Here is a 141,418-nt window from a genome sequence, read left to right on the forward strand (position 1 = left end):
TCTATTTAAGGTAAGGAGATATTTAACCCCTTACACTGGGTGAAGTCCCAGCCTGCCCTATGGGGGGGTTAGGATAAGGCAGAGGAGGCCTCAGCTGATTCCGCCCCTTCCTGGGCCTGATCCACCCCTGTTCTGCCCTCCCCTGCCTAGAAATACCCCCCCCCCAATGCTTCCCTGCCACTATCCCAATGCCCCTGCTCCACACAGTGCCTTACCTCCTTGCGTCAGTGGCTGGGCCTCCAGTTGTGGCACCAGGGGGCCAACCCAGGCCTTCCCCCCAATGCTACTTGCTCGCAAGTTGGCATAAAAGAACTTTGTGGCCCTTTTATGATGGCTCGTGCTGGCATAGTGACTGCACTGGCACAGCATAATTGTAGGTTTGCACTGTCAGTCTTTTTCAGCATCAATGCCTATGTTGGGGATGTGACCTGAGTCTGGAATGGGGATTCTGAGGACTACTTGAGAGCATCCACCATTGTCTGGGGCTTAGGCTTCATGTATGGTTGCCTGAGATTAGAAAACAAAAAGGGCTCCATGTGATTGGATTCTAAATATTGTTCCAGAGAAGTAACTTTCAGATCGGGAAATAGAGAAAATATTATTTATAGTCTTCTGTCTGGATTGTAGCTCATAAGGTAGTAAAGAGTGAGAGTATCCAGTGCCTGTGAGAACAAGGGGGAATGGAGCTGTACCCAGTCACAGGGGTTCAACTGTATACTCTTGAACAAGTATTAATCAAATACTGTATTACGGATCTTTAGAATCTTGGAGTTGACAAGTGGCACCCTTATCACACTGTGTAAATTATGGAACTATCTCCTGGGCCAAGAAATCACTATAGAACAAAAAGGCTTGCTGGCCAATGGATACAGTTACATGTATCCAGCGTCTGGCAATGACGTTTGTTTAGGCATTTTTGCGATGCTCACATTTGTTTTACAGCTGTTTGCAATGGCTTACTCTGGAGGTCTTTAGGACAAAACAAACTATATGTATGCATAAACAGTGACTTCACTAGGGTTTATGTCACCCAGTGCGGGAGGCCAGCAAGGCACCCCATGATGGACTTCTTCCCATGCAGTGGGCAGAACTATGCCCCAGACAGTGACCCCGGTGGTATTTTGGCTATAATTTTTGTTAGAATAGAGATATTTTAGTGCAGTTGGTTTTGCTGCATTTTGCATGAAGTTACACATAAACTGATATGTTTATGTGTAACTAAACATATGATGGTATGATGGGGCATGACGGGGCATGATGGTATGATGGGGTATGATGGTATGATGGGGCATGGGTATGATGGTATGATGGGGCATGATGGTATTGTTCGAAAATACCAAGATTTTAAAAATTTTGGCTAGTAGTGGTGTCACTCCCTTGTGTGCATCACCCTGTGTGCCCTGCACCCTAGCAACACCACAGAAACATCTTTTGTTATCGCATTGAAGCTATAGACATTATTATTACTATTATTAACAACAACAGTATTTATATACTGCTTTTCAAACTAAAGTTCACAAAGTGGTTTACAGACAAAATCAAATAACTAATGGCTCCCTGTCCCAAAAGCACTCACAATCTAAAAAGATGCAAAAGAACCACAGCAGACAGCCACTAGAAAAGATACTGCTGGGGTGAGGTGGGCCAGTTACTCTCCCCCTGCTAAATAAAAGAGGAGCAACCACTTGAAAAGGTGCCTCTTACCGTGTTAGCAGGAGTGAGTTTCATTTGGATGAGTTTCCAGAACAGCAGGTGCAACTTCTTAGTTTTACAATTTGGTTGTCTAGTTGTTATGAAATTGACTGAGAGTTTAATTCAGGTGGAAGAATTGTGCTTGTTTAACTCCATGAGTGCAGCTCCAGGAATCTGTTAAATGAGAAATTTGTTCTATAGTTCTTGACACCCCTTCTCAAGGAAATGCCCAGCATGTGAACAACAAATACTAAAGTTCTATTCAGACATTATGTGAATGCAGGGAGGATGGTGGGAGTGGGATCATGTGCACCTGACCTTCATATTTTCATTATAAGGTCTGAAAGAGCCCTGCACGTGCAACAATATATACAAAAGACTCTCTTTGCATGATGGGGAACCTGCAAAATTCCCTTGATGCCCAAAAATTCCGATAATGCCCAAATAGGACTAGTTTATACACATTTACCCTAATATCTCAAGAGGGCTCTTAACTACATGTATGTTGATTTTATTAGCGCCCGTGCATTGTATCAGATGATGAGCCTTCAGAATTTCTCTGTAGTTGTAACTTTCCTGTATCTTGCTCAAAGATGGGCCTCCAACAGGCAAACAATCTCTTCAATTGTCTTCATACAGTTATCAAGTGAAAAGCACTTGATCTCACACGTTGCAGAATAAAAACATGTATCTTCCACCTTTCAGTGGTAGGCAACACCTGGAAATCAGTGTGACATTGTAGGTCAGAAAGAAAAAAGTATCAAGCCGCCAAGCAAAGTGGAACCAGAATATGATCTTTCCTTTTATAGCACGAATGACATTTTGGATTACATTTTGCTCAGCGGGTTGAAATTTCTTCTTCAAGTAACATAAAGCCATTGAAATTAGTCTCCATAAGCACTACAATTTTAAGAGGTCAGTATAGCAATGCAAATAGTAATTCATTATGATGCAATATTTGGAGCCTTTGTACAAATGATTATGATATGATTTAGAGCCCAATCCTATGGGCTCTAGCACCAGCAGTACTCTTGTTCCACCAGTGCTGGGTGTTGCAAACATCCCTGCACTAGGTGATGAGGGAGTGCTGACACTGACACAGTGCCAGTCAGTGCTGGACCACAGCACCAAGAAGAGGACCATGACCATAAGTAAGTGGCAAGTAACACCTCTCGTATGGCTTTTCAGGGCAGAGGAGAGGTGTTCCTGGGTGGGCAGGGTGTGTGAGGGCAAGATGGGACTGACCTGGAAGGGGAAAGGACCAGTGGAGGCCTCCTTTGCCAGATCCTATCCTCCACATCAGGCTGTCAAGCCTGACATGGGGCTTATCTCATCTGTGCTGGCAAAACAGCTGGTGCATATGTGAGTATCCCCACTGCGGGGCCTGGGGTTTTCCATGGGGGAAGGGGATGAAAGCCCCTTCCCCAAGGAGATCTCTGGAGGCCTCCCTGGCCCCGCAGTAGCCATTTTGGCGTTGATGGACCAGGCAGCACCAGGGAGCTTAGGACTGGGCTACCCAGTGCCTCAATACAAATGGATCATGGCAATACAAATGTCTGCAGCACTTGCAAATATATCCTCAGGAAAACAAACAGATAAATTTATTTTCTTGGCTTTCTGGAAGTGTCCTGTGAAATGATTCCATTTCCAAATAGGCTGAAACAAGACTGAAAACAGGTACTGAAGCAAAAATAAGTGTTCTGCTTCCCTGAACATAATTAAATATTTGTTAGAAAGGTGAGCTTATCACTTATCAATATGTTTATGAATAAGCCATCTGCTTCAGAAGATGGAGTTCTTGTTGACTTTCAGGCTTTTAATCTGCAGTCAGATGGCTCAGAAAAGGTACAACTGTATGATATTCATGTTGAATACAAATATTTTGTAGAGTAAAAATGAATTCTGTTTGGATAGAATTACTGGAGGAAGGGGCTGATAGCAGAATGGGAAATGTGATTAATTTCAAAGGAATTTTCCATTGCTGCTAATCATTTGGTACGTGTTATCACTTTGACCAAGATTCAGCACAGTAGGGCATCTTGTTAAGGCAATCAGACCTCAATTGGATATTCTTATCTCCTGAGTCATATTTGTTGGCTCTGCTGTCAGCAATACTAATTCATTTCTTTGAGCTTCTAACCACTGAAGCATATTCTCTTTGTTCTGCATTGTGCATGATTGCTGATAAGTAGCTCATAGCCCACCTTATCTTTTATTTAACCAAATCTTGTGTCTCTGTGCCATTATGCTATGTTTGGTTTCATTTATGACCTCAGGATCAACTCTATTGTGCGGGATGTGATTATGGTCTTGGACTGGTTTCCATCATATGCGCAACATGCTGGACATGTCCTTTATATTTGTTGTGTTCCAAGGCTGTTGAATAATCTGAATGGAGTGGAACATATACATAATCTGTATATTATGTATAAAGGGCTGGAACATCAGCTGACTTCACAACCCAGCAAGGATGCTGCACAGTATCTGCTTCCTGTTCTGTTTGTGAACAGATCAACTGTTGGACAATACGCAGCATTTTTGTAAGTGTTTGTGGTATAGCATCCTCTTCATGCCCTCTTTATTTCTCCATATTTTCCAGTCTTCCAAGGGAACAATCCTGAGTGTGCCATGGGCCAGCGCAAGTCCCTTGTGCTGGTCCAGGAGGGTTGCAAACATGACATAAAGCACATTTGTGCCTCCTCAACAGTTGGCTGGGCCAGTGCAGGAACGTGCACCAGTCCATGGAAGCTGAACCTCTGTGCCAACTTGGGTAGGGAGGGTTGCATCGGTCGAGCTCAGCTGTTGCAAGAGTCTGGGGAGGGTGGGGAGGAGGCGGGAGGGAGGGCAAGCAGAGGGCAGATCTGGGGCAGGTGGGCAGAAAGCGATAGGCAGGGCTAGGACCCAGCTGTTTTGCCAGATTCCAACCCCATTCCCCAAGCAGTGTGGAGCGGCTGTAAGCTGCTCTGCTCTCCTTGGACTTATGCCACCTCCTGAGGTGGCGCAAGTCCGAGGAGACCCATTCGGGCTGTGGTGGATTACCTGGGGATATGGGGAAGAGTTTCCACTTGCCTCTGGCTGAGCCACTTTGGGTGCCTATCTTGCGCTGGATAAAGTGCAGGCCTCCTGGTCTGGCCTGTTCCAGCACAAGATAGGATTGTGCTACACGCCAGCTTAAATCTAAGCTGTAACTTACTTTGTTTCTGTGGTTTAGGAACAGGGGTGGCATCAAGCACTGACCAGGTCATGCACTGACCAAAAGTCTACATCCGTCAGAGGCCACACCTGGCTGGATAAATGGATAAACTCTCAGGACTTGTGGAAGTAGCATTCATTGCACCATTACAGTCTGGGTAATTGTGGTACCCATGTGGTACCATGGAGGCCTACTTCAGGGCTTAGCCCTAGTCACCCAGTAAACTGGTGCCAGAACTCCCTAAGAATGAGTCTGAATCTGCCAGTAATAATATATGCTAGAAAAACCAAGAGGGACATCCAGGCCCTACTCAAGTCATATGTATTTCTTAACAATTGTGAAATGCAGCAACCAACTGCATCTTTCATATATGTGTGATTCCATGCCACTGTGTTGATTCTAGCATTTTCTAGATGGCTAAAACCATTCATTGCAAGAAGTACCTGTAGCCCAGCAACATTTTTTACGAGTTCTAGGAGACCTTAGCAAGTGAGAGCTGCAAAATGTGCTTTTTGACATTTATAGCCTGTCATAAAGCCAAAATGGCGTGTTGATTATTTTTCTCTGGAATTTCCCCCTTTTATGACAGCGTTACTGAAAATTTAATGAGCACTTTTGGGGGAAACATGTTTGCACTAAATGTATGTGGCTAATCATAGACGCAACACTTCCTTCGTTGCTAATGCGTTGGACCTTTGCTGATTATCCTGGTGGTTGCCAGGCACATCTTTCACTACCAGCTTGGGTTGCCAGTTTGACAAAAATAAACTTGCATGTCTAGCTTTTTGTTTTTGTTCTTTTCAGGCAAATGGATAACAAAGGTTAATCTCAGGCTGTTTTGGGCTTCTGTTGGTGTCCATCTCCCTGCTGCAGGCAGAGCACCATCTCTTCACCTCTAGGCTCCACCTAGATGTTTGATTTTGTTCCCAATTTTTCAGCAGTTCTGCATTTTGTGACATCCCCAGCCCCCTACACTCATTTTTTTTATTATTAAAAAGTAGGTCCATATTATACAACCAGGGGTTTTCCTTTTGGGTGAAAATGTCCCAATCACTCATTTACAGCCCAATCCTAACTAAATCCCCATATGGTGATACTGCTGCATCTCATGGTGAAGTCTTGGTTGCTTGAAATGTCCTTGAGGTATAGTGACATTTGTCCCCTTGCCTCAGGCTAAGTTCAACAGCTGCAACGGGTCAGCTTGGACCTGCATTCCTTGTATAGCCCAAGAGTACGCAAGTATGCAGTAGAGTACACTCTATAGGACCGTGTACCTGTCCAATGTACACAGGAATCAAAAGATTATTTTCTCTCAAAATGCATTACTACAGGTGGATGTTTTAACTACAAAACATGAATGCAAACTACAGAAAGTCAGACTGTCTTTTGGCCTGATCCTAGCACAACCTTATGATGCTGGAATGAGTGTTCAAGAGACATAAGGCACTTTCTGGCTTTCAGAAACATGACATGTTGGTGCATGCGGCCTGTCCACTGTTGCAAGCAGCCAGCTCCACATTCCAGCAAACAGACACCAGCCGGCACAGGTATGTTCATGCAGGGGGTGAGAAGGAGGTGGAAGGTGGGCTGGGTGGAATGGAGTGGTGACCAGGTGGGGAGGCGGCGGCTAAGGACTAGGAAGGGGGGAGTTTTGGTAGTAGTGGCGCAAGCTGAAACCAACGCCCTTGCTGGTCTTGCTCCCCTGACCCAGGTCAACATTATAGTCCAACATGCGTGGGTTTGCATGCTATGAAATAATTCCACTGTCTTTGTTGAGGTGGTGTGACATCCATCTTGGGGGCGGAGTCAAGGGGTGTGGTGCCTACTGTGTGGTCCAGGACTGTCTAGTCCCTCCCTTGCCAGCAAGAAGAAAGGGGAGCCACAAAAGGGGGTTTTCTGACCTTTTTTACTTTAGTGGAAGATTTTACATTCATCTGGGGGCCCTGTTTCATCACAGGAACCCTCTGGGCACACCCCTGTTTACAGTGTAAATTAAAGTCCAAAACAGTCCACAAAAAGGGGCCAGCTACCTCACAGGCCCCCTCTCAATTATTTCTTACCGCAAGTTGCGCCAAGGAAGCCGTGCTCCCCTCTGGATAGTAGGTATGCCTGGACAGTCCCCTTGGAACTGGGGTTGTCTTTGAAGGGTTTGGGGTTGTGCTCTCATCCCCCTCTCGCTCCCACAGGGTGTGTCCGGCTGGCGGTCCCAGGGTTCCTCATCCTGGCAGATGGGGAGTAGTTCTTCCCCCAGGTAAGTGGGGTCAGACTGGATGTGCTCCAGGGGTTTCCTCCGGTTGGGGCTCTCCAATACCCCTGAGAAGGGACTCCAGCTTTGGTAAAATAGGCTGTACCTGGTGCAGGTTCTTCCTTTTCCTTCCCTCTTCAGGTCGTAGTCTCAGGCCTCTGCCTGCCTGTGGCTGCCTCCCAGTTGTGTGTGCCCCCAGGTTGCAGCCTTGCCCTCCTCAGGAGGCTAGGCCTTTCTCCACTCCTCTGCCTTTACATAAGAACATAAGAACAGCCCCACTGGATCAGGCCATAGGCCCATCTAGTCCAGCTTCCTGTATCTCACAGTGGCCCACCAAATGCCCCAGGGAGCACACCAGATAACAAGAGACCTGCATGCTGGTGCCCTCCCTTGCATTGGCATTCTGACATAGCCCATTTCTAAAATCAGGAGGTTGCGCATACACATCATGGCTTGTACCCCATAATGGATTTTTCCTCCAGAAACTTGTCCAATCCCCTTTTAAAGGCATCCAGGCCAGATGCCGTCACCACATCCTGTGGCAAGGAGTTCCACAGACCAACCACATGCTGGGTAAAGAAATATTTTCTTTTGTCTGTCCTAACTCTCCCAACACTCAATTTTAGTGGTTGTCCCCTGGTTCTGGTATTATGTGAGAGTGTAAAGAGCATCTCCCTATCCACTCTGTCCATCCCCTGCATAATTTTGTATGTCTCAATCATGTCCCCCCTCAGGCGCCTCTTTTCTAGACTGAAGAGTCCCTTCGGGGAGAAAGGCAGGGTAAAAATAAAGTTATTATTATTATTTATTATTGTTTTGCGTGTATCTGCTAATTGCAAACTGAGACCCAGAGACTGTTTGGCAGCAATCCTAACCTCACTTTCCTGGGAGTAAGTCCCATTGAACACACTAGGACTTACTTCTGAGTAGACCTAGCTAGGATTGTGCCTTCTGTCTTACAATAGCAGCCAACTTGGGAAGTACCTCCCCCCCCCCCCAAGGAGGCAGAAGGGGATGGCAGAAAAGGAATGGGTATTTTTATTTTTTAATCAATTTTTGGAGACAAAACCATCAAGAGTGGCTTTTTTTCCTTTTTTGAAGGAAGAGGAAAAAGAGAAAGGTGAGGATCCTTGGCTAAGCTGACACAGACCCCCAAATCTATGAAGGTCTACTCAGAAGTAAGCCCCATTTGAGTCAATCGGGCTTATTCCCAGGGAAGTGTGGAAAGGATTGCAGCCACACAGAGCAAGATTACAACTCACCCCAGAGTAGATGGGGGCTGCTCACACACATACACCCCAACATGCAGATGCCACCCCTGTTCCCCCCAGGCAAGACAGAGGAATTCAGGCTGGGGCATTTGGACACTAAGAGCAGGCTGGGCTCCCTCCTTCCCAAGCGGAGGAAAGCTATGTGTTGCCTGTACTTTTCCTTCCCAGTTTGAAGCCTGCCAGGAGCTCGCCCTGTGATGTGATGCAGCACCTGCTGCCCAGCCAGCCTTCTCTCCCACCTCCCCCTACCATGTTTCACAACCCTCCCCACCTCACACTGCCCCACCCACCTTGTTCACATCTGCAGAAAAGCAGCAATGTACAGCAATGTACAGCAATGTACAACGGCATTATAATATTAGCCGTTTTGTTCTCAATACCCTTCCTAATGATCCCAAGCATAGAATTGGCCTTCTTCACTGCTGCCGCACATTGGGTCGACACTTTCATCGACCTGTCCACCACCACCCCAAGATCTCTCTCCTGATCTGTCACAGAGAATGGCTGTCATGGACACAGAAATAAGAGACACACAATGTAGGTGGCATACTACTGTTTAATGACAAACCAGGCTGTATATTTTTTACAAAGGCTATTAAGACAAAAATGCAAGGCACAAAATTCATTTGAAGTCAAAGGTCATAACTCTAGGAAAAGAACTAACAGCACAAATATTTCAATAGCATACAGCCCAATCCTATGCATGTTGACTTGGAAATAAGTCCCATGGTATTAAATGGAACTTACATCCAAGTGTACACAGGATTGCAGCCTTCCAATCCAATCCTATCCACACTTTCCTGGGAGTAAGCCCCACTGACTCTAATGGAACTTACTTCTGAGTAGACATGCATAGGATTGGGCTGTTAGGAAGACACTGTCTCCATAACAAGCCAACTGATCATAGAAGATGTGCAGACTAAGCTTTAAACACATTTAACAGGAACTGTGAATGATCAACTGCAATGATAAGGCTACGTGTGCAATAATATTTATAACATCTGTCACTGTGGCAGATAATAGAGACACAGTATTGATACAGTATTGCAGTTGTGAAGCTCTCTTGAATGCTAAACTAAGCATGCCAAATTTGCATGACCCTTTTTGTGCTGGACTAAACTAGTCTCAGACCAGGTCTAAATGATATGTATACCACTGAACAATTAACAGCACAATTCCATACATTTTCATTCAGAAGTCCCTTGTATACAATATGGTTTGCTCTCAGGTAAGTATGTATAGGATTGCAGCCTAAATCACTCAGGGCGCAATCCTAAAGTGCTGGAAACAGGCAGGCCAGCAGTCCTGTGCTGCATCCAGTGCAAGTTTGGGGCTGCAAGTAGAGTAGCCCGAGGCAAGGGGAAACCTTTCACCTTACCCTGCAGTGGCCCCAATGGGTCTACTTGGATCTGCGCCACCTGGTACAGTGCTTTACAGCACTTTTGTGACACTCCCAGGCCAATGTAAGGGACTTGCATCAGCCCATGTGAGGGTCAGGATTGTGCCCTCAGACAAATTAGGGATCAGTTAAGGTGGAACAGCAGTAACACTGTGCATAGTTATCTTGACCAGGGAGTAAACCACATTGGACTCAGTTCTTGCTCTGGTTTGAGATTTATGCTTCAGTGCTGAATGTACTAGGAGCTATAAACTAGCCTTAGGCCAGTGATGCAATCTAAAAATTCTAACTCTTCTAAATAGCCTATAGATAAACAAGATCAAGTTTCAACTCCAAACTCATTCTGAGTTACACAGCTAAATATATTTATTTATTTACATAGCTAAAGGAATAATCAGAAACAAGGAGGGGCATGAGGAGACATTTACACACTGAAACATGCTAGTAAAAAAAAAAAATCCTTGCATCTATAATGAAAAAGGAGATTAGTTTCTATACCAGCAAACGTTGCTGTGATAACTTCTCCAAAAGCACATCCCAACTAGCAGGGAACGGATGTCATTCAAAAAAGTAGTTTACCTGCAGGTAGGCAAGGCACTGCAGGAGCTTCCTTTGAAGTTTTATCTGAAGCAGTTCCCACCCCTACCAAGCCAAGCTGCCAATCAGTTAAAAGATATCTTGACAGTTCAAGAGTGGGAGCTGCTCCAGAGAAAACTTCAGAAGGCCCTGCTGCTAATGAGCTGCTCTCTCTTCTTGGCAACAAGTCTGAAGCCAGGTTTACTCCCTGTTGAATAATTAGAGTACACTAAAGAAAATGCATCTGGGCCTGAGGAAAGTGAATTCTGTTTCTGCTGGTGTGTTTGTATGTGTACCTGCACCTGAACCAGTTTGAAATATATGCAACTAGGTTTAATCAGCAAGTTCTAGCTAAGGGGTATCCTCATGTGGAAATGCGCATTTCAGAATGTGCCAGTAGTGAATTCATGGGAAGACAGGGTCTGCCAAAGGGGATCTTAGGAATAGGGGCTACATTGTAGGGTCAAAAACTAACCTAACAGCCCAATCTTAAGCCTCCCCAGCGCCCAGGGATAAAGCAGTGCCGAAATGGTGACATTTGTTGAATAACTATATACTCTGCCACTGCAAAAACGTTCTGAGGACAGGCACCTCTGTGTAACTAATGTTCTACATTAGCTGGTGGTCTTTGGAGGTTTGAAATAACAAGACACAACGAATGCTGAAAAAGAAAGGAGCAAGATTAAGATATTTGTATATCTTTTATAACATAATATGCAGAAAATGATTCCTGGCTTTATCCTTAACACTGCCCCACACACAACATAAAGGGATAAAAATGATGGCCCCGATTCTCCTTCCAAATATATAACATGTTACAAGAATCTAAGTTGTAAGAACTGTAAAATGCTAGATCAGTGTGGTCAGAGCATCTTTCCAGTTGCTCCCACAGTATGTGAGAAGCCAACAAAAAGTTTCACCCTGAATGCTCCTCTTCCAGCCTGCTTCAGAAATGGTAGGGTTGTTAGACTTAGAACAGTGGTTTCCAACATGAGGGTTGATACCTCCAGGGAAACCAGAACCACTGCATTCCACCTTGAGTGGCTACAGTAGTGACAGCACATCAGTGATCTTGCTGCTACCTTGAAAAGGTTTTTTTTTTTCCTTCTCAAAAGTACCTAGGGGTAGCACTTGTCATCCATTGTGAAACTGGAAATGAGTCACAATCTGCAGCAAGGAGCCATTTTGAGCACTGGAGAGGCCCACAGAGGGGGCCATGGGACCCCTGCATCCTCCAGATAGCAGGAGGGGCCATTGCCCCCCCACCCACAAGTACTTATAGTGTTCCTAACCATTGTGTAAAGGTGACTTAGAAAATGACTACGAAGATGAAATGCAGGAACATTACCTTTTCCCTGCATGAAGCAGCTCAAACCCTTCCCTGATTTTCTCAAAGGCCAATGTGTGACTTATTAATGCATCTGTATTCCATTTCTTTTTCATATAGTCAGAAACCAATTTAGGAAGATCGTCTTTTAACTTCCAACCTGAAGGAAAATATAAAAACATTGGGGGGGGAGGGGGGTCAGCTTGTATGTGCCACTTTAAGAAAGAGACAAATGGTTGAATTAAAAGAAGAAAGAATATTTACACCTAGACTACCATCCTGTTGTCCATGTTTGGCCTGTATCACTATATCAGATTTGGAATGCATTCCAATTAGATGCTATGTCTAGTAACACCTTGAGTTTGTAGCACAAGTTCAATAGCAAGCCCTAGTCACCACATAAATTAAACCAGGAATCAAAAAAGGCTTTGCTCATATGCAGGTAGGAAAACCTGAAACTTTTGGTTCTGCTTTGTTTTTCTCTAGAACCCTGATGTCTCCCTGCTAGAGATACGTACAAAATAGTGGCTCATGATGTGGACATACACTTCAAATTGTATGAAACAGAAGCCCCAAGAAACAGGGGGGCCTCCAAGCACACATGCATGTGCACATGCATACAGATATAGAGTGACTGTCTTGTGACCCAATTTAACCAATCCGCACCTCCAAGCAAGCACCCTAGCAGTTTCTTCCCTGTAAGAAGGTTTGTGGGATCAAAAGAGAGCTGTGATCCTGCAGGAGGTGCCCCCACCAGCACACAGGTTCCATAGCTCAAGTGACATGATTCAAGGGCTGCTACCTGTTTGAAACAAAAAGAAAAATAAACTCATTATGAAAGAGGCTTCTGCCCAGATTTTCACTTACACTGTTGAAAGCCATTGTATATGAAATGAATGGACATGGAGGACTAGTACGTTCTTGACTGAACAGACTTATAATCTCAATGCATACTGCCTGGTAGCCTCTAATATGAGTTGGAGATAGATAAACTTAGTTGAGAGAGTTGAAGGTGACTAAGGTACAGGTGGGACCTAGTTAGCTGTGGGGGTTTAGTTCCCAGACCCCCAATGGATACCAAAAACTGGGGATAATGAAATCGATGGTTTTTGGGCTCAATGGAGTCTGAAGTGTCTGGAGTCCGGAGTCGTTCTGAGCCTTGGAGTTGTTCTGAGCCTACCTGAAGCCTTTTTTCAGTGACTTCCGGTTTTCACTGAAAACTGGAAGTCACTGGAAAAGGCTCTGGGCATTATTCTGAACCTTGGAGGGGCCATGCGCAGTGGTGTGCGGCCTCTCCGAGGCTGAGAATACCTCCCAGACGTGACCTGAATGAGGTTCCATTTGTGTGTGGGAAGTCTTCAGTGGGGCAATCCACAGGTTTGGAACCTGCAGAGAGTCAAATCTGCGGATGCCGAATCGGCAGATAAAGAGTCCCCACATGCATTGTTACCCACGGAGTGCATATTCATTCCACGACCTTCTGTATCAATAAGTTTTGCAGATTTTTTAATGCTTCCAAAACCTGCAAATCCTGTTGAACCAGAGAGGACAGAGGGTGATAACAACAATATGTACAACTCAGGAAAAGATGTTTCTATCATAACACCTTCAACTCTCAAAAACTATTGTTGTCTCTGGTCACAGACACACATGGTTGTCACCTATATATGAACGCACTACTATATGTGAACCTGGTCTCCATTATTCATAATTTAACTTCATCCAAGTTAATCTATTGTAACAACTACATATAACATTTAATTGCTATACAGTGTAGCTATCAGAGTTTTAACTGTGGCTGATAGGCTGGATCTCATCACTCTACCATTATATCATCTTCACTGGCTACCCTTTCCTTTTTGGAAACTCTGAAGTTGCCCTCAACTACAAAATGGAAAATTGAGCCTGAGAGATGATTGTCAAGACAGGTCACACACCTGAGTGTCAGTGCGTCCAATGACTTCAAAAGCATAGTCCACACCAAGGCCAGTCATTTCCACAAGCACCTCCTGAATGGGCTTCTTGAAGTCTTGAGGAGAGATGCACTCAGTGGCTCCCAACTCTTTGGCCTTGGGAAACTTATCTTTGTTGATGTCAACTCCAATAATCCGGGATGCTCCCGCTGCTTTGCAGCCTATCACGACAGACAGCCCAACGCCTCCCAAGCCAAAAACGGCACAGGTAGAACCAGGCTGCACCTGCAAAGCAATATAAACAATGGTCCTGGACTGGGGCTTTGTTGTAGCAGGATGAGAGGCAAGGGAAAGAAAGTTGGGCATAATCAGGCCTGAGAAAATGTGGGGCAGACCAAAAGGGAACAGACACAGAGACAGAACGGAGCAGAATTCAGGGAAGATAACAGGATCAAGGCAATGGACAAACAGAAGGCATGGAGTAGAGTCAGGAGAAGGAAAAACAAAGGAATAGAACAGGAAGGATGGGAATAAAACACTGAATAAGGCAGGGGTGTCAAACTTGTTTCATATAGGGCGCAATCCTAATCCACTTTCCAGCACTGACATAAGGGCAGTGCAGCCCCAAGGTAAGGGAACAAACATTCCCTTACTTTGAGGAGGCCTCCATGAGTGCCACCCCACTGCAGGATGCAGCACACATCCCATTGCAGCACACATTGCAGCACGGACAAACAGAAGGCATGGATTAGAGTCAGGAGAAGGAAAAACCAAGGAATGAAACAGGAAGGCTGGAAATCAAATACAAAGTAAGGCGTAATCTCAATTTAGCCATTGACTTACCACCAGCAGCCTCTTGCTACTTCTTTTTAAAGGAACTGTTCTGCAGGAGGATCCAGTGGGAGCAGAGAAACTGACATCATGTCAGTTATGTTTGTCTCTCAAAATATCAGGGCAGAGCTAGAGGGTGATAGGAACCCCTTCTCCAGCAGGGAGCAAGCCAGCCCTTGTTTCACCTCTTCATTTACTAATATGAATTGATCTTTACCTTGGCTGTACGGATAGCAGCGCCAAAGCCAGTAGAAAACCCACAGCCAAAGAGGCAGACTTTATCCAGAGGTGCATCACTGTCTATTTGGACAATGGAAGCTTCCGGCACAACCGTATATTCAGAGAAGGTGCTTGTCCACAGGAAATGGTGGATCAATTTCCCTCGGCAGGTGAATCTGCTGGTCTTGTCTGGCATCAAGTTTTGAATAGGTTCACAGATGCTGTTGAAGAAGATTCAGAGTGGTCTGGTTCATAACCAATCAGTATTTCTGAGAAATCCCAACAGATAACCGAGGACTTGAACCAAACTTACTGGGACTTGAGGCAACAATTTCCTTTAGGACTCAAACAGCAGCCACATTCACCACACTGGGGGACACAAAGGGGAATGACCTTGTCACCTTGCAGGAAAAAGAAAAACCAAAGAAGCAACTCAATCCTAAAAAACTTCTTATGTTACGACTTCTGCATGAACATAAACTTCTTCATGAACAGAGCTCAAAGGCTTCGAAATGTAAAATAGACACAAGCATTATTAATGTTGATTCAGTTAGAGAAAACAGAAACATTGCTTTGTGTTTATTTTTTTTTAGATTGCAGTCCTGTAACCTACTTTAAGAATTTAGGGTCCAATCCTATCCAATTTTCTAGCATCAATACAGCTGCAATTGCCCAATGTAAGGGAACAAACTATTATTTTACCTTCTGTAAGGTAAGAGAACGAACTATTATTAAGCAGCCCCAAGGCAAGGCAAGGTAACAAATTTTCCCTTTCCTTGAGGAGGCCTCCATGATTGCTCACCCATTAGAGAATGCGTTACACACCCGTCGACACAACTGCATCAGTGCTGGAAAGCTGGATAGGATTGGACCCTTACTACCAATAAACTAAAAATTGGGCCCAAGCATAAGAAATTTACATAAGTCCTTTTGAAGTAGTGAAAAAAAGAGTGCATAAAATTGCAAGGCTGAGCATTAGATTATAATCATAGGAAGCCTCTTGGGAGTTCAAACTCTGTCATGTTATTGTGACATGGCATGTCACAGCAGAGGAGCTTAAAAAAATGAACGGACCAGAAAAGATGCTTTGATGTTGCATTACTACCATGGGGAGCCTTGATCCAGCTGTGTTGTGCAGTGAGGGGGGCTCTAGCGCTTTCCAGCTGCATCCTTTCTCTGCCGAAAACTGCCCACCTGAGTGACTGATTGCCACTCTAGAGGCAATTTTCTTAAAGGCACTTCTGGTACCTTGATGTTACCTTGGGCAAAAATGTCTTTCTTAGGGCACGATCCTAATCAATTTTCCAGCACCAAGGTAAGAGCAATGCAACTCTGAGGTAAGGGAACAAACATTGCCTTACCTTGAGGAGGCCTCAGTCGCTGCCCCTCAACTGCAGGATGCAGCACATGTCCCTCTGGTATAGCTATGCCAGTGCTGGAAAGTTGGTTAGGATTGTGTCCTTAATATCAGATTATATCACTTCCTATTATGTTACTACAAATCAGAGAACCCTCCCCCCCCACTTCCATATGCACCAACTTACCAGGCTTTACACAAGTGACCCCAGGTCCAACACTTTCGACAATGCCAGCTCCTTCATGGCCTGCAATTACTGGGTAATCTATGTTAGGAAAAACACCATTCACGACATGATCATCTGTCCGGCAGATTCCAGTGGCCACTATCTGTGTAGAAAATGCAGTATGAGATTTCTGTATTGGAACTGCTTAAGCTCAGTACATACATTCACCAGGAGCTGCGGTGAAATAAGAGGATGAAGGAGCAGTGCAAGTCCCCCCCAAGCCTTACTAAGAACCTCCCATTACCTCCCTCATCTACAAGTGTTTTCAGTTAGAATTCTGCCCACTTGATCCAGGCTGGATTTGACTGAGTAATTATGACAAGGAAGAGTCTGTGGCAGAGGCACACCATAAGACAATGGTTCCCAAACTGTGAGCCATGGTTCCTGGGAGAGCCACAGAAACCAGCCAGGGGAGCCTCAGAATTCTTGCAAAAAAAAACAAAAACAAAAAAACCCCACAGCCCCTGTACAGTATATAGGATTGTAGCCCTAATAGGGAGCCATGGCCAATGGCTCAGTAGGTCAAGGGATCCACCAGTTGAAAAACTTTGAGAACCACTGCCACAAGAGGTCCTCTGTGAGAGTTCCTCTTTTATCAGCATAATTTGGAACATTGCTGGACAGCCAAAAAAGTAAGAATTTTGTTGCACTTGGACCAGTGAGCATGAATGGCAAGCAAAGTTGTAAACCGGATTGTTCCAATTCAAACTGCAAGTGGGGAAACTCAGGGCTTTTGAAGTTCTAGTGGATTGTCTCTATCTGTAGTTCAATTGAGGAAATACTATATTTCCCTGTTTGATCATGTTGGATTTTTTTAGATTTGTTGAGCATGACTTGTGTCTTTTGCTGTGCTAGTTTCACTAAAACTAATTTTGAAATAGTGCCTGTTTCAACAGATGTGGCTGTTGCTTGCCCAATTCTGAATCCAAAATTGTTTGATGCAGAATCTAGAGTAGTTTTGGTTTTGTGTGATATGAACTGTGAACACACACAGTTTTTCCATTTCCTCTTTGCCGGCAGGCACCAACAAGGAAGGAAGAAAGTTCTTTTTAATATTTTCTGAGTATCTTACATTTCCCAGGACTATTAATCAGGCACTCAATGCTCCTCCTGCCAAGTGTTCACAGGTTAGGTATAAGGTATTCATACATTGAAATAACCATTCACATTAAGGGCAATAAACCCAACATCATTTTGAGTCAGACCTTTTACCTTTACTCGAACTTCATGAGCTCTTGGTGGTGCCACCTCCACCTCCTCCACAGAAGGTAGTTTACCTGCTTCCCAGATGACTGCCGCTTTGCACTTAATCACCTGTGAAAATGAACACCATCTAAGCAGGTCAAAACTTTTGAGTTTCACAGTGCCCTCCATAATGTCTGGGACCTAAATTACTTTGGTCTGATGATGCCATCAAGTCTGATTGGAGGAGCGGAACCTACCCAGGCTCTCCATTCCACCCCTTTACCTAAATAGACAGGTTTGACTGTTCAATGGCAAGTCAGCTCTTCTTGGTAGGCAGAACAGCTAGACAGCAAGAATTTTTTTGAATTCACAAATCTACTTGCTTGCTAGTAATGGAGTTGCAAATACAAAGAACAGCTGACTGCAAAAGGATGCCTTGGCACCAGTAGTGTAGCTAGAGGGGGTGCAAAGCACTAAGTAGTGTAGTTAGAGGGAGTGCAAAGCACTAAAGTTTGCTAGCTACACTACTACTTGGCACCTTTTTAGGCTGCTGAACTTGTACACAAGCACCTGTGGTGTAACAAGTATCTAAAAACAACGAAAAATATGCAAAAAAGGGGGGCATTCATCACAGGACAGGACTGTAGCTTCATGGCAGAGCACAAACTTTGCATGCAGAAGGTTCCAGGTTCAATTCTTGGATCTCAGATTAAATAATTTCAGGAAGATTTGGGGGAAATTATATGACAATAGAAAAAAATGAATGCACTGAAAGGAATATCCTTTCCTTTGAACAGAAGACTTTCCCCACTGGTTTCATATTATTTAACTTTTAAAAAGTAAGCAAGTACTAAAAGAAGAAAGTATAACTTTAAAATTTTGGAATGACGATTTGTTACAATGAACATCTCTATCATTATTTGTTTTTGTGTCCTGAATGGACATTTTGGCAGTTAATGTGTTAACCCCGACTAGTAGTTGGAATAATATTTTTTTTAACCAACATTTTAAAATTACATTTACAAAATGCATAAATATCAGAGGGCAGGTACAGCTGTTTCCTTTGTCACCACCTCTGTTCTCTCTGCACTCCCACATTCATAACACTCCCCCATCTCTTCCTTTGTTTGGATAAACTAATCAAAACTAAACATCTGGATTCCGTTGCTGCTGGCAACCATGGGAGAAAAGAAACGAGGAATGTGGCTGGAGTGAGATGGCATCTCTCAGGAATGGGTGGTTCTGCGCATTCAGGCTTATGCTCTTCCACAGAGTAAGGGGAAAGGAACATTGAACAGTTTCCTCTGTGAAAAGGAGGAAATACTTTATTTATTCAGTGAGCAGTCTGCCCCATCCTAATGACTGGGGTTGGTTTATATTACAAACATAAACTGATTTATGTATTAAAATTCTGCCCTGATGTTATCTTCTCCCTGACCAAAATTTTAAAAAAACTCTGGAAGATGCTCAGAGATATAGCCTATATAGAAACTAGGCATCACTCCTCCATAGTGCATAAGGGGACCTTGAATGTAAACCAGGGACTACACCCATAAATGCCTATGTACGTGGGACCTATTCATGTGGTCAATCTACTGATAAATATATCCACTCAGTAGGACCTACTTCAAGGACAACTCAAGATCTTCTGACTCTTGAGGTGATGTGCCACGTGGTACCTGTCTAATCTGGTGATGTGCCAGTCTCAGATCCTCCCACTTCCTAGATTCTGCAGAGCAGAAGAGGGAGTGTGGAGGCAAATAGAGTGGTGGGCTAGAATGCCAGTTTGTCTACTACTCATCCATACTTCCTCTATCATTCTGCCCCCCTCTTCTTTTTCCTATCTAGGGAGTGAGTGGAAGAAGAGGAGAAGCAGACAGAAATGGACGTGAGTGGGCAGACAGAGTGGGCCCTCCCCAATCATCCTTCATACAACCAGGAACCTGGGTGGACTCTCTCCTGAGCTTCTATGCCGCTCTGCCAGTGTATCCTCCCAGGTAATCAGTTTTCACTGAGTTGGTCCATGTACTCCTCCCTGGTACAGTTTACACCAAGCTCCAGAATATATCAATACACCAAAGGGGAGGGGGGCTCCTCCACAGGCATAGAATCACTGCTTCCTGGGCACCTAGAGACTGGTCCAAAATATTCCTTTGTTCCTGAAGATGGGTGAGCTCCCTCTGAGGTTGCCAAATCTCTAGAAGGTGTTCCTGGGCTCCAAACCAATGTTTGCAAGATGGGGGGTGGGTGGGTGGAAACATATAGTTGAGCAAAGGCCAATGAAAACTGTGTCTCTTCCCTTCCAGCCCTTCCTCCTTGACCTGGCCATCACAGTCATCAACAAGTCTGTTTGCTCCAGATCAGGAAGCTCCCAGGAGTTGGCTTTTGTTCACAGGTTCAGATTTGGTAGGCAAGCAAGATGCAGCCAGTCATGGAATCCCCCCCCCCACCAATGAAATAAAGTCATGGCTTTTCCCTACATAAGAACAGCCCCACTGGATCAGGCCATAGGCACACCTAGTCCAGCCTCCTGTATCTCACAGTGGACCACTAAATGGCTCAGGGAGTACATCTGCATCCCTTGCATCTGGCATCTGTCCCTAGCCAACTAGAGTGGATGGGGGGGGGGGTCCTGAAGCCTCTTGCCATCAGCCCAATTCACATGCTATGAGGCTGGCCTGCATCATGCTGTCCTGGCAGGCACCCAGAGCCATGCACACATGCCGACAGACTTCATGCAGTAAAGCAATAAAAAGCTTATCATGAAACAAGCTTAAGGCTGGGTCAGCATTTGAACCAGGTGCCACTTGGCTGAGAGCTGTCCCTCCAGCCACTATGCAGCATCAGCATGGTCTGAAAATAATAAGGTACTGCTCTTGTTCCCCTTCTTTTGAACCCAGAAGGGGAAGAATACATTGTCTCTGTTCTGTCTTTGCAGGATAAAATGAATCCACACCGGTAAAACCCACAGACCATTTCAATGGAAAATGGGGAATGTTCAACAGATTGCTCTAAAATGAAACAAACAAACAAAAACACTATCTAATATTTGTGCACATAAATACTTTAGCACATGTTCAGATGGAATGAGACACAGCTGTAAAAACAGACTTCCTTACCTTCCCTGCAGTGGCCATGTCTTAGGAACCTTGCCTTAAATCTGCTCAAACTCCTCTACAGGAGACGTCTTCTCTTGCCGATCACTAAGAGCCTGTTACAAACAAAGGATACCAAAACAATCCAAACTCCTCCACCCTGTGCAACACGCTGAATATAAAATCTATGATAGGCTAGCAGTGGAAAGGGAGGGTCTATTACAATTGTGAAATAGTGTTCTTTGATGGTGAAGGTCAGCCTCCAAAGTATTTAGTTTACAGTTAATCTCTCAATGGAGCAGCCGTCCAAACGCAACCATAATCAAGAGTCAGGAAAAGACAGGACTTCTTTTTTTTAAAAGAACAGTGCAGTTATGGATTTTCTGATTAGGAAATTGTAGATACTTACCCAAATCACTGTGGGCCTTGTTCTTTTGCTGAAGAGGTTTGCGCAACACACACCAGCTGTTTGGATATACAGTAGCGAAGTCAGTTTAAGTAGCTAGCATGAGCAGTTTCAGGCTGCAATCCTATCCACATTTACCTGGGAGCAAACCCTGTTGACTTTAATGATACTCAGTACTGAGTAGACATGCATAGGATTGTGCACACAGTTGAATAGCAGCTTCGCTTGTGGGGCTCCTTGCACTTTTGTGGTGCAATTTTTGTTTGAATGGTGATGCAATAGGAAAGAGTTTCATTCCCCCTCTATGTACCAGGGTTACAGGTCTTGGTGGCCCCTCCCCCCAGCTGTTTAACTGTGTAGGTCAAACATGTATTGGCAACCTTCAGTCTCGAAAGACTATGGTATCGCGCTCTGAAAGGTGGTTCTGGCACAGCGTCTAGTGTGGCTGAAAAGGCCAATCCGGGAGTGAAAATCCCTTCCACACCGGGAGCAAGTGCAGTCTGTCCCTGGTCTGTCTCCCTGGCTATGGGCCTTCCTTCTTTGCCTCTTTGCCTCAGACTGCTGGCAAAGTGTCTCTTCAAACTGGGAAAGGCCATGCTGCACAGCCTGCCTCCAAGCGGGCCGCTCAGAGGCCAGGGTTTCCCACTTGTTGAGGTCCATCCCTAAGGCCTTCAGATCCCTCTTGCAGATGTCCTTGTATCGCAGCTGTGGTCTACCTGTAGGGCGCTTTCCTTGCACGAGTTCTCCATAGAGGAGATCCTTTGGGATCCGGCCATCATCCATTCTCACGACATGACCGAGCCAACGCAGGCTTCTCTGTTTCAGCAGTGCATACATGCTAGGGATTCCAGCACGTTCCAGGACTGTGTTGTTAGGAACTTTGTCCTGCCAGGTGATGCTGAGAATGCGCCGGAGGCAGCGCATGTGGAAAGCGCTCAGTTTCCTCTCCTGTTGTGAGCGGAGAGTCCATGGCTCGCTGCAGTACAGAAGTATACTCAGGACGCAAGCTCTGTAGACCTGGATCTTGGTATGTTCTGTCAGCTTCTTGTTGGACCAGACTCTCTTTGTGAGTCTGGAAAACGTGGTAGCTGCTTTACCGATGCGTTTGTTTAGCTCAGTATCGAGAGAAAGAGTGTCGGAGATCGTTGAGCCAAGGTACACAAAGTCATGGACAACCTCCAGTTCATGCGCAGAGATTGTAATGCTGGGAGGTGAGTCCACATCCTGAACCATGACCTGTGTTTTCTTTTGGCTGATCGTAAGTCCAAAATCTTGGCAGGCCTTGCTAAAACGATCCATGAGCTGCTGGAGATCTTTGGCAGAGTGGGTAGTGACAGCTGCATCGTCGGCAAAGAGGAAGTCACGCAGACATTTCAGCTGGACTTTGGACTTTGCTCTCAGTCTGGAGAGGTTGAAGAGCTTTCCATCTGATCTGGTCCGGAGATAGATGCCTTCTGTTGCAGTTCCAAAGGCCTGCTTCAACAGGACAGCGAAGAAAATCCCAAACAAGGTTGGTGCAAGAACACAGCCCTGCTTCACGCCGCTTCGGATGTCAAAGGGGTCTGATGTGGAACCATCGAAGACAACAGTGCCCTTCATGTCCTTGTGGAAGGATCTGATGATGCTGAGGAGCCTGGGTGGACATCCAATCTTGGGGAGAATCTTGAAGAGGCCGTCCCTGCTGACCAGGTCGAAAGCCTTCGTGAGATCTATGAAGGCTATAAAGAGTGGCTGTCGTTGTTCCCTGCATTTCTCCTGCAGTTGTCTAAGGGAGAATAGCATATCAGTGGTGGACCTGTTGGCTCGGAATCCACACTGTGATTCTGGATAGACGCTCTCTGCAAGTACCTGGAGCCTCTTATTAACATATTTAATAAGTTGTTTTGCCCTTGGGAGATTTTTGCTAGTTTTAGTGATTTTCCTTCTTTTTTCTTTAAATATCTTGTACATTCTTATTTTCTTTGAAATAAATTGTTTTTAATCCAAAAGTCACACAGGCTTTCACTTCCACACACACACAACCACTTTCGCCCACACTACTAGGTTTGATTGCTACATAATAAGAGACTGCAGAACTGGATGGTTGAAGTATATTGGGTTTTTCTGTATTCTGCCCCTTTGGATTCAGATGGCTTGGAAGTGAGGCAGGATGGGAAAAATCCTTACCCTGCAACCGGTCACAGCAGGAAAATGTACAATAGGGTCACAAACTCCACATGGGCCCTTGAAGTACATGAGCTACATACCCAAATATCAGCACCACAGACTCTTTGCTGCTGACTAAGCAACTTGGGCCCAGTCTCTCTCTTTCATTCTAATCTACCTCAAAGGGTTGTTGTGAGAATAAAATGGGGGTGGTAAAACCATATACCCCCTGCGCTGAGTTCCATCAAGGAAGTATAAGATAAAAATGAAATAACCCATAATAAGTGTTCCCATGGCATTAGGGACTTTTCGGCTGTTGCAAAAAGCAACATGCAGGAGTGTGTAGGTTGGCTGCCATCAGAAGCAACAAGTGGCATGCGCTACATGGCAGCAGATGCTGGACACTAGCTTCCCTAGCTAAGATCACACAATAGGGCAGGAGTAGGTGGAACAGGGTGGTGATAAGGGCAGGGAAGGCAGATTGGGATTGGGAAAGGGTGGTTTCAGCACCAGAGAACACAAACTTAAACCCTTCCCGCGTTTGCTTCACTTTCATGGGTCCATGTGGATTTTCACCAGTGATATCATTGGCACAGGTCTGGATAGACTTACTGGGCCAGTAGGGGCATACCCTAGGACTAGGGAACAATTGTTCCCTTGCCCCAAGGAGGCCACTGGAGGCTGAAATTCCCCCGTGGATGCAGCAGGAGTCACAGTGTCACTGTATTTCCATACAGGTGGTTACAGTGAATTGGGTTGCAATTTTTTTTTTACATGAACTTCTGCAGCTGCACATACAATAAATTTTGTTTCTTTTCCTTTTGTCGCATATGTGTAAAATCTTTTATGTATGCTTTACTGTGCCTGTGTTTTCTATATTTCAGAAGGCAAGTACAGCTGCCCCCTTCATCATGTAGTCTGTCCCTTATTACAAAGTCCTCTTTTGTGGCCCAGCATGGTAAATAATCAACAAAATTCAATGTTTGAATTGGCTGGGAACTGGAGAACAAAACTGCTGCATCTGCAATATGCTCAAAACATGTCCCCTCCCTGCTGTTTTTTCCTGATTCTGTCCCTGGCAAAGGACATGCTTAAGTCAGAGCTGTGGAATGATCTCAGGAAGGGGTTGCTTGGATGAAACTGTTCCAAGCCCAGCTAATACTGCAGTTTCTTTTGACAATGTTTAAATAGAATTTTGAAGATAACTGAGCATACTATTAATGTATGGTTTTTTTCACTAGAAAGATACAATGTGTTCATTCTATCTTTCATCATGTATCTCTTTACAGTTGGGAGGCGGGAAGATCCATGAGTAGTTGGAACTGAGCAAGTTTATAAAGACATAAATGTCAAGAGCTTTGCAAAGTAAACAATCAATCTCTCCTAGTTGAGAAACACTTAGCTGCTTTAACCGCCTTACAGCCCAATCCTATAGTAGACTTCTGCCTACTATCTAGAGTGTCATAGATGTGCTGTAAAGCACTTTTGCAACTATTCTAGCGCAGGCAGCACTGATGGAAAGGCCTGTGCCTGTCCTGCATCTGAAGAAGTGGCTGTGGGCAGAGGTAAGAAAAGAGGTGAGCGGTGCAGTGGTTTGGAGAGGGCAGTACGGAAGAATGGAGAGGCATTTTGGGATGGGGAGAGGGTGGAACATGCCCGGAAGGGGGTTGGAAGCGGCAGAAGAAGCCTCCACCATATCCAATCCCTTCTGGACCTTCTGGGTCTTCTCCCTTGTGGGCCTGAACACCCTACAAGGAAACGCTCAGACTCGTGCCAGCAATTTAGCTGACACCGATCCAAGTAGCCCCATTGGGCAGGCTAGGGTTTTAAACAGGGTAAGGGGAAAAATATCCCCTTACACCGAGCGTCCTCCTTACCTGCACTGGACCCGTGGGATACAGAAGCATGCAAATTTTCAAAATACACAGATATCTTGTTTTGACAGGGTATCCACCATGAAAACCACCAATAGTGACATACTGTCTGCTGGCTCTTGGTGGCAAAAGTTTTAAACTTCAACTTCTTTAAAAGAGATATGCCTTCTTCCTATTTTTCTGTCTAAAAATCAATTAACTGAAGAAGAAGAAGAAGAAGAAGAAGAAGAAGGGGAAGAATGAAGAGAAGAATGAGAGAAGAAGGAAGAAGAGAAGGCTGAAGGAGAGATTAAAAGGTGTGCTATCGGCAATAAAGGCACTAGATGGTTTTGCTAGGCCACTATGTTGCAACCTCACTCCATCACTGGCCTACTGTGCAGAGATGTTGTTAAAAATGACATGAGACCCTTTGGATACTTAGAAAAAACACTTTTTAATGCAAGGGATTATTCAACGCGTGGCTATTCTTGCTGCCCAAGGTAGAAACTAAACATGATGTGATACCACCCAAGACAAATCTCTATAATTTGGTTGTGGGGGAGCTGAATCCTTCCACCGCCAGCACCTCAGGCCCAATGCCTTTTAAAGCCTCTTTTTTCCCTTTTCCACTTACAGAGCTCCACTGGAAGAAGAGTAGTTTTCAAGCGCCAGGGCCAGGATGGTTCCCCCTTTCCCCACCCCACACAGTGCTTCCCCACTTTGAAGAGATTGCTGACATGCGGACCATCCAACAGGCCCCCATGCAATAAGAAACATGTACACTCACAACACCTGCAAGTTCTGGTTTCTCCCTTTGTGTCTGGAAGAATTTGGGGCATTTCTCTTCAATTGTGCATGTGTGTGTGCAGGGAGTTCATCTGAACCACCACTCCCTGCACTTAAAAATTGGGAGCATGCATGTCTTTTATTGCATGGAGCCAATCACGTGGGTACGAATAATCTGAATCAGCCATCTGTTTGGATGAGGAACTGCAATACTAGAATTCTTCCAGTTTGGCCAAATCATTTTACAGAAAAAAACAGCTCTCTGTTGGCTAGTTTTACTCTCTAAGCATGACTTAAAACTGACAGCATGACTTCAAGCTTCTAAGTACTGGAGCTAAGTTAAACCAGTTCTCAGTGATGTAAACTATGCTGATTCTTTCTAGTTTTCTTGAGGGGGAAAAAATTGTATAAACAAAGACATTTCGAGTCATTTTCCAGCAGTTTTTATACTGTATGGGGAAGAGAGTCTTCTTCATAGAAGTTTTAGGCTGAAGACATCTGGGTAGCTTCCTCTATTTTGCAGCTTAAAACAACAAGACAATTCGAATACTGAAACAGGAAGAGTGAAGTTCATGTTACCATTCTGCACAGAAAGCAAGGAAATAGCAACATTACTTTGAGACTTGTGGTTCCCAATCTTTAGAAGCCCATGGACTACTAAAGCAAAAATTGGAATCGTCATGGACCACATGCAATCCTCCTACACCCAGCACAAAAAAATACAATTAAATTTGTAATAATTAGAGATATATTAGATTTATTATTTATAGAAAGATGTATGGGTTGCTGCTTTTGTTGTCAACTGCAGGCAGTCCATTCTTTGCCCTGTCTGGTGGTTCAAGTGGTCCCCCATAGAATACCAGAGAGGGCGGAGTACTGACTGCCTATAGCAGTCAGTGCCAGTTACATCTGACACTTCAGTGTCAGCTGTGGGCGGTACATTCTCCACCCTCTCTGGTAGTGCATAGCAAGCACGAGATACTGGAAGTGATTGAAGGTTATTCATTTTCTGAGAACTCGTGGACCACTTCACAGGTCCACTTCACAGTGGTCCACGGATCACAGGTTGGGAACCAGTGTTTTAGACCAGGGGTGTCCAAAGTTTTTGGCAGGAGGGCCACATCATCTCTCTGACACTGTGTTGGGGGCCAGGGAAAAAAGAATTAATTTACATTTAAAATTTGAATAAATTTACATAAGTTTGCATAAATGAATATATTAAAGATGAACTTATATGAATGAATGAAGGTCTTACAATAACTCAAGGCCTATAAAAGGCCTTCCACAAAGCAAGGCTGGCCTTTCCTTTGCTGCCGCTACTGCATCACAGATGTGAAACAACAAGCAGTGGAGGGAGCCCTCATCCCACAACTCACTCAAGAGGTCGAACAGTCACCCTCATGCTGAGAGCAGTTGCATCGGGTTAGCATGGGCTCCAACAAATCTCCGGAGGGCCAGAGGCTCATTGGAGATTGGGGGCTCCCTGAGGGCCGCATTGAGAGGCCTCGAGGGCCGCAAGTGGCCCCAGGGCCAGGGTTTGGGCACCCCTGTTTTAGACATACCATTTGATTTCCAAGATACTGCTGACAGACATCACTGACAACTTAGGAATTGTGGGGAAGGGACCTCCATACATGACTATTCATTGAGGTGTTTTTTTTTGTAGTAATGTGGTCAGGGCAGTATTTGTTGCCACCCCCCTGCCAGTCACTATCCAACTTGATTCAGTGGTGCAGTGAAGCTCATCTCACTATGCGACTGGATGCTACAGATAGCTGGCTCCTTACATGGTTGCTGCCACCCTGAGCTGAGATTACAAGGAGCCACCCTATTGAGATTATCTAACTGTATTCAGCTTCCAATAGGACCATTGCTTAAGGGTGTGATCCTAACCCCTTATGTCAGTACTTTCCAGCACTGGCATAGCGGTGCCAATGGGACGTGTGCTGCATCCTGCAGTTGGGTGTCACTCACAGAGGCCTCCTCAAAGCAAGGGAATGTTTGTTCCCTTACCTCGGAGCTGCATTGCCCTTAAGTCAGTGCTGGAAAGCACTGACATAAGGGGTTAGGATTGCGCCCTAAATATCCACAGATGACGTGGATCTGTATGGTGGGATGGGGGATCTTTAACAGGAAAAGAGACCCATGGGACCTAGCGATAGATCTACCTACATGAATTTGTCTAGTCCCCTTAAAAAGCCATCTGTAAGAAGAGTTAAAATATATAGCTGTTTTCTATCCGTATACTAATAGCGAACTCAGGTGGTTGAGAGTCAATCTGTTTGGATGCTATACAAAGCTACTCACATATAAGATAGTGGTTTCTATAGAGTCAAGGACTCAATAAGGTACACAGAAGTAGATATTTTATAAATGCAAAGAAACCAGGATGGGGGGGAGCTCCGAACAGCTTGATGCCAACTAAGCACCAGAAGGCAAGGAATATTAAGGTGACTTGTGGAAAACCCAACAGAAAGCAAATAAACACATGGGGGTTGTGAACTCAGGTAGTCAGATTAGAAGAAACACAGGCCATCCCAAAATAATATAGAGACCTCTACATATGCAAAGGACTGTCTAGGTATGCAGAAACACGTAGTTTCTGCATGTAATTTAAAAGGAAAAGTAAAGGATCCCCACCCCCCCACCCCCAAGAAAAAACACAGTCTGCTGCAGGCCGAACATGCTCAGTGGCTCCCAGGATCCATGGAATGTTGACAACCACTGAAAAAACATAGCAGGACTTGGAAGGGTGGGTGAGACCTGGACTGCTTGAGCACTAAGCAGCTTATTCTATATCTGGGATATGAGCATTAGGGTTGGTGAGATGCAAAAGTGTTGCAGGTCCAACTCACAGAATATACAGTACAACAGTGAATTGTTCTGCAAGTATTGATTCTGCACCGAAGCTGTCTTTGTTAAGAACAGAGAAATCTCACCCCTTTCCAGCGTGAAGCAATCTGAAACCTTCGCCAATCTCACTGAACGGCAAAGTGTGGGTTATTAAAACATCTGGCTTAAATTTCGCCGCCATGTAACTGGACACCAGTTGAGGGATAGAATCCTTCATCTTCCAGCCTGGGGGGGGGGAATGATAAAGAATGAGGGGTAATATTACAAAGCACCTCCTGGAAACTGGAAGTGCTTCGGCACTCAGTTTTTTTGAATGTTCCAAGCCTCTGGGAGTCCTGCTGAAGGCTGCATGGGGCTCCCTGCACCTCCTGCAATGTCCTTCAGCCCTGTGTGAGTAAAAGCACCCCCTTGCCCCCTCTTAGTGACGAGATCCTGTGGATTGCGTCGCTGCTTCCCTCTTCAACTGCCCTTAAAGCGATGGGGAAACCTTTACAAGAACTGGTGGGTTGTGACCCACCAGTTTGAGAACCACTGCATTAGCATTTTTCTTCTCTTCTAGTTAACCCCCTGTAACTGCGCTCATTTGTTTGAGCAGTGATTGCTATTGTTATTAGTGGCTTCATATTTTTATGCTATTCTTTTTGCTCATTCTATTAGTTTCTTTTACTAAAATGTATTTGTTTGGCATGCTTGGATTTTAAATCACTATCTATTCCCGACCCTTTCAAAGGTAAATGATCCCTAGACATGCATGTTTGAGTAAACAGCTGTGGGTGCATACATGTGGTCACCAGAGCATTCTTTACATTTCTTAGGCTCAACACCATACCTCCAATGAAACTCCCTTTCAAAGTGCGTCCTGTAAAAAGCAGCATAGGATCAAAGGAGAGCTGAGATCCTAAAGGAGGCACACCAACCATCACGCAGACTCCACAGCCCATGTGACAGGAAGCCAAAGCAGCTGTCTAATGGAAGGAGGAAATAAATTAATGAGGTTACTATCATACAAAGTAGTGAATTACATCACAAGTGTTCTGTTAAGGACACTTTGCCAAACAGATTTGGAAGATGTATTCAAGCACCTCCTGTATTCTGCAGTCAGTACTGCATCCACAAACTTCTCCCACGCTGGTTCTGTGCAACCCGTGCTGTGGGTGACAACCACTTTGTGGTTAGTCTGGGGCTGTGTGGTTTATAACGCAAGAATTGAGCTACAAATTTTGACAAATTTCCAAGTTTTCAATGCATCCTTAGGGCCCAATTCAAACATCGCCAGTGGTATAAGTGTACCACCAGCTCTGGGTGTCACAAACGTGCTGTAAAACATGTTCACAGCACCTGGTGAGGAAGGAACACTAGTGCTGGGCCAGTGTCAGCTGGTTCTGGGCCTCAGCACTGGGAGGACACTCGTTATGAGTCAGCGGAGATAAGTAGCACTGCTGGGTGCCAGTGTGGCTTTTTGGGGCAGGGGTAGGTGGTATGAGGGAGGAACTGGCCTCGGAAGGGGTTGGACTGGCGGAGGCCTCCTCTACCGGATCCTATACCCCACGTCAGGCTGCAAAGCCTGACATGGGGTTTCTCAAGTCTGCACTGGCAAAATAGCTGGCACAGACTCAAGTGGTCCCTAGGAGACCTCTGGCAGCCTCCTTGGCTCAATGCAGCAGCAGTCATTTTGGTGCCATCCGGCAGAGCCAGGGAGCTTGGGATTGGGCTGTCCATCTGGGTCTGGCCCCTGAGCCATCTAAGGATGTTTCTATGCTGAGTTGCAGTGGCTCTCTGGCTTAGTGTATCCCAGGATGCACTTTCAGTTCATACAGAACAATAGTGAGAACAAACATAACCCACCGACACCTAGACTGAACCGTACGTGCACCATAGCACCATTTATTATTTTGTAATAAATGTGTACGATTGCTGGAAGACAATCTGATGTGGAAAGGACTCCTTAAACAGAAAATTTTAAACCACTGCTCTATCCAGGCAGTGATAGACAGTCTTTTATCCAAGACTGCTGGACTACTGTACATCTAGAAGACGGCACTGTATCTCATGGATGTCACTGACTAGAACATAGGACATACCAACGTATCCAAGCATCCAACAACTTCAAATGCATAGTCGACACCATGACCAGTCATTTCAACTAACACTTCCTGAATGGGCTTCTTATAATCTCGAGGGTTAAGGCATTCGGTAGCTCCAAGCTCTTTAGCCTTTTCAAATTTTTCTGGGTTAATGTCAATCCCAATGATCTGGGAAGCTCCAGCTACTTTACATCCCATGACCACGGAAAGACCAACTCCTCCCAAGCCAAAGATGGCACAAGTAGAACCAGGTGTGACCTACAATGCCAAAGAGAAAGGGGATCACATTAAAGTTTGCTAACAGAATGGAGACTGCAGAAGTTCTCTGTTAAACAGAATGAACAAATTATCTAGAAAGCATGAATATAGCACATGTACAATTCCTCACCTGGGCTGTATTGATGGCAGCTCCATAACCAGTGGAAAACCCACAGCCAAAGAGGCAGACTTTATCCAATGGGGCAGCATCGTCAATTTTAGCAATGGTGGAGTCAGGCATGACCGTGTATTCCGAGAAAGTGCTGATCCAAAGGAAATGGTGAACTGGCTTTCCTTTGCAGGTGAACCTGCTGGTTCTATCAGGCATGAGGTTTTGTGGCTCGCAAAGGCTGTTATAGAGAGACCTGGACATGTCAATAACAAAAGTATTCTGTGCATTGCCAGTAGAGAAAAAAAAACAGAAAATAGAAGTTCCAGACAAACTCACTGGGTTTTTAGGCAACAGTTGGTGTTCGATTTCATACATGAGTTGCATTCTCCACACTGGGGCAGACAAAGAGGGATGACTTTATCCCCTAGAATCAAAAAGGAAAAAGTCCCTAGAAACACCTGGAAATAAAACTAAAAAGTCATATTCCCACCGCCATTTTTACACAGCAAAGTGGATGTGGAAGATGGGGCAGTTCTGTTCTCAGTTGTTCTAGGGCAGGAATTTTAAACTCCAGTCCAGGAGCCAGGTCCACGGTTTGGGGAAAACACTTCGCTTCGTGTGCAGAGCTTACTGTTCTGCCTCCAATCTGTGTGACTGCTATGTAGATCTGGGCATTAGAATGATTTGGGCAGTCGTATCTGCCCGGATGTCCTGTTACACAGCCTTCTGGGATGTTGGGCAAGTGATACAACTACCCAGAGCATCCCTGTACCCAGATCTACATGGCAGTCATGCAGTACAGAGGAGGAATGGTAAGCCCTGGTCCAAATGGGGACCAGTTTTGCAGTGCACTGTGGTTGCAACAGCTGCTCTAGAGCAGTGGTTCCAAAACATTCACTGGAACTCACTTTTAAAAATGACACTCTGTTGGGCTATCTGAAGCTTTCTAATATATTTAATTTTATATTTAAAATTTGTTTATTTTTCTGGTCCTCGACACCACCCCAGATAATGTATGTGGCCTAAAAGTTTAGAGGCCCCTGCTCCAGGAGGTGTGGGGAGCCCCTCGCAGCCCTTCGCAGGGCTTCCCGAGGCTTGGAATGTTGAGAAATAAGCAAGCGTAAAGCACTTGCTCTTTGAATTTGCAACCAGGAAGTGCTTTGCAAATGCTTATTTCTCAACATTCCAAGCCTCAGGGAGCCCTGCGGAAGGCTGCACGGGGCTCCCCGCACCTCCTGGAGCCTCCAGCAGCCCTACCTATGTTAATGAAAGCACCCCCCTCACTCCTAAATGACACGATCCTAGGAATCATGTTGTTGCCCTCATCCCTCCCCCGTAAAGACTTACTAGGGAGTAAATCTCCCTAAACATTTGCGAACCACTGCTATAGAGAGTTTCCCTAAAAACGGAGCTGCAGAATCCAGAAGTTTTTCAGCTATTTCAACTGCTGTGTTCCAAACTCCCACAGGACACCTGTGGCCCTTTTGTGGCATGCCAATGTGCCATGGCACACCAGTGGAAAATCACTGTTCTAGACTAGTGAGTTATCAATGCCTTAAGCTGAAATTGTACATTGGCCCCTTATTAAAACACATTATTCAGCGTTGCTTAAGAAAACTTTAAGCAGTGCTTCTGCTTTAGTTCTCCTGTAGTGCTCCTACAAGGGGGTTGGGAGCACCGTAAGTTGTTTCAGGGAAGGAGGGAAAGGCAGAAACGTGTTCCTCAGGATTGCACTGATGCTGGGGACGGGCTACTTACCTGCAGCCAGCACTGCAGTCCTGGGGGGCTTGGGGGGGGTGCAGGAAGCCCTCCATTGGGCTCTCTATGCTTGCAAAAGTGTAAAAGAAAAAGTATGTACTTCTGATTTTTGTGAATGTGCCCCCTTTTTTCTTTTTTTAAACCTTTGCAGGCACAGGAAACCCTGCAGATGGTTCCCTGCACCCCTTAGGACTGCAGTGCTGGCTTCAGGTAAGTAGAAAACCCCCTCTTGTCCTTGGTAGCAGTGCGATCCTGGGGATCGCATTGCTGCCTGCACTCTCTCCCCACCCATTAAAGGGGCTTCTCAGTGCTTCTCAGACTGGTGGGTCGTGACCTACCAGTTTGGGAACCACTGACTTAAAGAGTATATAATCCAGAGAGATTCAAGGAGTACACATGTTAGAAGCACACTATGATCACGAGGGATAAGCTGAAATGCAATGAGAAGCACAGGGCAGAGACTCTCACATACAAAAGTAGACTTCCTATAACTGTTCATTATCTTTTTATGATGATTACACAGGCCTACAAAATTGAGGGTAGAAAAGTTTTTCCCAAACTTTATGGTTGTTTGATATGAATTTGGGGTGCCGATTCCAAAAATGGCACCTGTTTTGCCCTATCACCTCTAATTTTGGAGATATACATAGTATAGCCTCATTAGTGAATGGTTCCAGCAGCTTCCTCATGAGGAAGCTATGGTGTAGGCTTCCTCATGAGGAGCTGCTTGAACCATTCTCTAAAGAGGCTATGCCGTGTCTCCAAAACTAGACCGGATAGGGCAAAACGGATGCCATTTTTGGAATCAGCACCCCAAATATACCTAGGAATTGTTGTTAACGTTTAAGGAAGCAAAAGTGTGTTAATGGTTGGCAACCTTCAGTCTCGAAAGACTATGAAAATGTGTGTTATCTGAGATGCTAAAGAAAATCCTTAAAATCACTTTAAAACATTAGAGTTGAACTTCCATGTACCTGGTTTCACACAAGTCACTCCCTCACCAATGCTCTCCACAATCCCAGCTCCTTCATGGCCGGGAATTATAGGATATTCTACATTTGGGAATGAACCTGTCAGAACATGGTCATCTGTTCCACATATCCCTGTGGCTATTATCTGTATGGGAACAATAAATTAAGTCAGCACTACCAAGAATGCTGTAGGGCATATTCAACGAGTTTATTTACCTTGGCCCCAGTGAAATGTGGCTTGGGGCTTGCACTATGGCCTCCAATAGGGCAACACAGAGGGAAAAAAAGGCAACACTTACATCACCCTTGATGCACAAGGCAGAAGTGCAGGCTGGCAGATAACTTCTTTGTTCAGAGGGGTAGCAATTATCCCTTCAATTTTCTGAAGTTTAAAAAAGAGCTAGCAATATTTCATTTCTTTCCCCTCTAGGATCCAAGTCACATGGATAATGTTCTCAGCCATGATGTTTATAATTTTTCTAGGCTCAGCAGTAGAGGAGGGGGAGCAGCCAATGATGTGCAGCAAACAAATGACAGTATATCATTGTAACATGCGCAATGTGGCACACTGAGGTGCAAGTGAGGTGGTAAAATAGACTGTCCCACTTCAGGCTGCAGGTGAGGAATTATCTTTCTGATCACTTCCCTATACTAAAAAGCCTCCACAATTCCCTGTAGGTTAAATTAGCAGGGACAATGCTAGGCTACAATTCCCCCCCCCCCCGTTGTGTTAGTTTTCTGCCTGTAGGGAGTTGTTACACATACCAGTATTCAAAAAGAGTATCCCCCAGCTCCAATATCCCCCAGCTCCATTCCAGGTGATCCAGAAGGGGAGGAGGTGGGGCTATTGCACACTGCAGTGAGGCTCCCTGCAAAACTTAGTGCTTTGCACCCCCTCTAGCTATGCCACTGAGTAGAATGAAATGCTACTCAAGTTTTAGCCATTCCTTTGCCTCTCACCCCTGCAGGCTTAATAACATTGATGCGAAACATTTCATAAGTAGCCTGAGAAACAGATGGATAGATATGATATACATGAGAAATAATTACAGTGAAACACAAACAGTTGTTGCAAACCATTTGTTTACCTTAACACGGACTTCACGAGCCTTGGGTGGAGCAACTTCCACCTCTTCAATAGAAAGTGGCTTGCCAACTTCCCAGGCCACAGCAGCCTTGCACATTATGACCTGTAAAAGAAAAAGAATCATTATGTTCAATTCAATCCTACCTCCTGCTGGGCAAGACAAAAAGTGGATGGAGCCAAGTCCCAGCACCCTTGCACAGTGAAATAGCAAGCTGTAGCTGCACAGTTCTTAGGAGCTGCGGGGCCCAACTGGAAACATTTTTGGTGGGGCCCCAGGTTCACAGCCAAGGTCTGTAGAAATTTAGGGCACAATCCTAACTGTCAGTCCCTTGGGCCAGCCTGGGAGGGTTGCAAAAGTACCATAAAGCACATTTGTGCCTCCTCGGGGGAAGCCAAGTCGGTGCTCCGAGAAGCACCAACCTGTGGAGGCTGACAGACGCCTCCATGCCGGCATCCCCTCTGGTGCTTGTGTCGGCCCCACAGGGCCGAAGAAGCGAAAAAGATAGGTGTGGGGGGGCAGGGAGGAGGAGGGAGGGAGGCGTTTCTGGGTGGGGGGGAGGGAGGGTGATGGGCAGCCCCAGGGGCAGGCGGGCAGGGAGCAGGAGGCTGGGCTGGGATCCGGCAGTTATGTAGGATCCCAACCCCCATTCCCAGGGAGAACTGAGCCGCTCTGCTCTTCTTGGACTTGTACCACCTCAGGAGGTGGCGCAAGTCTGAGGAGACCTATTGGAGCAAGCAGCCCTTACCCAGGGGTAAGGGGAAGAGTTTCCCTTTGCCTCGGGTTAAGCCGCTTCTGGTCACAATCCTGCACTGGATACAGCGCAAGCCTGCTGGCTTGCCTGCTCCAGTGCAAGTTAGGATTGCGCCCTTAGAGATAGAAAATTTATTATAGACTTTCTATCTCCATGACATAATGGAAAGCAATCAAAATGCATGTGAGTTAATGGACCAAACAGATCTAAGCACATTTTAATATACGAACATAAGAAGAACCCTGCTGGATCAGGCCCAGCTTCCTGCATCTCTCAGCAGCCCACCAGATGCCTCAAGGAGCATGCAAGACCACAAGATACTTGCATCTCACTGCCACTCCCCTGCATCTGGCATGCTAATTACCCTTGCACCACCCCCACCCCTCCAACAAAAACACCAGACTGCACTTGGGTTTAACTTGGGCCACTTTATTAAGTGACCAATTTTTAATGCATGAAACCTACTGAACACACCTTCCCTCCCTTGCCAGTCTGCAGTAGGCAAAAAAACTGCCATCCACTGCCAGCCAATTTGGACAGGAAAAAAAAATTCTACCCAGCCCTCATGATGAGCGACCAGCTAATTTCAGCCTGTACATACCTCTATCAACGCTTGTAACCTGCGATGGAATTTTCCTCCAGAAAATTGCATGCATGTAAGTTTACAAGTAAATGAAGAAAATGTGTAGATTACCACTGAAAAGTAAACAGTGGTGACTTGATTGTGACTGTGAAATGATTTATTAAAAGTATTTATTGTATTTTTTATTTTTATCCTAGTGTGGGCCACCCTTAGGTGCAGGGCCCAACTGGGAGCAGATGATCCAATTTGCATAAATTTGGCCCTGAGGTATAGCATGCCTGTAATTCTGCTCACTATAGCAGGTGATAGAAACGTGGCTGCCTTGTGCCTGAAATAAAGGCACAGTGTTCATCTCTGGGTCACAAACAGAGGTTGTTGGAAAGTCAGCAGCATGGATTAAGCTACTTCAATCTGCATTGGTTCCCAAGCTGTTTCCAAGCCCAGTATAAAGTGCTAGTCATCATCTTTAAAGCTCAAAATTGTTTGAGACAGAGGTATCTGAAGGACCATCTCCTGCCACACAATTTCCTGTCCACTGAGATAATCTGCAGAGGCTCTACTCTGTGTCCCAGCAGCATCTGAAACAAGACTGGAGGAAACACAGAACAGAGTCTTTTAAGTGGTGGCACCAAGGCTTTAGAACTCCTTCTCCAGCGATATCCTTTTGATTCACAGTGAAAATGGTTTGTTTCCTCAGGTTTCTGGTTCTGAATAGTTGTGCACTGTGACCCCTCCCCATTTTGCTACTACTGTTTAATATTTTAGTTCTCAGGTGCATTGTGTTCATTGATTTTCTTATCCATTTTGTTTAATTTGCAATTTCATTGTTTTATATCTTGTTGTGTTAAACTCCATCCTGCACACACTGCTTTTTTGTGGGAAAAGCAGTTTATAAATATGTATACTTGCAACCACCTAAACACAGGGCCTCGGAGAGGAATTTTATCAGGGGGTACCAAGTTTCTTTTGGGGCCCCTTCCTTTCTCCATTGGATCAGAATTTCATACGATCACGGATCAGAATTTCAATGAATTACAATATACAAAATTTAAGTAGGCTTACCCAATATTTGAATTCTAGTCTTCACACAATATATGCAAACACACGTGAATTATAGTCTTCACACAATATACACAAACACAATATATGAAAATATATGCTGAGATCAGAGGAAATTTGTGACCCCCCTCCTTTGGCTCCCGGGGCCCCTTTATGACCCTGGGTCCAGGTACAGTTTACTCCTTGCACCCCCCTCTCATGGCTCCTGCCCAAACGATGATCCTTTGGAAACACACATAGTTTGCACATAGTTTCAACACAGTTGAAAACCAAGAAGTTAATGATCCAAGGATCTGTTTCTTCTATCCCTTCCAACAACAGCCAGGCTTGGCAAACAGTCAGCATTCCCAAAGTCTGCAAGAGCCTCGCAGAGCAATCCTAAGCATGTTCAAAGCCCACCACCAGTACTTATTCCCAAGGAAGAGAGCATGGAGCACTGCAGATTAAAAGAACATTTCTTTTTCAACTGCTGCATCATAGCAAAAGAGAATTTCCTTCTTACTTTCCCAGATGTATCCATGTTTGCATAATGTGTTGCACACTGGAATGGATGACAGCCCAATTGCAGCTTTCCCCAGATTCCTTTAGGGCAGAAGCATAAAGGGCTGTACCCTCCAATCGGGAGTCCTTATTTAGTTGCAGGCATGCCCAGGGGGACTGTGGGCAATGTAGTCAATTGCCTTGCCTTGCAGCCCAGGTCAAGCAACATATAGTACTGCAGTGGTTCTCACACATTTAGCACCGGGACCCACTTTTTAGAATAAGAATCTTTCAGGACCCACCAGAGGTGATGTCATGACTGGAAATGACATCATCAAGCAGGAAAATTTTTACAATCCTAGGCTGAATCCTACCCACACTTACCCAGGAGTAAGTCCCATTTACTGTCATTGTTAAAAGATTATACATAGTAGGTTGTTAAAAGTACAGATCTGTAACATTTCCCCAAATGCAGCAACATACCATGGTAGCAACAAGTCTAATATATTAAAAATAAAATACTGAAATGAATGGGGACCCACCTGAAATTGGCTCATGACCCACCTAGTGGGTCTTGACCCACAGTTTGAGAAACACTGTAGTACTGTATTGTATTGTACTGCTAACTTTCCCAAATAGGGAACTAAAGCATATCTAAAGTGCAGCAACAGCTATGCAGCTGATTCTCCTCAGACTGGGGGTTGGGACCTGATTTTTGATAGGTCTGTAGAGGGTGATGGAAAGATGAGATAACCAGTGTTTCTCAGGCTGTGGGTTGGGACGCACTAGGTGGATTGTGAGCCAATTTCAGGTGGGTCCCCATTCATTTCAATATTCTATTTTTAATATATTAGACTTGATGCTACCTTGGTATGTGACTGCATTTGGGGATCTTTTAACAAGCTTTTAACAAGCTACTATGTATATTATTTTAACAATGATTGTAAATGGGACTTACTTGTGGGTAGGCTTGCAGCCTAGGATTGTTAAAAAATTCCCTGCTTGATGATGTCATTTCTGGACATCACTTCCAGTGGGTCCTGACAGATTCTCATTCTAAAAAGTGGGTCCCGGTGCTAAATGTGTGAGAACCACTGAGAAAACCGATTGCCTCCAACCCTGACATTATTAAAAAATCAGATACTATAGCTGCTAATTATCCTGCAAAGAGCTCAGCTCCTGCAGTTTGCAAGCCTGTGTAAATATAGGGCGATAAGTGTTTGAGGGTCTTTTTTCTGGTTATTATTACTTATAAATGAATGAATGAATAAATGCAATATTATTTCTTTCTAGATTCCCTTTTTAAAAAGTCTGGTAAACTTAGGTGGGTCCCAAGAGTGTGTCATTTAAAAAAGTGGTTCTGGTACTAAAAAGTTTGGGAACCACTGCTTTAGTTTATTTTCTCTGTTCTGTTCTGAGTTCCAGAAACAGGAGCTGGGTAAGTTGAGGGTGGGGCCATGACTCTGTGGTACAGATAGTACTTTGCAGCATTGAAGGTCTCAAGCCCATGTGCTGAATAGATCTGGTTAAAAACCTTTTCTTCATGTTGCATGTAAAGAACAAAATGGATGGCTATGTAGTATTATTGTACTGTTTTAGTGAGGATTAATGCTCATGGAATTGTGATGTCATTAGCAGGAGCAGGGCCCATGAGAGGGGAGTAAAGGGGGTAATTTGTACCCAAGCCCAGGGTCAAAAAGGGGGCCCAGGAGCCAAAGGAGGGCCCCCAGAAATTTCCTGGGAACTTATATTTTCTATCTTACCTGGACTCACTGCCTGCACAGGATGCTGAGAGCACTACGGAGGATGTACAGTGGTGGCTGCTGCCACAAGCCATATGTGCCAGTTTGCTGAATGTGTACATGACACTCCTTAGGAGAGTGTGGGAGGAAACTGGCCTGCTACAGTAGCTCTTTGGCTTGTGGATCTGCTTACCATGAAGGAGTGTAGAGGAGCTCAGGGACACAGTTGTGGAACTACAGTTGCTGCAGAAGTACTGTATATTTTGGTCCAAACAGGACACTTTCCATTCTACTGTAAGCCTAAATACTGTGATTCTAATTTTCTGCAATACTTTTATATTTAAAATATTTTAGAGAGGAGTGTATCTGGTTTTCCATATTAGTGTATCTAGCTGCTGAGGCTGTGCACAGGTAGACCTGGGCTCCACATCAGAAAGCATGATGGACCTGGGCTCCAAAGACTATTCTGCTGTCACTTCCCTCCCCACCCTGTTTTGCCCCTCTCCAACTCTGTTCAGCCCATACCATCATCACCCCCCACTCATTTGCCTCCTCCCCCTTTGGGAAGAGGTCCAAAAGAAATTTTGTACTGCCTGATAAAAATTGCTTTCAGAGGTCCTGAGCAGGAGTGTTTGGGTGCTCTCTGGACCTGAGTGGAAAAGAAGCATCTGGCTAAATAGAGGGCACATTGAGAAAGTTGCCTAGGGGTGCATGCCCAAATAGACAGCCATCATTTTTCCCAGTGGCTACCTGAGAAATTGTATGCACCTCATGTAGGTATCTCATTAAGGCTACAATCCTTTGCAAATTTCTGGGAGTAAGTCTTATTGAACACATGCATGGCCTAGCACTCTAAAGTTGCAATCCTATTGACACTTACCAGAAAGTAAGGCTGATTGAACTCTGTGGGGCTTACTTCTGAGTAGACATGCTTACGGCATTACAAAGTAATACCTTTCATATTTATTTGGGAAATTTTTTAAGTCCACTTTTTCAACTTTTATGCATGTCTTTAACTATAGCAACCCATTCCAAGGGTCTGGGATGAAATGAGCAAGATCTTTAACTGAAGTATCAAAAGTTTCAAAATAGAGATAAGTGGCAGCAGAAGGGTTGCAGAAGTTAAATAACACTTAGGGTGCAATCCTAACTTCATGTTAGCCTAGGAGGGTCACAAATGTGCTGTAAAGTGCATTTGCACCTCCTCAGGAGATGCGCTGGAGCATAGAGGCTGCATCCAGCCTCTGTGGCAGCTTCGCCCAGGTAAATTGCATTGGCTGAGCTCAGCTGACACAGGGGTCTGGGGAGAGGGGAGACAGGGAGGAGGTGGGAGGGAAGCATTTGAGGGGGGTGGGTGAGCAGGCGGGGAGCAGAAGGTGGGGCTGTTATGCTGAATCCCACCCCCCCCTTCTTGAGCAGTGTTGAGTGGTTTCAAGCCACTCTTGCTCTCCTTGGACTTGTACCACCTCCAGAGGCATCTGCATACACATCCCTAGATAGATGAGGAACAGAGATGCAGCTGGATGCTGCAGCCCAATTGAGCAGCCACAGTTCTGCGCACATAGCTCAGAAAACTGGAACCGGCACATATCAGTTGTTTGGGAGGAAAGGAGCCTGGAACAGCTGATAGTGCTATTGCTGATTATCTGACATGTGCTCTACATATAGCCCCTCAGATGTAATTAGCTCTGCCAGGAGCAGGGACAGGTATTGCAGAATGTGCCAGGAAAGGGATCTTGGAAAGACAGTGTCTTGCCAAAGGAGCTATCAGGAGCACAAGCTCACATTGTAAGGCTACTCCATCAACAGGGTCAAAAGTCTACATTTAATGAACCCATGAAGAAAAGCCCTGCAGGATCACACCAAGGATTTGTCTAATCCAGCATGCTGTTTCCCACAGTTGCCAACAGATGCCTCTGGGAAGCCCACAACAAGATGTGAATTCTGCACATGTTGCTTCTCCCTCATCACCAATTGGGATTCAGGGACATACTTCTCCTAAACATGGCGTTTCCATTTAGCCATCATGGGTAAAAGTCACTAATAGATCTACCTCCATTAATTTATCTTATCTCCCTTTAATGCCAACTCATCATTGCCCATATCTTCTGGCAGTGCATTACTGTATACAACCCCATTGTGGCTTTATGGAAGCCTGGGATCAGGGTAAAGAACAAAGGTAAGCTGATAAGGTCATAGGGACTGAGGATGGGAAATGTTGCAGGAGAGGGAATTTTACAGAGTAACATTACTTATTTTTGATGGATTCAGCAATGTGAAATGGCTCTCTGCAGTACATTAGGAGTGCACCAGTTCTAGCCTGAGATGAGCTGGTCTTGACAATGGCTTGCAAGCCTTCCTCCCTCCACCCCACCATCATTTCAGTTTAAATAGGCGTTACTGTAGATGTTGTTTTACATTTCCCCCACAACTCTTACTTACTAGTTGTAAATCTCCACAAGTTCAATACTTATATAAATGTGATTACCTGAAATTCTATAATGAAACATTGTTGAATATGGTCTGTTACACAAAGAATTTGCAGGATATTTTATTCATTTTGTTTTGTTTATTGATTAAATTGTATGCCATGCCACTCCAAAAATGGTCCAAGGATAGTCAGCTCTCTTCAGTGAATGTTCTACTAGCTGGTGGTCTTTGGAGGTTTAAAATAACAAGACACAACGAATGCTGAAAAAGAAAGGAACACACTTAAGGCTGCAATCTTAACCACACTTTCCTGAGAGTAAGCTCCATTGAACAAAATAGGACTTACTTCTGAGTAGACCTGGTTAGGCTTGTGCCCTAAGATGACATCTTATATAACCTCTTATATAACCTCTGAGACCCTACCCTCAATCCTGTCATTGACTGAAAGTGGATGGGCTGGCACAAGGGACTCACAGCCCAATCCTGAGCAGCTCGATGCATGGAGTTCCCACAGCACCAAAATGGCTACCTTGGGATCCTGAGTGTACTGGGCAGCCGCCATTGGCTCCTCAGGGGAAGGGGACTTTCATCCCCTTCCCTCAGGTAAGGGAAGTAGCTCCGCAGTGGGGCTACTTGATTCTGCAGCAGCTCTTTAGTCAGCCACACAGCCCAACATGGGGCTCCCTCCCCTGCCACGCCTTCCCACACTCACCGCCTGCCCTGGAATGCCTCCTCCCCACCTCCCCCGCCCCATCTTACCTCTCCGCTGCCAGGCGTTCACACGGAGCTCTGGGCAGTGGGCTGCGAGTCCAGCACCGGAGCTTGTGCTGGGCTAGCTTCAGTGCCAGGCCTGTGGCAAGGCTTGTAAATGTGCCTTTTGGCATACTTGGGACAGTGCACGCCAGCAGTAAGCTGACATGGCGACTTCAGGATCAAGCCCTCAATCTTTTCAGTACTAACATCATGGAAAACCAGGGCTCCATCTCTTTGGAAAACTTGTTTATTTCAGGAACCTTTTAATATCTGACCTGCCTTTTTTTAAAGGAATGTTATGATCTGTTGCTTTTCAATTCTGTTAAATTATTTCCACTGATTTTAGTTCTGCTGCTACATAGTACTTCTATGCAGCTTAATTTTTTTATATTTGCTCTTATTGTTCTTTGTAACTTGTTTCAGTTGTATTTCTTATAGAGAAATGCGATAAAAATAATATGTAAAAAATAATTTCCGGCGTTATCCCTAACACTGCCCCACACACAACATAAAGGAATCAAAGTGATGGCCCCGATTCTCCTTCCAAATACATAACTAAACATGCTGCAAGAATCAAAGATGCAAGACTGTAAAATGCTAGATCGGTTTGATCAAAGCCATCTTTCTAGATGCTCCTACTGTGTGAGAGAAGACACCAAACAGTTTCACTTTGAACTCTCCTCTTCTATCCTGCCCCAGAAATGGCAGGGTTTTTCTGACATAGAAAATGTCTATGAAGATGAAACACAGGAGCATTACCTTTTCCCTGCATGAAGCAGCTCAAACCCTTCCTTGATTTTCTCAAAGGGCAATGTGTGACTTATTAATGCATCTGTATTCCACTTCTTTTTCATGTAATCAGAAACCAATTTAGGAAGATCGTCTTTTGTCTTCCAACCTGAAGGAACACACAAGAGCATTGCAGGTCAGCAAGTCTGTGCCACTTTAAGAAAGAGACAAATTGCTGAATGAAAGGAAGAATATTTGCACAGACTTCCATCCTGTTGTCCTCATTTAGCCTGTATAATTGCAAGCTGGATCACGTCCCAAGGACCCTGACAACTGGACTGCATTTGCTGAACTCTGTGGATTGCATTTGCATGGGCAAGAAAATAATCTGATAATTGGGATTGCTACCCTGGCAAGCTTGACCATTATTCAGACTCTTCCATACCTACAGAATACCCACTTCCTCCATTTTTATCTGAGTTTTTTTCCTGCTTACTCTCAAAGTTGACCAAACAAGTCTTTGATACCTAAGGAACAAAATCCAAAATGGTGGCCATATACAGCTTCTAAACTGTATATGTGATAATACAGCAAGTAATTGATCATGTGATTCTGTTTTATTAGTGGCCCCCAAAAATGTAATCTGAAGTGGCTCATTCATCCCCCCCCCCATTATGGAATCATGCTTTTGCACTTTAAAGAAGTATGATACAGATCCATGAACTTAAGACTAAAAATCAGAACATCCTATTTCAGTGAATGGAGTATAGACAGACACACACACATATATATAGACACACACACATGGACTCTCTCTCTCTCTCTCTCTCTCTCTCTCTCTCTCTCTCTCTCTCTCTGTAACTGTCTCATGATCTGCTCTAACCAGTCCACACCTCCAAATGCACATCCTATTAGTTTCTTCCCTATTAGAATGTGCGTGGGATCAAAAGAGAGCTGTGACCCTGCAGGAGGTTCCCCAACCAGCACGCAAGTACCATAACTCATGTGACATGATGCAAGGGCTGCTGCCTGTTGGAAACAGAGAAAAATAAACTCATTATGAACAAGGCTTATGCCCAGATTTTCATGTAACTTTTTCTGCTATTGAGGGGCATTGGGTGTGAAAAGAATGGACATGGAGGGCAGCTATGTTCTTGACTGAACAGACTTAAAGACCTCGGTACATATGTCCTGGCTGCCTGTAATATGGGCTGGAGATATGCCTCAGAGAGCTGAAGGTGACAGAGGTATTGTTACCCATGGAGAGCTTATTAATCCCACTACCATCTGTATTCATAAGTTTTGCAGGTTTTTGTAATGCTTCAGAACCTGCAAAACTTGTTTAACCAGAGGGGACAGTGCTCTCCATCATTCATAATTTTACTTCATCCATATGATTCTATTTTAACACCTACACGGAACTGCCTTTGAATACAGTGGGGACCTTGGTATTCACTGATTTGGCATCCATTGATTTGACTTACCACTGATACCAGAGTCCGCCTTTAAATGCTTTGTAACAAGGAAAAAAGCACCTAGATCCAATTTCCCACCTTCGTGCTGTTAAATAATTATAATTTCATTCTGTTAGATTCTATTATTCACCCCATCTAGTGCCTGAACGCGGTACAGCTTCTATACCAATGCATTCTGGGGTGACAATGGAGGAGCAAGAAACCTAGAAGTGGGCCTTCAAAGCTATTTTTCCACTGATTTGGTATCCACTGATTTTTTTTAATCCACTAGGGGTTCCAGAACAGAATCCTAGTGGATAATGAGGCACAACCTGTACAGTCTGGAAATTTACATTGCTGTACAATGTGGCTATCAGAGTTTTAACTGATAGAGATGATCACTTCATTCTACCATTATATCATCTTCACTGGCTACCCTTTCCTTTTTGGAGACTCTGAAGTTGCCCTCAATTACAAAATGGAAAATTGAGCCTGAGAGATGATTGTCAAGACAGGTCACACACCTGAGTGTCAGTGCGTCCAATGACTTCAAAAGCATAGTCCACACCAAGGCCAGTCATTTCCACAAGCACCTCCTGAATGGGCTTCTTGAAGTCTTGAGGAGAGATGCACTCAGTGGCTCCCAACTCTTTGGCCTTGGGAAACTTATCTTTGTTGATGTCAACTCCAATAATCCGGGATGCTCCCGCTGCTTTGCAGCCTATCACGACAGACAGCCCAACGCCTCCCAAGCCAAAAACGGCACAAGTAGAACCAGGCTCCACCTGCAAAGCAATATAAACAATGGTCCTGGACTGGGGCTTTGTTGTAGCAGGATGAGAGGCACGGGAAAGAAAGTTGGGCACAATCAGGCCTGAGAAAATGTGGGGCAGACCAAAAGGGAACAGACACAGAGACAGAACGGAGCAGAATTCAGGGAAGATAACAGGATCAAGGCAACGGACAAACAGAAGGCATGGAGTAGAGTCAGGAGAAGGAAAAACAAAGGAATAGAACAGGAAGGATGGGAATAAAACACTGAATAAGGCAGGGGTGTCAAACTTGTTTCATATAGGGTGCAATCCTAATCCAATTTCCAGCACTGACATAAGGGCAGTGCAGCCCCAAGGTAAGGGAACAAACATTCCCTTACTTTGAGGAGGCCTCCATGAGTGCCACCCCACTGCAGGATGCAGCACAGATCCCATTGCAGCACACATCCCACTATGCCAGTGCTGGAAAGTGGGTTAGGATTTGAGCCATTGTGGGACAATTAGCATTCATGGTGCATCCTGAGGGCCGGAAGTGATGTCATAAAGTAGGAAGTGATGTCTTTGAGAAGATCAGGCCCAGAAATAAGTACTTTTTCTAACTTAGGAACTCATTCGCTGTAAATGACAGAAAATACACAAATCTTGATCACATTTTCAGATACAGGAGAGTCCAATTCATGCGGACTGCCCTTTCAGCAGTGACAGCTCAGCACAGCTCAGTGACTGAAAGCAGCTGATGGTGGAGTCAGGAGAGCCCAAGGGCTAAGTAAAGAACTTCCGAGGGCCACATTCAGCCCACAGGTCTTATGTTTAAAACCTCTGGCTTAAAGGATGATTCCTGATAGGATCCCCTTCTACAGCACTGAGTAAGCCAGTCCTTCACATCTTCACCTGCTAATATTAATTGATTCTTACCTTGGCTGTATTGATGGCAGCACCATACCCTGTAGGAAATGCACAGCCAAAGACAGAGACTTTCTCCAGGGGTGCCTCACTGTCGATTCGGACAATGGAAGCTTCCGGCACAACCGTATATTCAGAGAAGGTGCTTGTCCACATGAAATGGTGAATTAACTTCCCTTGGCAAGTGAACCTGCTGGTCTTGTCTGGCATCAAATTTTGAATAGGTTCACAGAGACTGTTGAAGGAGAATCAGAGTGGTCTGGTTCATAACTGGACTAAATACTAAATAAACTGGTCAGTATTTCTGGAAAATCCAAATGGATAACAGAGGACTTGAACCAAACTTACTGGCACTTGAGGCAGCAATTTGCTTTAGGACTCAGACAGGAGGCACATTCACCACACTGGGGAAGACAAAGGGGAATGACCTTGTCACCTTGAAGGAAACAAAAAACGAAAAACCAAAGCAACAATAAAATACTTTATTTAGTATAATTGCCAAGAACAGAACTGAAAGGCTCCTAAAAGTAAAGTAGTGACTTAATTACAAGGAGGAGGAGGAGGAGGAAGCAGCAACACTGCTAATACATGCACAAAATGTTCACTTATTTTTAAAGGGGGTCCACGTGGTAGACCAATTCAGGCCACACCTGGTCGAAGGTTTTTTTTTTGCCTCAGCTCAAACCTAGGATTGTGACCCAGCAATACACTGTTCATCTGAGGGGGCTTGAGCATCCACTCCCCTGTGGCTGAGGGAGGTGGAAGACACAGAGGGAAGGAGAATGGTGAAGGAATGGTGGCACAAGATTATACTGTGGCCTGGAGGAGGCTGTGTAAGAACAGTGATTGTTGCTGTGAAACTCAGGAGGGTCCAGCCCTTGGGCCATGACTTCTAGAAATGGAAGCATTTAGCAACAGCCAAAACTGGTGGTGGTGGGTCACCACAAGGGGGGAACACCAAAGCTGTGAGCTGTTCATCTTTTGACTGTCTGCTGACGTTCATTGGGTATTATGGAGGAGGTGATATTAGGGCCTCATACCAATGATCTTCCACTTGATGAGGAGGTTCCCAGATGGAAAGTATAGTCTCCTGGCCTCCTGGAAATGGTATCTCCCTAAGAAGCCCACTCCTGAACCCCAGTTGTGTCCAGAGATTAGTCTGAGAGGTATGTTCCTGAGCTGACCTATAAAATATATCAAATTACTAATCCACCTTGTCCTTACCAGGCTTTACACAAGTGACTCCTGGTCCAACACTTTCAACTATGCCAGCTCCTTCATGGCCTGCAATAACTGGGTAGTCTATCTTAGGAAAAAAACCATTCACAACATGATCATCTGTCCGACAGATCCCAGTGGCCACTATCTGTGCAGATTAGAAAACGCAGTGTGAGATTTCCGTATGGGTATTGCTCAAGCTCAGTACATACAGGCTGTGTTCGTTTTTCAGCTTCCAGTGCTAGAAATGGTAGACAACATTTTTTTCCTCCTTCCAGCACACCTGAGTTACGTTTGTTTTTCTAGCACGCTCACCATGCTAGCAGTCTTTCCTGCGAGCGCCAGGCTAGAAAACATGGCTGCCAACACAAATAATGTTATTATATTTCTCTGTTCCAAGGAAACAACTGGGCACAGCCCAGCCAGCTTGTACAGCAAACAGGGAAGGTGGTGGAGGAGGATTTTTTGAACTTATTCAAAAGGAACCATCAATTCTTGAGATTTTAAAAGCATTATGCACAAGTTAATAACTTTAAGGTAACTTTAATAACCATAAGGCAATGATTAAACATCACAGAAACACTCTGAGTGGTACTTCAACACCATTTTAGTTTCATTTTTTAACTAATTGTGCTTCTAGCTATCTAGAAGCATGCTAGCTACTTCACTTCCAGATATTTTCTAGCCAAAAAACAAAGCAGCCACATTCACTAGCAGCTACGCTGACATAACAGGGTGAAGGTGTGAGCCCCTTCCTTATCCCTTCCTGATAAGCCTCCCATTTGGGCACGGACTTCAAAATGAATGGCCAATGATGCAGTTACCTTTTGCTCATTGAGGAGGAGTGCTCATGCAAGCAGACCCCCTGCTCTATCAGCATTTATGCACTCATCTACAGGCGTTTTCAGTTCTGCCCACATTAAGGACAAAATAACCCAACATCATTTTGAGACAGACTTTTACCTTTACTCGAACTTCATGAGCTCTTGGTGGTGCCACCTCCACCTCTTCCACAGAAGGTAGTTTGCCTGCTTCCCAGATGACTGCCGCTTTACACTTAATCACCTGTGAAACAGAAAGAAAGGATGGTAGTAAGAGTACAAGGAGGGTGATGGAAGACGCCTGAGCATGGCTAGAAAGCACACAGCAGAAGATTGTTCAAATGCAGTAACCAGTAACACCCACCAGATGCAGTTGGGATGCTACTCAGAAACACAGTTTACAAACCCACCCCTGATGCATTGCTTTGATGAATCTGGTGAATTATATGCTCCATGCTGAACTTGGAGCAAATGAAGGACAAATAAGTGCTCTCAATTTGATGTTTGCAGAATGAAATGAATCCACGCAAACAGACCATTTCACTAGACAACGGGGTGCCTTCCACAGCTTGCTCTAAGACAGGGGAGCCCAAACCCCAGCCCAGAGGACATTTGCGGCCCTTGGAGACTCCCAGTCAGGCCTGTGGGGAGCCTCCAGTCTCCAATTAGTCTCTGGCCCTCTGGAAAGTTGCTGGAGCCCATGCTGGCCTGACACAACTTCTCTCAGTAGTGTAAGGGCGACTGTTCAACCCCTTGCATTAGCTGTGGGATAAGGGCTCCCTCCACTGCTTGTTGTTTCATGTCTGTGATGCAGCAGCGGCAGCGAATGAAAGGCTGGCCTTGCTTTGTGCAAGGCCTTTTATAGGCCTTGAGCTATTGCAAGACTTTCATTCATTCATATAAGTTCCATCTCTCATTTTTTCATTTATGTAAATTTATGTAATTTTTTTTCAAATTTGAATGTAAATTAATTCTTTTTTCCCCAGCCTTGGACATAGGGTCGGAGAGATGATGTGGCCCTCCTGCCAAAAGGTTTGGACACCCCTGCTCTAAGATGAAAGAACTATCTAATATTGCACACTTAAATACTTTTAACATATGTTGTTCAAATGGAATGAGATACAGCAGTCATAAGAACAGACATCCTTACCTTCCCTGCAGTGGCCATGTCTCAGGCTCCTTGCCTTAAATCTGTCCAAACTCCTCTACAGAGGATGCCTTCTCTTGCCAATCACTTGGAGTCTGGCAAGAAAAAAGGATACCCAAACCACACTGGCCTCCAACATGTACAACACACTGAATGTAGAATCTATGATAGGCTAGCAGTGGAAGGGGAGGTCCATTACAACTGTGACACAAAGTTCTTTGGTGTTGAAAGTCAGCCTCCAAAGTATGTAGTTTACTCTTCCCCTGGGACAGCCATTTGTACTAAGCCACCATCAGGAGCCAGGAAAAGTTAGGATTTAAAGTCCAGATCAGTTATAGATTTTCTGATTAAGATCTTGTTTACTTGCAAAATCGCTCTGGACTTTGTTCTGTGGCTGAAATGGTTTGCATAACATGCAGCATGCTCCCATGTTTCATTTGTGTGTATGCTGGAGACGATACCAATTTTTCGGATACATAACCCAAATCCCACCAGCTTGTCTACCAGTATGTCATGAGGAACCTTATTAGAAACCTTACTGAAATTCAGATATATACTATATTTCCCTGACCTACCAAGTTAGGGCGCAATCCTAACCCCTTATGTCAGTCTTTCCAGCACTGACATAAGGGCAATGCAGCTCCGAGGAAAGGGAACAAACATTCCCTTACTTTGAGGAGGCCTCCGTGAGTGACACCCAACTGCAGGATGCAGCTCATGTCTCTTTGGCACTGCTATGCCAGTGCTGGAAAGCAATGACATAAGGGGTTAGGATTGCACCCTTATTCACTCTGCCACAGACAGAAATAAAGTTTGACTAGACTCACACTAGAATATCATGCTGCCTCTTGGCTGTCACCTCCCATCTTTCTAAATGCTGACAGATAGTTTCTTCCCATTGGGGAGGGATGAGGTCTGAGATAGCTGGTTCCCCTTTCTACTCTCTGGAACATAACATTGTCATTGAGGCATGTCAAGAATTCATTTGACTTCTCACTCTTGGTTGATTATGTTTCCCAACAGAAATCCTAGAAGTTGAAGTCTCCTGTTACCACATCTCTCTTTGAAAATTTGGCTATTTTCTCTAGGAAGGCACCATCCAGGTCTTCCTTCTGCCTCAGCAGTTTGTAATATGATATGAGAAATATGATTTCTCTTGTTTCTTTGGGGGCGCAAGAGTGGAGAGGAAAGTGTCCAGAATCAACATATTTTTGCAACATATTATTCCTGAGGAAGAAAAGGAAAAATGCAAAGTTGTGCCAAAAAATATTACGGAATAGTGAAACAGAGAACTTTTGCCTTTAAGGACAGATCTTTGTTTCATTTTTTGTTCTGGTTCATTTTCTCTGGCTCTGTGTGTCCCAAAGAAATACTTCACATTCTAATTGGAAACATCTGAATGATAAGATCTAAACTACAAAATAATGTCTTATTTTCCAATTGAGAAAATGGCACAGTGATAGAGCACACGCTTTTCATGGATAAAATTCCAGGCTCAATCTCATCGCCAAGTATAGCTGGAACTGGGAAAGAGTCCCGGAAAGCTTTATTTTTTAAGATGGTTATGAGGTGGAGCAAGCACCACAAAAGGGCAAACATTAAGGCAAACCATGATAATCCACATGAGTCACACAAGACTCACAAGAGCAAATATGAATTCAGAGTGAGGTTTATGCTCCGTTCACATACAGTGGGATGCATAGTCAGTAACTGCTTAAAAATACCACTGTAGAAAGACTGTTCCATTGGTAGAAATCCAAACTTTTCATGCAAGTGGTTGCCAAGTCTTGTGTTTGTTATGAACGTATCTATATCTGCACTAGGAGTTTGGATTCAAAAAGTTACATCTTTAGTGACAGCATAATTTCAAATGCCCAATATTTCAGATTAACATTTAAAAAGGAAACTTCCATAAATTGGCAAACGGGGAGTAAATCCCTGTTGGTTCTGCTCAACTTCTCCCTGGCATTTGTTATCATTGACCATGACATCCAAATGAATCTCCCATGACATCCATGGGAGGCATGGTGTTGTGCTGTTTCTAGTCCTCCTTGGCAGGGAGGGTGCAGAAAGTGTTTCCAGGGAATACTGTTCGGTCCTGTGGTGGCGGGTGAGGTTTGGAGTTGGTGGGGCCAAAGTCCCCTATGCTCACGCATAGCAGTTGTAGTGGTACATATGTTCAGTACACATGTACAGTTTTCTTATGTGTATGTACTCTTTTGGATAACCACACTATGCCAGACAAAAGCCTTTCACTGACATTTCTCCCCGCAATGACAACTGATGGTCACTTTTGCATTCTCACACTACATAAGAACATAAGAACATAAGAACAGCCCCACTGGATCAGGCCATAGGCCCATCTAGTCCAGCTTCCTGTATCTCACAGCGGCCCACCAAATGCCCCAGGGAGCACACCAGATAACAAGAGACCTCATCCTGGTGCTCTCCCCTACATCTGGCATTCTGACTTAACCCATTCCTAAAATCAGGAGGTTGCGCATACACATCATGGCTTGTACCCCATAATGGATTTTTCCTCCAGAAACTCGTCCAATCCCCTTTTAAAGGCGTCTAGGCTAGACGCCAGCACCACATCCTGTGGCAAGGAGTTCCACAGACCGACCACGCGCTGAGTAAAGAAATATTTTCTTTTGTCTGTCCTAACCCGCCCAACACTCAATTTTAGTGGATGTCCCCTGGTTCTGGTATTATGTGAGAGTGTAAAGAGCATCTCCCTATCCACTCTGTCCATCCCCTGCATAATTTTGTATGTCTCAATCATGTCCCCCCTCAAGCGTCTCTTTTCTAGGCTGAAGAGGCCCAAACGCCGTAGCCTTTCCTCATAAGGAAGGTGCCCCAGCCCCGTAATCATCTTAGTCGCTCTCTTTTGCACCTTTTCCATTTCTACTATGTCTTTTTTGAGATGCGGCGACCAGAACTGGACACAATACTCCAGGTGTGGCCTTACCATCGATTTGTACAACGGCATTATAATACTAACCGTTTTGTTCTCAATACCCTTCCTAATGATCCCAAGCATAGAATTGGCCTTCTTCACTGCCACCGCACATTGGGTCGACACTTTCATCGACCTGTCCACCACCACCCCAAGATCTCTCTCCTGATCTGTCACAGACAGCTCAGAACCCATCAGCCTATATCTAAAGTTTTGATTTTTTGCCCCAATGTGCATGACTTTACACTTACTGACATTGAAGCGCATCTGCCATTTTGCTGCCCATTCTGCCAGTCTGGAGAGATCCTTCTGGAGCTCCTCACAATCACTTCTGGTCTTTACCACTCGGAAAAGTTTGGTGTCGTCTGCAAACTTAGCCACTTCACTGCTCAACCCTGTCTCCAGGTCATTTATGAAGAGGTTGAAAAGCACCGGTCCCAGGACAGATCCTTGGGGCACACCGCTTTTCACCTCTCTCCATTGTGAAAATTGCCCATTGACACCCACTCTCTGCTTCCTGGCCTCCAACCAGTTCTCAATCCACGAGAGGACCTGTCCTCTAGTTCCCTGACTGTGGAGTTTTTTTAGTAGCCTTTGGTGAGGGACCGTGTCAAACGCCTTCTGAAAGTCCAGATATATAATGTCCACGGGTTCTCCCGCATCCACATGCCTGTTGACCTTTTCAAAGAATTCTATAAGGTTTGTGAGGCAAGACTTACCCTTACAGAAGCCATGCTGACTCTCCCTCAGCAAGGCCTGTTCGTCTATGTGTTTTGAGATCCTATCTTTGATGAGGCATTCCACCATCTTACCCGGTATGGATGTTAGGCTGACCGGCCTATAGTTTCCCGGGTCCCCCCTCTTTCCCTTTTTAAAAATAGGCGTGACATTTGCTATCCTCCAATCTTCTGGCACCATGGCCGTTTTGAGGGACAAGTTGCATACCTTAGTCAAGAGATCTGCAACTTCATTCTTCAATTCCTTAATAACCCTTGGGTGTATGCCATCAGGGCCCGGTGACTTATTGATCTTTAATTTATCAATGAGGTCTAAAACATCTTCTCTTTTAACCTCTATCTGACTTAACTCCTCGGTTAGGAGGGGCCGTTTGGGCAGCGGTATCTGCCCGAGGTCTTCTGCCGTGAAGACAGATGCAAAGAACTCATTTAATTTCTCTGCCATCTCTAAGTCTCCTTTTATCTCCCCTTTCCCTCCCTCACCATCCAGAGGGCCAACCGCTTCTCTGGCGGGTTTCCTGCTTCTAACATATTTGAAGAAGCTTTTATTATTCCCCTTAATGTTGCTGGCCATGCGTTCCTCATAGTCTCGCTTGGCCTCCCCTATCACCTTCTTACATTTCGTTTGCCACAGTTTATGTTCCTTTTTATTCTCTTCATTAGGGCAAGACTTCCATTTACGGAAGGAAGCTTCCTTGCCCTTCACAGCCTCTCTAACTTGGCTGGTTAGCCATGCGGGCACTCTCCTGGATTTAGTGGAACCCTTCTTTCTTTGCGGTATACACCTCTGCTGGGCCTCTATTACTGTTGTTTTAAGCAGCCTCCATGCACTCTGGAGAGACTGGACTCTTTTACCCTCCCTTTCAACCTCCTTCTAACCAGCCTCCTCATTTGAGGGAAGTCTGCCCGTCGGAAGTCAAGGGTTTTTGTTAGAGATTTGCCTGGTATTCTTCCCCCAACGTGCATGTCAAAACGGATCGCAGCATGATCACTGTTCCCCAATGGCTCAGTAACGTTTACATCTCTAACCAGGTCCTGCGTACCGCACAAAATTAAATCCAGAGTCACCTGTCCTCTGGTGGGCTCCGTGACTAGCTGATCTAAGCCACAGTCATTTAGCACGTCAAGAAATCCGGTTTCCTTATCGTGACCAGAACACAAATTGACCCAGTCAATATGAGGATAATTGAAGTCCCCCATGATTACAACCCTGTCCTTCCTTGTCACCTCCCTGATCTGTTTCCTCATTTCAAGGTCCCCATCAGATTTCTGGTCTGGAGGACGATAGCACGCCCCCAGTATTACATTGCTGCACAAGCCTGGTAATTTAACCCACAGAGATTCTACGGTGGAGTCGGACCCACCTTCAATCTCTACTTTGCTGGATTCTATCCCTTCCTTAACATAAAGGGCCACCCTACCTCCAACACGCCCCTGCCTGTCCCTCCTGTAGAGTTTATAGCCCGGGATTGCGGTATCCCACTGATTCTCCGCATTCCACCAGGTTTCCGTTATGCCCACTATGTCAATATTTTCCCTTGTCACCAGACATTCCAGTTCTCCCACCTTTGCTCGTAGACTTCGGGCATTCGCATAAAAGCATTTATACACGGAATGCCCCAGGATGGGCTGCTTATTCGCTCCTTTGTCCCCGCATCCTCTCATTGTGCCAAACCGTCTATCACATCCCATCACCCTACCTTTCCCAATTTCTTCTCCTACCCTGCCTTTGTCTTGTTAGATTTGAGACTATCCCTCATGTTTCGTCACATTTGTAAATTGTTGGGTACTTTGTACGGGTGTGTAGATCTCAGCTGCAGCCACCGTGTCGGGTCTTATGCTCCCTTATACTCAGAGGTTCTTCTGATTTATGCTAGCAAAAGAGCTGGCATAGGTCTGGGGACACTTATTGGGGATTTACCTCTGGAGAGATGAGGACAAATTTCTTTACTCACCTCTCTAGGGCTGCCTAGTTCCCAGCCTGCAGTGCATACTGTGTCAGTGTCATGGAACACTCTGGATCAGCCCTGGATAGGATTGGGCTGTGAGAATATTTTATTAATTTTGTCCAGGATGTTCATAAGTGAGGTAGAATTATGCAGTATTCAGTGACATGGGAGATCTGTGATGAGCCTCCTGACATCTTTTCTTTCCAATAACATCTACATGGGATTCTGATTGGGGCTGTGGTGCAGGGGGAGGACTTGTTTTGTGCCATTTCCTAGACTTAAATCTCCTCCCTCTACCTCCCTGACCTGTACCTCCCTTCCTAGTTCCAACCAGGTACATGCCTGTTCCCCCCTTCAGCCATTAACATTTCATACCCAAATATGCAAAGCAAGAACTCATAAACTGCAGTCAATTGTTTTGGTTTTCAGCAGGTAGATGTAATTATTCACCACTGAAAAACTGGAATATCTTTATTATTCATCATGTAAAAAGTTCCCAATATATTTCTTTAGAGTGATTTCAGCATCATGTTGATTAGCCTTCCCCCCCCCCCAATCTTTCCACTTTGAATACAATAATTCTTTTCTTTCGCTTCATTGTACATTGTACAGAATGGAACGGAATCTATTCAATTCTGATAGTATTGATCATAGGTATTTGTAGTATTCTTCTGAGAAAGATGTAATTATCACAGGATGGAATTTTGAGTTGATGAAGTAGCATTGCCGTCGGTCTGGTAACACAACAGATTTCAACCATGTCCAGTTCTGCTATATGTAGCATATTATTCAGGAGAAGATCAGATAACAAAGGTCACTCTCTTGTGAAGTTCTTGTGTTTTTCCTCATTGTCAGGGAATTTAAAATACCAGCACACTGCGAATACTGAAACATTAGAAGATGTTTTAAAATTGAGGGTGACAAACTTTGCTCTGCTTATCATAATAGAACAGTCAATATTTCAGAAGAGTTCACAACTCAGTGCAAATGACAAAGAACAAGCACAATCTGCAGAAGATGAGCGCTCAAGTTCCGTTGGATTTCAAAGGATGAGTGAAAGATACACTTATCCTAATGAGAAGAATGGGATGGGCAACCCAATCCTAACCTGCCCTGCAGCAGGCAAGCCAGCATCCAAGGCATGGTTGAGGCCCTTTGCAGCTCAGCATGGGGCAAGGAGAATTCTTTCCCCTCACCCCGGGTAAAACTGCAGCAGCCCCAATGGGGGTACTCCGATCTGCACCACCTTAGGATCTGCCCCTGGCTGCCTGGGAACAGGGATAGGATCTGGCATAAGTGCCGGATCCTGGCCCGGCCCCCAGCTTACCTGCTGCCCGCCCTCTCCCCACCCTGAAACGCCTCCCTCCCTCCCCAGACCTCTGCACTGACCTAGCTCAGCCGGCGTGGACTTACCTGTTGTTCTAGCTGAGCAGGGCTTACATCAGCCTTCTTGCTCTCCCGGTGGCACAAAATTTCTTTACAGTACTTTTGTGACACCGGTGGGCCAGCGCAAGGGACTTGCACCAGCCCAACCGGAGGTTGGGATTGCACCCTTAATTGCTCAACCTTTTCTTTGCTCAACTGGATCATATTCAATGTTTTCATTGTTACCTAACATAAAAATTACAGTCATAGATAAAGGAGAATCAGTGATTGTTTAACCAGTCTAAGCCAGCAGATCTGTAATGTAGATTCACTCCTAGTTCAGTTCATTACATTTTCAACCTCACTAGTTCACTTCACTTTCAGCTGAGAAAAAATTCCCAAAAAGCGAACAGGCGAAGTCATACCTTTTTCCTTCCCGGAGCAACTCAAAGCCTTCGTTGATTTTATCCAAAGGTAACGTGTGAGTGATTAAGGGATCCAGAGTGAACTTTTTCTGCATAAAATCTGAAACCAGCTTAGGAACAGCAACTTTGCTTTTCCAACCTGGAAATAAGGAAGTCCACAATGAGGAGACTGAAACATGAATGAAACATCCCAGCTTCTTGTCTAGTGCTGCAGTGAATCTGTGCTCTTTGTTAACTTTAGACCAAAAATGTATCTTCAGGGAGAGACAGTCTGCTTCCATTTTTGAGTTTTGGAACCAAAGCTGAAACTAAGAGCCCAGACAGATATAGGCTGCAATCCTAACCACACTTTCCTGAGAGAAAGCCCCACTGAACAAAATAAGACTTACTTCTGAGTAGACCTGGTTAGGATTGTGCCCATAATTGTAGAAGATCCAAGACTTGATCGTCCAACTTTTTTTAAAACTTAAGAACACCTGAGTGGAGGTAGCATGCGATTGGGGGCTTTACCCTTTTCTCCTGCACTCTTTTCCCAACCTTACAGTGCAATCCTGTACAATCTACTCAGAATTAAGTCTCATTCCCAGGTAAGTGTATATAGGAGTGCAATCTGTTACATGCCTCCTTGCACTGTTAGCCCCTCTGGGGGAAATAGACAGATGGTTGTTAATTTCACCCATTGAGGAGCGAACAGCAGCTGGGGGGGGGGTTGCAATTTGATTGAGAAAATACCAAAGGGGAAAGGCTTAAACACTTCTTCCCCAAGAAGTGTGTCTAATTCAGCCCTCCATTGCAGCTGCTTTTCAGTTCTCTCTCTCTCTCTCTCTCTCAATTACACAAGGGAGTTACAACTATATAGAGCAGCATCTAATCAAAGTCAAGTACTGAAAAGACCTACTGATTTCAGTACCCTTTGGTCTGATCCAGCAAGGCTCTTCTTAATTGCTTCCTGGTAGACTTACAGTGCAATCTTAGCTTGGCTGGAACAGGCAGGCCAGGAGGCCAGAGTGAGATAGGGTGCCGAAGTGGCTCAGCCAGAGGTAAGGGGAAACTCTTCCCCTTACCCCCAGGTAAGCCACTGCAGCCCCTGAGTCTCCTTGGACTTGTGCCACCTCCAGAGGTGGCACAATTCCAAGGAAAGCGAAGCGGCTTGCAGCCGCTCCACACTGCTCGGGAATGGTGGTTGGGATCTGGCATAACAGCCAGGTCCCAGTCCTGCCACCCACTCCCCACTTGCCTGCCCCCCGCCCTGGAACATCTCCCTCCCGCCTCCTCCCTGCCTCCTCCCTGCTCACCCCAGAGCCTTGCCTTGGCCGAACTCAGCCGACACAAGGCTCACTAAGCAAACTGCCACAGAAGCTGGATGCAGCATCCATGCTCCAGAGCACCTCCGTGCGCTGATGCAGGTTGCTCCTGAGGAGGTGCAAACGTGCTTTACGCCAGTCTAACCCAAGGTTATGATTGCGCCCTCATAGGCCCAATAGCTTGCTGTTGGTTGGCTTTGCTATCCTTGGAACAATATCAGAGGGATCATGGTGATCTTCCTCTGGCCCGGGGATCCCCTGAAGGGGTTATGGGACTTAAGGGTAAAATAGCAGGGGTAGGATTTGACCCTGTTCCAGGGTTGGAATATCTAATACAGTAATGATAACAGAGCATTAAAAAAGATGTCCATGTAGGAATTCAGCAATCAGCATGGGCCTATTGTGGAACACAGAATGTGGACCATAGAATTCAGACCTCTGAAACACAGAATGCTCTTGCCCCTCTACTTCCCATTCTGCAATGGGCCCTCAATGGTATACTTGGAATACTGAGTTGCCCATAAATCAAAAATAAGCAGTATAAAGTTTGCAGACCATACCGCCAAACAAACTTCCTTTCCAAGTACGGCCTGTGAAAAGTAGCGTTGGCATAATGGTCATCTGAGACAACGAAGGAGGCACTCCCACCATCACACTGATTCCATAATTCTTGTGGCAAGCAGCCAGAGCAGAATTCTGGAAATGTAAAATTCAAAAGTCATACACATTCATCAAGCCAAGAAGAATATTTGAGGTGCCCACCATAAAGTTATTTGCTTCAAAAACCTAGGCTGTTACTCTTCTAACTTTCCTGCACAAGACAGAGTGATGTGAAAAATCACTCTAAATCTTCTCTTATGACAATGTTGCATCTAATGCACAGATGAAGAAATGTTCCTGATGCAACTAAATGATGGGGCTGATTGAAAATTGAATGTGATCCTCAGATCTGTACTGGGCCACTGCATATCCATGACTCTGCAGCCAGCTCATTCAGTTTTATCCTAACCTAGAAGATCCAAAAGACAAATGCTTCCTTCTGTGAAGGTTGGCAGCTAAGAGGCAGGTAGGTAGGGCAAACTGACAGTTCAGCAGAGATTCAGGCAATCTGTGAGCACCTTAGCTTGCTCTGAGAGCTGGGTAATACAGAGAAGCCAGGCCAGAGTCAGTCGTTACATAAAGCCAAATGGGATCCTATTGGTTCTTAAATCTGAACCCTGAAAATTCAGGGTTCATTCAGGGAAAATTCAGCCATTTTCAGGGCTGAAAATGCAAGCTCACCCACTTAACATCTGCAATAGTGCAGCAGAGATTAGACCAGCAGGTTCCTCTTATTGCAAACTGCCCTGGTGACACAGTTCAAAAAATCTCAAGGCCCTTGCTTAGGCTGTAATAGCTTATTGCAGCAGAACCTGGAGAGCCACAGGAACCAGAGAAGGACTCAATTTGAGCAACATAGGAATAAAAGATGACTCTCTTCTTTTTCCCATTTCTAGCTCTATCACTACAATTCTGTCCTCATGTACATACCAGGGTTTCATGGCGCCCAATCACTTCCAAGGAATAGTCAACACCACCATTGGTCATCTCAACGAGTACATCCTCAATGGGTTTCTTGTAATCATTTGGGTTAATGCATTCTGTGGCACCCAGCTCTTTGGCTTTGGCAAATTTATCCTTGTTGATGTCAATTGCAATAATTCGGGAAGCTCCAGCTGCTTTACAGCCCATGACAGCAGACAGACCAACTCCTCCCAGCCCAAAAACGGCACAGGTAGAACCAGGCTCCACCTACATTACCATGAAGATAATAAAACTTGAGAGAGAGAGAGAGAGAGAGAGAGAGAGAGAGAGAGCGAGTGTGCGAGCGCAAGTGAGTGCGCGAGCGAGCTCCACCTCCACCTCCACCTCACTGCATGTGTTCTGGCTACAGAGGTTCTTGCCCCCCCTTCCCCTTTTCAGCCTCGGCTGGCTCAGGGGCTCCAGGAATGTTACTGTTCCTTTGCAAGGGGAACCTCTTCCAGGGCTCCAGGGCTATTTCCCTGCCTGGGCGAGGCAGAGCCTTTTTGCAGTGTTTTGGGCTGCCTGGAAACTGAGCGAGACGCCAGCGCAGGATAAAGGAGGCAAAGGTGTGTGTGACATTCAGTACCCCACCCCATTCTTGTTGAGACAAATCCGCAGATAAAAAAACTGTGGATAAATAGGCTGCACCTGTATAAGGAACTTCCTGTGGTCATACTGAATCCTTACCTTTGCAGTATTGATAGCAGCACCATAGCCAGTAGAAAATCCACAGCCAATAAGACACACTTTTTCAGGAGGTGCTGCAGCATCAATTTTGACCACAGCGTCCTCACGTAGCACAGTGTATTCTGTGAATGTGCTGGTGTTACCAAAAGCATGGATTGGCTCCCCTTTGTAAGTGAACCTGCTGGTGCCATCAGCCATTAATGCAGCCTCTACACCAAGGCTTAAAGATACAGAAAGGAGAATTCAGGCTTTGGGTTGCTTGTTGTTGCTTTCATCAAAGACAATACAATTAACCCATTTTTGCCCAGCCCACAGGTGTATACATTTGATCCCTGTTGCGTTTATGCAATGTTGGGCAGAAATGCTAACAAGAAAGATTGCAGGACTCGTCCTTCAATTACTTCTACAGTTGGTAACAGAAACTCACCCATGTTTGTCGCACATATTGCCTCTGGGATGTTTGCAATTCTTGCATTCTCCACACATTGGGAGAAAGAGTGGGATGACTTTATCTCCTGGGAATTACAAAAAGACCAGCATCAACCTCTGAAGGTTCTGTACAGGCTGGTAGGATTAAAGTAGACCCAAGTACAATACAAAATTAACTGAGCATGTACCAGGAAGCATGTCAAGTTAAAGTAAAACCTAAAGGTTAAGGAATGTGATCCTTTTGCTGTTCCTTTTTGATCTGATGGAGCTGGATTTCACCAGAAGGTGAACTGTTAATGGGATTGCTTTGACATGTTTCCAAGTCATGAATCCACACACCAATTTCAGATAGTAAGGGTTAAACTCAACAAGATGTTTGGTGACCTACAATTGGATCACAAATCTCTTCCAGCACTGACATTTGAGGGGTTGGATCTTACGGAAGCCTTTTGAAGAAGAACCTTAACAGGCAGCTAGAACACGAATCTCAGATGCAAATATTCTATGCAGTTTCAATTTAGGATTGCCAACTTTCTATTTCAAAAGCTCTAGTGCCTGGATGGACCCAGTGGGTGGAGCCAGAATGGGACAAAAAAAGTGAAGGCAAGCAAATTCCAGGAGGAACAGAATTGTGCTATTGCCTCCTTACAGAGAAATATCAACTGCCCTGTGAAAATTGCCAGAGGGGCATATCCCCCCTCTTAATTTTATATTCTACTAAGGGTGCAATCCTATGCTGTGCTGGAACAGGCAAACCAAGAGGCTTGCACTGTATCCAATGCAGGATAGGGGCCAGAATTGGCTCAGCCAGTGGTAAGAGGAAACTTTTCTCCTTATCCCTGGGTAAGGTGCCCTGGCCCGTATAGGTCTCCTCAGACTTGCGCCACCTCCTGAGGTGGCACAAGTCCGAGGAGAGTAGAGCGGCTTCAAGCCACTCCAAACTCCCCAGGAATGGGGATTGGGATCCAGCATAACTGTTGGATCCCAGCCCCGCCTCCCACCTGCCAGCCCCCGCCCTCAACCCACCCCGGACCGCCTCCCTCCTGCCTCCTCCCTGCTCACCCCAGAGCCTTGTGTCAGCCCAGCTGGGCCAACGCAAGGCTCACTGCCTCCATCGCCAGGGAGGGTTATGTCAGCCTCTGCAGGAGCCTTGCTGACTCCTGAGGAGGTTCAAGGGACTTGAACTGGCTCATGTGTAGCTCTGGATTGCACTGCACTATTGTATGTAGAAGTACTTTAAGCCACCTTGGGCACCTCCTGATGGGGAAGGAAATGGTGGGATTTAAATATTTCAAATAAATAAATACAGTGGGCCCTCAGTATCAGTGGGGAATCTGTTCCAGGACCCCTCTGCGAATACAGAAATAAAATCCACAGATAATAAAATCTGCAGAGGGGTGCAGCATGGCACCACAATAACATCTGGGGGTGTACCTGGCCTCCATATACCTTAAAACACCTCTGGCCACAACCAGAAGTTGCCATTGCAAACCAGAAGTGACTTCCAGTAGCATCTGGGAGGCCTTCTGAGGCCCTCTAGCCATGGCCTTGGCATCCGTGGATGCTCAAATCTGCAGATGTCAAGTCCACGGATAAGGAGGGCCCACTGTACATTAACAGGAAAAATGTTCTCCATCCAGTGGCTCCTGCTAGCAAGTGAAGTGGGCTGATTGTGCTTGCCTCCTAGTGTGTGTTGAAGGAGATGTGGAGAAAAATGCTTCTGGAAATAATCTCTCAAGTGCCTAGTGCTACTTTGGGCTTGCACTACTTACTGGCTTACCTGTCTGCTGAGCCACAGATGCTACTTGGAGGAGGGAGACTAAGGAAGAAGCATGCTCCAACTCTGCAGCCTCATGTGCAGCAACTTACGCAATAGCGAGCGGGGTTGAAATGAGTGTTATGAGTTACTGAACCAAAGGCAGCTGTGTAACTTACACAGTTCAAGCATGTGCGTTCAGGTGAAATGATGGTGCTGGCCAACAATTTTTGGCAGCCAGCCCATAATTCTGACTTTTAAATAAATCTTTCTGATAAAATGATCCACAATTAATTTAAAAAAAAACAAACCCAAACTGGCTGGGTCACATTTTCAGATCAGTAGATTCTATCATTGTTGACCTGAGTTGTGGGTTCTTTCTTGTTGTATTCTGTCCCTTTGGCCATACCTGGTTTCACGCAGGTAACTCCTTCTCCAATACTTTCCACAACACCAACACCTTCATGACCAAGAATAGCGGGAAATTTTGTGTACTGTGAGCCACTCACTGCATGGTCATCTGAGCGACAGATTCCTGAAGCCAAAATCTGCAAGAAAGGAGAAGGATGGCTCACTGTGCAGATTAGCCCTAAACATCTTGTTCAACCAGAAGTGACTGAGGACTGGAGAGTGGATCCCGATATATATCCCTTTGTCATATCAAAGCTATATTCATATATTCATATATTAATGTCAAAGCCTGTAATCTTTGACTTGGCTAACCTGAGCCTGATATAAAAACCTGTCAGAAAAAGCTTCCAGGATGCTATAGACCAGGGGTGCTCAATAGGTGGATCGCGATCTACCGGTAGATCGCGAGGCAAAATGAGTAGATCGCGGAGTGCCGACCCCCCCCTTCAGGTGCCTCTGGGAGGAAACGCCGGGAGTAAGGCCCATTGTACTCAATGGGGCTTACTCCCAGGTAAGTGTGGCTGGGATTGCAGCCTCACAGCCTAATCCTAGGCATGTCTACTTAGGAGTAAGTCCTGTTATACTCAGTGGGGCTCAAGGTACACCAACATACATTGTACACATAAATGTTATATGTTATGATGGCGCGAACATTGTAAAAAAAACTCTGGTAGATCTCCGGGCCTTGCTGGGTTTCAAAGTAGTTCTCGAGCCAAAAAAGTGTGAGCACCCCTGCTATAGACAGTTTATCATTCCAAAAATTTAGACAGATTATCATCTAGTACCGAGTTCCGGTGCTAAAATGTTTGAGAACCACTGATCTATACAATTAAAGCTTATTTTAGCTGAAGGTGTTGCTTGCTAAAGAGAATTTCTTCTAGTTATTGTTGTGAAGCAACCAAAATGCTGTCCTTAGGGGTCATGCACTCATCAGAAGTATATCTGTGAAAAAACCATGTGAATTTGCATGATTGGGCTTTGTTAAAGGTAACGTTGCAATGCAAACATCCTTGAGTTTTTATGTCCACATCCTAGGTGACTGGTGCCTCCAGAGAATGAGCAGCGCTATAAGTCCCACCCAACCTGCCAAGCTACTTTCTCCATATCTTCCCTCATCTCCACCCACCCAAACCTTTTTCCAAAGATCATCTCCACCAATGAAAACTTCTCCTATCAACCATTAAAGTTAAAAGGAATCTCTCTGTCTTGAAGCAGTATACCTCTCGATACCAGATGGTTTCATATATGGTCTGATTCTCTTGCATGTTTATAGTGAATCTGTCTATTAGAAGGTATGTATTTCTGTATTTCTGTTCATTTTAATGGGAGGATGTAATCTATACATGGAGGAAAATTCATGTCTGGATCAGGCTCTGTCTCCAGGAAAATGAATGGGGAAAGTTATTCCAGGTTGAGGAGCTAGATGTATGGATTTGAGAGCTTCAGTTCCAACCAATGGCTAGTTTGGGGTATGTGTAGAGTTTTGGTGGATACTAACAACCATCTGTACTGATGCAGTCTTGGATTGTCTTTCTTTACCTTAATGCGAACTTCATGAGCCTTTGGTGGAGCCACTTCTATTTCCACAATGCTAAATGGTTTCTTCAGCTCCCAGATAACAGCTGCTTTGCATTTAATAACCTATAAAAATAAGTGAAGACTAAACAACATGTACATATGTAACCAGTCAAACTGCTGTCAGAGAGTCAGACCTTACTGTATTCTCTATGTGCCTGTAAGTAAGTGTAGATCTGAACTGAGGAAGCTTGGGTTCAAAACTCTCAGAGGCCAATCTTATGCATGTCTAATCGGAAGTAAGTCCTATTATAGTCAACAGGGCTTACTCTCAGGTATGTGAGAATAGGCTTGCAACCTCAACTTGGGGCCATCACTCTCTCAGTTTAACCAGGATGTTGAGACTGTAAAATCCCATGCAAGCTGTCCTGAGTGGTATGCGGAAAGCATGGATGGTTCAGGTCAAACCAGACACAAACTGAGATAGCCATTATTAGGATCTCCTGTGGGTTTTACAAAAAATGAATTAAGTGGTCCCCGGTAGCTGCTTTGAAGACTGGACAAGTAGTAGTGCTCTGAGAGAGGGTATTGAATAAATTCCCTCCCATATCCTTTGCCTTATGTGAAGTAATAGAATCCTGAGGTGTCACAGTGGAGTACACCATGTCAGATTGCAGCTGGGGGGTTATCATTTTCAAATTTTAGTTTGTGTAACAAAAAATCTCTACTGCAAAAAAAAAACACACAACTAAAATTAAAAAACTAGTGCATCAAGAGATTGATTGTAGCCTAGTTGACTCCCTGTTGTGCTAATTTTCTACTTGTAGGGACATTTGTTTTAGGAGTGTTCATAAATATTAACTTCCAGCTGCTGCTGCCTCTTTAAACTAGGGAATCCTCTAGATTGGAGGGGCTAGAGCTGCGGTTTTCAAACTCTCTGGGAGTTTGAAACCCGCAGTAAGTCTTTGCGAGGGTGGGGGAAGCAGGGGGGAAGCAGGAGCTTTGCGAGCAGGAGCAGGGGGAAGGCAGCGACGCGATCCCCAGGATTGCATCACTCAGGGGGCTGCAGGGACTGGGGTGCACCCTCCAGTCCCTGCAGCAGCCGTCCCTGTGTGTGGGGAGCCCTGCGCGAGCGCCTGCAGGGTGCCCCAGGTCAGGGAAGTGGAGGGTGCACCCCAGTCCCTGCAACCCCGTCAGAAGGGAAAGTGGAGCAATTGTGCTCCACTTCCGGTTTTGGGGAGCGGGTGCGATCACTCCGCTTTCCCTTTTCCTGACCTAGGGAGCCTTGCTTAAGGTTGCGCAGTGCTCCCCGCATCCCCAGGAGGCTGCAGGAGGCTTGGGCAAGTGCACCCAAGCCCCTGCACCCCCCTGAGCGGCGCAATCCTGCGGATCATGCTGCTGCCTTCCCCCTGTCTCCTGGCTGCCCCACCCCTTAAGGGGCAGAGGCTAGGACCCATAGGCTGGGGTGTCGTGACGCCCCAGTTTGAATACCACTGGGCTAGAGAAATACCAACTGCACCAGGGCAACAAGAACAAGGAGGGGGAAAGTCAGCAAAGCATATTCCCCCAGCCCTTTTGTATTGCAACATTTTTATGGTTTTTACAGTTTATTACATTTTTACTTTTTTTTATCATTGCATTCATGTAATTGATGTGAGACACCTCAGGGGTCTTTTTGGAGGCCAAAAAAAATCAAAAGGTCTTCCGAATAAATAAAAATGGTTCCACCCCTGCAGCTTGAAATGGTTCAGTCAATTCAACCCCCACCCCAGAACTCATTAGTTCCATCTCATTCCAATCACATTTCTGCTGCATGTGTAGCTCAAGCCTTAGAAGACACATGTAATGAAACCCAGGCTCCCTCAATGCTTGAACTTCCCCATTTAAGGCTAGCCGGCTTTTAAAATCTAGAAACAAAGCTCAAAGGCCAACAAACCATACTGTGGGGGAGAGTGGCATATACAGGTACTTATATTTCTGAAACATCAGCTTCACACTCTCCTATGGAACAAGGGGAATTTATGGGGAATTTAAAATGTGATCTGGAATCAAGGTGTGCAGCTAAAGCAGAAGAAACAAAGAAATGCAGAATTCTTGACAAGCAATCCTTTGTCCTTGACCAGGTGCATTTGGTCTTGTTTTGTTCACTCAAGTGTCATGCAATTCTGAGATGAACAAGCAACATTACAAAAAGTTGTCTACTTACTTTCCCTGCAGTGCTCATGGTGCTGGAATGTGCAATAACTGCTACTGCTGTGCAGTGTCAGAACTGATAGTCTGGGTGTTGAAAAGTCCTCCTTGAAAGCTGACAGCTATGACCTGGCTCTCAGGAAGATATACTACTTCCAGAGTCCCACCCCAAAGAACCTAGCCACACCTCTGCTCGAACTTGGTTGCCTCCAGTTATTTCATAACATGGAGAGACTAAAGTTGGACTACTAGGTAGTTTGCAGGTATGTCCTGCGTGATTTAGATAACACTGGGAAAATAAGTCAGTTTTGTGAGCTGCACACACTAACCACACTTAGGGCTACACACACTAACCACACTTAGGGGTACAAAGTTTCTTTGCAGCCCCTTCCTTTCTCCATTGGATCAGAATTTCATACGATCACGGATCAGAATTTCAATGAATTACAATATATAAAATTTAAGTAGGCTTACCCAATATTTGAATTCTTGTCTTCACACAATATATGCAAACACATGTGAATTATAGTCTTCACACAATATACACAAACACAATATATGAAAATATGCTGAGATCAGAGGAAATTTTTGACCCCCCTCCTTTGGCTCCCGGTACAGTTTACTCCTTGCACCCCCCTCTCATGGCTCCTGCCTAAACGATGTTCCTTTGGAAACACACATAGTTTGCTCATAGTTTCAACACACAGGGCCTCGGATTTTTGGACTGACGATCAGCCTGCAGGGAACACAGGTCATGATTCAGGATGTGGACTCACCTCCCTGCATTACAATCTCTGCACATGAACTGGAGGTTGTCCATGATTTTGTGTACCTTGGCTCAACGATCTCCGACACTCTTTCTCTCGATACCGAGCTAAACAAACGCATCGGTAAAGCAGCTACCACGTTTTCCAGACTCACAAAGAGAGTCCAACAAGAAGCTGACGGAACATACCAAGATCCAGGTCTACAGAGCTTGCGTCCTGAGTACACTTCTGTACTGCAGCGAGTCATGGACTCTTCGCTCACAACAGGAGAGGAAACTGAGCGCTTTCCACATGCGCTGCCTCCGACGTATTCTCGGCATCACCTGGCAGGACAAAGTTCCAAACAACACAGTCCTTGAACGTGCTGGAATCCCTAGCATGTATGCACTACTGAAACAGAGACGCCTGCGTTGGCTCGGTCATGTCGTGAGAATGGATGATGGCCGGATCCCAAAGGATCTCCTCTATGGAGAACTCGTGCAAGGAAAGCGCCCTACAGGTAGACCACAGCTGCGATACAAGGACATCTGCAAGAGGGATCTGAAGGCCTTAGGAGTGGACCTCAACAAGTGGGAAACCCTGGCCTCTGAGTGGCCCGCTTGGAGGCAGGCTGTGCAACATGGCCTTTCCCAGTTTGAAGAGACACTTGGCCAACAGTCTGAGGCTAAGAGGCAAAGAAGGAAGGCCCATAGCCAGGGAGACAGACCAGGGACAGACTGCACTTGCTCCCAGTGTGGAAGGGATTGTCACTCCCTTTTCAGCCACACTAGACGCTGTTCCAGAACCACCTTTCAGAGCGCGATACCATAGTCTTCCGAGACTGAAGGTTGCCAACTACTAGTTTCAACACAGTTGAAAACCAAGAAGTTAATGATCCAAGGATCTGTTTCTTCTATCCCTTCCAACAACAGCCAGGCTTGGCAAGCAGTCAGCATTCCCAAAGTCTGCAAGAGCCTCGCAGAGCAATCCTAAGCATGTTCAAAGCCCACCACCAGTACTTATTCCCAAGGAAGAGAGCATGGAGCATTGCAGCTTAAAAGAACATTTCTTTTTCAACTTCTGCATCAAAGCAAAAGAGAATTTCCTTCTTACTTTCCCAGATGTATCCATGTTTGCATAATGTGTTGCACACTGGAATGGATGACAGCCCAATTGCAGCTTTCCCCAGATTCCTTTACGGCAGAAGCATAAAGGGCTATACCCTCCAATCGGGAGTCCTTATTTAGTTGCAGGCAAGCCAAGGGGGACTGTGGGCAATGTAGTCAATTGCCTTGCCTTGCAGCCCAGGTCAAGCAACATATAGTACTGCAGTGGTTCTCACACATTTAGCACCGGGACCCACTTTTTAGAATAAGAATCTTTCAGGACCCACCAGAGGTGATGTCATGACTGGAAATGACATCATCAAGAAGGAGAATTTTTACAATCCTAGGCTGAATCCTACCCACACTTACCCAGGAGTAAGTCCCATTTACTGTCATTGTTAAAAGATTATACATAGTAGGTTGTTAAAAGTACAGATCTGTAACATTTCCCCAAATGCAGCAACATACCATGGTAGCAACAAGTCTAATATATTAAAAATAAAATACTGAAATGAATGGGGACCCACCTGAAATTGGCTTGTGACCCACCTAGTGGGACTTGACCCACAGTTTGAGAAACACTGTAGTACTGTATTGTATTGTACTGCTAACTTTCCCAAATAGGGAACTAAAGCATATCTAAAGTGCAGCAACAGCTATGCAGCTGATTCTCCTCAGACTGGGGGTTGGGACCTGATTTTTGATAGGTCTGCAGAGGGTGATGGAAAGATGAGATAACCAGTGTTTCTCAGGCTGTGGGTTGGGACCCACTAGGTGGATCGCGAGCCAATTTCAGGTGGGTCCCCATTCATTTCAATATTCTATTTTTAATATATTAGACTTGATGCTACCTTGGTATGTGACTGCATTTGGGGATCTTTTAACAAGCTGTTAACAAGCTACGGTACTATGTATATTCTTTTAACAATGATTGTAAATGGGACTTACTTGTAAGTGTGGGTAGGCTTGCAGCCTAGGATTGTTAAAAAATTCCCTGCTTGATGATGTCGTTTCTGGACAACACTTCCGGTGGGTCCTGACAGATTCTCATTCTAAAAAGTGGGTCCCGGTGCTAAATGTGTGAGAACCACTGAGAAAACCGATTGCCTCCAACCCTGACATTATTAAAAAATCAGATACTATAGCTGCTAATTACCCTGCAAAGAGCTCAACTCCTGCAGTTTGCAAGCCTGTGTAAATATAGGGCGATAAGTGTTTGAGGGTCTTTTTTCTGGTTATTATTACTTATAAATGAATGAATGAATAAATACAATGTTATTTCTTTCTAGATTCCCTTTTTAAAAAGTCTGGTAAACTTAGGTGGGTCCCAAGAGTGTGTCATTTAAAAAAGTGGTCACGGTACTAAAAAGTTTGGGAACCACTGCTTTAGTTAATTTTCTCTCTTCTGAGTTCCAGAAACAGGAGCTGGGTAAGTTGAGGGTGGGGCCATGACTCTGTGGTACAGATCGTACTTTGCAGCATTGAAGGTCTCAAGCCCATGTGCTGAATAGGTCTGGTTAAAAACCTTTTCTTCATGTTGCATGTAAAGAACAAAATGGTTGGCTATGTAGTATTATTGTACTGTTTTAGTGAGGATTAATGCTCATGAAATTGTGATGTCATTAGCAGGAGCAAGGCCCATGAGAGGGGGGTAAAGGGGGTAATTTGTACCCAAGTCAAAAAGGGGGCCCAGGAGCCAAAGGAGGGCCCCCAGAAATTTCCTGGGAACTTATATTTTCTATCTTACCTGGACTCACTGCCTGCACAGGATGCTGAGAGCACTACGGAGGATGTACAGTGGTGGCTGCTGCCACAAGCCATATGTGCCAGTTTGCTGAATGTGTACATGACACTCCTTAGGAGAGTGTGAAATCTGGGAGGAAACTGGCCTGCTACAGTAGCTCTTTGGCTTGTGGATCTGCTTACCATGAAGGAGTGTAGAGGAGCTCAGGGACACAGTTGTGGAACTACAGTTGCTGCAGAAGTACTGTATATTTTGGTCCAAACAGGACACTTTCCATTCTACTGTAAGCCTAAATACTGTGATTCTAATTTTCTGCAATACTTTTATATTTAAAATATTTTAGAGAGGAGTGTATCTGGTTTTCCATATTAGTGTATCTAGCTGCTGAGGCTGTGCACAGGTAGACCTGGGCTCCACATCAGAAAGTATGGTGGACCCGGGCTCCAAAGATTATTCTGCTGTCACTTCCCTCCCCACCCTGTTTTGCCCCTCTCCAACTCTGTTCAGCCCATACCATCATCACCCCCCACTCATTTGCCTCCTCCCCCTTTGGGAAGAGGTCCAAAAGAAATTTTGTACTGCCTGATAAAAATTGCTTTCAGAGGTCCTGAGCAGGAGTGTTTGGGTGCTCTCTGGACCTGAGTGGAAAAGAAGCATCTGGCTAAATAGAGGGCACACTGAGAAAGTTGCCTAGGGGTGCATGCCCAAATAGACAGCCGTCATTTTTCCCAGTGGCTACCTGAGAAATTGTATGCACCTCATGTAGGTATCTCATTAAGGCTACAATCCTTTGCAAATTTCTGGGAGTAAGTCTTATTGAACACATGCATGGCCTAGCACTCTAAAGTTGCAATCCTTTGCAACTTACCAGAAAGTAAGGCTGATTGAACTCTGTGGGGCTTACTTCTGAGTAGACATGCTAACGGTATTACACAGTAATATACCTTTCATATTTATTTGGGAAATTTTTTAAGTCCACTTTTTCAACTTTTATGCATGTCTTTAACTATAGCAACCCATTCCAAGGGTCTGGGATGAAATGAGCAAGATCTTTAACTGAAGTATCAAAAGTTTCAAAATAGAGGTAAGTGGCAGCAGAAGGGTTGCAGAAGTTAAATAACACTTAGGGTGCAATCCTAACTTCATGTTAGCCTAGGAGGGTCGCAAATGTGCTGTAAAGTGCATTTGCACCTCCTCAGGAGGAAGGTGTGCTGGAGCATAGAGGCTGCATCCAGCCTCTGTGGCAGCTTCGCCCAGGTAAATTGCATTGGCTGAGCTCGGCTGACACAGGGGTCTGGGGAGAGGGGAGGCAGGGAGGAGGTGGGAGGGAAGCATTTGAGGGGGGGTGGGCAGGCAGGGGTGGGGCTGTTATGCTGAATCCCAACCCCCGTTCTCGAGCAGTGTTGAGTGGTTTCAAGCCACTCCGCTCTCCTTGGACTTGTGCCACCTCCAGAGGCATCTGCAAACACATCCCTAGATGAGGAACAGAGATGCAGCTGGATGCTGTAGCCCAATTGAGCAGCCACAGTTCTGCACACGTAGCTCAGAAAACTGGAACCGGCACATATCAGTTGTTTGGGAGGAAGGAGCCTGGAACAGCTGATAGTGCTATCGCTGATTATCTGACATGTGCTCTACATATAGCCCCTCAGATGTAATTAGCTCTGCCAGGAGCAGGGACAGGTATTGCAGAATGTGCCAGGAAAGGGATCTTGGAAAGATAGTGTCTTGCCAAAGGAGCTATCAGGAGCACAAGCTCACATTGTAAGGCTACTCCATCAACAGGGTCAAAAGTCTACATTTAATGAACCCATGAAGAAAAGCCCTGCAGGATCACACCAAGGATTTGTCTAATCCAGCATGCTGTTTCCCACAGTTGCCAACAGATGCCTCTGGGAAGCCCACAACAAGATGTGAATTCTGCACATGTTGCTTCTCCCTCATCACCAATTGGGATTCAGGGACATACTTCTCCTAAACATGGCGTTTCCATTTAGCCATCATGGGTAAAAGTCACTAATAGATCTACCTCCATTAATTTATCTTATCTCCCTTTAATGCCAACTCATCATTGCCCATATCTTCTGGCAGTGCATTATTGTATACAACCCCACTATGGCTTTATGGAAGCCTGGAATCAGGGTAAAGAACAAAGGTAAGCTGATAAGGTCATAGGGACCGAGGATGGGAAATGTTGTAGGAGAGGGAATTTTACAGAGTAACATTACTTATTTTTGATGGATTCAGCAATGTGAAATGGCTCTCTGCAGTACTTTAGGAGTGCACCAGTTCTAACCTGAGATGAGCTGGTCTTGACAATGGCTTGCAAGCCTTCCTCCCTCCACCCCACCATCATTTCAGTTTAAATAGGCGTTACTGTAGATGTTTTACATTTCTCCCACAACTCTTACTTACTAGTTGTAAATCTCCACAAGTTCAATACTTATATAAATGTGATTACCTGAAATTCTATAATGAAACATTGTTGAATATGGTCTGTTACACAAAGAATTTGCAGGATATTTTATTCATTTTGTTTTGTTTATTGATTAAATTGTATGCCATGCCACTCCAAAAATGGTCCAAGGATAGTCAGCTCTCTTCAGTGAATGCTCTACTAGCTGGTGGTCTTTGGAGGTTTAAAATCACAAGACACAACGAATGCTGAAAAAGAAAGGAACACACTTAAGGCTGCAATCTTAACCACACTTTCCTGAGAGTAAGCTCCATTGAACAAAATAGGACTTACTTCTGAGTAGACCTGGTTAGGCTTTTGCCCTAAGATGACATCTTATATAATCTCTTATATAACCTCTGAGACCCTGCCCTCAATCCTGTCATTGACTGAAAGTGGATGGGCTGGCACAAGGGACTCACAGCCCAATCCTGAGCAGCTCGATGCATGGAGTTCCCACAGCACCAAACTTGTCAAACTTGTTTCTTATAGGGCGCAATCCTAATGCACTTTCCAGCACTGACATAAGGGCAGTGCAGCCCCAAGGTAAGGGAACAAACATTCCCTTACTTTGAGGAGGCCTCCCTGAGTGCCACCCCACTGCAGCACACATCCCATTGCAGCACACATCCCGCTATGCCAGTGCTGGAAAGTGGATTAGGATTGCGCCCTATAAGAAACAAGTTTGACACCCCTGCCTTATTCAGTGTTTTATTCCCATCGTTCCTGTTCTATTCCTTTGTTTTTCCTTCTCCTGACTCTACTCCATGCCTTCTGTTTGTCCATTGCCTTGATCTTGTTATCTTCCCTGAATTCTGCTCCGTTCTGTCTCTGTGTCTGTTCCCTTTTGGTCTGCCCCACATTTTCTCAGGCCTGATTGTGCCCAACTTTCTTTCCCTTGCCTCTCATCCTGCTACAACAAAGCCCCAGTCCAGGACCATTGTTTATATTGCTGGAAAGTGGATTAGGATTGCGCCCTATAAGAAACAAGTTTGACACCCCTGCCTTATTCAGTGTTTTATTCCCATCGTTCCTGTTCTATTCCTTTGTTTTTCCTTCTCCTGACTCTACTCCATGCCTTCTGTTTGTCCATTGCCTTGATCTTGTTATCTTCCCTGAATTCTGCTCCGTTCTGTCTCTGTGTCTGTTCCCTTTTGGTCTGCCCCACATTTTCTCAGGCCTGATTGTGCCCAACTTTCTTTCCCTTGCCTCTCATCCTGCTACAACAAAGCCCCAGTCCAGGACCATTGTTTATATTGCTTTGCAGGTGGAGCCTGGTTCTACCTGTGCCGTTTTGGGCTTGGGAGGCGTTGGGCTGTCTGTCGTGATAGGCTGCAAAGCAGCGGGAGCATCCCAGATTATTGGAGTTGACATCAACAAAGATAAGTTTCCCAAGGCCAAAGAGTTGGGAGCCACTGAGTGCATCTCTCCTCAAGACTTCAAGAAGCCCATTCAGGAGGTGCTTGTGGAAATGACTGGCCTTGGTGTGGACTATGCTTTTGAAGTCATTGGACGCACTGACACTCAGGTGTGTGACCCGTGAAGATGATATAATGGTAGAATGAAGTGATCATCTCTATCAGTTAAAACTCTGATAGCCACATTGTACAGCAATGTAAATTTCCAGACTGTACAGGTTGTGCCTCATTATCCACTAGGATTCTGTTCTGGAACCCCTAGTGGATTAAAAAAAATCAGTGGATACCAAATCAGTGGAAAAATAGCTTTGAAGGCCCACTTCTAGGTTTCTTGCTCCTCCATTGTCACCCCAGAATGCATTGGTATAGAAGCTGTTCAGGCACTAGATGGGGTGAATAATAGAATCTAACAGAATGAAATTATAATTATTTAACAGCACGAAGGTGGGAAATTGGATCTTGGTGCTTTTTTCCTTGTTACAAAGCATTTAAAGGCGGACTCTGGTATCAGTGGTAAGTCAAATCAATGGATGCCAAATCAGTGAATACCAAGGTCCCCACTGTATTCAAAGGCAGTTCTATGTAGGTGTTAAAATAGAATCATATGGATGAAGTAAAATTATGAATGATGGAGAGGACTGTCCCCTCTGGTTAAACAAGTTTTGCAGGTTCTGAAGCATTACAAAAACCTGCAAAACTTATGAATACAGATGGTAGTGGGATTAATAAGCTCTCCATGGGTAACAATACCTCTGTCACCTTCAGCTCTCTGAGGTATATCTCCAGCCCATATTACAGGCTGCCAGGACATATGTACTGAGGTCTTTAAGTCTGTTCAGTCAAGAACATAGCTGCCCTCCATGTCCATTCTTTTCATACCCAATGCCCCTCAATAGCAGAAAAAGTTACATGAAAATCTGGGCATAAGCCTTGTTCATAATGAGTTTATTTTTCTCTGTTTCCAACAGGCAGCAGCCCTTGCATCATGTCACATGAGTTATGGTACTTGCGTGCTGGTTGGGGAACCTCCTGCAGGGTCACAGCTCTCTTTTGATCCCACGCACATTCTAATAGGGAAGAAACTAATAGGATGTGCACTTGGAGGTGTGGACTGGTTAGAGCAGATCACGAGACAGTTACAGAGAGAGAGAGAGAGAGAGAGAGAGAGAGAGAGAGAGAGAGTGTCCATGTGTGTGTGTCTATATATATGTGTGTGTGTCTGTCTATACTCCATTCACTGAAATAGGATGTTCTGATTTTTAGTCTTAAGTTCATGGATCTGTATCATACTTCTTTAAAGTGCAAAAGCATGATTCCATAATGGGGGGGGGGATGAATGAGCCACTTCAGATTACATTTTTGGGGGCCACTAATAAAACAGAATCACATGATCAATTACTTGCTGTATTATCACATATACAGTTTAGAAGCTGTATATGGCCACCATTTTGGATTTTGTTCCTTAGGTATCAAAGACTTGTTTGGTCAACTTTGAGAGTAAGCAGAAAAAAAACTCAGATAAAAATGGAGGAAGTGGGTATTCTGTAGGTATGGAAGAGTCTGAATAATGGTCAAGCTTGCCAGGGTAGCAATCCCAATTATCAGATTATTTTCTTGCCCATGCAAATGCAATCCACAGAGTTCAGCAAATGCAGTCCAGTTGTCAGGGTCCTTGGGACGTGATCCAGCTTGCAATTATACAGGCTAAATGAGGACAACAGGATGGAAGTCTGTGCAAATATTCTTCCTTTCATTCAGCAATTTGTCTCTTTCTTAAAGTGGCACAGACTTGCTGACCTGCAATGCTCTTGTGTGTTCCTTCAGGTTGGAAGACAAAAGACGATCTTCCTAAATTGGTTTCTGATTACATGAAAAAGAAGTGGAATACAGATGCATTAATAAGTCACACATTGCCCTTTGAGAAAATCAAGGAAGGGTTTGAGCTGCTTCATGCAGGGAAAAGGTAATGCTCCTGTGTTTCATCTTCATAGACATTTTCTATGTCAGAAAAACCCTGCCATTTCTGGGGCAGGATGGAAGAGGAGAGTTCAAAGTGAAACTGTTTGGTGTCTTCTCTCACACAGTAGGAGCATCTAGAAAGATGGCTTTGATCAAACTGATCTAGCATTTTACAGTCTTGCATCTTTGATTCTTGCAGCATGTTTAGTTATGTATTTGGAAGGAGAATCGGGGCCATCACTTTGATTCCTTTATGTTGTGTGTGGGGCAGTGTTAGGGATAACGCTGGAAATTATTTTTTACATATTATTTTTATTGCATTTCTCTATAAGAAATACAACTGAAACAAGTTACAAAGAACAATAAGAGCAAATATAAAAAAATTAAGCTGCATAGAAGTACTATGTAGCAGCAGAACTAAAATCAGTGGAAATAATTTAAAAGAACTGAAAAGCAACAGATCATAACATTCCTTTAAAAAAAGGCAGGTCAGTTAGATATTAAAAGGTTCCTGAAATAAACAAGTTTTCCAAAGAGATGGAGCCCTGCGGGTCTCCACAGAGAGGGTTTTCCATGATGTTAGTACTGAAAAGATTGAGGGCTTGATCCTGAAGTCGCCATGCCAGCTTACTGCTGGCGCGCACTGTCCCAAGTATGCCAAAAGGCACATTTACAAGCCTTGCCACAGGCCTGGCACTGAAGCTAGCCCAGCACAAGCTCCGGTGCTGGACTCGCAGCCCACTGCCCAGAGCTCCGTGTGAACGCCTGGCAGCGGAGAGGTAAGATGGGGCGGGGGAGGTGGGGAGGAGGCATTCCAGGGCAGGCGGTGAGTGTGGGAAGGCGTGGCAGGGGAGGGAGCCCCATGTTGGGCTGTGTGGCTGACTAAAGAGCTGCTGCAGAATCAAGTAGCCCCATTGCGGAGCTACTTCCCTTACCTGAGGGAAGGGGATGAAAGTCCCCTTCCCCTGAGGAGCCAATGGCAGCTGCCCAGTACACTCAGGATCCCAAGGTAGCCATTTTGGTGCTGTGGGAACTCCATGCATCGAGCTGCTCAGGATTGGGCTGTGAGTCCCTTGTGCCAGCCCATCCACTTTCAGTCAATGACAGGATTGAGGGCAGGGTCTCAGAGGTTATATAAGAGATTATATAAGATGTCATCTTAGGGCAAAAGCCTAACCAGGTCTACTCAGAAGTAAGTCCTATTTTGTTCAATGGAGCTTACTCTCAGGAAAGTGTGGTTAAGATTGCAGCCTTAAGTGTGTTCCTTTCTTTTTCAGCATTCGTTGTGTCTTGTTATTTTAAACCTCCAAAGACCACCAGCTAGTAGAACATTCACTGAAGAGAGCTGACTATCCTTGGACCATTTTTGGAGTGGCATGGCATACAATTTAATCAATAAACAAAACAAAATGAATAAAATATCCTGCAAATTCTTTGTGTAACAGACCATATTCAACAATGTTTCATTATAGAATTTCAGGTAATCACATTTATATAAGTATTGAACTTGTGGAGATTTACAACTAGTAAGTAAGAGTTGTGGGAGAAATGTAAAACATCTACAGTAACGCCTATTTAAACTGAAATGATGGTGGGGTGGAGGGAGGAAGGCTTGCAAGCCATTGTCAAGACCAGCTCATCTCAGGTTAGAACTGGTGCACTCCTAAAGTACTGCAGAGAGCCATTTCACATTGCTGAATCCATCAAAAATAAGTAATGTTACTCTGTAAAATTCCCTCTCCTACAACATTTCCCATCCTCGGTCCCTATGACCTTATCAGCTTACCTTTGTTCTTTACCCTGATTCCAGGCTTCCATAAAGCCATAGTGGGGTTGTATACAATAATGCACTGCCAGAAGATATGGGCAATGATGAGTTGGCATTAAAGGGAGATAAGATAAATTAATGGAGGTAGATCTATTAGTGACTTTTACCCATGATGGCTAAATGGAAACGCCATGTTTAGGAGAAGTATGTCCCTGAATCCCAATTGGTGATGAGGGAGAAGCAACATGTGCAGAATTCACATCTTGTTGTGGGCTTCCCAGAGGCATCTGTTGGCAACTGTGGGAAACAGCATGCTGGATTAGACAAATCCTTGGTGTGATCCTGCAGGGCTTTTCTTCATGGGTTCATTAAATGTAGACTTTTGACCCTGTTGATGGAGTAGCCTTACAATGTGAGCTTGTGCTCCTGATAGCTCCTTTGGCAAGACACTATCTTTCCAAGATCCCTTTCCTGGCACATTCTGCAATACCTGTCCCTGCTCCTGGCAGAGCTAATTACATCTGAGGGGCTATATGTAGAGCACATGTCAGATAATCAGCGATAGCACTATCAGCTGTTCCAGGCTCCTTCCTCCCAAACAACTGATATGTGCCGGTTCCAGTTTTCTGAGCTACGTGTGCAGAACTGTGGCTGCTCAATTGGGCTACAGCATCCAGCTGCATCTCTGTTCCTCATCTAGGGATGTGTTTGCAGATGCCTCTGGAGGTGGCACAAGTCCAAGGAGAGCGGAGTGGCTTGAAACCACACAACACTGCTCGAGAACGGGGGTTGGGATTCAGCATAACAGCCCCACCCCTGCCTGCCCCCCCCTCAAATGCTTCCCTCCCACCTCCTCCCTGCCTCCCCTCTCCCCAGACCCCTGTGTCAGCCGAGCTCAGCCAATGCAATTTACCTGGGCGAAGCTGCCACAGAGGCTGGATGCAGCCTCTATGCTCCAGCACACCTTCCTCCTGAGGAGGTGCAAATGCACTTTACAGCACATTTGCGACCCTCCTAGGCTAACATGAAGTTAGGATTGCACCCTAAGTGTTATTTAACTTCTGCAACCCTTCTGCTGCCACTTACCTCTATTTTGAAACTTTTGATACTTCAGTTAAAGATCTTGCTCATTTCATCCCAGACCCTTGGAATGGGTTGCTATAGTTAAAGACATGCATAAAAGTTGAAAAAGTGGACTTAAAAAATTTCCCAAATAAATATGAAAGGTATATTACTGTGTAATACCGTTAGCATGTCTACTCAGAAGTAAGCCCCACAGAGTTCAATCAGCCATACTTTCTGGTAAGTGTCAATAGGATTGCAACTTTAGAGTGCTAGGCCATGCATGTGTTCAATAAGACTTACTCCCAGAAATTTGCAAAGGATTGTAGCCTTAATGAGATACCTACATGAGGTGCATACAATTTCTCAGGTAGCCACTGGGAAAAATGACGGCTGTCTATTTGGGCATGCACCCCTAGGCAACTTTCTCAGTGTGCCCTCTATTTAGCCAGATGCTTCTTTTCCACTCAGGTCCAGAGAGCACCCAAACACTCCTGCTCAGGACCTCTGAAAGCAATTTTTATCAGGCAGTACAAAATTTCTTTTGGACCTCTTCCCAAAGGGGGAGGAGGCAAATGAGTGGGGGGTGATGATGGTATGGGCTGAACAGAGTTGGAGAGGGGCAAAACAGGGTGGGGAGGGAAGTGACAGCAGAATAATCTTTGGAGCCCGGGTCCACCATGCTTTCTGATGTGGAGCCCAGGTCTACCTGTGCACAGCCTCAGCAGCTAGATACACTAATATGGAAAACCAGATACACTCCTCTCTAAAATATTTTAAATATAAAAGTATTGCAGAAAATTAGAATCACAGTATTTAGGCTTACAGTAGAATGGAAAGTGTCCTGTTTGGACCAAAATATACAGTACTTCTGCAGCAACTGTAGTTCCACAACTGTGTCCCTGAGCTCCTCTACACTCCTTCATGGTAAGCAGATCCACAAGCCAAAGAGCTACTGTAGCAGGCCAGTTTCCTCCCAGATTTCACACTCTCCTAAGGAGTGTCATGTACACATTCAGCAAACTGGCACATATGGCTTGTGGCAGCAGCCACCACTGTACATCCTCCGTAGTGCTCTCAGCATCCTGTGCAGGCAGTGAGTCCAGGTAAGATAGAAAATATAAGTTCCCAGGAAATTTCTGGGGGTCCTCCTTTGGCTCCTGGGCCCCCTTTTTGACTTGGGTACAAATTACCCCCTTTACCCCCCTCTCATGGGCCTTGCTCCTGCTAATGACATCACAATTTCATGAGCATTAATCCTCACTAAAACAGTACAATAATACTACATAGCCAACCATTTTGTTCTTTACATGCAACATGAAGAAAAGGTTTTTAACCAGACCTATTCAGCACATGGGCTTGAGACCTTCAATGCTGCAAAGTACGATCTGTACCACAGAGTCATGGCCCCACCCTCAACTTACCCAGCTCCTGTTTCTGGAACTCAGAAGAGAGAAAATTAACTAAAGCAGTGGTTCCCAGACTTTTTAGTACCGTGACCACTTTTTTAAATGACACACTCTTGGGACCCACCTAAGTTTACCAGACTTTTTAAAAAGGGAATCTAGAAAGAAATAACATTGTATTTATTCATTCATTCATTTATAAGTAATAATAACCAGAAAAAAGACCCTCAAACACTTATCGCCCTATATTTACACAGGCTTGCAAACTGCAGGAGTTGAGCTCTTTGCAGGGTAATTAGCAGCTATAGTATCTGATTTTTTAATAATGTCAGGGTTGGAGGCAATCGGTTTTCTCAGTGGTTCTCACACATTTAGCACCGGGACCCACTTTTTAGAATGAGAATCTGTCAGGACCCACCGGAAGTGATGTCCAGAAACGACATCATCAAGCAGGGAATTTTTTAACAATCCTAGGCTGCAAGCCTACCCACACTTACAAGTAAGTCCCATTTACAATCATTGTTAAAAGAATATACATAGTACCGTAGCTTGTTAACAGCTTGTTAAAAGATCCCCAAATGCAGTCACATACCAAGGTAGCATCAAGTCTAATATATTAAAAATAGAATATTGAAATGAATGGGGACCCACCTGAAATTGGCTCGCGATCCACCTAGTGGGTCCCAACCCACAGCCTGAGAAACACTGGTTATCTCATCTTTCCATCGTCCTCTGCAGACCTATCAAAAATCAGGTCCCAACCCCCAGTCTGAGGAGAATCAGCTGTATAGCTGTTGCTGCACTTTAGATATGCTTTAGTTCCCTATTTGGGAAAGTTAGCAGTACAATACAATACAGTACTACAGTGTTTCTCAAACTGTGGGTCAAGTCCCACTAGGTGGGTCACAAGCCAATTTCAGGTGGGTCCCCATTCATTTCAGTATTTTATTTTTTAATATATTAGACTTGTTGCTACCATGGTATGTTGCTGCATTTGGGGAAATGTTACAGATCTGTACTTTTAACAACCTACTATGTATAATCTTTTAACAATGACAGTAAATGGGACTTACTCCTGGGTAAGTGTGGGTAGGATTCAGCCTAGGATTGTAAAAATTCTCCTTCTTGATGATGTCATTTCCAGTCATGACATCACCTCTGGTGGGTCCTGAAAGATTCTTATTCTAAAAAGTGGGTCCCGGTGCTAAATGTGTGAGAACCACTGCAGTACTATATGTTGCTTGACCTGGGCTGCAAGGCAAGGCAATTGACTACATTGCCCACAGTCCCCCTGGGCATGCCTGCAACTAAATAAGGACTCCCGATTGGAGGGTATAGCCCTTTATGCTTCTGCCGTAAAGGAATCTGGGGAAAGCTGCAATTGGGCTGTCATCCATTCCAGTGTGCAACACATTATGCAAACATGGATACATCTGGGAAAGTAAGAAGGAAATTCTCTTTTGCTTTGATGCAGAAGTTGAAAAAGAAATGTTCTTTTAAGCTGCAATGCTCCATGCTCTCTTCCTTGGGAATAAGTACTGGTGGTGGGCTTTGAACATGCTTAGGATTGCTCTGCGAGGCTCTTGCAGACTTTGGGAATGCTGACTGCTTGCCAAGCCTGGCTGTTGTTGGAAGGGATAGAAGAAACAGATCCTTGGATCATTAACTTCTTGGTTTTCAACTGTGTTGAAACTAGTAGTTGGCAACCTTCAGTCTCGAAAGACTATGGTATCGCGCTCTGAAAGGTGGTTCTGGAACAGCGTCTAGTGTGGCTGAAAAGGGAGTGACAATCCCTTCCACACTGGGAGCAAGTGCAGTCTGTCCCTGGCCTGTCTCCCTGGCTATGGGCCTTCCTTCTTTGCCTCTTAGCCTCAGACTGTTGGCCAAGTGTCTCTTCAAACTGGGAAAGGCCATGTTGCACAGCCTGCCTCCAAGCGGGCCACTCAGAGGCCAGGGTTTCCCACTTGTTGAGGTCCACTCCTAAGGCCTTCAGATCCCTCTTGCAGATGTCCTTGTATCGCAGCTGTGGTCTACCTGTAGGGCGCTTTCCTTGCACGAGTTCTCCATAGAGGAGATCCTTTGGGATCCGGCCATCATCCATTCTCACGACATGACCGAGCCAACGCAGGCGTCTCTGTTTCAGTAGTGCATACATGCTAGGGATTCCAGCACGTTCCAGGACTGTGTTGTTTGCAACTTTGTCCTGCCAGGTGATGCCGAGAATACGTCGGAGGCAGCGCATGTGGAAAGCATTCAGTTTCCTCTCCTGTTGTGAGTAAAGAGTCCATGACTCGCTGCAGTACAGAAGTGTACTCAGGACGCAAGCTCTGTAGACCTGGATTTGGGCCATTGTGGGACAAATAGCATTCATGGTGCATCCTGAGGGCCGGAAGTGATGTCATAAAGTAGGAAGTGATGTCTTTGAGAAGATCAGGCCCAGAAATAAGTACTTTTTCTAACTTAGGAACTCATTCGCTGTAAATGACAGAAAATACACAAATCTTGATCACATTTTCAGATATAGGAGAGTCCAATTCATGCGGACTGCCCTTTCAGCAGTGACAGCTCAGCACAACTCAGTGACTGAAAGCAGCTGATGGTGGAGTCAGGAGAGCCCAAGGGCTAAGTAAAGAACTTCTGAGGGCCACATTCAGCCCACAGGTCTTATGTTTAATATCTCTGGCTTAAAGGATGATTCCTGATAGGATCCCCTTCTACAGCACTGAGTAAGCCAGCCCTTCACATCTTCACCTGCTAATATTAATTGATTCTTACCTTGGCTGTATTGATGGCAGCACCATACCCTGTAGGAAATGCACAGCCAAAGATAGAGACTTTCTCCAGGGGTGCCTCACTGTCGATTCGGACAATGGAAGCTTCCGGCACAACCGTATATTCAGAGAAGGTGCTTGTCCACATGAAATGGTGAATTAACTTCCCTTGGCAAGTGAACCTACTGGTCTTGTCTGGCATCAAATTTTGAATAGGTTCACAGAGACTGTTGAAGGAGAATCAGAGTGGTCTGGTTCATAACTGGACTAAATACTAAATAAACTGGTCAGTATTTCTGGAAAATCCAAATGGATAACAGAGGACTTGAACCAAACTTACTGGCACTTGAGGCAGCAATTTGCTTTAGGACTCAGACAGGAGGCACATTCACCACACTGGGGAAGACAAAGGGGAATGACCTTGTCACCTTGAAGGAAACAAAAAACGAAAAACCAAAGCAACAATAAAATACTTTATTTAGTATAATTGCCAAGAACAGAACTGAAAGGCTCCTAAAAGTAAAGTAGTGACTTAATTACAAGGAGGAGGAGGAGGAGGAAGCAGCAACACTGGTAGCTAATACATGCACAAAATGTTCACTTATTTTTAAAGGGGGTCCATGTGGTAGACCAATTCAGGCCACTCCTGGTTGAAGGGTTTTTTTTTGCCTCAGCTCAAACCTAGGATTGTGACCCAGCAATACACTGTTCATCTGAGGGGGCTTGAGCATCCACTCCCCTGTGGCTGAGGGAGGTGGAAGACACAGAGGGAAGGAGAATGGTGAAGGAATGGTGGCACAAGATTATACTGTGGCCTGGAGGAGGCTGTGTAAGAACAGTGATTGTTGCTGTGAAACTCAGGAGGGTCCAGCCCTTGGGCCATGACTTCTAGAAATGGAAGCATTTAGCAACAGCCAAAACTGGTGGTGGTGGGTCACCACAAGGGGGGAACACCAAAGCTGTGAGCTGTTCATCTTTTGACTGTCTGCTGACGTTCATTGGGTATTATGGAGGAGGTGATATTAGGGCCTCATACCAATGATCTTCCACTTGATGAGGAGGTTCCCAGATGGAAAGTATAGTCTCCTGGCCTCCTGGAAATGGTATCTCCCTAAGAAGCCCACTCCTGAACCCCAGTTGTGTCCAAAGATTAGTCTGAGAGGTATGTTCCTGAGCTGACCTATAAAATATATCAAATTACTAATCCACCTTGTCCTTACCAGGCTTTACACAAGTGACTCCTGGTCCAACACTTTCAACTATGCCAGCTCCTTCATGGCCTGCAATAACTGGGTAGTCTATCTTAGGAAAAAAACCATTCACAACATGATCATCTGTCCGACAGATCCCAGTGGCCACTATCTGTGCAGATTAGAAAACGCAGTGTGAGATTTCCGTATGGGTATTGCTCAAACTCAGTACATACAGGCTGTGTTCATTTTTCAGCTTCCAGTGCCAGAAATGGTAGACAACATTTTTTTCCTCCTTCCAGCACACCTGAGTTACGTTTGTTTTTCTAGCACGCTAACCATGCTAGCAGTCTTTCTTGCGAGCGCCAGGCTAGAAAACATGGCTGCCAACACAAATAATGTTATTATATTTCTCTGTTCCAAGGGCAATGCAGCTCCGAGGAAAGGGAACAAACATTCCCTTACTTTGAGGAGGCCTCTGTGAGTGACACCCAACTGCAGGATGCAGCTCATGTCTCTTTGGCACTGCTATGCCAGTGCTGGAAAGCAATGACATAAGGGGTTAGGATTGCACCCTTATTCACTCTGCCACAGACAGAAATAAAGTTTGACTAGACTCACACTAGAATATCATGCTGCCTCTTGGCTGTCACCTCCCATCTTTCTAAATGCTGACAGATAGTTTCTTCCCATTGGGGAGGGATGAGGTCTGAGATAGCTGGTTCCCCTTTCTACTCTCTGGAACATAACATTGTCATTGAGGCATGTCAAGAATTCATTTGACTTCTCACTCTTGGTTGATTACGTTTCCCAACAGAAATCCTAGAAGTTGAAGTCTCCTGTACCACATCTCTCTTTGAAAATTTGGCTATTTTCTCTAGGAAGGCACCATCCAGGTCTTCCTTCTGCCTCAGCAGTTTGTAATATGATATGAGAAATATGATTTCTCTTGTTTCTTTGGGAGCGCAAGAGCGGAGAGGAAAGTGTCCAGAATCAACATATTTTTGCAACATATTTTTCCTGAGAAAGAAAAGGAAAAATGCAAAGTTGTGCCAAAAAATATTACGGAATAGTGAAACAGAGAACTTTTGCCTTTAAGGACAGATCTTTGTTTCATTTTTTGTTCTGGTTCATTTTCTCTGGCTCTGTGTGTCCCAAAGAAATACTTCACATTCTAATTGGAAAGATATGAATGATAAGGTCTAAACTACAAAATAATGTCTTATTTTCCAATTGAGAAAATGGCACAGTGATAGAGCACACGCTTTTCATGGATAAAATTCCAGGCTCAATCTCATCGCCAAGTATAGCTGGAACTGGGAAAGAGTCCCGGAAAGCTTTATTTTTTAAGATGGTTATGAGGTGGAGCAAGCACCACAAAAGGGCAAACATTAAGGCAAACCATGATAATCCACATGAGTCACACAAGACTCACAAGAGCAAATATGAATTCAGAGTGAGGTTTATGCTCCGTTCACATACAGTGGGATGCATAGTCAGTAACTGCTTAAAAATACCACTGTAGAAAGACTGTTCCATTGGTAGAAATCCAAACTTTTCATACAAGTGGTTGCCAAGTCTTGTGTTTGTTATGAACGTATCTATATCTGCACTAGGAGTTTGGATTCAAAAAGTTACATCTTTAGTTACAGCATAATTTCAAATGCCCAATATTTCAGATTAACATTTAAAAAGGAAACTTCCATAAATTGGCAAACGGGGAGTAAATCCCTGTTGGTTCTGCTCAACTTCTCCCTGGCATTTGTTATCATTGACCATGACATCCAAATGACTCTCTTGGATCTGTGACTGGGAGGCATGGTGTTGTGCTGTTTCTAGTCCTACTGGGCAGGGAGGGTGCAGAAAGTGTTTCCAGGGAATACTGTTCGGTCCAGTGGTGGCGGGTGAGGTTTGGAGTTGGTGGGGCCAAAGTCCCCTATGCTCACACATAGCAGTTGTAGTGGTACATATGTTCAGTACACATGTACAGTTTTCTTATGTGTATGTACTCTTTTGGATAACCACACTATGCCAGACAAAAGCCTTTCACTGACATTTCTCCCCGCAATGACAACTGATGGTCACTTTTGCATTCTCACACTAGATTTGAGACTATCCCTCATGTTTCGTCACATTTGTAAATTGTTGGGTACTTTGTACGGGTGTGTAGATCTCAGCTGCAGCCACCATGTCGGGTCTTATGCTCCCTTATACTCAGAGGTTCTTCTGATTTATGCTAGCAAAAGAGCTGGCATAGGTCTGGGGACACTTATTGGGGATTTACCTCTGGAGAGATGAGGACAAATTTCTTTACTCACCTCTCTAGGGCTGCCTAGTTCCCAGCCTGCAGTGCATACTGTGTCAGTGTCATGGAACACTCTGGATCAGCCCTGGATAGGATTGGGCTGTGAGAATATTTTATTAATTTTGTCCAGGATGTTCATAAGTGAGGTAGAATTATGCAGTATTCAGTGACATGGGAGATCTGTGATGAGCCTCCTGACATCTTTTCTTTCCAATAACATCTACATGGGATTCTGATTGGGGCTGTGGTGCAGGGGGAGGACTTGTTTTGTGCCATTTCCTAGACTTAAATCTCCTCCCTCTACCTCCCTGACCTGTACCTCCCTTCCTAGTTCCAACCAGGTACATGCCTGTTCCCCCCTTCAGCCATTAACATTTCATACCCAAATATGCAAAGCAAGAACTCATAAACTGCAGTCAATTGTTTTGGTTTTCAGCAGGTAGATGTAATTATTCACCACTGAAAAACTGGAATATCTTTATTATTCATCATGTAAAAAGTTCCCAATATATTTCTTTAGAGTGATTTCAGCATCATGTTGATTAGCCTTCCCCCCCCCCCAATCTTTCCACTTTGAATACAATAATTCTTTTCTTTCGCTTCATTGTACATTGTACAGAATGGAACGGAATCTATTCAATTCTGATAGTATTGATCATAGGTATTTGTAGTATTCTTCTGAGAAAGATGTAATTATCACAGGATGGAATTTTGAGTTGATGAAGTAGCATTGCCGTCGGTCTGGTAACACAACAGATTTCAACCATGTCCAGTTCTGCTATATGTAGCATATTATTCAGGAGAAGATCAGATAACAAAGGTCACTCTCTTGTGAAGTTCTTGTGTTTTTCCTCATTGTCAGGGAATTTAAAATACCAGCACACTGCGAATACTGAAACATTAGAAGATGTTTTAAAATTGAGGGTGACAAACTTTGCTCTGCTTATCATAATAGAACAGTCAATATTTCAGAAGAGTTCACAACTCAGTGCAAATGACAAAGAACAAGCACAATCTGCAGAAGATGAGCGCTCAAGTTCCGTTGGATTTCAAAGGATGAGTGAAAGATACACTTATCCTAATGAGAAGAATGGGATGGGCAACCCAATCCTAACCTGCCCTGCAGCAGGCAAGCCAGCATCCAAGGCATGGTTGAGGCCCTTTGCAGCTCAGCATGGGGCAAGGAGAATTCTTTCCCCTCACCCCGGGTAAAACTGCAGCAGCCCCAATGGGGGTACTCCGATCTGCACCACCTTAGGATCTGCCCCTGGCTGCCTGGGAACAGGGATAGGATCTGGCATAAGTGCCGGATCCTGGCCCGGCCCACAGCTTACCTGCTGCCCGCCCTCTCCCCACCCTGAAACGCCTCCCTCCCTCCCCAGACCTCTGCACTGACCTAGCTCAGCCGGCATGGACTTACCTGTTGTTCTAGCTGAGCAGGGCTTACATCAGCCTTCTTGCTCTCCCGGTGGCACAAAATTTCTTTACAGTACTTTTGTGACACCGGTGGGCCAGCGCAAGGGACTTGCACCAGCCCAACCGGAGGTTGGGATTGCACCCTTAATTGCTCAACCTTTTCTTTGCTCAACTGGATCATATTCAATGTTTTCATTGTTACCTAACATAAAAATTACAGTCATAGATAAAGGAGAATCAGTGATTGTTTAACCAGTCTAAGCCAGCAGATCTGTAATGTAGATTCACTCCTAGTTCAGTTCATTACATTTTCAACCTCACTAGTTCACTTCACTTTCAGCTGAGAAAAAATTCCCAAAAAGCGAACAGGCGAAGTCATACCTTTTTCCTTCCCGGAGCAACTCAAAGCCTTCGTTGATTTTATCCAAAGGTAACGTGTGAGTGATTAAGGGATCCAGAGTGAACTTTTTCTGCATAAAATCTGAAACCAGCTTAGGAACAGCAACTTTGCTTTTCCAACCTGGAAATAAGGAAGTCCACAATGAGGAGACTGAAACATGAATGAAACATCCCAGCTTCTTGTCTAGTGCTGCAGTGAATCTGTGCTCTTTGTTAACTTTAGACCAAAAATGTATCTTCAGGGAGAGACAGTCTGCTTCCATTTTTGAGTTTTGGAACCAAAGCTGAAACTAAGAGCCCAGACAGATATAGGCTGCAATCCTAACCACACTTTCCTGAGAGTAAGCCCCACTGAACAAAATAAGACTTACTTCTGAGTAGACCTGGTTAGGATTGTGCCCATAATTGTAGAAGATCCAAGACTTGATCGTCCAACTTTTTTTAAAACTTAAGAACACCTGAGTGGAGGTAGCATGCGATTGGGGGCTTTACCCTTTTCTCCTGCACTCTTTTCCCAACCTTACAGTGCAATCCTGTACAATCTACTCAGAATTAAGTCTCATTCCCAGGTAAGTGTATATAGGAGTGCAATCTGTTACATGCCTCCTTGCACTGTTAGCCCCTCTGGGGGAAATAGACAGATGGTTGTTAATTTCACCCATTGAGGAGCGAACAGCAGCTGGGGGGGGGGTTGCAATTTGATTGAGAAAATACCAAAGGGGAAAGGCTTAAACACTTCTTCCCCAAGAAGTGTGTCTAATTCAGCCCTCCATTGCAGCTGCTTTTCAGTTCTCTCTCTCTCTCTCTCTCTCTCTCTCTCTCTCAATTACACAAGGGAGTTACAACTATATAGAGCAGCATCTAATCAAAGTCAAGTACTGAAAAGACCTACTGATTTCAGTACCCTTTGGTCTGATCCAGCAAGGCTCTTCTTAATTGCTTCCTGGTAGACTTACAGTGCAATCTTAGCTTGGCTGGAACAGGCAGGCCAGGAGGCCAGAGTGAGATAGGGTGCCGAAGTGGCTCAGCCAGAGGTAAGGGGAAACTCTTCCCCTTACCCCCAGGTAAGCCACTGCAGCCCCTGAGTCTCCTTGGACTTGTGCCACCTCCAGAGGTGGCACAATTCCAAGGAAAGCGAAGCGGCTTGCAGCCGCTCCACACTGCTCGGGAATGGTGGTTGGGATCTGGCATAACAGCCAGGTCCCAGTCCTGCCACCCACTCCCCACTTGCCTGCCCCCCGCCCTGGAACATCTCCCTCCCGCCTCCTCCCTGCTCACCCCAGAGCCTTGCCTTGGCCGAACTCAGCCGACACAAGGCTCACTAAGCAAACTGCCACAGAAGCTGGATGCAGCATCCATGCTCCAGAGCACCTCCGTGCGCTGATGCAGGTTGCTCCTGAGGAGGTGCAAACGTGCTTTACGCCAGTCTAACCCAAGGTTATGATTGCGCCCTCATAGGCCCAATAGCTTGCTGTTGGTTGGCTTTGCTATCCTTGGAACAATATCAGAGGGATCATGGTGATCTTCCTCTGGCCCGGGGATCCCCTGAAGGGGTTATGGGACTTAAGGGTAAAATAGCAGGGGTAGGATTTGACCCTGTTCCAGGGTTGGAATATCTAATACAGTAATGATAACAGAGCATTAAAAAAGATGTCCATGTAGGAATTCAGCAATCAGCATGGGCCTATTGTGGAACACAGAATGTGGACCATAGAATTCAGACCTCTGAAACACAGAATGCTCTTGCCCCTCTACTTCCCATTCTGCAATGGGCCCTCAATGGTATACTTGGAATACTGAGTTGCCCATAAATCAAAAATAAGCAGTATAAAGTTTGCAGACCATACCGCCAAACAAACTTCCTTTCCAAGTACGGCCTGTGAAAAGTAGCGTTGGCATAATGGTCATCTGAGACAACGAAGGAGGCACTCCCACCATCACACTGATTCCATAATTCTTGTGGCAAGCAGCCAGAGCAGAATTCTGGAAATGTAAAATTCAAAAGTCATACACATTCATCAAGCCAAGAAGAATATTTGAGGTGCCCACCATAAAGTTATTTGCTTCAAAAACCTAGGCTGTTTCTCTTCTAACTTTCCTGCACAAGACAGGGTGATGTGAAAAATCACTCTAAATCTTCTCTTATGACAATGTTGCATCTAATGCATAGATGAAGAAATGTTCCTGATGCAACTAAATGATAGGGCTGATTGAAAATTGAATGTGATCGCCAGATCTGTACTGGGCCACTGCATATCCATGACTCTGCAGCCAGCTCATTCAGTTTTATCCTAACCTAGAAGATCCAAAAGACAAATGCTTCCTTCTGAGAAGGTTGGCAGCTAAGAGGCAGGTAGGTAGGGCAAACTGACAGTTCAGCAGAGATTCAGGCAATCTGTGAGCACCTTAGCTTGCTCTGAGAGCTGGGTAATACAGAGAAGCCAGGCCAGAGTCAGTTGTTACATAAAGCCAAATGGGATCCTATTGGTTCTTAAATCTGAACCCTGAAAATTCAGGGTTCATTCAGGGAAAATTCAGCCATTTTCAGGGCTGAAAATGCAAGCTCACCCACTTAACATCTGCAATAGTGCAGCAGAGATTAGACCAGCAGGTTCCTCTTATTGCAAACTGCCCTGGTGACACAGTTCAAAAAATCTCAAGGCCCTTGCTTAGGCTGTAATAGCTTATTGCAGCAGAACCTGGAGAGCCACAGGAACCAGAGAAGGACTCAATTTGAGCAACATAGGAATAAAAGATGACTCTCTTCTTTTTCCCATTTCTAGCTCTATCACTACAATTCTGTCCTCATGTACATACCAGGGTTTCATGGCGCCCAATCACTTCCAAGGAATAGTCAACACCACCATTGGTCATCTCAACGAGTACATCCTCAATGGGTTTCTTGTAATCATTTGGGTTAATGCATTCTGTGGCACCCAGCTCTTTGGCTTTGGCAAATTTATCCTTGTTGATGTCAATTGCAATAATTCGGGAAGCTCCAGCTGCTTTACAGCCCATGACAGCAGACAGACCAACTCCTCCCAGCCCAAAAACGGCACAGGTAGAACCAGGCTCCACCTACATTACCATGAAGATAATAAAACTTGAGAGAGAGAGAGAGAGAGAGAGAGAGAGAGAGAGAGAGAGCGCGAGTGTGCGAGCGCAAGTGAGTGCGCGAGCGAGCTCCACCTCCACCTCCACCTCACTGCATGTGTTCTGGCTACAGAGGTTCTTGCCCCCCCTTCCCCTTTTCAGCCTCGGCTGGCTCAGGGGCTCCAGGAATGTTACTGTTCCTTTGCAAGGGGAACCTCTTCCAGGGCTCCAGGGCTATTTCCCTGCCTGGGCGAGGCAGAGCCTTTTTGCAGTGTTTTGGGCTGCCTGGAAACTGAGCGAGACGCCAGCGCAGGATAAAGGAGGCAAAGGTGTGTGTGACATTCAGTACCCCACCCCATTCTTGTTGAGACAAACCCGCAGATAAAAAAACTGTGGATAAATAGGCTGCACCTGTATAAGGAACTTCCTGTGGTCATACTGAATCCTTACCTTTGCAGTATTGATAGCAGCACCATAGCCAGTAGAAAATCCACAGCCAATAAGACACACTTTTTCAGGAGGTGCTGCAGCATCAATTTTGACCACAGCGTCCTCACGTAGCACAGTGTATTCTGTGAATGTGCTGGTGTTACCAAAAGCATGGATTGGCTCCCCTTTGTAAGTGAACCTGCTGGTGCCATCAGCCATTAATGCAGCCTCTACACCAAGGCTTAAAGATACAGAAAGGAGAATTCAGGCTTTGGGTTGCTTGTTGTTGCTTTCATCAAAGACAATACAATTAACCCATTTTTGCCCAGCCCACAGGTGTACACATTTGATCCCTGTTGCGTTTATGCAATGTTGGGCAGAAATGCTAACAAGAAAGATTGCAGGACTCGTCCTTCAATTACTTCTACAGTTGGTAACAGAAACTCACCCATGTTTGTCGCACATATTGCCTCTGGGATGTTTGCAATTCTTGCATTCTCCACACATTGGGAGAAAGAGTGGGATGACTTTATCTCCTGGGAATTACAAAAAGACCAGCATCAACCTCTGAAGGTTCTGTACAGGCTGGTAGGATTAAAGTAGACCCAAGTACAATACAAAATTAACTGAGCATGTACCAGGAAGCATGTCAAGTTAAAGTAAAACCTAAAGGTTAAGGAATGTGATCCTTTTGCTGTTCCTTTTTGATCTGATGGAGCTGGATTTCACCAGAAGGTGAACTGTTAATGGGATTGCTTTGACATGTTTCCAAGTCATGAATCCACACACCAATTTCAGATAGTAAGGGTTAAACTCAACAAGATGTTTGGTGACCTACAATTGGATCACAAATCTCTTCCAGCACTGACATTTGAGGGGTTGGATCTTACGGAATCCTTTTGAAGAAGAACCTTAACAGGCAGCTAGAACACGAATCTCAGATGCAAATATTCTATGCAGTTTCAATTTAGGATTGCCAACTTTCTATTTCAAAAGCTCTAGTGCCTGGGTGGACCCAGTGGGTGGAGCCAGAATGGGACAAAAAAAGTGAAGGCAAGCAAATTCCAGGAGGAACAGAATTGTGCTATTGCCTCCTTACAGAGAAATATCAACTGCCCTGTGAAAATTGCCAGAGGGGCATATCCCCCCTCTTAATTTTATATTCTACTAAGGGTGCAATCCTATGCTGTGCTGGAACAGGCAAACCAAGAGGCTTGCACTGTATCCAATGCAGGATAGGGGCCAGAATTGGCTCAGCCAGTGGTAAGAGGAAACTTTTCTCCTTATCCCTGGGTAAGGTGCCCTGGCCCGTATAGGTCTCCTCAGACTTGCGCCACCTCCTGAGGTGGCACAAGTCCGAGGAGAGTAGAGCGGCTTCAAGCCACTCCAAACTCCCCAGGAATGGGGATTGGGATCCAGCATAACTGTTGGATCCCAGCCCCGCCTCCCACCTGCCAGCCCCCGCCCTCAACCCACCCCGGACCGCCTCCCTCCTGCCTCCTCCCTGCTCACCCCAGAGCCTTGTGTCAGCCCAGCTGGGCCAACGCAAGGCTCACTGCCTCCATCGCCAGGGAGGGTTATGTCAGCCTCTGCAGGAGCCTTGCTGACTCCTGAGGAGGTTCAAGGGACTTGAACTGGCTCATGTGTAGCTCTGGATTGCACTGCACTATTGTATGTAGAAGTACTTTAAGCCACCTTGGGCACCTCCTGATGGGGAAGGAAATGGTGGGATTTAAATATTTCAAATAAATAAATACAGTGGGCCCTCAGTATCAGTGGGGAATCTGTTCCAGGACCCCTCTGCGAATACAGAAATAAAATCCACAGATAATAAAATCTGCAGAGGGGTGCAGCATGGCACCACAATAACATCTGGGGGTGTACCTGGCCTCCATATACCTTAAAACACCTCTGGCCACAACCAGAAGTTGCCATTGCAAACCAGAAGTGACTTCCAGTAGCATCTGGGAGGCCTTCTGAGGCCCTCTAGCCATGGCCTTGGCATCCGTGGATGCTCAAATCTGCAGATGTCAAGTCCACGGATAAGGAGGGCCCACTGTACATTAACAGGAAAAATGTTCTCCACCCAGTGGCTCCTGCTAGCAAGTGAAGTGGGCTGATTGTGCTTGCCTCCTAGTGTGTGTTGAAGGAGATGTGGAGAAAAATGCTTCTGGAAATAATCTCTCAAGTGCCTAGTGCTACTTTGGGCTTGCACTACTTACTGGCTTACCTGTCTGCTGAGCCACAGATGCTACTTGGAGGAGGGAGACTAAGGAAGAAGCATGCTCCAACTCTGCAGCCTCATGTGCAGCAACTTACGCAATAGCGAGCGGGGTTGAAATGAGTGTTATGAGTTACTGAACCAAAGGCAGCTGTGTAACTTACACAGTTCAAGCATGTGCGTTCAGGTGAAATGATGGTGCTGGCCAACAATTTTTGGCAGCCAGCCCATAATTCTGACTTTTAAATAAATCTTTCTGATAAAATGATCCACAATTAATTTAAAAAAAAACAAACCCAAACTGGCTGGGTCACATTTTCAGATCAGTAGATTCTATCATTGTTGACCTGAGTTGTGGGTTCTTTCTTGTTGTATTCTGTCCCTTTGGCCATACCTGGTTTCACACAGGTAACTCCTTCTCCAATACTTTCCACAACACCAACACCTTCATGACCAAGAATAGCGGGAAATTTTGTGTACTGTGAGCCACTCACTGCATGGTCATCTGAGCGACAGATTCCTGAAGCCAAAATCTGCAAGAAAGGAGAAGGATGGCTCACTGTGCAGATTAGCCCTAAACATCTTGTTCAACCAGAAGTGACTGAGGACTGGAGAGTGGATCCCGATATATATCCCTTTGTCATATCAAAGCTATATTCATATATTCATATATTAATGTCAAAGCCTGTAATCGTTGACTTGGCTAACCTGAGCCTGATATAAACACCTGTCAGAAAAAGCTTCCAGGATGCTATAGACCAGGGGTGCTCAATAGGTGGATCGCGATCTACCGGTAGATCGCGAGGCAAAATGAGTAGATCGCGGAGTGCCGACCCCCCCCTTCAGGTGCCTCTGGGAGGAAACGCCGGGAGTAAGGCCCATTGTACTCAATGGGGCTTACTCCCAGGTAAGTGTGGCTGGGATTGCAGCCTCACAGCCTAATCCTAGGCATGTCTACTTAGGAGTAAGTCCTGTTATACTCAGTGGGGCTCAAGGTACACCAACATACATTGTACACATAAATGTTATATGTTATGATGGCGCGAACATTGTAAAAAAAACTCTGGTAGATCTCCGGGCCTTGCTGGGTTTCAAAGTAGCTCTCGAGCCAAAAAAGTGTGAGCACCCCTGCTATAGACAGTTTATCATTCCAAAAATTTAGACAGATTACCATCTAGTACCGAGTTCCGGTGCTAAAATGTTTGAGAACCACTGATCTATACAATTAAAGCTTATTTTAGCTGAAGGTGTTGCTTGCTAAAGAGAATTTCTTCTAGTTATTGTTGTGAAGCAACCAAAATGCTGTCCTTAGGGGTCATGCACTCATCAGAAGTATATCTGTGAAAAGACCATGTGAATTTGCATGATTGGGCTTTGTTAAAGGTAACGTTGCAATGCAAACATCCTTGAGTTTTTATGTCCACATCCTAGGTGACTGGTGCCTCCAGAGAATGAGCAGTGCTATAAGTCCCACCCAACCTGCCAAGCTACTTTCTCCATATCTTCCCTCATCTCCACCCACCCAAACCTTTTTCCAAAGATCATCTCCACCAATGAAAACTTCTCCTATCAACCATTAAAGTTAAAAGGAATCTCTCTGTCTTGAAGCAGTATACCTCTCGATACCAGATGGTTTCATATATGGTCTGATTCTCTTGCATGTTTATAGTGAATCTGTCTATTAGAATGTATGTATTTCTGTATTTCTGTTCATTTTAATGGGAGGATGTAATCTATACATGGAGGAAAATTCATGTGTGGTTCAGGCTCTGTCTCCAGGAAAATGAATGGGGAAAGTCATTCCAGGTTGAGGAGCTAGATGTATGGATTTGAGAGCTTCAGTTCCAACCAATGGCTAGTTTGGGGTATGTGTAGAGTTTTGGTGGATACTAACAACCATCTGTACTGATGCAGTCTTGGATTGTCTTTCTTTACCTTAATGCGAACTTCATGAGCCTTTGGTGGAGCCACTTCTATTTCCACAATGCTAAATGGTTTCTTCAGCTCCCAGATAACAGCTGCTTTGCATTTAATAACCTATAAAAATAAGTGAAGACTAAACAACATGTACATATGTAACCAGTCAAACTACTGTCAGAGAGTCAGACCTTACTGTATTCTCTATGTGCCTGTAAGTAAGTGTAGATCTGAACTGAGGAAGCTTGGGTTCAAAACTCTCAGAGGCCAATCTTATGCATGTCTAATCGGAAGTAAGTCCTATTATAGTCAACAGGGCTTACTCTCAGGTATGTGAGAATAGGCTTGCAACCTCAACTTGGGGCCATCACTCTCTCAGTTTAACCAGGATGTTGAGACTGTAAAATCCCATGCAAGCTGTCCTGAGTGGTATGCGGAAAGCATGGATGGTTCAGGTCAAACCAGACACAAACTGAGATAGCCATTATTAGGATCTCCTGTGGGTTTTACAAAAAATGAATTAAGTGGTCCCCGGTAGCTGCTTTGAAGACTGGACAAGTAGTAGTGCTCTGAGAGAGGGTATTGAATAAATTCCCTCCCATATCCTTTGCCTTATGTGAAGTAATAGAATCCTGAGGTGTCACAGTGGAGTACACCATGTCAGATTGCAGCTGGGAGGTTATCATTTTCAAATTTTAGTTTGTGTAACAAAAAATCTCTACTGCAAAAAAAAACAAAACACACAACTAAAATTAAAAAACTAGTGCATCAAGAGATTGATTGTAGCCTAGTTGACTCCCTGTTGTGCTAATTTTCTACTTGTAGGGACATTTGTTTTAGGAGTGTTCATAAATATTAACTTCCAGCTGCTGCTGCCTCTTTAAACTAGGGAATCCTCTAGATTGGAGGGGCTAGAGCTGCGGTTTTCAAACTCTCTGGGAGTTTGAAACCCGCAGTAAGTCTTTGCGAGGGTGGGGGAAGCAGGGGGGAAGCAGGAGCTTTGCGAGCAGGAGCAGGGGGAAGGCAGCGACGCGATCCCCAGGATTGCATCACTCAGGGGGCTGCAGGGACTGGGGTGCACCCTCCAGTCCCTGCAGCAGCCGTCCCTGTGTGTGGGGAGCCCTGCGCGAGCGCCTGCAGGGTGCCCCAGGTCAGGGAAGTGGAGGGTGCACCCCAGTCCCTGCAACCCAGTCAGAAGGGAAAGTGGAGCAATTGTGCTCCACTTCCGGTTTTGGGGAGCGGGTGCGATCACTCCGCTTTCCCTTTTCCTGACCTAGGGAGCCTTGCTTAAGGTTGCGCAGTGCTCCCCGCACCCCCAGGAGGCTGCAGGAGGCTTGGGCAAGTGCACCCAAGCCCCTGCACCCCCCTGAGCGGCGCAATCCTGCGGATCATGCTGCTGCCTTCCCCCTGTCTCCTGGCTGCCCCCACCCCTTAAGGGGCAGAGGCTAGGACCCATAGGCTGGGGTGTCGTGACGCCCCAGTTTGAATACCACTGGGCTAGAGAAATACCAACTGCACCAGGGCAACAAGAACAAGGAGGGGGAAAGTCAGCAAAGCATATTCCCCCAGCCCTTTTGTATTGCAACATTTTTATGGTTTTTACAGTTTATTACATTTTTACTTTTTTTTATCATTGCATTCATGTAATTGATGTGAGACACCTCAGGGGTCTTTTTGGAGGCCAAAAAAAATCAAAAGGTCTTCCGAATAAATAAAAATGGTTCCACCCCTGCAGCTTGAAATGGTTCAGTCAATTCAACCCCCACCCCGGAACTCATTAGTTCCATCTCATTCCAATCACATTTCTGCTGCATGTGTAGCTCAAGCCTTAGAAGACACATGTAATGAAACCCAGGCTCCCTCAATGCTTGAACTTCCCCATTTAAGGCTAGCCGGCTTTTAAAATCTAGAAACAAAGCTCAAAGGCCAACAAACCATACTGTGGGGGAGAGTGGCATATACAGGTACTTATATTTCTGAAACATCAGCTTCACACTCTCCTATGGAACAAGGGGAATTTATGGGGAATTTAAAATGTGATCTGGAATCAAGGTGTGCAGCTAAAGCAGAAGAAACAAAGAAATGCAGAATTCTTGACAAGCAATCCTTTGTCCTTGACCAGGTGCATTTGGTCTTGTTTTGTTCACTCAAGTGTCATGCAATTCTGAGATGAACAAGCAACATTACAAAAAGTTGTCTACTTACTTTCCCTGCAGTGCTCATGGTGCTGGAATGTGCAATAACTGCTACTGCTGTGCAGTGTCAGAACTGATAGTCTGGGTGTTGAAAAGTCCTCCTTGAAAGCTGACAGCTATGACCTGGCTCTCAGGAAGATATACTACTTCCAGAGTCCCACCCCAAAGAACCTAGCCACACCTCTGCTCGAACTTGGTTGCCTCCAGTTATTTCATAACATGGAGAGACTAAAGTTGGACTACTAGGTAGTTTGCAGGTATGTCCTGCGTGATTTAGATAACACTGGGAAAATAAGTCAGTTTTGTGAGCTGCACACACTAACCACACTTAGGGCTACACACACTAACCACACTTAGGGGTACAAAGTTTCTTTGCGGCCCCTTCCTTTCTCCATTGGATCAGAATTTCATACGATCACGGATCAGAATTTCAATGAATTACAATATATAAAATTTAAGTAGGCTTACCCAATATTTGAATTCTTGTCTTCACACAATATATGCAAACACACGTGAATTATAGTCTTCACACAATATACACAAACACAATATATGAAAATATGCTGAGATCAGAGGAAATTTTTGACCCCCCTCCTTTGGCTCCCGGGGCCCCTTTATGACCCTGGGTCCAGGTACAGTTTACTCCTTGCACCCCCCTCTCATGGTTCCTGCCTAAACGATGTTCCTTTGGAAACACACATAGTTTGCACATAGTTTCAACACACAGGGCCTCGGATTTTTGGACTGACGATCAGCCTGAAGAGAACACAGGTCATGATTCAGGATGTGGACTCACCTCCCTGCATTACGATCTCTGCACATGAACTGGAGGTTGTCCATGATTTTGTGTACCTTGGCTCAACGATCTCCGACACTCTTTCTCTCGATACCGAGCTAAACAAACGCATCGGTAAAGCAGCTACCACGTTTTCCAGACTCACAAAGAGAGTCTGGTCCAACAAGAAGCTGACGGAACATACCAAGATCCAGGTCTACAGAGCTTGCGTCCTGAGTACACTTCTGTACTGCAGCGAGTCATGGACTCTTCACTCACAACAGGAGAGGAAACTGAATGCTTTCCACATGCGCTGCCTCCAACGTATTCTCGGCATCACCTGGCAGGACAAAGTTCCAAACAACACAGTCCTGGAACGTGCTGGAATCCCTAGCATGTATGCACTACTGAAACAGAGACGCCTGCGTTGGCTCGGTCATGTCGTGAGAATGGATGATGGCCGGATCCCAAAGGATCTCCTCTATGGAGAACTCGTGCAAGGAAAGCGCCCTACAGGTAGACCACAGCTGCGATACAAGGACATCTGCAAGAGGGATCTGAAGGCCTTAGGAGTGGACCTCAACAAGTGGGAAACCCTGGCCTCTGAGCGGCCCGCTTGGAGGCAGGCTGTGCAACATGGCCTTTCCCAGTTTGAAGAGACACTTGGCCAACAGTCTGAGGCTAAGAGGCAAAGAAGGAAGGCCCATAGCCAGGGAGACAGGCCAGGGACAGACTGCACTTGCTCCCAGTGTGGAAGGGATTGTCACTCCCTTTTCAGCCACACTAGACGCTGTTCCAGAACCACCTTTCAGAGCGCGATACCATAGTCTTCCGAGACTGAAGGTTGCCAACTACTAGTTTCAACACAGTTGAAAACCAAGAAGTTAATGATCCAAGGATCTGTTTCTTCTATCCCTTCCAACAACAGCCAGGCTTGGCAAGCAGTCAGCATTCCCAAAGTCTGCAAGAGCCTCGCAGAGCAATCCTAAGCATGTTCAAAGCCCACCACCAGTACTTATTCCCAAGGAAGAGAGCATGGAGCATTGCAGCTTAAAAGAACATTTCTTTTTCAACTTCTGCATCAAAGCAAAAGAGAATTTCCTTCTTACTTTCCCAGATGTATCCATGTTTGCATAATGTGTTGCACACTGGAATGGATGACAGCCCAATTGCAGCTTTCCCCAGATTCCTTTAGGGCAGAAGCATAAAGGGCTGTACCCTCCAATCGGGAGTCCTTATTTAGTTGCAGGCATGCCCAGGGGGACTGTGGGCAATGTAGTCAATTGCCTTGCCTTGCAGCCCAGGTCAAGCAACATATAGTACTGCAGTGGTTCTCACACATTTAGCACCGGGACCCACTTTTTAGAATAAGAATCTTTCAGGACCCACCAGAGGTGATGTCATGACTGGAAATGACATCATCAAGAAGGAGAATTTTTACAATCCTAGGCTGAATCCTACCCACACTTACCCAGGAGTAAGTCCCATTTACTGTCATTGTTAAAAGATTATACATAGTAGGTTGTTAAAAGTACAGATCTGTAACATTTCCCCAAATGCAGCAACATACCATGGTAGCAACAAGTCTAATATATTAAAAAATAAAATACTGAAATGAATGGGGACCCACCTGAAATTGGCTTGTGACCCACCTAGTGGGACTTGACCCACAGTTTGAGAAACACTGTAGTACTGTATTGTATTGTACTGCTAACTTTCCCAAATAGGGAACTAAAGCATATCTAAAGTGCAGCAACAGCTATGCAGCTGATTCTCCTCAGACTGGGGGTTGGGACCTGATTTTTGATAGGTCTGCAGAGGGTGATGGAAAGATGAGATAACCAGTGTTTCTCAGGCTGTGGGTTGGGACCCACTAGGTGGATCGCGAGCCAATTTCAGGTGGGTCCCCATTCATTTCAATATTCTATTTTTAATATATTAGACTTGATGCTACCTTGGTATGTGACTGCATTTGGGGATCTTTTAACAAGCTGTTAACAAGCTACGGTACTATGTATATTCTTTTAACAATGATTGTAAATGGGACTTACTTGTAAGTGTGGGTAGGCTTGCAGCCTAGGATTGTTAAAAAATTCCCTGCTTGATGATGTCGTTTCTGGACATCACTTCCGGTGGGTCCTGACAGATTCTCATTCTAAAAAGTGGGTCCCGGTGCTAAATGTGTGAGAACCACTGAGAAAACCGATTGCCTCCAACCCTGACATTATTAAAAAATCAGATACTATAGCTGCTAATTACCCTGCAAAGAGCTCAACTCCTGCAGTTTGCAAGCCTGTGTAAATATAGGGCGATAAGTGTTTGAGGGTCTTTTTTCTGGTTATTATTACTTATAAATGAATGAATGAATAAATACAATATTATTTCTTTCTAGATTCCCTTTTTAAAAAGTCTGGTAAACTTAGGTGGGTCCCAAGAGTGTGTCATTTAAAAAAGTGGTCACGGTACTAAAAAGTTTGGGAACCACTGCTTTAGTTAATTTTCTCTCTTCTGAGTTCCAGAAACAGGAGCTGGGTAAGTTGAGGGTGGGGCCATGACTCTGTGGTACAGATAGTACTTTGCAGCATTGAAGGTCTCAAGCCCATGTGCTGAATAGGTCTGGTTAAAAACCTTTTCTTCATGTTGCATGTAAAGAACAAAATGGTTGGCTATGTAGTATTATTGTACTGTCTTAGTGAGGATTAATGCTCATGAAATTGTGATGTCATTAGCAGGAGCAAGGCCCATGAGAGGGGGGTAAAGGGGGTAATTTGTACCCAAGTCAAAAAGGGGGCCCAGGAGCCAAAGGAGGGCCCCCAGAAATTTCCTGGGAACTTATATTTTCTATCTTACCTGGACTCACTGCCTGCACAGGATGTTGAGAGCACTACGGAGGATGTACAGTGGTGGCTGCTGCCACAAGCCATATGTGCCAGTTTGCTGAATGTGTACGTGACACTCCTTAGGAGAGTGTGAAATCTGGGAGGAAACTGGCCTGCTACAGTAGCTCTTTGGCTTGTGGATCTGCTTACCATGAAGGAGTGTAGAGGAGCTTAGGGACACAGTTGTGGAACTACAGTTGCTGCAGAAGTACTGTATATTTTGGTCCAAACAGGACACTTTCCATTCTACTGTAAGCCTAAATACTGTGATTCTAATTTTCTGCAATACTTTTATATTTAAAATATTTTAGAGAGGAGTGTATCTGGTTTTCCATATTAGTGTATCTAGCTGCTGAAGCTGTGCACAGGTAGACCTGGGCTCCACATCAGAAAGCATGATGGACCTGGGCTCCAAAGACTATTCTGCTGTCACTTCCCTCCCCACCCTGTTTTGCCCCTCTCCAACTCTGTTCAGCCCATACCATCATCACCCCCCACTCATTTGCCTCCTCCCCCTTTGGGAAGAGGTCCAAAAGAAATTTTGTACTGCCTGATAAAAATTGCTTTCAGAGGTCCTGAGCAGGAGTGTTTGGGTGCTCTCTGGACCTGAGTGGAAAAGAAGCATCTGGCTAAATAGAGGGCACATTGAGAAAGTTGCCTAGGGGTGTATGCCCAAATAGACAGCCATCATTTTTCCCAGTGGCTACCTGAGAAATTGTATGCACCTCATGTAGGTATCTCATTAAGGCTACAATCCTTTGCAAATTTCTGGGAGTAAGTCTTATTGAACACATGCATGGCCTAGCACTCTAAAGTTGCAATCCTTTGCAACTTACCAGAAAGTAAGGCTGATTGAACTCTATGGGGCTTACTTCTGAGTAGACATGCTAACGGTATTACACAGTAATATACCTTTCATATTTATTTGGGAAATTTTTTAAGTCCACTTTTTCAACTTTTATGCATGTCTTTAACTATAGCAACCCATTCCAAGGGTCTGGGATGAAATGAGCAAGATCTTTAACTGAAGTATCAAAAGTTTCAAAATAGAGGTAAGTGGCAGCAGAAGGGTTGCAGAAGTTAAATAACACTTAGGGTGCAATCCTAACTTCATGTTAGCCTAGGAGGGTCGCAAATGTGCTGTAAAGTGCATTTGCACCTCCTCAGGAGGAAGGTGTGCTGGAGCATAGAGGCTGCATCCAGCCTCTGTGGCAGCTTCCCCCAGGTAAATTGCATTGGCTGAGCTCGGCTGACACAGGGGTCTGGGGAGAGGGGAGGCAGGGAGGAGGTGGGAGGGAAGCATTTGAGGGGGGGGCAGGCAGGGGTGGGGCTGTTATGCTGAATCCCAACCCCCGTTCTCGAGCAGTGTTGTGTGGTTTCAAGCCACTCCGCTCTCCTTGGACTTGTGCCACCTCCAGAGGCATCTGCAAACACATCCCTAGATGAGGAACAGAGATGCAGCTGGATGCTGTAGCCCAATTGAGCAGCCACAGTTCTGCACACGTAGCTCAGAAAACTGGAACCGGCACATATCAGTTGTTTGGGAGGAAGGAGCCTGGAACAGCTGATAGTGCTATCGCTGATTATCTGACATGTGCTCTACATATAGCCCCTCAGATGTAATTAGCTCTGCCAGGAGCAGGGACAGGTATTGCAGAATGTGCCAGGAAAGGGATCTTGGAAAGATAGTGTCTTGCCAAAGGAGCTATCAGGAGCACAAGCTCACATTGTAAGGCTACTCCATCAACAGGGTCAAAAGTCTACATTTAATGAACCCATGAAGAAAAGCCCTGCAGGATCACACCAAGGATTTGTCTAATCCAGCATGCTGTTTCCCACAGTTGCCAACAGATGCCTCTGGGAAGCCCACAACAAGATGTGAATTCTGCACATGTTGCTTCTCCCTCATCACCAATTGGGATTCAGGGACATACTTCTCCTAAACATGGCGTTTCCATTTAGCCATCATGGGTAAAAGTCACTAATAGATCTACCTCCATTAATTTATCTTATCTCCCTTTAATGCCAACTCATCATTGCCCATATGTTCTGGCAGTGCATTACTGTATACAACCCCACTATGGCTTTATGGAAGGTTCTTTCAGGGTAAAGAACAAAGGTAAGCTGATAAGGTCATAGGGACCGAGGATGGGAAATGTTGTAGGAGAGGGAATTTTACAGAGTAACATTACTTATTTTTGATGGATTCAGCAATGTGAAATGGCTCTCTGCAGTACTTTAGGAGTGCACCAGTTCTAGCCTGAGATGAGCTGGTCTTGACAATGGCTTGCAAGCCTTCCTCCCTCCACCCCACCATCATTTCAGTTTAAATAGGCGTTACTGTAGATGTTTTACATTTCTCCCACAACTCTTACTTACTAGTTGTAAATCTCCACAAGTTCAATACTTATATAAATGTGATTACCTGAAATTCTATAATGAAACATTGTTGAATATGGTCTGTTACACAAAGAATTTGCAGGATATTTTATTCATTTTGTTTTGTTTATTGATTAAATTGTATGCCATGCCACTCCAAAAATGGTCCAAGGATAGTCAGCTCTCTTCAGTGAATGTTCTACTAGCTGGTGGTCTTTGGAGGTTTAAAATAACAAGACACAACGAATGCTGAAAAAGAAAGGAACACACTTAAGGCTGCAATCTTAACCACACTTTCCTGAGAGTAAGCTCCATTGAACAAAATAGGACTTACTTCTGAGTAGACCTGGTTAGGCTTGTGCCCTAAGATGACATCTTATATAACCTCTTATATAACCTCTGAGACCCTGCCCTCAATCCTGTCATTGACTGAAAGTGGATGGGCTGGCACAAGGGACTCACAGCCCAATCCTGAGCAGCTCGATGCATGGAGTTCCCACAGCACCAAAATGGCTACCTTGGGATCCTGAGTGTACTGGGCAGCTGCCATTGGCTCCTCAGGGGAAGGGGACTTTCATCCCCTTCCCTCAGGTAAGGGAAGTAGCTCCGCAATGGGGCTACTTGATTCTGCAGCAGCTCTTTAGTCAGCCACACAGCCCAACATGGGGCTCCCTCCCCTGCCACGCCTTCCCACACTCACCGCCTGCCCTGGAATGCCTCCTCCCAACCTGGTTAGGATTGCGCCCTAAGTTGTGGATGAACATGTATAGGCATGATTGGACTCTAAGAGCCCAAAACTATCCTTCCCATTTTGCTAGTGAAGCTATGCTGAAAAGAAATGCAGTGTATATGGGGGGGGGGATTGGAAGCCTCCAGGTGGGAAAGGGGATTTATCCCCTTATCCCCATAAGCCTCCCACTCCACAATGAGTCTCCTCAAACCTGCACCAGCTCTGTGGGCACCCAGAGGCTTGTCTCCCTATTGGGGGGGGGGTCCTGCAAGCCTTGGAGACGGTCTGGGAGGCCTGCACCCCTTTGTGGGTCTCCGCAAGTGTCTTATCATTCCAATTTGCAGGTTAGAGCACACTTCCAGTTTCCATTGAACACATTGGGACTTACTTCTGAATAGACATGCCTAGGATTGCATTGTAAGAAACTACAGCTTGTTGGCATCCTTCAGTCTCAGAAGACACACCTCCACAATAAAAGGTGGGAATTATGGAAAGGCATCATGTCAGTTTGTCATGTCAAGTCAATGGATGGTCAACCTATATACAGTATATAAAGAGAGATGTCCTGACTTGCAGCCTAATCCTGGGCTTGACGCACCAGCTTACTGCCCTTGTGCATTGTCACAAATGCGCCCTAAGGCACGTGTGCAAGGCTTACCGCCATGCAAGCACCCAAGCGCCCTGTGCTGCCCGGCGCTGGGCTAGTGCCAGGCAGGTGCCCGGCCTCCACCACTCGGCAGTTGCACAGACCGCCAAGCCTCAGAGAGGAAACCGGGGGGGGGAGGCGGGGAGGAGGTATTCCGGGGGGGGAGACAGGGAGAGGGCAGGAAGGTGGCGTGATGGGGAGGTGGGAGGCAGGGAGAGGGTGGGGTAGGCATGTTCGGGGAGGGAGTGGGGAGGGAGAGAAGCGGAGTCGGTGGAGCTCCTCTCCACTGGATACAGAGCGTTCGTGTGGGGCTCAGTGTCTGACATGAATGCTCTTACTTGAGGAGACCCATTGCAGAAAGTCCCCTTCTCCCGAGGTGCTGCCCATGGCTGCTGTTGGTGCACAGGATGTGGCAGCAGCCATTTTCAGTGCCACCGCAGCCACGGGAGCTCAGGATTGGGATGTTAGTCACTCATCAATGACCAGCCCAAACCCCTGGACCTAGAAACATGAAATTCATGGAGTGTATTCCTTCCATGGTGTAAGCACCCACTAAGAAGGGATTTTTAGATTCAAAAGTGTTTTCCTATTTCTTAGGCTTGGCTGACTTTTCCCCCTGCGCTACTGCCTGAGAGAGGACTGTGGTCTCCATGGCAACTGAGGTTCTAGGTTCCCTCGCCAGAGGCTTTTTCTCTTGACCAGTGGTTCTCAGAATTTCAGCACCGGGACCCACTTTTTAGAATGAGAATCTGTCAGGACCCACCGAAAGTGATGTCATGACCAGAAGTAACATTATTAAGCAGGAAAATTTTTAACAATCCTAGGCTGCAAGCCTACTCACACTTACCCAGGTGTAAGTCCCATTTACTATCATTGTTAAAAGCATATACAGGCGTGCGCCGCTTAACAATGGACCGCATATATGACGGTGGTCAAAGCATAAAAAGATGCTCTTAGTGAGGCAATTGAATCTCACATAGACTGCAGCAGACGATATGTTTACACAACAGAGGCTCTTAATGCAAAGAAGAGGCAATCTATCTCCAGTAACCTGTGCAGTCAGCTAGTGTCCGGCAGGGAGTATCCATTTACGCAACAAAGGCAATAGACTGAATTGAATGTTCACTTAAAGACCTAATCACATAAAAATGGTGATCAGAGAACATATCCCCGTCATTAAGTGGCGTACACCTGCACATAGTAGCCTGTTAAAAGTACAGGTCTGTAACATTTCCCCAAATGCAGTCACATGCCATGGTAGCATCAAGTCTAATATATTAAAATCAAAATATTGAAATGAACGGAGACCCACCTGAAATTGGCTTATGACCCACCTAGTGGGTCCGGACCCAAAGTTTGAAACACTGCTCTTGACTGTAGTTGCTGTAAATTAAACCTGAGTGTCCCTCAATTTAACTCCCTATGGCATTTATTTTGTAATATATGTTTTTAAATATTAATAGGGAGATGCTGCCTCACACTATTGTCCCCATTACAAGAGACAGAGCCTACCGGTTCCGGTCCCTCTCCTGTCTCATGTATGACACTCAGCTAATGGCTAGGGAGCTGCATGCGCTCATTGTGAGGCACATGGTGGACAACTGGGAGGAATTCTCCATCATGTCCCATGACAGCAAGGGGGACAACTACAAAAGAACTACCAATGTGGTGTACAAAGATGTCTTTAAGTAGACAAGTAAAGGCGCAATCCTAATCGGCAGTTATGCCGGTATAGGTGGCCCTGGAGGGCTGCAGATGTGCCGTAAAGCACGTCTGCGTCTCCTTAGGCGGGAGCCACGTCAGCGCATTCAGATGCGCCACGGCTGCGCCGACATAAGCAGCAAAGGTAGGTGTGGGGGGGTGCACCGTGAGTGTGCCGACATAAGCAGCAAAGGTAGGTGTGGGGGGTGTGGGGAGTTGGCGGGAGGGGGCAGTACTGGGCGTGGGGGCGGGCGGGCCCAGGGGGCGGGCGCACGGGTAGCTGGGGGTGTGGGGCTGGGACCCGGCAGTTATGCCGGATCCCAACCCCCTTCCCTGGGGCAAGTGGAGCAGCTTCAAGCTGCTCCGCTCTCCTTGGACTTGCACCACCTCTGGAGGTGGCACAGGTCCGAGGAGATCCATAGGGGCGCACTTCCCCTTGCCCATGGCTGAGCCACTGCTTGCTGCAATCCCGCGTTGGATGCAGCGCAAGCCTCCTGGCTTGCCTGCTCCAGCACGAATTAGGATTGCGCCCTAAAAGTTGTAGGTCATTTTTCACATTATTTTTACTTAAGTTTAATATTTGTCTCCCTGAAGATGAAAAGCTACAATGTAAGGTTTCAAAATTGAAGGGAATGTCAACCTGAACATGAATGTGGTATTGGTCATGTCATTCAATGGAACCATGACTTTGAATAATTACAGGGTGTTACCTGATATGGGGTAGTTGTGCTACATTTAAATTATTCAAGTTAAATTGTTGTGCTACATTTAAATTGTTTAAATACATTTAAATTGCAATCAAAGGAAAGCTTATTGGAGTTAAAATGGATTTTTAAGGAGTTAAATACCATTGCGAAGCACGGGTATCCAGCTAGTTAACTATGAATGTCAAAGACGTGCTTTTTTCTCTGGTTAGGGAAACAGTTTTGAGTGTTTATCTAATGTTTCTTCTACTTGAAAGGGTCATCTAGTGGAATTTCTTAGAACCTAAATGGGAGTGCCCTAATACTGGTGGAATTTAGATGTATGAAGCATGTGAACATGTATTTAAGATACATATTGTATACAGGTGGAGCCTATTTATCAGCAGATTTTACACCCATGGATCTGGTTCAATGGGGGTCCCCTTGAAGTCTCCAAGTCTGGAGTCAGACTTGGCTCCACCTGAACCATCCAAAGGGTACCCTCCGAAGTCTGATTGAGCCATACATGGCTCCATCTGAACCCTCTGGACCAGTCCCTTCTAGAAGACTTTCAGAAGCCTGCAGAGGGTGCACATGTCTGCCCCAGGCCACTGTGGACTTCAGAATGGCCCCGTAGTGCAAAAAAAAGGTACTTCTGAATTTCAGGTGAAAATCAGAAATGATGTTTTTATGCCTTTAAAGGGCATTAGGAGGGTTGGGGAAGCCCCAGAGCCTTGCTTCACCAGATCCTGAACTTCTTGTCAGGTTAAAAGGCCTGACATGGTATCTCTCAACTCTGAGCTGGCAAAATAGTTACAAAAACTCAAGTTGACCAAGGACCTGTTATTTTGGGGTGAAGTGAGTGTACTTGCATTACTCTGAGCATCTTCACAGTGGCCTCTTCAAGTCGTTGGAACATTTGTCCCCTTACCTTGGGTTGTATTGCAGCTGCACTGGAAAGTTGGATAGGATTGGGTCCAGAGTTAGCAATGTGCCTGATTCAATTGCAGGAAGACTCCTTTACTGGGATGAGGCCAAGAAGACTCATTTACTGAGATGGTGCAAGATACAGGATGGTGCAAATCATTTGCATAAGATTGGCAGAGGTTGGCAGTATTATTTTCTGACCAGTTTTTCAATTTCCTTTTTATCTGATGCATGCAGAAACACATATATACGCCCGTATGTGGTGGTGGGCATCCACCCAGGTGTGTAAGGTGATCTTGAAACAGGATCGATGGCAAGAGGCCTTAGATCCACAGGCCAAGAGGGAGGTCACACTTTTGATAGGCAGTCCAATTCATTACCACTACCCTGCCATTCTTTCAGGCTAATTTGGATGGAGCCTTGGGAAACTTTATCAGCAACTGATAAAGGTGTTACTTGCTGACACCTTTAACAGTGGGAATCAAAGCCAACTCCTGAGAGTTTCTTGACATGAGAAAAACAAGTTGTAAAAAGAAGGATCCCCAACTCTAGCCGAATCCCATAGCTAAATTCAATTGAGGAGCCATGCTAGTGGAGCAATTGGCCTTCTGAGCTAACTACTGTACTCTCAGCAAATGCGAGAACAATAAGAGCACCACCTTGGACCAGGGATAAGCCATCACTCAGAAATCCAGTCCACTTGGGGGAGAAGTCCTGCTTTGCAGGTATAGTGTGTGTGTTTCATAATCCTTTGCTGTTTTTGCACCCTGTAGATTGTGCCCTCTTGCAGTTGTCCTAACAGGACTTCTACTCTTCCCCCTCCAAGCCAATCAGTTTGGCTGGCCTATTTTATCTCTTTACCTTCAGAGCTATCATTAGCATGGGATGTGTGACTCTATGCAATCATTAACCATGTAACTTCTTATACTATGCCCTTTCACTTGTACCAGTTGCATTAATTCATCTCAAGAAACTCTTCCGTGTTGAGCATCTTGAGCATGAAGCCTTTCACTATCCCCCTTCCCTTTCCTGAAACACCCTTTCCTACAGTATCATAACCATAACCAGTGGTATGTCAGCTATTTTCTTTTTTTATGTATATATTTATTTTATTTATATTAGTAAAGAGAAAAACAATAAAAAAACAACACATAAAAATACATAAAATACATTAAAAGAAACAAAAATAAAAAAGAAATATAAAAGAGGAAAACAACTACATAGAATAATATAATATAGTTCATTTATATTAATGAACTAAATTTGCACCCTTACAAAAGCTATATCTCCAATAGTCCCTCTCATGACTAATCTTCAAATCCAGAAATCATTAATAGCCCAATCTTGCGCTGCCCGGGGCGCCCAGCCTCAGCGGCACCGAGAACGACTACCGCAAGAGGCGCCTCAGGAGAAGGGAATTTTCTTGGGAGAACAACGGGGCTATTCACTTTAGGTGCTCGTGTAGGGCACCGAGCCCTCCATGAGCGCCTTGGATCCAGTGGAGCAGAACTCCACGGACCCACCTCCCTCCCTCCTCCTGGCACTCCTCCCAGTTAAAATCTTCTTCTATCAATTCGTCTCTAGACTTCAACGTACATTGTCGTTGTGTGTCCTTGTGTACAGCACAGAGAGATAAATGGTTATTATATAGAAATATATTGATTTCAATATATTTCTATATAATACCCATTATCTCTCTGTGCTGCTTCTAGACCAAAGTGCGGTTCCTGTCGTGGACAGTGGAATTTTGCTGCAGAACCTGTTCTTATAACAATTCCATATCCCCCACAATGCATGCCTAACATAGTGATTCTTAAATTCAACATTTACTTTTAATTTATCGTATCATAGCTACTCATGCCAACCAAATCTTAAACTGTATCCTTCTAAATTCAACAGTCTTCTATTTTGCAGTAACAACCATTCTTTCAGCCACAGAAAACAACATGATGCATAATAAATTTTCAAATCAGGCAACCCTAATCCTCCTCTTTCTTTAGCATCCTGCAAAATCTTAAACTTCACTCTTGGTTTTTTCCCTTGCCATATAAATCCCACCACTTCTTTCTGCCGTTCTTTAAATGGTTTGTCCAAGAGTAAAACTAGTATAGTCTGAAAGAGAAATAACATTTTTGGTAAGACATTCATTTTAGTTACAGAGATCCTTCCCCAAAAAGATAATTTCAGTCTTTCCCATCTTGCAAAATCTCTTTTGATCTTGTTCCAAACTTTAACGTAATTATTTTGAAACAACATACAATTCATACTTGTCAATATAATGCCCAAGTATTTAACTTTTTTTCCACCTTCAACCCAGTTTTATTAGTCAGCCTTGTACATTCAGCCCAGTCTTGTACATTCATATGCTTGGATAGAATTTTAATTTTCTGCTTATTTATCTTAAAACCTGCTGATGATCCAAATTCCTTCAACTTGACCATCAACAATTCAATGTCTTTTAATGGTCCTTCTAAAATTAGAACCATGTCAGTATAAATCAGCTATTTTCAGCCAGTGTGTAGCAGCATATTTGCTGTGCCGTGAATGGTCCACAGGTGTGCCACAGGAGTTTAGGGGAGGGTCATTTATTAGAAGGGATATTAGGAGATGCCAGCCCCCACCGGCGGTCTGGTGTGCCTTATCCATCCATCCAAAAACAGATGGTGTGCCTTGACAATTTTTGTGCCTTCTCAGTGTGCTGTGAGATGAAAAAGATTGAACATCATTGGTATAAATGACATAAGGTATGTCGGGGGAGCACATGTGTACATATGTCCTCAGTGCATCTGTGGCAACAGCTTAGAGGGATGCTCTGCCATCACTGCACAAAGGCTATGGGCACAGAGGTGGTCTTAGGGCTTGACAGAGGGCTCTTTTGAGAACGTTGGGTCCTTGGACATTGCCCAGTGATGCCAAACTCTGATGTCAGGCCTGTTTTCAGCAATCTAAGTAATTGATTAATATTATAATAATGACATCTTGCACTGAAGGCTAGACTACTGAAGGCTAGACACTATTTGTGCTTCTATAAAATGTTCATCGATCAATATAAATCTTTTCTATTCGGGGATGTGGAGCTTCAATTATCTTTATATATTTACAGTACACCAACAGATAGGACGTCTTGCACGTCTCTCCTTGTCATTCTCCATTGTAGCATACCAGGGTTGGGAACTCGAGTCAGTGACTCAGACTCGAGTCGCGAAAATGCATGATTTGGGTGGCTTGTTGATTTGGTAGTTGCGCACGTGGAAGACTCTGAAAAACACTCGAGTCAGGGCCCCCCTGACTCAGCACTCATTCCCACACATGCTGACTGCCTGCGTCTGGGTGTGCTTTTGTGTGCTGTGTCTGGGTGTGCGTTTTTGTGGTGTGAAAAACCTCATGGGGCCAGCATTCTGACCAGGCGAAAAGAGAGCCCAGTCCCACCTCTTGCATTCATTAAGAGGATAATCATTGGACAAAGGATGGGCATTCAGATATTTTTACTAGGTGAGGGAGGGCAGGAGGAGGAGCCAAGGGGGTTCTTGCCTTACGATTGACTTGAGAAGCCCAGGGAGGGGAAGGAGGCAGGAAAGGGGGGAGAGAATTCATAGCAATCACACCTTGCACCATATGGAAATGGAATTCTCATGGAATGACCAACTGCAGTGGGAATACTTCTGAGTAGAGCTGCAAAGGATTGGGTCGACTTGGTAAGCCTCCCAGCTGCTGCGCATGGCCTTCCTCCCTCTTGCCGCTTCTGTCCCGACTCTCTCACAGTCCCTCCCACCTCTCCTGCCCTCGTTACAGATGGGACAGGGTAGCAGGGAAGTAGTTAAAGAAAACTCTGACAACTCACACACCCTGGCAGCAGCCCCGTTTTTTCCACGGTGGGCTTTTTAAAGGGGGGGGGGGGAAACTCCACTTGAGTCCTTTAGCGTGACTAAAGGGTGACTCAGCGACTCGGAAAGTGCCCCCATTATGACTCTTTTTCAAGTCAAGTCACATGGGGTGGTGACTCTAGACTCGAGTTAAGCCCCGCTGGACTTTCCCATTCTTGGTGGATAAATATAGGTTTATTTATCTAGGGTTACTTTCTTGCATCATGGGTATCATCTGTTAGTTGGTGCTGCTGCCTTGTTGTGAAATGGAATGTTGTGGAAAATGGAAAATGCATTACAACTCTGCCTCGCCCTCCAAAATGCCACTTGGTGGGGCCCTGATCTTACTGGAGGAACTGCCCTGCATACAAGGCAATGGGATATGCTTGGGCAGTGCATTTACATCACAAGAAAAACTGTGCATTGCATTTACATCACAAGGATCCAGCAAGGAAAAATTCAAACAAAAATTTTCCTTTTTGTTGGATTAAGTTGTTTGTGTTTTCTTTTAGAATTCTGGTTTTTTTAAAAATAATCAGGGGAAAGATCTTCCATTTTTTCTGAAATGTATGCAGAGATTCTGATCAGAGGGTAAGGAAAGTTCCGTCAACAGATTTATGCACTGTTGGCTTACTAAAACAAAAGTAAACTTTATACTTTTTGCACACATTAACTCAGTGCCCTTGACCCAATTCTAAAGTGTATCAAATGTAAAGTGAAATCAATGATTAAGCCAGAATCTATTTCTGCTTCTCCAGCCAATGCCATACAGTTAAAAGTGGAGGAATTTACCATAGGAACAATGATATGTGTGGATCACACCCCAGTAGTACATTTGCAGGAAATGAGGTGTTTAAACCGGGGGGGGGGGGTCAAACTTATTTCATACAGAGGGCTGAATAGCATTCATGTCGCCTGCTGAAGGCTGGAAGTGATGTCATTAGGCAAGAAGTGATGTCATTAAACTGGTCATGACCAAAAATAAGCACTTTTTCTCACTTAGGAACTCGTTAGCTCCAAATGACAGAAGAGAAAGTATGCAATTCTTGATCATTTTTCAAGATATGGGGGAGCCCAATTTTCATGTGGTCTGCCCTTTCAGCAGTAACACCTTAACACTGCTCAGCAACTGAGAGCCTAAGGGCCAGATAAAAAGCTTCTGCAGGCCGTATCCGGCCCCCGGGCCTTATGTTTGACATCCGTGGTTTAAGAGAAACAGTGAAGAAAGAATGATCCTCTGTTTAAAAAGATTGGAATTCAAACTCACTTTAAGTATGATACAGAAGCCTTTTACCTGAAAAATCACAGAGATTATGCAACTTCATTCCGTATTATATTGCTGAAGATCAGACCAGGGAGACATATGTGGGAGAGAACTTGCAAAGAACACTAGGGAAATAATTTAATAGATCAACATTTTTATAAATTACCTGGCTGAGGCGTAGAGAGAAAGCTTCTTAAATTTGCAGGCAACACAAAGCTTGGGAGGTAGGATAGCTAATACCCTGGAAGACCAAATCAGAACTCAAAATGATCTTTAAAAGCTTGATGATTAGGCCATACTGACAAGATGAAGTTCAACAGAGACAAATGTAAAGCACAGGCATCCCCTCGTATCCTCAGGGGATACGTTTCCACCCCCGCAGAAACTGAAACAGTGGATAAAAGGGGACCCTATGCTTACTGTGGCAACAAGCACTCTTTTCTTTTGCAGCCTGCTATAGACCGCTAGAGAAGGAATGGATCAGCTGGAATGCTAGAGGAGGGAGACAGCCAGAATATTAACATGAAACAGGAAGCTTCTTGCATCCTGTTAGCATTTTCTTAGTCTCCCTTCTCCAGCGTTCCCATTCCTCCTCTAGCGGTCTGTAACAGGCTGCAAAAGAAGAGACATGAGTGCTTGGTGCCACAGAAAATATAGGGTCCCCTTTTACATATAAGCAATTAGTGCACTGGGAGACAGAGATCCACAGATTGAATTCATGGACACAGAACCCATGGATATGGGGTGATCTTTGTACAGTACATAGGTACAAAAAAATCAGAAGGTCAAGTGCTGTACAAGATAAGGGAGGCGAGGCTTGGCAGCTGCATACTTAAAAAGAACACAGGTGTCTTAGTGAACCACAAGCTGAACATGAGCCAGCAGTGTGATACAGCTGCAAAGAACTAAAGCTGCTCACAATTTTAAGGCACAGAGCCCAGAGATAATACTTCCACTCTGTTCTGCACTGCTTAGATCTCACTTGGAATACGGTATCTAGTTTCAAACACCATATTTCAAGGATGTTGATAAGCTGGGTTGAGTTCAGAGGAGGGCAACAAAGATAGTGCAAAGTCTGAGAACCAAATCTTATGAGGAATGGTTAAAGGAACTTGGTATGTTTAGCCTGCAGAAGAGGAGAATAAGGGCAGATATGATTGCTGTCTTCAAGTATCTGAAGGGCTGTAGTGCAGAAGAGGAGGACTTGTTCTCTGTGGCTCCTGAGGGCAGAGCTAGAACCAGTGTGTTGAAAGTACAGGATTTCGGATAGAAAAGAGGAAGAATTTCCTAACTTTAAGAGCCATCTGGCACTGGAACTGTCTGCCACGTTCAGTTATTGGCTTTCCCATGTTGGTGATTTTCAAGCAGAGGATGCCTTAGCAATTGACTGCACTCAGCAGGGGGTTGGTCCTTTCATTCAACAATTCTATGGCTCTAGTCCAGGGCTGTCCAAACTTTTTGGCAGGAGGGCCACATCATTTCTCTGAAACTGTAGTGGGGGCCGGAGATAAAATTTGAATAAGTTTACATAAATGAATATATTAGAGATGGAACTTATATGAATAAATGAAGGTCTTGCAATAGCTCAAGGCCTATAAAAGACTTTGCACAAAACAAAGCAGGTGTTTCCTTTGCTGCTGCTACTGCATCACAGATGTCAAACAGTAAGCAGCCCTTGTTGCACAGCTCACATGAGAGGTCAAATAGCCACCCTCACACTGAGAGCAGTTGCATCGGGCCAGCATGGGCTCCAGCAAATCTCTGGAGGGCCAGAGGCTCATTGGAGACTGGGGACTCCCCGCGTGCTGGATTGGGAGTCCTGAGGGCCGCAAGTGGCCCCCGGGCTGGGGTTTGGGCACCCCTGCTCTAGTCCCGTCCAAATCCCTTCAGCAATGCACATGCACCAAGGAGATGAGTGCTGCATCTTATGATGGGGGACAGTGGAAGAGGTCTCCTCAGGGAACTTTTGTTCTCTTATCATGGGGAAAGGTTCTGCATGAAAGGGAAAGTACAGACCAGATATAGGTTTACCATCTGAATTAGAAATAGGCCTTCAGGTGTGCACAGGGGGTGGCTTTTCAAAGAGAGTGCAGCGGTAGGACTCTGAATGATACAGTGCACAATGTCTCTGTCCTTACCAGAATGCTCCATGCATCCTAAAGATCATGTGCCCTGTGGCACTTCCCTTGAATCAGATGTGTAAATCACCCCAGCTAACTGGGCAAAGAGGCACTTTTTCAAATGGTGCTCCTCTTATATTTAGAAGAGGGGAAACTGTTCCTCTTCACCCCAGCATGGCATCTTTTCCAGTGGCCATTGCAGGAGTCTCTTCTGTATCTTTTTAGATTGTGAGCCCTTTGGGGTCAGGGAACCATTTACCAGTAGTTGTTTGATTTTCTGTATAAACCACTTTGTGAACTCTTTTGTTGAAAAGCTGTGTGCGTGCGTGCGTGCGTGCGTGCATATCCTTGATGATGATGATGTTCTGGGATACTGATGGCACAAGCACTTCAATAGGTTTTCTCAGTGAAGAGCTTGCAGACATTGTTTGAATTATGGTGCACTTGAAGAGATGTAAGAAGCACTGAGCAAGATTCAGACAACTGATATCTGTTCTAGCAAAGCCATCCAATTCCAAAAGCCATGCCTTAAAATTGGTCTTCTCTTACAGTTGGTGTATGGGGAAACAGAGGACGGTGTGTGCAAGACGAGAGCTTCTAAGGTGCATGTTTACAATCCACATAACATTGTGGAGTGGAGTGGAGTGGAGTGGAGTGGAGTGGAGTGGAGAATCTTCCAGATCACAATTCATCAGAAATGTGCTGTGAGCTCAGGTGTTCCCTCCTCTTCACTAACACATAGATTCCCACCACAATTTTGGGGGTTGCTTTTACCACAGTTTTGCCAAGACAGCCAAATTGTTAACTAGGTTTAGTACCACCAACCATGTTTGGAAGTTAGTTCTAAGCATCAGTTGCTTGATTTGGACATTGTCACAAAAATTGAGGAAGCAGCTCATCTGGGAGGTCTGAAACTCCCCCTTTAAGATCAGAATTTTGAATGCTTCCACACACTAACCTCCCTGAATAACACCATTCTGGAATTTCTTATAATGCCACCACCTTCCTATAAATGGCTTCTAGATTTCTTTCAGTGAGATGTAGAGGGATGATTTCGAACAGCTTTGGACTCTCAATCCCTTTGGGCACGTGTCCATTGAGGTCTCCCTTTCACCACTCCTTCGGGGAAGACATTTAATTTATTTCCAACATTAATAACCCACGATTCAGCCAATTCACATTCAAAGATTGTCAAATAGGTAACCCCATGTTTGCATGGAGCTTGTTGATTCACATCAGCTGATCACACATTTGAATACAGGGAAGTATTTTTATTGATTGCACACAAAGAGTCAGAAAAACAGCACAAAACTCAGGAAACTATAGAAAACAAAATAGCAAAATCAAGCTAACTTGTACCACAAGCTGACATTACAAACTAAACTAGTTACTGTGAAAACCTGGGCCTAATCAACATGTGCAGGAAAATGAAGTGGTAAAACGGATTGTATAGAATGGACTGCATCATTTCCAACTGCAAGTGGGGGATGCTTTTTAAAATGTGTCTCTATAGAATAATTTCTCTGCCAGTAAAATCAACAATAAGCCTGCACAGTGGTTCCCACTTTACACCAGGACTCACTTTTAAAAATGACACTTTATTGAATGACACTTTTAAAAATGAGACTCTAAGGGTGCAATCCTTTGCAGCACTGACATAAGGGCAATGCAGCTCCGAGGTAAGGGAACAAACATTCCCTTACTTTGAGGAGGCCTCCGTGAGTGACACCCAACTGCAGGACCCAGCACATGTCCCATTGGCACCACTATGCCAGTGCTGGAAAGCACTGACATAAGGGATTAGGATTGCGCCTTTTAAGTTCATCTATATTTACAAGACTAAAAAAAGTTTCACTTTACTAGCCACTCCAGCCTCTGATTTTATCCTTTTTACTACTGAGGGGGAGGGGGGGCTGCTGTCTGATGCGTTTGTTGAGCTCCATGTCCATCGGATCAAGACCATTCTTGTGGCCATGCATTCGCCTTCACCATGCCTTCAATAAGAGCAAATGCATATGTGTGGCCCAGTTTCACTTTCCATATGGATCAATACATTTTTCTTGTCAGTTTGGAGGAGGACTTTCTTCTCGAGAGTTTTGTGGGGCCTGTGTTCATTGGATTGCGACCATTCTGGTGGTGTTCCTCTCTGGTGGTGCCCTTCAAAGTGGACCAAGGCACGATCACCTACTTGCGAGTAAACACGTGTGTGCAGTTCAGTTTTACTTTCTATGGGGTTAAATTTCTATAGGGTTAAACTTTCTATAGGGTTAAATTTTCCTTGTGAGCTATCAGCTTGTCAGTTTCATGACCCACCAAACATCTGGTTGTTACCCACAGTTTGAGAACCACTGAGCTAGCACATTAGGGAGAATGGTTCTAGTCCAGTCTGTTTTCTGAATGCTGGTTTTCTACTTGCAAAGAGGAGTTGGGCTGGATTTTTTTTTGCACTTTTTTGCATTAAAAATGTTGTCACCCTACTGCAGTCAAGTGGTACAGTCCATTCTAACATATCATGCCTCCACCACTTCATTCCCACCTCCCTTTGTTACATATGTAGATAAGGTTTAATTCACATCTTCAGAGGGATAGAAATTCCTTCTCCCCATGAAAAGAGGATAAAAGCTTTGGTCAATGGATTGTCATTTTGCAATTGTTTTGCATCTCAACAAGTAGTTTTCATGCCAAAATACACCATTTGGAATAAGGAATAATTATTTGGAAACACTTCAGCCATTAATAACCATTCTGTCATCTTCCCACTCCAACATCTTAGAACGTCAAGACAGTGCGGATGCTGAAACATAAAATGATAAATATGTGAGCTTAGCAAACTGCATTCCAGAAATCCAAACAGAATTTAAATCTCCTGTCCCCTCTGAAACTTCCTGATCCCCCCCCACTGGATACAACACGCTTCTTTTCAGCATGACTACACCACAGGGGGTGCGGGAGGGATAGGATTGGGCTCTAAAGTCTTTAGAACTGCTGAACCATTACTATTCTGCAAGCAGAATGAAAGCCTCTTTGCTTTCTGTTCAACATAGCTGGTAAATTAATGATAAATCACCTATTTGCCAGGCAGCTTTGGCAGTTTATGTAAATTACTGGTTTCATTTCTGTGTATTTTCTTTTTTAATCAGTGAAAGGGAACCAGTAATTCAAAGCCCTTTCCCCTTGTAGGGACATTAGACATTAGAAAGCAAATTATCACTAATACCTAAGCTGTGCTGAACTGAAAGGAATAAAACTGGCTGAACCTACAAACAGGAAGCTTTTGATTAAAGGCACAATAGCCCTTAAAAGTTTCAACAGACTTTGACTGTCTGTACTGGACAGGCTGGTGCTGTAATTTTGTTTTATTATCAAAAACAAAAATAATCACATATCAGGTCTGAAGAAAACAGAAGGGAAAGATAGCAAACATTGCATTCAACGATTTGTCAATAACATTCTTGGAATTATTCATTAAAAATGAGTGAACAAAGGATAGCAATTCCGGATATAAGAGTTACTGTGGAAGCAACATGAGAGACAATTATGGCACCTGTTCCCTCTAAGCTGTGACTGCCAGTCATCTGAAATCGGAATCCTACATGGCTTCTCTCAGGATGCTTTGGAGCTTAGTGATGACAACAACTGTGGAGCTTCCCCCAAGCAGCCACCATACTGGTCTGCATGCTTGTAAAAATTACATGGATCATTGATTATGGCTAACGAACAAAGTATCAACCATTACCTCTTTCCTGACTGGAGCAGTTCAAAACCTTCATTGATTTGGTCGAAAGGTAATGTGTGAGTTATTAATGGATCCAGAATGAATTTCTTCCCCATGAAATCAGAAACCAATTTAGGGACAGAATCTTTGCTCTTCCAGCCTGAAAACCAGCAAACAGAAAGTTCACTTAGAATTTATCACTCAAATGAAGTCAATAAACATGTGAAAGGTGAAGTGTTTGATTTCTGGTTTTATTTTCTGTGGAGTTAAGATGGTTTTTTGTCAGCTGTACCTCCAAACACAGACCCCTTCCAGGTCCGGCCTGTGAAGAGTAGCATTGGGTCAACATTCATCTGAGATGCTGAAGGAGGCACTCCCACTATCACACTGGTTCCTATGTTGTTGTTGCAGGAAGCCAGAGCAGAAGTCTAAGGTCAAATAAAAACATTTATCTACATATGATAATTTATATACCCTCTTTCAACAAAAAAAGTTATCCAAAGTGGTTAGAACTCAAAATTGGACAACAGCTAAAAACACTCTAATCCATCTAAGGTTGCAATCCTAAAGTGCCCTTGGGCTGGTGCAGGTCCCTGGGCTAGGAGGGTTGCAAACATGGTGTAAAGCATGCTCACACCCCCTCAAGAGCAAGCCGCACCAGCGTGTGCTGGAGCATGGAAGCTGCATCCAGCCTCTGCGCCGGCTTGCGCCAGGTAGGTTGCATCGGCCGAGCTCAGCTGACACTGGAGTGTGGGGAGGGTGGGGAGGAGGTGAGAAGGAAGTGTCCCGGAGCAGGGGGAAGGCAGGGGGAGGGCAGTCCTTGGGGTGGGCAGGCAGGGAGCAGGAGGCGGGGCTGGAACCTGGCTATTATGCCAGATCCCAACCCCATTCACTGAGCAGTGCTTGGCGGCTATAAGCCACTCTGCTCTCCTCGGACATATGCTACGTCTGGAGGTAGCGAAAGTCTGAGGAGACCCATTAGGGCTGTGGTGGCTTACCCAAGGGTAAGGGGAAGAGTTTCCCCTTGCCTCCGGCTGAGCCACTTTGGGCTCCTATCTTGCACTGGATACAGTGCAGGCCTCCTGGCCTGCCTGTTCCAGCATAAGATAGGATTGTGCTGTAACTGTTTCACTACAGTTCAACTTCCACTGAACAGGATGTTTCTTAAGCCACACTGGACGGATAGTATCAGTGGCTTCCAGCTCAGAACTCTTTTGTCAGAGGAACTGGAACATGTGTGGATGTTGGGGTAGGGAAGTGATATTTAAAGATTTCTCAGCCCTCTTGTGCTGTGTTTGTCTTCTAGGGTAGACAGTGGCTACAAGGAAACAGCTTCCGATCCCTGAAAATATGTTCCCAAGCACCATACCTGGGTTCCACATGATAGTGTAGAGCAGCAGTTCCCAAAGTCTTTCTTGGACTTTGGGAATGAGCTAAGTCTTGGCAGGGGAGGGGCAGGGGGGATTGGAGCCCTGTAAGAGCACTGGAGCTAGCCTCCCAGAACCTCCTGGAGGCCAGTGCAACTGCTCAGGTAAGTAGCAAAGCCCCTGGGTCCCTGCGGCACCACAATCACTGCAGCACTGTCAGGACACTCATTCCTGGGCCAATCACAGTAAGGGGGGAAGGCCCATTTATGGTTTCCTTGGTGGGTTGCAACCCATCAGTTTGGGAACCACTGCTGTAGAGGAACTTCCATTTAACTGTACAGAGAAAATACACCCATCCACTCTGTTATGAACAAGAGGAATATAGAATAAAACTACTATTGAAAGTAACTGGATCCAGCATCTCGCTGGAGACATTCAGTAGCCACCAGAATGGAATAATTAACTCTCACTTAGAAAGGAGCCATTTGGCTGTTTCAACTCCACCTTATTCTTTGTTGACCATTCAGCAGTACAAACCAAGTACTAACCATTGCCGAACTCACATACCATGGTCTCTGTGCGCCCAATCACTTCAAATGAATAGTCGACACCTTCACCACTGGTCAAGTCAAACAAAACTTCATTGATGGGCTTCTGGAAATCCAGGGGGTTGACGCACTCTGTGGCTCCCAGTTGTTTAGCCAAGGGGAATTTACTTTTGTTGATGTCGACTGCAATGATCCTGGAAGCTCCAGCAGCCTTGCACCCCATGACTGTGGACAGGCCAACTCCTCCCAAGCCAAAGACAGCACAAGTAGAACCAGGTTCCACCTAGAAAACCATGGAATCAAAGTATGTGGTGTGGTTTAAAAGGTGCCAGAATGATTCCCATACTCACAAGAGCTATATAGTGGATCTTTTGAACTGTTACAATTTCTTGTTGCAGACACTTTGGTTTTTACAAAAATTGTAATACCATTTCACAAATAGGGAATGGCAAAAGGCAGTTTTTATCTTGTTCAGTTCTTACTGTTATTATTTATATATTGCCAGCCAAGTCCATGATACTTTACTGAGAATAAGCGGACAGGTCCTTGCGCCAAGAGGCTTACAATCCTTGCCATTCACCTGGCTTTCATTCCCTTCCACTTTATTTGCCACTTCAAAATGACCTCTATACGCCTGCCTGTAACCCATTATGACTGGCATAGGAATAACACACCAAAGCAAGGCATATGTGCTGCACCTAGTAGGTGAGTGAACCTCCACCTTGTGCCTTTAATTTTGTAAAGAGAAAGTGGTGGCATGGAGGGAAGAAGAGAGTGCCCACTCTAGCCTACAGCTGGGCTAGAGCTACCTCTCCTCTGTAGCGCTCCTGCCTGTAGGAACAAGTGAGCCAATAAGCAAGAATGCAGGTTTGCAAAAGGGTGGAGAGTTATGCCTCAAAAACTGCTGCTCCCTCAAACACCATCCAAAGCAGCTTGCTTCACAGTGCTGCATGGTCCCTCTTAACACGAAAAAACAAATAATTTCCTTTTCAAATAAAAATAATTGCTCAGTAGCAGAGCACCCACTTTACCTACAGAAGGTCCCCAATTCAATCTCCGGGCAGGCTGGGAAAAACCTGATTTGAAACCCTGGAGTGCTGCTGCCAAGGCATGGAGATAATACTGACTGAGATAGATGCGAAAGCAGTTTTGATAGTCCCTGATTTGATGTGTACCTAAAAAGTGGGAATATTCTTGGAAACTCATGCATCAGCACCCACCTTAGCTGTTTCAACAGCAGCTCCATAACCTGTGGAGAATCCACAGCCAATCAGGCACACTTTTTCCAGAGGGGCAGCAGCATCAATTTTAACCACTGAAGTCTCATGCACCACTGTGTACTCGGTGAAAGTGCTGGTGCCAAGGAAGTTATGAAGGGCCTTCCCTTTGCAAGTAAACCTGCTGGTGCCATCAGGCATTAAACCTTTACCACACAGGCTGTTGAAAAGAGGGAGATGGGAAAATGAGAATGGGATCTGCTGTGTTGTGGAAGGGGTGCATTATGCATTATTGAGCATTCACAACATCTCATACACATCACAAGCCATAGAACAGTACACATTATCCCCATATTGTGGGTTTGAGAGGGTGTAAAGGCCAAAATAGTGCAGTGGTTCCTAAACAGTGCACCACATGCCATGGGATGTCCCTGGTGGCCCCTCCAGCTTTCTTGTATCGTGCAAGATTTTGCACAATTCAAGATGGCTGTGCCTGGCTGAGCCAGGAAGAAGAGGGGACCACCTCCAGGACTGCCTTCAGCCTGCCCTCCCCCTGCCCCGGAACACCTCCCACCCTGCCTCCTCCCCACCTACATCACCCACCTCCCTGCCTCCTCCCCACCCACCCCAGACCCTCTAGCGGCAACACAACCCTCCCTTCCTAAGTCAGTGCAGAGACTGGATGCAGCCTCCATGGACCGGTGCGCATCCCTGCGCCAGCCCAGCTGATTTTTGAGGAGGCAAAACATGCTTTCTGGCATGTTTGCAACCCTCCTGGACTTGCACCAGCCCAAGGTACAGTCAGGATTGCACCCTTAATCTCTCTCTCTCTCTCTCTCTCTCTCTCTCTCTCTCCCTTCCTTTTCCTCCTCCTCCTCAGCAAAAAGCAAGGCTAAACAAGCAAACAAAAAAGAAATAACTAAGAAATTTTGATACTTAGCAAAACAACAATAAAACTCACTCATTTTCAGAACACAGGTTGCCCCTGGTACTTCTGCAAATCTTGCATTTTCCACATTGAGGAAGAAAGAGTGGGATTACCTTGTCCCCTGGGAGCAAAAACAAACAATGCACCATTATAAAGTTCAGAGCTGCACACAAACAAAAATGCAAATGAAGTGAAAAACAGTGCATCAGTACTGTGTTCCTTTGATCTCCAGATCCTTTATGGGGTTCTGTCAATCACAAAAATGTTTAGGCAAGTGTCAGTCACTTATTTGTTGGCATCTTCTAGAACAGATAATGTCAGGATTTGTTCTCCCCACCCTGGCTAGTAGCATAAGCCTCAGCTGGAAGGGTGAATTGCCTGTTCCTTCTCAACAATCGCTTCTTCTTAGAGATCCCTCCCCAGCCTGCTTCCTTCTTAGTGTCTGTGTGGTTTCTAATGTCATGCATGCCCCGTTTGTGCACTCCAAACCCAAACTGAATTTGTAATTATGTTTGGTAATTATGACTATGGTAAATTCCATATGATTAAAAGCTCATTCTTTTCTGTAATGACACTTTGGCATGACACCACTTCAGGCCCACCAGCATCATATCCCCTTCTCTTGCACTAGAATAGAATAGGCTTGCTGCGAGATGATAAGCATTAATCACTTAAAAAAGTGAAAATAATAAATTAGGATGCTGCTTCAGTGCTGGGGAGGGAGAATGCACACTCAACACATGACTAAATTAACTTTGCTGGGTTTTTCGTAAAGCAAAAGCTCATGACATTGTGGGTCATTGTGCCTGTGGATGCACAATCTCTACAAGGGACAAAAAATATATGCAGGGGGGGTCCCCGATCTGTGGAATCCGTACCCGCGGATTCAGTTACCTGCTCTGCTCCCCTCAGCTCTGCTCCCCTCACCTCCAGAGGTCCTCTGAGCTCAGCAGAGGCCATGGACGGCCATCCTGGCCTCTGCCGGGCTCAGACTGAGCTCTAGAGCTCAAAACACGTGACTTCTGGTTTCACGGAGAAACTAGAAATGATGTTTTTAATGAAAACGTCACTTCCAGTTTCTCCATGAAACTTCATGAAACTGGAAGTCACGTGTTTTCAGTTGCTGAGCTCAGTCTGAGCCCAGGAGAGGCCATGGACAGACATTCGCAGCCTCTGCTGGGCTCCCCAAACCTCCAGAGGGTCCAGACCACGGAGATGGGCGTTTGCCTCTATCCACATTTTCAGCTATCCGCTGGGGGTTCCAGAACAGAATCCCTGTGGACAAGAGGGCACACCAGTATGCACCATCCTATATTGGGAGAAGCTATTTTGCCATGATACCTTTGCCAGGAGGACATGAGCACATATATTATTTGTGACAACCACACCCTCACCTTGGGAGGGATGTGTGTATGCTAAAGCAGAAAAGGTTTGTTCTGGGATAGTTGTTCCTCCTACCTGGTTTCACACAAGTCACTCCCTCACCAACACTCTCCACAACACCGGCTGCTTCATGGCCTAGAAGTATTGGCATGGGCATTGCAAATGCACCACTGATCACATGGTCATCTGAGCGACAAATCCCAGTGGCCAAAATCTGCACAGAAATAAAATAATTCAGAGGAGTAGCCTTGCTAGTCTATTGCAGCAAAAACAATGAAGAATTTGTGACATCTTATAAAATGAATGGGTTATTAGTAGCCAGAGACAGCATCACAAGCTGGCGAGGATGGGCACTGCCTGAGGGTCATCACCCCCTTATGGGCTCCATCTGGGAGCTGACTCCTGAATCCTCAGTACCCTCAGCATCTAAGGCATAATCAGGGGATGGGAAGAAGGTGCCATAAGGGGACAAGTGCAGGGCTTTGCTCCAGGGTTCCCAGCACTGATTATAGCAGAAATTTTCAACCTTTTTCATCTCACGGCATTCTGACAGGGTGCTAAAATGGTCAAGGCACACCATCATTTTTTTTGACAGTCGGAATTGCTCACCATGCTGCCAGTGGGAGGCTCACATCTTCCAATGGCCTTACGAATAAATGACCCTCCCCCAAACTCCCATGGCACACCTGCCGACCACTTGCGGCACACCAATGTGCAGTGGCACAAAAAATATGCCGAGGCACCTGGTTGAAAATTGCTGGATTACAGCATAGGCTTTTGGGGAACAACTTTCGGCTTCCTTGGATGCCTGAAGTGTTACCCTCAGTTGGATCCTCACTTATCTGTACACACAGATACAGATAAAGTGCAAAGAAAAAGAAATGAAATTGCAAACAGTGAGGCAAAATTGTCTTAAAATGCTGGAAGTGCAGTGAAATCTATCTACAATAGAAAATGGGAAGGGATGTAACTCATTCTATTGCAGGCTATTTTTCAGTGGAATGAAACTCCTCTAATCTGGAATTGGGTTATCTGACCTCGCTTTGCTTTCTCTCTGCAACATGCATCTTTTAATAGATAAATTTCAAAACACTTTGTTTACCTTAATGCGAACTTCATGCGCCTTCGGAGGAGCAACCTCTATTTGCTCTAAACTCAGGGGTTTCTTAATCTCCCAAGCAATGGCTGCTTTGCATTTAATGACCTGTAAAAGCAGCAGGAGGAATCAAATCATATTATCATGAGTGTTGCATTGGGGCAAACTTCAAAAATTTGTAAATTGGGCAAACATTAAAACTCCACTTATACCTTGAAGATTGCTCTAATTCCAGCAAACACAGTTTGCTTCTGCAAGCCTAGATAGACTCCTGGCTGCTCCTAAATTTTTCCCTCTCCCCCAATCTGAAGACTGTTAAAGCACATGATGTGGATGTCTCATGCAGGTACAATCTGCCTGCTACCTCTTCTGGCCCACTAACCCCAAAGTGACTTCAAGCAGATCTCTGATCTTCTTCCTACTCACTGAGAAAGCACAGGAAGAGAATTGGAGCACCAGCAGCGCTCCTCTCCTTCATCTACTGCTGTCGTCTGTCTTGTTTGAAATAAACAGGATGAACAGAGCATGCTGGGAAGAGGAGGGCGAGAACATAGAGCCGGCAGTGGTGGATGGGCAAGGAGAAGAAAGGGGGCGAACTGCTAACACAAGCCCAAGGTTTTTAAAACTATTTTGGGGAGTTGAATACTTGAGTGGATCTGCCCCAATTTAGATGGCGAATTCACTCAAGTGGCTCCTGCAGAGCAGATTGTACTATGTTATGTGTCACTGTACTGTACGTTATATGTACTGCAGATGTGTCACGTGGACAGAGATGGGCACCCCCCCCCCTGCACACCACCAATTTGTTGCCTGAGATGACCATTTCAGTTGTCCTCATGAATGGGCCAGCCCTACTTCAAAGGAACTTTTGTTGGGGAACTGGCACCGGGCAAAGAGTCAAAACCCCATTTGTTTTGATGCCCCACTCAAACTATCTGTCTCTCCCCTGCACACACACACACTAAGACACATGCAAACACAAAACATACCCCTACAACAGTATTTTCAACAGAAAAACATTCATGCAGGGATCATGTGGAGAGGATCATTTGTTTGACATTTTGCTTACTTTTACTCTAAAATGATGCAATTCAAGTTAATTTTCCTCCAGAGTGACTGAGTAGGGTAACAGCATTTTAAGGAATCAGGAGAAAGTACTGAGGCTTGCTTTTTATCTTTGCCCTCTTTAGGCAATGAGAAAGCAAACTTTGCTCGTATGGAGTGAATCAGTGTAGCAAGTGTAAATACCTGCCAGTTTGATTAGGGAGTAACCTGATGCCTCTGTGAACTCAGTGTGAGTACCAGGTGAGATCAGTCAAGGGAGGGTGGGGGGGAGCTGAATTTCAGGACTGCTCCTACAGCAGGTGTGGAGTGTCATCAGCAAGAGCATTGAGGTGCTGCTTCTGAAACATTTTTCAAAGTGAACTTAGTTGAGAAGTGTCAGACTCAACTGAAGGCATTCTGAGAAATTAGCTTAGGGACTAGAGATGTCTAGACTAGACATGTTATTTCTAGAGACCATTGTCTTTCCTAAGAGCTACCTGAGAAACAGTATGTAGCTCACGTTATATTAAGGCAGGGGTGCTCAAACCCCGGCCCAGGGGCCGCTTGTAGCCCTCGGGGGCTCCCGATCAGGCCCTCAGGGAGCCCCCAGTCTTCAATGAGCCTCTGGCCCTCCAGAGACTTGCTGGACCCCATGCTGGCCCAATGCAACTGCTCTCAGCATGAGGACGACTGTTCAACCTCTCACCTGAGCTGTGGGACAAGGGCTCCCTCCACTACTTGCTGTTTCACATCTATGATGCAGCAGTGGCAGAGAAGGAAAGGCTGGCCGTGCTTTGTGCAAGACCTTTTTTAGACCTTGAGCTACTGCAAGACCTTCATTCATTCATATAAGTTCCATCTCTAATAAATTCATTTATGTAAATTTATTCAAATTTTAAATGTAAATTAATTCTTTTTTCTCCCAGCCCCCAACACAGTGTCACAGAGATGATGTGGCCCTCCTGCCAAAATGTTTGGACACCCCTGTATTAAGGCAACAATCCTATGCAAATTTACCTGGGATTCAGACCTACTGAACACACTGAGACTTATTTCTGAGTAAACATGCATAGGCTACCACCCTAATGCACCTTTCTCCCTATATGTTTGGGATTGTTTAAACCCAATTTTTCAAAGTGTACAAATATTGCTTTTACACTATTGCAACTCACTTCAAGTTGTATGAAATGGTATGAAATGAGCCAGATCTTTAATTAAGCCATTTCTGCCCAATGTTACATATATGCAATAGGGACCTAATGTGTTCACTTGTGGGCCGGGCAAAAATGGGTTAAAGGAAGTAGAATAAGTTTCAAAATAGAAAAAAACATTGACAGAGAAGAGAACACTCTCCTAGACAATTTAAAATTGATTATAGGTTCATTGAGATGTGGCTATGGAGAGATGACATGATGAGCTCCTGTGCTTCAAAATTCACCACACCACCATGGGACAGGATCTCATAGGACTTGTACAGTCAGTTTTCTGTCACTGGTGTCTCCATTCCACATGAAATTGTGCGGTTGTGGCTGATTCTGATGTTATGGGTGGGATGTATTAGGGCAGCCTTTAGATAAAGTTTGCAAGTACTGTTGTTTCACTTGAGTAGGAATTGCATAATTTCAAGGGGAATGGAGGTACCAGTGACAGAAAGCTGACCGCATGTGTCTGAACAGTGAAATTTCACTTCAGATGAAACTTGGTCTCAATTGTGTTTGTATAACCCCGTAGAGAAATTTCACTCATCTTATGAAACTTTTTGCTTTGCACAATATTCCCCAACTATTTGGCCCAAGCAGAGCCAAGCAGGGGAAGGGCACTCAGGTCCCTAGTCATCAGTCCAAAGGCCAAGAACTGCTGAGCAGATGTACACCCTCCTAGCAAGAGATTGTCCTGGTTCCACTTGCAGGTAAAAACCTGTATGCAACTCATCTTCCTCTTCTACCATTTCCCTTATGATCCTCGCACAGCTTTGTAGTTGCAAGCCTGAGGGCAGGACTTGTGTCTTGTGTTTCATTTAGATACAACACCTACCATCAGTAGTTGCATAATGAGTTTGAATGGAAATAAATTGCTTTGGGAGGTACATTTTGCCTGCACCATAGATACTTGCCTATAAGGTGAGAAATTTTTTACCAAAAATCCAGCATAGATGTCTCCTCGTCCTATCTGCGGGCCGCTCAGGGGTCAGGGCAGTTCAGGGGTATCATGGCGGCCAGGAGAAGCCCAGAGGAGTGGCAGGCACAAGTTCACCCTAGGCAATTTTACACTCTGGCTCGCTTTGCTTTACATCTCCCAATAGATCCTTCCTGTAGGGAGAAGCTTCGCTACTAACCAGTCAGCATGTCACTCAGGTAGGCACCCACTGAATATTCAAGGCTGCCATCTACAAACAGTACTATGTCATTTTAATATAGGGACCTGAGGACCTGCATATTTTGATATCAGTGGTGAGTCCCAGAATTATAGTCAGTTTTACCCTCGACATCAGATAGTCATAGAAAATTTCATGATTTTTGACTCAGAACCTGCTTTCAACTTATCTGTGAGTTCGATTTATACTCAAGTGTCTGCAGTATATAAATACAAGAAAGAAATTTAGCAACACACACACACCCCTAGCCCTGGATACTGGTTTGGTTCTTCCCACCCCCGTAGTTTTTGCATGCCTTTGTAATCTGATTTAGGGCCCAATCCTATCCAACTTTTCAGCACAGATGCAGCCATACCAACAGGGTGTGCATTACATTGTGTGATAGGAGGCAGTCATGGAGTTTTCCTCAAAGCAAGGGAACTGCCTCAGGCTCAGGCTGCATTGCAGGGCTGCATTGAGGCTGCATTGGCACTAAAAAGTTGGATAGGATTGGGTCCTTAGTGTGGGATGGAGTCACAGTGAAATACAATTACCCTGGTCCTGTAATGGAAGAAATGACCATGGAATCAGTGCCTTGGAATCAATTGATCAATTGGTTAGAGCAGTGTTTCCTAAACTGTGGGTTGGGACCAACCAGTGGGTTGCAACCTGGTTGTTGGCGGGTCCTAAAGCTGATCACTGACAAGCTGATCACTGAAAAGGAAAATGTTTTGAGTCTTATGGAAAGTGAAACTGAGCTGTATGTGTGCATTTGCTCACAAGTAGGTGAACGTGCCTCAATCCACTTTAAAGAGCAGGCTGAGAGGAACGTTAACACAGACATAGGTTTTGATCCAATGAATGGAGACCCCAAAAAACACTTGAGAAGGAAGTCTCCCCCTCCAAGTTGACAAGGAAAATGTATTGAGCCCTATGGAAGGTCAAACTGAGTCACATGTGCATGCTTACTCCTGAGTAGGTGACTGCGCCTCAGTTCACATGGCAGGGCAGGCTGAGAGGAATGCAAGGCCACAAGAATGGTCCTGATCCATTGAACATGGAACTCAACAAACACACCAGAAAGTTGTCTCCCGCCCCCATAGTAGAAAGGATTAAAACAGAGGCCTGAGCCTAGTAAACTTTATTTTTAGTCTTGTAAATCTAGGTGGGTCCTGATAGTGTTGTTTTAAAAAGTGGGTCCTGGTGCTAAAATGTTTGGGAACCACTGGATTAGAGCATAGGTTCTCAAACTTTTTACTGCTGCAACCCACAATGCAATCAAGTCACACCCCAAAATGCATTCTGTGGCATGATGTGGCTGTCAGAAAAATGGAGGTCCACTATTATGTGTGGTCCTGAAGAGGCCCGTTAAGACCCGTCTTGTTTGAGTTGAGATATGTTATACCAGGGGTGTCAAACATAAGGCCTGCAGGTCGAATGCAGTCCCTGGAAGCAATTTATCCGGCCCCTGTTACAGTTGAATTCTCCCAGTGTGATGATTGGGCTCTCTCATATCTTGAAAATATGAACAAGATTTGCACATTTTCTCTTCTGTCATTTGCAGCTAATGAGTTTCTAGGTGAGAACCAAGTGCTTATTTCTGGCCATCATCTGCTTCATGATGTCACTTTCTGCTTAATGATGTCAATTCCGGCCCTCAGCAGACACCCAGAATGCGAACTTCAGCCCTAAACAAGTTTGACACCCTGTGCTATACCATAATGTTATTGGCTTCTGGTTTTTCCTCTATGTAGATCCATGTGGTCTCTGACTAGCAGGATGAGATATCTCTGAGGAATGTGGATCATGTCACAACCCATAGTTTGAGAACCTCAGGATTTGAGAAGGCGATTTGGATTCAAGACTGGAGTTCAGAGTTGGGTTCGGCTCTGCACTTTCTGGGTGGCTTTGGACAAAGCTCTGCCTTTCAGCCTCAATGCCTATTCAAAATAAGAACCTTGAAACCATGTGAGGTGAAGGGGAAGATAAAAATGCAAAAAATAAGTAAATAATAGAAAAATAAAGAAGTAAATTTCCCTTGCAGATTGCTAAGATAATAGGCAAGGTAAGTGAGGTATAGCACTTTGCACATCAGACATCAAAAAGCAGATAAAAGCCATGGAGTAGGTAAGAGCCCAATCCTGAGCTCGGCGCTCTGGCTTTCCGCCAGAGCGCACTGTCGCAAACATGCTGTAAGGCACGTCTGTAAGGCTTACTGCCGGGCCAGCAACCGTGCAAGCCCAGTGCTGGTCAGCACTGGGCTAGCACCGGGCAGGTGCCCGTCCTCTGCTGCTCGGTGGTCTCAAGGACCGCCGAGCCACGCCACAGTAAGCGGGAGGAGGTGTTCCTGGGAGGGGGGAGGCATGGGGAGGGCAGAGAGAGGGCGGGCGGGAGGCGTACTGGGGGGAGGGAGCAGGGAGGCAGGAGGTGGGTCCGGTGGAGCTCAGCTCCACTGGATCCTGACCCTTTGCCCTACATGAACACCTTTATTTTACCGTCAACCTTTTGGTCGAGGTGATGTTTGTGGCAGGCTGAGGCACACAGGATGCGGTGGTAGCCATTCTCGACAGCGCTGCAGTCGTGCATCCTGGGCAGCTCAGGATTGGGCTGCCTGTCTCTTATGTGCAGTCTCTTATTATTATTCTGCTGGATGTGGCAAGAGATAATGGTTTAACAACTAACCTATTACATTCCCATAAATCTTCACCTATTGAGACTTGATGCAGGGATGCTCAGAAGCAAAAGGACACAGTGAACTAGTATCCACATAGGACATATGATGCAGATTTTAATTTGCATCTGGATGCAGAAGCAGAAGGACATAGTTGCTTTTGCTGTCAGCCACAAATTCCTCTCTGCCTCCAGATCAAGTGGTACCCCATTTTTCTAGCCCTGTCCAGCACTGGTTTCCATGCAGAAGGCTGAGCTCTTTCAGTCCTTTTCCCCTTCATGCACTAGCGTAGCATTGGTGGGGCGACTGGGGTGAGTCTCCTCCTGTGACACCCAGAGGTTTTCCGGGCTCTCTGCATGGGGTGTGTGCAGTGCTCAGAGCGACAAGCAGAGTGCTGAGTGCCCTCCTGGCCTCCCCTGGCTTCATTTGGCTCCAAAATGGTGTGGTGGTGGTGACATTACACGGTCATCACATCACCGCACCCCAGGTGGCCTCTCAACACTACTGCTTTCATGTGCAGTGACATTCATTGGGGGTTTGTGCAACATAAGTTCAGTGTGTCCAACCTTTACCACTCGCAACCCAGTTGCTACATTTATGTTATTAAGTCAAGCAGATATAATGAAATAAATATTAGAATAAATCTGTATTGTACTGCACTAACAAATATTGCAAATATGATATGAACAAAATGTTAAAATATTATATGTGAAAATAATTTTTAAAAATGGTAAATATTTTGAAAATAACTTTCAGCTGGAGTTCTGCAAATATGTTCCCTACAAAAAGGAGAATCTGTAAAACAGTGTTCAGGAAAAGCAAACAGTTTTTCTTAGATACTGGGATATCTGCTTGGCACTGTTATCTGAACAAAAGCGATTGAATAATATATTAAAATATGAAAACATATAAAAATGTCTTTGCTACAGCATTCTGAAACACAACAGCAGGAATAAATTAATGAAAGGAATTGGATTAAAAGGTCTCAGGTTTACAAGTCTGCATGTAAAATGAGAACTGGTTCAGTAGATAAACATGAGTTGAGAGGGATCAAGAAAATACTAAATTTGATGGCTATTTGTATCATGCAAGAGGGCTGACTTTAAGTATTGAAAGAAGCTTCACAATTGGTTAATTGCAAAATCCATCACTCTCCCTCAGCTCATTAATAAATGGGACAGCACAATCCTGTGCATGTTTATTCAAAAGTAAGTCCTGCTATGTTCAGAGAGGTTTACTCACAGGTAAGCATGCTTAGGATTGCAACCTAAAGCCTGAACCTTTAGCAGTACAATGGGTTTCTTCTGAAGCCCCACTGAGATACAGGACATTTTGCCTATCCAGGAACAGCAACAGAGCACATTAGAGACCTACAGAGTTAGCTGAGCTTATACAGAGTTATCAGACAGTTTTTGGACTCGGCTTTGGAATAAAACTTAACAATGTTTACAAGTGATACTAAGAACAGCTTGTAGCCTGGGACACGTTGCTTGTGAATGCCATCAACAAATCATACAAGGAAGACAAAGGTTGTCAAACAACATGGACGGTCTAGCCAGCACAAGTTTTACGTTAATGGCAGAACTGGCAAACGTAAAACAAAAATCCTGGACTCGGTTGTCACTCAAAAACCACCTTAATACCTAGTTCAGTGTAAATTGATCTTCTTTTGTGTGTAGAAGATGACAGCTTGGCAGGACATTCTGTAGTAAAGCAATCTGGGCGGGCACTACTAAATACATATCATGTGTACACTTTCTTTGGCAAGACAGAGCCTGTTTGAAATCTGTTTTTTTAGTGTTGATATTGAGACTTAGTCTTAACTTTGGGAATCCAGAGCTAAGGAACTCTTGGAGGATAACAAGCATCTTCCTAGTTAGGCACGTGAAAGTGTCACTTTGTTAAGAAAAGCCACATTTTCCACACACTGCACTCTGGGGAACAGTCAAGAGGTGGTTTTGTTAAAACAAGCAATACTGTATTTTATATTATTTAGGGAACTGATATCTCCTTTCCAACTCTAGCATATGTTAACTATTCACCTATCTCTGCAATCCATATGGCCAAGCCAGAGAAGTTTAATGCCTAAGGGCACAATCCTAACCCATTATGTCAGTGCTTTCCAGCACTGGCATAGCAGTGCCAATGGGACATGTGCTGCATCCTGCAGTTGGGTGTCACTCATGGAGGCCTCCTCAAAGTAAGGGAATGTTTGTTCCCTTACCTCAGAGCTGCACTGCCCTTATGTCAGTGCTGGAAAGCAGACATAAGGGGTTAGGATTGCGCCCTAAGTCTCTGATTAGCACCTGGATTATTTGAAGATATAATTTTAAGAATGCAATGCTTCTTTCAGTGCACACTTAAGTTTGTGTGCATGACATTTTGCTTTAGTTGGGGCTAAAATTTAACACATATATCAGACTCAGTTATCCTGCCAAATTTAAGAATTGTTAGCTCAACTGATTTCAGTGGAAAGAAGATAAGCCTGTGTTTAACTTTCCCATGGCAATCAGTGGAACTTAACATGAGCTGGATCATGACCCCCTTTTATTTTAATATAGAAGATTGTTTTCAATGCCCCTTTGATTCCCACATGAGGTTGCACCACCACACCTTTCTGCTCTTAGTGTTCCGTGAGGATGCTCTATTTTCTTCTGTCCTTCCAAACTCTTCCTGGCTCATGCAATATACTCCTCAAATTCTGTTTCCCCAGAATGTTCTGCATTTTATAAAGCTTTTATGATGAAATCTGAGCTCCATCTACCATTCCCAGAACTTCTGACATCAGAAATCATCTCTATTTAGAGAGAAATTTACAGTTTAATGCAGTAATATTAACGAACTCAGAATTATTTGTGCAGCAACAGATAGTAAGGCAGTATTCAATGTTGTACTATGAACGCCAATGAAGAATCAGCATTACAATATTCACTTACTTTGCCTGCAGTGCTCATGATGAATCTTTCTTCCTTCTGTGTTCCTTCTTCAGATAATCAGTAACTTGAACAATCTCTTTGCTGTTCAGTGATTGTTAGTTATGAGGGTTATCGGTTCCCTGCCAAATATAACAGCACAAACATGGTTTGGACTCTTTTAACCAAGCAGATGGATTTCCAAACTCCGCCCCTGAGCCCAGCAAGGAAATACACTAGACCACTATTCTGCTAAATCTCAGTTCTATCCAAATAGTGTCAAAATGTTAGATCTGCACTGCCTTGTCGCCATATTTCAAGTACTGTTAGAAACAGATGTGGAGACTTGGATGCAAATAGGTGTCAAATAACATCATTATCCTGCACTAACTGGAGGTGCATGAAATAAAAAAGAAAACTGAGTTCATTCACCTCCATAGATGAAAGGAGATTACCCGAAATCCAGCATATTTCTCCCAGGGGCAAACCAAAGAATGGAAAGGACAAAGAAGAAATGCTTTGACTGTGGAACATCAGGGCTGGCTGCAGTTGCAGGGACCCCACAAACTGCCCCTTCCTGCCTAGGGGAGCCCTGAGAGAGTTGTTCCACTGCCATCAGCACAAATAGAAGTGATCTCAGAGTTCAGCAGTGGGCCCTTTTGAGGGCCCGTGGCAGCTCCCCAGTGATGCAGGCTCCTTATGCCAGCCCTGTAGAATACTCTTCCAGAGATACTTACCAGTTGCCACTCTACTAAGTGTTAGGTGCAAGGTGAAAGTATGTGTAGTTGCTTGAGCTTTTGTGAGTTAACACTGATTTCATTACAAAACTGATTTTGTAACAACTGTCAAAACTGTCATAAAACTGTTAACAACTGTTGTTAACGTGGTCCAGTCAAGGTCTCCCAGGCGTCTCTTGGTCCTGTTATTTAGGATTATTTTCTGCTTATACAACCTGAGGATGGGGAAAAGATCCTGTGTAGTGTGAGGCCAACTGCCTGCCAACTTGACCCCTGCACAGCTTGGCTGATTAGGTCTGCCTGGAGGGGTCTGGCTGGGTGGACAGAGAGTATAATTATTCATCACTGACTGGGAGGGTGTTGCTGGCAACATTCAAGCTGGCAATTGTTTGCCCCCTCCTGAAGAAACTCTCCCTGGACTCTGCCATGTTGGATAATTACCAGCCAGTCTCAAATCTCATGTTTTTAGGTAAGGTAACTGAGCAGGTGGTAACTTCTCATCTCCAGAGAAGTTTCCTGGGAGAAATTGGTTATCTGGACAACTTTAAGTCTGGCTTCAGCCCAGGCTTCAGGATGGAAAGAGCTTTGGTCTCCCAGGTGGATGATCTACCCAAAGGTCTTGACAGAGGGAATACATCCCTGTTGGTCCTGCCAGATCTCTTTGAGATTTTCAATACTATTGGCTGTAGTATTCTTCTGGGTTGACCTGGTGGAGGCTTGGGGGCACTGTTTTGCAGAGTTCCAGTCCTTCCTGGTTGATAGATTCTAGATGGTGTTACTGGGAGATACTGGCTCCCTGGCTTTTAGCATGTGGGTGCCACAGGGTTCTATCCTACCTTCTATGCTGTTTAACATCTACATGAAACCTTTGGGAGAAGACATCAAGGATGTTGGAGGGGGTTGTCCTCAGTATCTCTCTATGGGCGCAATCCTAACTTACCCCAAAGGCAGTGACCTCGGTGTGCTGGCATAGTCTAGGCCATATCCAGAGGCTACAGTTGTGCTGCATCCAAAGGTGCTGGAGCAGTTGGCCGGCGTAAACACCAAAGGAGATGGAGGGAAAAGGTACACAGGGAATGGGGCAGCACCGGTGCAGCGTCTGGGGCACGCCTGTGCAGCGCCTGCCAGGCAACCAAGCCTGAGCGTCCCTCGCAACCAGCCGTATCACAGCCAGGAGGAAGGCAGGAGTGTGGCATGGACAGTCAGAGGGCCCACCCCCCGCTCCCACCACAGCCCAGCAGGGCACCTTGGACCTCTGGGCATCCGGAGGAGATGGTAATGGCATTAGCTCCCCAGGGCTGCTGTCACTGCCGCCTCCATGTCAGGACCTGAGTTGGGGCTGGCAGCTGACAGGGCGCCTCACGCGCTCGCATCACAGGGCCAGCGAGGATGCAGCACTGGGGTGCCGGTGCGGGCATGTGCAGGATGCCACTCCTGGGCGTCCTCAGGCTGCTGCTCCTGGGCATGTGCACGCTGCAGCCCACGGGGATGGCGTGGCAGGGCAGCAGCTGCCACAGCAGCTTGGGTGGCCATCCCCTCATGGATCTTGAGGAGGAGGCGATTGTCCTCCCATGTAGCTCCTAGCCGGTTCACCATGTGCCCAGACATGGTGTTCACCCCCTGGACCAGCTCCTCATTGGTCCACCCTAGCCTCTCCAGGGTTGATGTGCCCTTCACGGCTGGCATCCAAGGTTGACTGCCACATGTGTCCGGCCTACAGGCATGCGTGCTCCACCTGGCCCCACATGCCCATCACTGTCCTGGGCGGGGACGGATGGCACGCTCCCCAGGGGGAGGGCAGGATCCGCAGCTGCGCCCTTTGCTGCCCTGTCAGCAGGATCCAGGGCAACAATGCCCTCCCCCACCTGGGTGACAGCCCCCTCCTCCTCCTGGGTGACAGCCCCCTCCCCCACCTGGGCAATGATGCCCCCCTCTGCCTGGGCGACAGTGCCTGCTTCAGCTGTGGTGAAAGGATGTCCAGCAGCCATGGCCAGTCAATCTCCATGAGGGCAGGGGTCTCCACATGCATCCGCAGGCCAGGAAGAGTCAGTCCCAGCATGCCCTAGCACCACCCTCCACACCCATGCAGTGCTGCCCCAGAACCTGTGGTGATACCTGATGGAGACAAAGGGGTTCGCGGAAGCTCGGTGTCAGCTGTGCCCATTCCATGGCATGTCCAATCACCTGCCATGCTGCCCTGCTGGGGGCTGTGGTGCTGGCTATCAGGGTGGGGGGATGGGGGCTCCTGGAGACAGTGCTGATGAGCACACCAGCTGCCTTGGGCATCCAGGCCCTGTGGTGGGTCAGGCGCTCCGCCATCTTCCTCCAGTGTCCGTTCAGCGCGCAACAACAACATCATCACACCAAGGGGTGGAGGGCGTGTTACCAAAAAGGCTGTTTTGTTTAGGGGAATTATTTATATTAGCCTTCTAGAAACTTTTGGGACCATAGGCTGGATACAAGACAGCGTAGAGCAAAGAAATCCCTTGTTTAGCTTAATGAGGAGATTGGGAGAAAGGTAACTTTCAATCAAAGGATTATATTTTTATTGCAAAAATACACAAAGATAAAACATAATACACATGGAGAATCGATAAGTATAGATTTCTAGTACTGGTCTGGTGTACCTAACTAGTGGTGGATGCGTGTGCTGTGTATTTTGGGTGCATCCGAAAAAGAATCAGAAATGGACAGGAAGTAGGGAGGTATTATAGGGGTTCCTTAATCTGCTAAACCCAGTTGCTGACTAAAGATGGGGGAGCAGGGAGGAATAGGTAGGGAAAAGGGGGGGGGGAGTTTAGACACAACAATATATTTACCTGTCCGGGGGGGGAAGTTGGAGGAAGAGTCTGGCCACTCCGGCCGGTAGGCAGTCAGAGAGAGAGCCCATGCGCTCTGAGTTCTCTCTTATAAGATTTGTCTTGGACCTGGAAGTTGATGTAAACTGACCAGAAGTATCCCAGAGCTGTGGGCATGCTCAGTAACACACAATGGTACACGTGGAGTATGTAAAGAAAAGGTGGAAGGGTCCAGAACTCAGTTATCAGCAAAAGCTTGGCTCTGGGGGAAGGAGGCAATTTGCATAAGGTGCAAATGTTAAAGCTACAACAAAAGAACAATAGACTTCCTCCTCCATAGGTGCATGCTTGTTTTGCATAATCAGGAGACACAGTGATTAGGTTATACATTGACCTGCAAGGAATTGGGGGTTTGTGTAATTCATGTGTTTGTAGCTTGGCCATGGCCCTTAGAAACATGTGCTGGGGGAGGAGTGGCCTGCTTGCTTGGTCTGTATAGTCCAAAATACATAACTAGATATAAAAACACAACTTGGAAGGGAAAAAGGGGATTTTCACGTAACAGGCGCACTAAGGTTGCTTCATGGGTGTCCGTTGTTGCCAGCACACCAGTGGCGCATCGCTTTTCAGCATGGCAGGGAGGCGCGATGGCCCTTGCTCGGGCATGCGACCTGTGTCACTCCGTCACAACAGCGGGCCAACAACCCCGCTCCACCCGGGGTGTTTGTTTGGCCGGCAGAGCTGGCCTCCCTTGGTCTAAGGGGGCCCATATATGGCTGGGCCTTGCAGCTCCCATCCATGTTGCCCCCTTGTGACCGGTATTGGGGTGGGCAGACAGGGGACTGGCCTTGTGGTGCTGTGTTGATCACTTTATTGCAGGTGGGACTGTGTGCTCTTGGAGACTGTTTGGTGTGCTTGTGCAAACGGGATTGGACCTGTGGCCACAGCAATGGGAACCTGGAGCTGGAGGCCTCTGGCAGCCTTAGCAGCCATGGCAGCAACCCCCTCTAGACCTGGAGGCCTCCAGCCTGGCAGCATCCTTCCCAGTGGGGCAGCAGCCTGCAGGGAGAAAGAGGCAGAGAGAGCAGACAGCAGCAGCAGAGGGACCTGCTGACAGGGCAGCTGCACTCTACTCACCTGTCAGCCCCTGTAGACTACCCTCCAGGGCAGGTTCCATTGGGCTTACTCTGGGGTAGGTGTGTAGCAGCAGGCACCCTTGCCTAGCCCTGATGGGAAATAGGAGGCACCTGCTCACAGCCAGCAGTTGCCAGGCTGGGTGTGGTATGGGGAACAGGCTGCAAACCCACCTGTGTGCTGTCCTTGAGGGCAGCAGCCAGCCTGGACGCCTGCCCTAGATTGGTGCTGTGTGGGGCAGGGTTGCAGTGCCCCCACCCCCTGCTTACCTGGCTGGAGGGTCTGTTGGAGCAAACCTGCAAGGAGAGAAGAACTGGACAGACAGACAGGTAGGCAGGCAGACAGACATGGTGAGTAGTCTGGTCATTCAGCATCTGTTGTGTGTGCAAGCCCATTCCCAGTGCCTGGGTGCGGTGTTTGTTTGTGTGCAAGGAGTGCTGCCCACCACCTGAGTTCCATACCCCCTCTTACCTGGCCGGAGGATCTGTTGGAGGGAACCTGCAAAGAGAGAAGGACTGAACAGACAGACATGGTATGGTTAGCACCCAGTGCCAGGGTGGGGTGTTTGTGTTTTTTTTGGGTATTTGTGTGTGCAAGGAGTGCTCCCCACCACCTAAGTCCCCCCCTGAGAGGACAGGGTGACAGCGTTTGTGCTGGCGCCTGCGGTGCACTGGATGGTTATGCTGCTGCTCCGCCAGTGTACCTACAGTTGCGCCAGCGCTTCTGCTGTTCTGCCAGCACAACTGCAGGTTGCGCCCTATGTCAGTTAATCCCAGAGTGACTGTTGAAGTCCTGGAGCACTACCTGGACTATCTCAAAATTGCAGTTGTTGCAGAACATGGCAGCCCATGTACCAGCTGCAACTTGGTGATCTGATTAGTCAAGCCACTGAGCCTATTGCACTGGCTATTGATTTGTTTCCAAGTACAATTCAAGGTGCTAATTTTGACCTTTAAAGCCCTTTGCAGTTTG

The 141,418-nt window shown here is 45.3% G+C and overlaps 7 protein-coding genes across 13 annotated transcripts; 1 reads left to right on the top strand and 6 right to left on the bottom strand.

The window, feature by feature from the left end:
• Positions 1-10,937: 10,937 nt before the first annotated feature.
• On the bottom strand, positions 10,938-21,409 carry LOC136655301 (alcohol dehydrogenase 1-like). The gene is made up of 9 exons (XM_066631607.1): positions 20,554-21,409; positions 17,462-17,563; positions 16,211-16,352; positions 14,980-15,067; positions 14,665-14,887; positions 13,641-13,901; positions 12,370-12,505; positions 11,725-11,863; positions 10,938-11,037 (listed from the first exon to the last, which is right to left on the bottom strand). The coding sequence occupies exons 1-9, from the start codon at positions 20,569-20,571 to the stop codon at positions 10,986-10,988; spliced, it is 1,161 nt and encodes a 386-aa protein (XP_066487704.1). The 5' UTR covers positions 20,572-21,409; the 3' UTR covers positions 10,938-10,985.
• A 3,953-nt stretch (positions 21,410-25,362) lies between these two features.
• On the bottom strand, positions 25,363-37,815 carry LOC136655348 (alcohol dehydrogenase 1-like). Of its 3 annotated transcripts, none has more exons than XM_066631721.1 (9): positions 37,739-37,815; positions 34,844-34,945; positions 33,759-33,900; positions 31,363-31,450; positions 31,045-31,264; positions 30,654-30,914; positions 29,402-29,537; positions 28,659-28,797; positions 25,363-26,268 (listed from the first exon to the last, which is right to left on the bottom strand). In XM_066631721.1, the coding sequence occupies exons 1-9, from the start codon at positions 37,754-37,756 to the stop codon at positions 26,244-26,246; spliced, it is 1,131 nt and encodes a 376-aa protein (XP_066487818.1). In that variant the 5' UTR covers positions 37,757-37,815; the 3' UTR covers positions 25,363-26,243. The 3 variants fall into 3 exon arrangements, with proteins under 3 accessions (XP_066487818.1, XP_066487817.1, XP_066487819.1); XM_066631720.1 differs by having other exon boundaries at positions 31,045-31,279; XM_066631722.1 differs by lacking the exon at positions 28,659-28,797 and having other exon boundaries at positions 31,045-31,279.
• Positions 37,816-42,124: 4,309 nt separating this feature from the next.
• LOC136655299 (alcohol dehydrogenase 1-like) lies at positions 42,125-49,707 on the bottom strand. 3 transcript variants are annotated; one of them, XM_066631604.1, is made up of 9 exons: positions 49,690-49,707; positions 48,682-48,783; positions 47,725-47,866; positions 46,855-46,936; positions 46,513-46,735; positions 45,349-45,609; positions 44,264-44,399; positions 43,401-43,539; positions 42,125-42,149 (listed from the first exon to the last, which is right to left on the bottom strand). In XM_066631604.1, the coding sequence occupies exons 1-9, from the start codon at positions 49,705-49,707 to the stop codon at positions 42,125-42,127; spliced, it is 1,128 nt and encodes a 375-aa protein (XP_066487701.1). The 3 variants fall into 3 exon arrangements, with proteins under 3 accessions (XP_066487701.1, XP_066487699.1, XP_066487700.1); XM_066631602.1 differs by having other exon boundaries at positions 46,849-46,936; XM_066631603.1 differs by having other exon boundaries at positions 44,264-44,395; positions 45,345-45,609; positions 46,849-46,936.
• A 6,037-nt stretch (positions 49,708-55,744) lies between these two features.
• LOC136655372 (alcohol dehydrogenase 1B-like) lies at positions 55,745-68,913 on the bottom strand. 2 transcript variants are annotated; one of them, XM_066631763.1, is made up of 9 exons: positions 68,836-68,913; positions 64,811-64,912; positions 63,270-63,408; positions 61,103-61,190; positions 60,676-60,895; positions 59,956-60,216; positions 58,986-59,121; positions 57,122-57,260; positions 55,745-56,216 (listed from the first exon to the last, which is right to left on the bottom strand). In XM_066631763.1, exons 1-9 carry the CDS (start codon positions 68,851-68,853, stop codon positions 56,192-56,194), a joined length of 1,128 nt encoding a protein of 375 aa, XP_066487860.1. In that variant the 5' UTR covers positions 68,854-68,913; the 3' UTR covers positions 55,745-56,191. The 2 variants fall into 2 exon arrangements, with proteins under 2 accessions (XP_066487860.1, XP_066487859.1); XM_066631762.1 differs by lacking the exon at positions 68,836-68,913 and adding an exon at positions 66,993-67,091.
• Positions 68,914-72,687: 3,774 nt separating this feature from the next.
• Positions 72,688-76,412, top strand: LOC136655713 (alcohol dehydrogenase 1-like). The gene is made up of 4 exons (XM_066632320.1): positions 72,688-72,714; positions 74,295-74,555; positions 75,414-75,549; positions 76,270-76,412. The coding sequence occupies exons 1-4, from the start codon at positions 72,688-72,690 to the stop codon at positions 76,410-76,412; spliced, it is 567 nt and encodes a 188-aa protein (XP_066488417.1).
• A 10,914-nt stretch (positions 76,413-87,326) lies between these two features.
• On the bottom strand, positions 87,327-100,541 carry LOC136655398 (alcohol dehydrogenase 1B-like). Of its 2 annotated transcripts, none has more exons than XM_066631814.1 (9): positions 100,461-100,541; positions 96,400-96,501; positions 94,859-94,997; positions 92,692-92,779; positions 92,265-92,484; positions 91,539-91,799; positions 90,569-90,704; positions 88,704-88,842; positions 87,327-87,798 (listed from the first exon to the last, which is right to left on the bottom strand). In XM_066631814.1, the coding sequence occupies exons 1-9, from the start codon at positions 100,476-100,478 to the stop codon at positions 87,774-87,776; spliced, it is 1,128 nt and encodes a 375-aa protein (XP_066487911.1). In that variant the 5' UTR covers positions 100,479-100,541; the 3' UTR covers positions 87,327-87,773. The 2 variants fall into 2 exon arrangements, with proteins under 2 accessions (XP_066487911.1, XP_066487910.1); XM_066631813.1 differs by lacking the exon at positions 100,461-100,541 and adding an exon at positions 98,587-98,685.
• A 17,290-nt stretch (positions 100,542-117,831) lies between these two features.
• On the bottom strand, positions 117,832-135,877 carry LOC136656134 (alcohol dehydrogenase 1A). Its single transcript, XM_066632993.1, has 9 exons — positions 135,802-135,877; positions 126,804-126,905; positions 125,777-125,915; positions 124,352-124,439; positions 123,394-123,610; positions 122,193-122,456; positions 120,551-120,686; positions 120,280-120,418; positions 117,832-119,337 (listed from the first exon to the last, which is right to left on the bottom strand). Exons 1-9 carry the CDS (start codon positions 135,817-135,819, stop codon positions 119,313-119,315), a joined length of 1,128 nt encoding a protein of 375 aa, XP_066489090.1. The 5' UTR covers positions 135,820-135,877; the 3' UTR covers positions 117,832-119,312.
• Positions 135,878-141,418: the final 5,541 nt, after the last annotated feature.

This window comes from Tiliqua scincoides, chromosome 6, assembly GCF_035046505.1.
Source record: "Tiliqua scincoides isolate rTilSci1 chromosome 6, rTilSci1.hap2, whole genome shotgun sequence".
NCBI classification, from domain to species: domain Eukaryota; kingdom Metazoa; phylum Chordata; class Lepidosauria; order Squamata; family Scincidae; genus Tiliqua; species Tiliqua scincoides.

Excerpts from the sequence above, each read along its gene's own strand:
- LOC136655301 (XM_066631607.1), bottom strand. Across the intron at positions 12,506-13,640 it reads TTGGACGCACTGACACTCAG|GTAGCAGCCCTTGAATCATG; the intron begins GTGTGTGACCTG and ends TGTTTCAAACAG. Across the intron at positions 11,038-11,724 it reads CTGCTTCATGCAGGGAAAAG|CATTCGTTGTGTCTTGTTAT; the intron begins GTAATGTTCCTG and ends TTTCTTTTTCAG.
- LOC136655348 (XM_066631720.1), bottom strand. Across the intron at positions 29,538-30,653 it reads TTGGATGCTTGGATACGTTG|ACAGCTGCTTTGGCTTCCTG; the intron begins GTATGTCCTATG and ends TCCTTCCATTAG. Across the intron at positions 26,269-28,658 it reads TTGCTTCACGCTGGAAAGGG|TATTCGAATTGTCTTGTTGT; the intron begins GTGAGATTTCTC and ends TTCCTGTTTCAG.
- LOC136655299 (XM_066631602.1), bottom strand. Across the intron at positions 43,540-44,263 it reads AATAGGATGTGCATTTGGAG|GTTGGAAGACAAAAGACGAT; the intron begins GTGTGGACTGGT and ends GTGTTCCTTCAG. Across the intron at positions 42,150-43,400 it reads CTGCTTCATGCAGGGAAAAG|CATTCGTTGTGTCTTGTTAT; the intron begins GTAATGCTCCTG and ends TTTCTTTTTCAG.
- LOC136655372 (XM_066631763.1), bottom strand. Across the intron at positions 60,217-60,675 it reads CTGCTATCAATACTGCAAAG|GTGGAGCCTGGTTCTACCTG; the intron begins GTAAGGATTCAG and ends ATGGTAATGTAG. Across the intron at positions 57,261-58,985 it reads GAAAGGAAGTTTGTTTGGCG|GTTGGAAAAGCAAAGTTGCT; the intron begins GTATGGTCTGCA and ends CCTTATTTCCAG.
- LOC136655713 (XM_066632320.1), top strand. The coding sequence starts at position 72,688 with ATGGCTTTATGGAAGCCTGGAATCAGG. Across the intron at positions 74,556-75,413 it reads TTGGACGCACTGACACTCAG|GCAGCAGCCCTTGCATCATG; the intron begins GTGTGTGACCCG and ends TGTTTCCAACAG. Across the intron at positions 75,550-76,269 it reads AATAGGATGTGCACTTGGAG|GTTGGAAGACAAAAGACGAT; the intron begins GTGTGGACTGGT and ends GTGTTCCTTCAG.
- LOC136655398 (XM_066631814.1), bottom strand. Across the intron at positions 92,485-92,691 it reads AATATGTGCGACAAACATGG|CCTTGGTGTAGAGGCTGCAT; the intron begins GTGAGTTTCTGT and ends TGTATCTTTAAG. Across the intron at positions 90,705-91,538 it reads TTGGGCGCCATGAAACCCTG|AATTCTGCTCTGGCTGCTTG; the intron begins GTATGTACATGA and ends TTACATTTCCAG.
- LOC136656134 (XM_066632993.1), bottom strand. Across the intron at positions 124,440-125,776 it reads AGTGACTTGTGTGAAACCAG|GGGACAAGGTAATCCCACTC; the intron begins GTAGGAGGAACA and ends TTTTGCTCCCAG. Across the intron at positions 120,419-120,550 it reads GAAGGGGTCTGTGTTTGGAG|GCTGGAAGAGCAAAGATTCT; the intron begins GTACAGCTGACA and ends GCTGGTTTTCAG.